General features: G+C 37.5%; 3 protein-coding genes across 9 annotated transcripts; all 3 read left to right on the forward strand.

Moving 5' to 3' along the window:
• The first annotated feature begins 19,659 nt into the window (after positions 1-19,659).
• Positions 19,660-44,879, forward strand: MS3_00003352 (uncharacterized protein). 2 transcript variants are annotated; one of them, XM_051211117.1, is made up of 8 exons: positions 19,660-19,726; positions 19,774-19,937; positions 25,073-25,204; positions 27,585-27,737; positions 27,937-28,283; positions 31,475-31,703; positions 33,374-33,489; positions 37,438-44,100. In XM_051211117.1, exons 2-8 carry the CDS (start codon positions 19,829-19,831, stop codon positions 37,534-37,536), a joined length of 1,185 nt encoding a protein of 394 aa, XP_051071151.1. In that variant the 5' UTR covers positions 19,660-19,726; positions 19,774-19,828; the 3' UTR covers positions 37,537-44,100. The 2 variants fall into 2 exon arrangements, with proteins under 2 accessions (XP_051071151.1, XP_051071152.1); XM_051211116.1 differs by lacking the exons at positions 19,660-19,726; positions 19,774-19,937 and having other exon boundaries at positions 22,599-27,737; positions 27,937-31,703; positions 33,374-44,879.
• A 10,580-nt stretch (positions 44,880-55,459) lies between these two features.
• CHD4 (choline dehydrogenase 4) lies at positions 55,460-103,035 on the forward strand. Of its 5 annotated transcripts, XM_051211118.1 has the most exons (23): positions 55,460-55,771; positions 59,146-59,771; positions 60,513-60,573; positions 63,667-64,039; positions 64,955-65,444; positions 65,877-66,068; positions 67,171-67,307; positions 68,715-68,877; positions 72,857-72,978; positions 75,344-75,517; positions 75,660-75,977; positions 77,684-77,834; positions 81,881-82,373; positions 83,331-83,614; positions 91,140-91,781; positions 92,693-92,955; positions 94,444-94,596; positions 95,253-95,385; positions 96,025-96,346; positions 97,167-97,451; positions 101,254-102,612; positions 102,659-102,837; positions 102,924-103,035. In XM_051211118.1, the coding sequence occupies exons 2-21, from the start codon at positions 59,319-59,321 to the stop codon at positions 101,844-101,846; spliced, it is 5,802 nt and encodes a 1,933-aa protein (XP_051071155.1). In that variant the 5' UTR covers positions 55,460-55,771; positions 59,146-59,318; the 3' UTR covers positions 101,847-102,612; positions 102,659-102,837; positions 102,924-103,035. The 5 variants fall into 5 exon arrangements, with proteins under 5 accessions (XP_051071155.1, XP_051071154.1, XP_051071153.1 ...); XM_051211120.1 differs by lacking the exons at positions 72,857-72,978; positions 75,344-75,517; positions 75,660-75,977; ... (10 more) ...; positions 102,659-102,837; positions 102,924-103,035 and having other exon boundaries at positions 67,121-69,929; XM_051211119.1 differs by lacking the exons at positions 63,667-64,039; positions 64,955-65,444; positions 65,877-66,068; ... (15 more) ...; positions 102,659-102,837; positions 102,924-103,035 and having other exon boundaries at positions 58,530-59,771; positions 60,513-61,374.
• Positions 103,036-111,146: 8,111 nt separating this feature from the next.
• On the forward strand, positions 111,147-112,408 carry COX4I1_1 (Cytochrome c oxidase subunit IV). 2 transcript variants are annotated; one of them, XM_051218725.1, is made up of 5 exons: positions 111,147-111,410; positions 111,444-111,642; positions 111,675-112,053; positions 112,093-112,181; positions 112,217-112,408. In XM_051218725.1, the coding sequence occupies exons 1-3, from the start codon at positions 111,183-111,185 to the stop codon at positions 111,812-111,814; spliced, it is 567 nt and encodes a 188-aa protein (XP_051071158.1). In that variant the 5' UTR covers positions 111,147-111,182; the 3' UTR covers positions 111,815-112,053; positions 112,093-112,181; positions 112,217-112,408. The 2 variants fall into 2 exon arrangements, with proteins under 2 accessions (XP_051071158.1, XP_051071159.1); XM_051218726.1 differs by having other exon boundaries at positions 111,930-112,053.
• Positions 112,409-128,506: the final 16,098 nt, after the last annotated feature.

Genomic DNA, 128,506 nt, shown 5'->3' on the forward strand with positions numbered 1-128,506 from the left:
AGTTGTATACTGTTTAAATAACTCCAATATCATTGAAATTTTAAGAACCTTTAATGCTTTTTGATTCGTAGTTTGAAAATATGTTTCTTTCTCTGTTGATTAATCGCTGTTAATAGTGACAGTTGGAGGGGATATGAATTTTATCCAAACTAATTAGTGTTGCCAAAGGCTCTTATAATAACACGGACCAAATTACAGTACAGTTTTTTTTATTATCACATAGGTAACCAACTTTCTAAAACCATAACAGTATGATAAATAAAACTGATTAGGTAATTGTTTGACAACTTTATCTAGACATCACTGGTGTTCATATTGATATTATGATAGGTATCTATCAAGAATTCTAAAAAAAGCTTGGCGATCAAAACTCTTCATTTTTACATTGTATATCATTAAGAAGAATCCAAGTTACTTATTCACTCTAATAGTCCTTTAGCTTTGCTATCTAGATACTTTATAACTGAACCAGTTACTCAAAGAATGATAATTAAACACCTGTTTTGATACGTTTATTCATCTCTCTACAAAATTTATTGTAACTCACTGATGAGTTTAAAGTATTATGGTTTAAATGCAAAAAATCTATCAGTGAAATAGTTGACAAATCACTGAACATATTTCTTCCTCAGTATCGTGAATTTACTGAATTGCTATAACCATCCTACTGCAGTTGTTCGGAAATTGATTACTAGACAGGTGGTCAATTTAGTAAATAACCTTTCCAAAAATCTATTATTAATCAAAAGGATTATATTTGGATACCGGACATTAGTTCATGAACCTTTAGTTTACTTAATTCAAATACATTGAATTCGATCTACGAATAAATAATCTTGTTAAAAGTTGCCTAAAAGTTGTCATTTTAATAAATTAGTTTATCTGGATCATTTACAGTTTAAGTGAAACTCCAGTTGTTAACAAACTGTGAAATATTAAATAGTTCCCACTTTTAAAGTTTACTAATATACTTTTCAGATAACTTTTCTGGTATCGAAGTTAATACATCCTTCCATAAAGCTATACAGATATCATTATACATAAATACAATACAAGTAGAACTCATGATCTATAGTCTCAGAATGTAAATGCCATATGATGGTCAGTATAAGAGATATACATACAACAGTCACTGTTAAGTTGCATACTTCATTATATCTTTGTCATAAATATTAGAAACCTCCAAGTGTAACCTTGTAGAATAGCATTATAATGATTTGTCCGGCAAAACAATATTGTTTTATATAATGTTAAAAAATCGAATAGAATCTTACATGTATGGTTGATATAAAGAAATGCCTGATGTAAATTCTGTACCAGTGATTATAATTATATAAGAGCTCTTTGAGGCAAGGAAACGAATTTACCAATCCTGTTCATAATAAAAGTCTGAAAGTCTTATAATAAAGTAAGCTTCTATCACTAAGCATAAATCTCACAGTACATTACGAAGTTATAAAATATCTCAGGTTGAAAAAAAACATTTTTTGGTTAGTTATAACAAGAAAAAATTTAAAATAAAACACCAGAATTATTTCCTGACTAACGGTATTATTTTCGGAATCATTTAAGAAAAAACAGGACCAAGCAATTATCTATGCAACAAGACCTTTTGACTATATTCTCCTGTCTTAAATTTCCTCTCACACTTGTGTAGCCAGTGTTGATAGCACATATAGAATTCTTACAAAGCAGTGATTGCCAGGATAACTGCTGTATTTTACAAAATAATTGACTATGTCATAAGATCAACATCGTCTGATTCCAACTCAGTGACTGAGTGAAACTGTGATGATAACGAAACTTCAAGGTCCTAACTCCTGTAATGTGTATGTTTGAGTATCCTAATCTAATATAAGACACCTGCTTAGTGCTCTCTGACTATCTACGATTTTCTATTCCACAGTGATCTAAGTTGAAGACCATGACTAAATATATGAATATCAATAATTTACATAAAATGGAACCTTACCAAAATATAGTACGATGATAGCAAACATGACGACTGTTTGTCCTGATTACAAAACAAATGTTTACTTTCTCTGAAAATATCCAACTTGATTTGTGCTCATTTGAAACATTCCCTTTTTTGACAAAGCTTCATAGAAAAATTTTGGAAATTTATTTAAGAAAACCTCATAAAACGACTGATAATTCTATTGGTTATTTTTTTGTGTTTTATGATTGGTTCAAAATTCAACGCCTATCGAGGGTAGAACGCTACAGCCTAGTGTATCTACTTTATTATCTGTATTGAAATTTTTTAATGAATACTTCAACATTTTGAATAAGTGGAATACTGTTCTTCCAAATAAGTTGATCAAAAGTATGCCACCTAGTGTACGTTTCTATGTTTATGAATCTTGGACAATTCACTATAACTAACTTCGTTTTCATGTAGATCAATGTTGACTCACGGTGTACTTTCTTATGAATGCCAGAATCATCTATTGAGCTTTTAAAAATGACCGTTTCTTCCTATTTTCATGTACGCTGTATGTACTCTGTTTTAACTATATTCGAATCTTAATCACAACGATATTTTCGATAGTTTAGAACGCGCTAAAATTAAGTTGATCAAAGCAAGAAAGATGAGCTCTGTGAAGAGTTCTCTTTTCGGCGAATTCATTTTCAAAGACGTACAATAGTAAATATATATATACTTATTTTTACAGAATGATGATAATACTGATAATAAACTTCTGTTATACATGATGACAGTGAGGTTAAATAAACAAAGGTATTAAAAAAACTTTTTAAGCAAGGACAGTTTAATAATTGTTTGATTGTTAATGGCTTAAGTATTCATCAAAAAATAGATAGGGAAGTTATCATTGGGAAAGGATGACTCAGCGTGATAAGATAAAATGTTGAAATTGAGATTAGATGTAATCAGAATGATCATGGAAACAAAATAAACCAGTTGGGGGTAGAGAATTTAAGGGGAAGATGGAAGGTGAAGCAGATGGCTGTCACCATGTCTAGCAGAAGTTTATTATCAGTGTTATTATCATCGTGTAAAAATAAGTATATATATTTGCGATTGTACAGCTTTGAAAATGAATTCGCCGGAAAGAGAACTCTTCGCTGAACCAATTTTTCTTATTTAATGTCTTGATGGGTGTATTCCGTTTACAAAGCAAGAAACTATGGTAAACAAGTAAACTCTACTATACAACTAACCGATGATATTACTACAGCAAAGTGAAACGTTTCCAACAAATATATTTTGGTTAATTTTTTTTAGTTAGATAAAGGAATCTCTAGAATTAATTTGTCGAAAGTCAACCCCGAAATTTTATCAACATTTTGACAAACATCAGAGAAGTAGGCATTCACTTCAAGAGTATTGCCACTAGCATACATATCTGCGTCAATAAAGGAACTATTAGCAATCGATGAACATCAAAATATTAAATAACTTTCCGCGATTCATTATTCTTAAATGCCATTGAAATATTACTGGGCCTACGAATTAAGACTTTGGTTAAATTAAAACCGTTTTTTGTTTCTTTCGTCCCTTACCACGTGAAAATACAGGAGTTTATGTCTGTTTACAACCACAGAATAATGAGTAAGAAATCTGCGTAGAAATTGGTTCACTAACAAATAATTTCGTAACCATTCGCACACACTGTTTTGCTACTAAACAGTGGCTTATTTCATGGTATACTGAATAATGGTGCTAAGGTTTATCTTTCAGCAAATCCATTGCTTGCACCGCGTACAAATTCTTGAAATGGTACTTAGAGCTTTGGCGTTCTGCATGATTCAATATAAAGAATTCAAGCTAAAATTTTAAAAAAGCCTAAACCTCACTTAATCTCTAGTAAGTAAATGCAATGAGAAAAAAGAGTCCTCTCAGCTTGTTTCCCATGTTTCCAAACTTAACACGAGGTCAGTGTACGCATTGCGAATGCTTCAATGGTACGTCATAAATAAAGTTCCATCAAACTCGTTAGTTGTATGTCCATATGATGCCCTTTAGAGTTACATTAAATTGTTAATTATCTTAGAAATGTTTTGCTGCTAATCAAACCTACAAATTCATGTATACGATTTTACTTGAATTATATAAATGTACTTGATATCACTATCTAAATCATTCCAGATTTCAAATGACCAAACAACCGGAAAGTTCATTACATACACGATAGTGGGTAGCGTCGATGGCTTGTTGATTTTGAATAGTTCTATAAAGAACTGAAGCACTTTATTTCGAAAAAAGTTCACATTCTTCTTTAAAACTAACAACGTAATTCTCAAATATATTGCTCTGTATCTTAGAACCTTTATTATTATGAGAATCGTGTTAATGTTTAAGTAATTTTATTTAACTAGTTCAACCTGTCTTCTTATCAAGAAGCACTTGTTGGTGTCTCTCCTCAATGTTGTTGTTGTTGTTGCATGATGTCTAGTTTGTCGTACAGTTGTATTTGATTCAATCAAATTGTTTTAACTTTTCGAAAGTTTTTATGCATTCAGATGTTGTATTACAATAATAAACTTTACTAAATAGTAATTTGTACTTCATAAGTAATGATTGCCTATTTAATGGAATAACCAACGACAGCATTTCGAATTATATTTTTGTGATGAAAACTCATAAACACTTTGAATAGCAATGGAAAAAATAGTGTTTTATTAGTCTTAAACACCGTTTTCTTTCAAAATAAGCACCATGGAAGAATTATGAAGACTGTTAGATTAGATAATAATCATGGTCACAACTTGTCTTTATGTAAACCACTGAAAAATAGAAAGCGCTGAATGGCTGTTTCATCCAAGTATGGGAATCCCTTGGGATCAGCTTATGCCGGCATATATATGTTTACTATTGAACACTACAGCACATCAAGACAGTTTTCTAAATATCTTTGGTCTTCGGTGGTTGTCTTCTCAGTGTGATAAACCACAAAACATATTGTCTTCTAAATTGCTAGATAAATCCTGAATAAAGTGCTTTCCCAATAATACGATTAATACTAAGCTACGCTTAACCATACTTCAGTTTCGTATTTGCATTTCAATCAATCTCTTTCCTTATTGTCACAAATTTATGACCACTCATAGTTATTCCATACCTTTAGTTGCTTCGTTGAAATCATGAACGAACCCAAGTTAGATCATAATTGAAAACCCGGAAGCACAAGACAGGCGTTTCATCCTGCTATGAAACTCCTCACCAGTGCGCATCCACGACCACGCACATGGAAATGAACACAGGACCTTTGGTCTGGTGCGCAAACACATAAACTCTTGACCACTGAGCCAGCGATGTCAATGTTTAACATCAATCAATCCAACCATATTCCACTGTCTTCGGCAAGTAACTACTTTGAACTAGACGCGGCTTAGCTCCACTGGTCACAGCTTTTCACTAGAATTCACTAGAACACTATTGAAAAGATTTATCTGAAATAACTAGGCAATTAGATTTCAGTATTTTGTAAAATATTGCCCAACAGAGAGAAGTGAAATCCCTATATTATAGACTAAACAACGAAAAATCTCAAAATCGAAGTAGGTTTATTTAAAGTCAATGAATTTCCTACACCATCTCCATTACCAATAGCGTATTTTTCATCAGTATTTCCAGTACAAAAATACTTCATTTTTCAGAACTACATACAAAATACTTTATCATAATTTGCGCCTGAATTTGAACATGTTAACTCAATTTTCATACATACTAGTATCAACCAGATTTCATTCATTTCCACATGATTTTAACCTAACATTTATACTTTTTAGGATTTTAACATTGGATACTGATATTAATGCAAACCAATTTCTAGTTGGCTCGCTAATTTGACTCTATCACACTATAACTTTTCAGTAGCATTAATTATAAGACTATACTTTGAGTCCAACATAACTACTAAGCGGATGACAAATGGAAAAGGAGAAACAACATAAAACTTTCATTTTATATCATTATTTTATGCTTAATTAACCATAAACATTACGAAATACATCTGACTTGAAGCTATAAAACACTGTTTTATAGAATTAAAAACTGAAGCAACATAAAACTATCTAACTAATGAATTAGTATAATTTCCTATAAAACTATTCACCCCCATAGGGGTCGCAGAAATATGGTGCGTATATTTCTGTTTTTAAGAAAATCCGAAAATTTATTTCTATATAAGCGGCCTTCAGTTGTTTCTTAAACATTTATGAATATAAATTCTAAACATTACTACTTTGAAACTACACTCCAGGAAACCAACCAGTCGAATTTTATCTTCTGATAGGTGTTAACCTTCAGATATTAAAAGACTGAGATTCTACATTGTACTCTACCACAGTTTGATTTCTTGAGTGAAAGTGTAAACATAAATTTTTGTATAACCGTTAGCTGACGTAAAGAGGATTGACACTGCATACTGCAAAATAAACCTGTGTATAACTGTGTTTTCAAGTGGATCGTTGCTCATCGAAATGAAACGACTGATACTTTCCAATAATCATTGGTTCAGTTAATGGTTTTATCAAATCTTTTTTAATGAAATTAACTTTCCATGAAAATGTGAAAGTTCGGTAGATTTTGAATACATTCATCTCTGAAGAAAATACTTGGATTTGATGACACACCTATTCTTAGTGATAACAAACAATTTTCTGAATTTTGTTTGAGGCTTTTTAACACAGGGAAAATTGAAAAGACCTTTTATTCACATAACTTTCTTTATATTTACTTCTAGTTCCAGACATCTTTCTCAATTTTGGAGAGATGAAACAAAAACCCAGTTAATTGTATCAAGGTGATTGAAGATTGACCATATTATTTTAAATATTCTACAAGAAGCCATATAACTCTGAAAGAAATGCACAGAGAACGGTACGCACGAATATTATCTTCTCACGGTTTATTGTACTTCTATTTATTTGTTAGTCTCTATCTCATTAAATAACCTGAGTTACTGTACAACTTCTTGTTGATCTGAATCATATCATAATGTTTAGTTAAGTTATAGAGAATATCTGATAACTAGATATATAACTTTTAGTACAAAACTTATTTTCTCTACAAATTAAGACTACAAAATAAATTTCCATTCATATATGGTACATATTTAAATAAATCTTAGTTGTCAATCACCAATTGGTCGTACAAACTTAAACAACAATAACAATAATGAAGGTGGTAAGCACTAGGACTATAAATGATAATGACATGTCTTCCGGTGGACTAGATGAGACATTTAAGAGGAACAGAGGAGAGTAGGAGTAACAAAGACATTTCTCCTCCCCAATCACTGATTTTATCTACTTCCTGTGACGGATTGTTATTATTACTATTACCACAATAACTGTTATTTTTATTATTATCAATATGATTTGTCTCTGTAACCGTCTCTTTCCTATGTCAAAGGAAATAACCTAACATTTTGGGAATTGTATTAAAGTGAATTTCCTGCATCCATAAATGTCATTTTCTTTAACATTATTGTTACAGTTGCTATTATTATTATTATTATTATAACCACTGGTCTAACATTTATTTAGTTAAAAATACTACTCTTTCCTTCCTGCAAACAAGTATTACCAACTGAAGGGAATTATTGCAAAAATATACCACAAACACAACGAAGAAAATCACGCTAGTAGATTTTATTGATTTTTATTAACATTTTAGCTATAAAGAACAATTCTAGACCTCATAAGTCTTTACTGACAATTGCTTGCTGAAAAATATGTTCTTTTTATGGAACAGGTAGTCTAGTTCTTATAGAGGATAAACAAGTGGATGTCAACTTCAGAATATGAACTAAAAGATTCATTTATCCTGAAAAGCCATTAATTAGTATCATTTGTATATCTTTGTACGAGTAAAAGACTATGGATGTAGCTATTCTACAAAAGAAAATCTATTCTCTGAAGTATCACTCATTTATCTAACTACCTTTACATTTTATTTCAATTCTTCTTCGCAACATGTAATTAAGGAAATTATGCTTAGTATTCCTAAGTGTTTGTTTAAGAAATCTGCCATTCTGCATTCAATAAAGTTGGTTTATCTGGTAATGTATAGAAACTTACTTACTTACTTACTTATTTACTTCTGTTACCCCTCGTGGAGTAGCATAAGCCGCACACCAGCATTATCCATCCAACTCTGTACTGAAAAATCCTTCCTAGTTCTTTCTAGTTGCTGTTCATCCTCCTCATATCTGCTTCCAATTTTTGGTGCAGTGTATTATTTGGTCTCCCACTTTTCCGTTTCCCTTCGGGACTCCAATTTAGCGCTTGCCTCGTGATGCAGTTTGGTGATTTCCGTAATGTATGTCCTATTCACTTCCAAAGTCTTTTCCTAATTTCCTTCTCAGCTGGAAGTTGGTTTGTTGTCTCCCACAATAGGCTGTTGCTGACGGTGTCTGACCAGCGGACGTTGACTATCTTGCGTAAAGTATTGTTTACAAATACTTGTACGCTTTCGATGATGGTTGTGGGATTTCTCCAAGTTTCTGCTCCGTACAGTAGAACTGTCTTGACGTTCGTATTAAAAATTCTAACCATGATGATAGCTGACAGTTGTTGTGAGTTTCAGATGTTCTTCAACTGTAGGAACGCTGTCCCTGTTTTTCCAGTCCTTGTCTTTACTTCTGCATCAGATCCTTCTCGTTCATTGGTGAATCTGGCCAGGTAAGTGAAAGTTTCCACCTCTTCCGGAGTTGCTGTTGTATTTGATGGTCTTTCTTTTCTCGTACGTATGTTGAGGCCTATTGCCACAGAGGCTTCTACTACACTAGTTATCTTGACTTGCATTTGTTTATATATATGGGATGGAAGAATCAGGTCACCTGCAAAGTCCAAACCGTGCTTCCTCTGAAATGTAGAAGTCTACATAATCCAGTCAACCACTGGAAGAGTGTGAACAGGAGTAAGCGGTCTTGTCTGACTCTGGAATCCATCTGTCAGCTGACTCCATGCACAACTTTGCAGTGTATTCCTTCGTATGAATTCCGGATGATGTTGACGATTTTCAGGTCGAAGACTGCTCCAAAATGTCCTCCTATCTACGCTGTCAAAGCTTTCTCATAATCAAGAAAGTTGATGCATAGAGACGAGTCTCATTCAACTGATTGTTTAACGATGATCCATAGTGTAGTGATTTGGTCTGTGCTCGACTGGTCCTTGCGGAATCCAATCTTTTGATCTCAGAGCTGAGCGTCTATTGAGTCTTTCATCCGGTTCAGCAACACTCTGTTGAAAAATTTTTTCCGGTACTAATAGTAATTTGATGCCTCTGTCGTTCTCACACTTTCTGGAATTCCCTTTCTTTGATATCTTGATGAGGTATCCTTCTTTTCAGTATGTCAGTGGTACTTGATCTTCCTCCAAAATCTTCCTGAATAGAACGTGGAGCATCTTTACAGTTAACTCGATGACTGATTTCAGGTGGTATGTTAAATGTATACGAAGGCATTAATAAAAATAGGTTAGTAGTTATTACATTTATATATTGGTTGAAGGTGAACTATCAAACATACACACTATAGCAACTCACGTGCAATTGAGTTTGTTGACATTTAATTCAGTTAAGTCATTTTGTTAACTTGTTAACTAACTGAGTCATCCGTACAACAACAACTTATCTATATCACTGTATCTTTATTATTGTTGCGAATGTATGAACATGTATGCTTGAGCATTGCTTACTGACTACTCATTTATTCACACTGCTAGCCTTACTATTAGTCGCTTAATTGATTCGATGATTCATTCATTTCACTATGTATATATGTCCACGTTATTCATGTTCATTGCCTCTCTCGCTTATCTGTACTCGCTTACTCGTATTCGTATTCGCTGACTCACTCGCTGGCTTGCCTGCTTGCATTTCGGCACAACTGTTTCATGCTTGCTTAACGCACCTGTAATTTTGGATATCTGTGTGTGGTCCCATAATAAACGTAATCAACACTTCGTATTCGCCTTCTGATTAATATACCGTTGGGACGTTATCTATTGACGGTTATCAAGACGAATTGTATACGAAGTTTAAGGATTATATTGAATACCGACCACCACAACATAATCTCTTGGTTGACAATCTCACATACAAGACATCCATCTTCTAGATACGTTACTAAATTGTAAAACCCTTGCTTATCTCTGTACACAAACCAAAAAATTGTTTCTCGATAAGTGGTTGGGTTTATACACGTATCTTAGTATAATACGTGAAACAGCATAGTATGAGTGCTATCGGACTCCATAGTATTACGTATCTTTGATTAGTTTGTGATCTGTTAAAACGTCAATTAGATTTTTGGGAAATGAAAAGTGGAACCCTCTGCCTAGGTTCCTGCAATTAAAAGAATCTCGTTTCGTCCCGATAGTAACAATCGTGTATTTATATAGAATTAGCAAATTAACTTGAAGTAATAATAAACCTTCGAAATCTGATTCCATTTACTATTATAATATAGCCACTTTACTTAATTATTAACATAGCAAATAATTTATTAAGGTAGTTCAATATTTTTGTGATTAGGGTGTATAAATTGACTTACTTCTTTTTGTTTGTGTCTTGATGTCACTCAGGTCTTTTCTCACCATCGACTGAGGTTAGGGTATCCACTTTTCCCCTATATTCCTAGTGATTTTAACTAGTATTCTGAAGATGATATACGTAAGGTGGGTGAATTTGTCGTATAGTAATGAATTGCTGGAATTAAACATTGCCACGCCACCTGGCTGTCATTGGTGAGCCAGACGTGATCTGGTACATGAAATTGCAAACTGTGAGTCTGTTCCTTTTTGGAATTCCATAAATCATTGCTTCATTTTAATTTTTTATATTGCGATATCTTTCCCCGTGTTTTTGGATATATATTTTTTCGCCGTCCATTCTTGTACTTGATATTTCTCCAAGTCAGAACAGACACCCAAAGTATTTAGGTTAAAGACTATGCCCCCAAAAGTCCTCTCGAAATCACAGCAAACCCTGCAACTTTCCGAACTCAAAATCGACCGACACAAAAAACTATACGGGAAACTTTCAAGCCGGCACGCGTTAACGGCAACCGTAGCCGGAAAAATTATCCGTCTGTTATACGCCACAAATGTGATAATGAAAGTTCGCTACCTCGTCAATACTGGCGCAGAAGTTAGCGTCCTCCCTGCAAATTCTAACGACTGGCCTCACGAATCGGTTTTAAATCTACAGGTGGAAAACGGAAAGCCTATCTCTACATATGGCAAAAGGTACGTTTACCTTAACGTGGGTTTACGCAAACCCATTCACTGGATCTTCATTGTTGCAGATGTTTTTATGCCAATCATTCGTATGAACCTTCTACAACACCATAATCTAATCACTGATACGCGCAAACGGAGGCTAGTAGACGGAAACACTAATTTATCCGTTTGCGTAACTTCCTTCTCTGGTTGCAGATTATCCCCAGTCACAATTAAGCATATGATAGACCCACTCTATCAACCACTACTCGATAAGTACCCTGGGATACAGCAAACTCAACCGAAACTACCGTGTGTAACCAGCAATGTTACACATCACATCACGACTACAGGACCACCTGTATTCTCTAAAGCACGACGACTAGCTCCCGAAAAGCTAAGGTTAGCGAAAAACTAGTTCGATCATATGTTAGACTTAGGAATCATACGACCGTCGAGTAGCCCATATGCATCTCCGTTGCACATGGTCTCCAAAAAGGATAGCAATGACTGGCGTCCAACTGGTGACTATCGGCGACTGGACGCAAAAACCATTCCCGATCGTGACTCGTTGCCTCACATTCACGCTTTGACAGCTACCTTGAAAGATACAACTGTCTTTTCGAAAATCGACTTGGTTAAAGCGTATAATCGAATAACTATGGCTACTGACGATATTCCGAAAAGCGCTATCATAACTTCCTTCGGACTACGAATTTTCGCGAATGCCCTTCGGTCTAAGAAACGTTGCATAAACCTTCCAAAGGTTCATAGACGATATCTTTCGAGGTCTCAACTTCGTATATGCGTATATTGATGACTGTCTAATAGCAAGTCCGAACAGTGAATCGCATCTCAAGCCTCTGAATCTTGTTTTCGACCGACTACAAAAACGTGGCGCTACTGCAAACGCTCGGAAATGCCAAATCGGAACCAACTGCTTAGATTTCCTAGGACAAACTATTGATGCACAAGGCATGCGACCTCTTAGAAGCAAAGTGGCGGACATCCATAGCCGACTACGATTAAGTAATTTCACGCGTTTAACGGCCTTGTAAGCTTCTATAGACTGTTCATACCTACCTGCGCGTCTGGTTTCACTTGGTGGGTACGAGTCATAGTGGGTGTTACTGGTTAAAGCGTTGTCAAACTCCAAATACATGTGGCATCTTCAGAGGTTAGTCTAATCTTCTTAAGATAACACTTTAAGAGAGTAGCAAGACATGTGCAAAGTAGAACTGTACATATTTCTAGTATTTAGGGTTTGATTCCGTTTGAGATGGTAACTCCGGTTGAGTTCAAATGCCTCAGAATCTCGCTAATTTCGAGCGTTTGAGATTCCATGATGGCTAGATGGTGGCGATCAATTGTCCTACAGTCCTACAGGAGGTCGGTCGCGGTTTGGATAGCTCAGTCGTAACGTCTCTGACTGTGAAGCTGGGTGACACGAAATCGAATCCTCCAGGGAACACCAGTTCCCTCAATGTTACAGGCACACCTTGCTGACGAGTGCCAAGTAGCACGAAACCCGGGTCCAGGGTTTCCTGTCGACTACCTCCAACCACCATCCAATCTCAATGTATAGTGACGCAGCGTCGAGTCACCTAGACTGGTGGCCACATTGCAACATGGTCGATAGCATTCGATCTGCACTAATAAAGACTAGACACGCATGACATTGTTCGCCACCCAGTGATCAATCAATTGTGATTCCATGATGGTTGAATCACTGTGTATAGGGATGGATCAGCCATCATTGGGCACATATATAATGGACTGAGAGAAAATAAATTCGAATCCTTTATCTGGAAGCATGGTGGACCAATCAGAGTGTAGGGTCAGCGAAGTGTCACCAAGCCCTAGCCAAATCATCCGGCAGTTGAGTCATAGAATATCGAGCAAATCATCGATCCTCGTCAAGGTCAAGGACGACCAACGCGCATTAGTTAATCGTATGTTATGGACTGGCCCATGTGGCAGTGGTCTTACTTTCGTTTATATCAACTTTAATTAATATATTTCTGTAATAACGTCCTTTGTGTTGTACAGTCTTCAAAGCATCTACAAGAGAAACAACGTACTGTTTGGGGATCTCAGTTCAGTGGATTTAGAATGATATTTACTTGATTCTCCACGAAGCCACACAGATGCTGATTATTACTTTCTATAGTCTTCATAGATAGAAATAGATGAGTTATCCATCCTCATCTGAACTTTCAGGTACATTTGTTTCGTATTGTCTTGTATTAACATCCATCACTTGTGTTGTTGGATAGGCGCTATTTGCTTTAAACCGAGCCCTTACTTTTCATGAGTTCATGAGTATTAAACTTCAACAGAAGGGGGGCTTAAATGGTTCGGGATGTGATAAGAAATATGAAAGGTATCTATCAAGGAATTAGAGGAGGTATCTCTAAAAAATTTCATAACTTCAAAAATCTTTATAATGGCAGTATAACTAGTCTTATGAAAGTTTTTAAATTATTTTTCTGTTATAGCGATTCATAACGATAAGAGGGCGTAATCACTTTGTCGAAGAGGATATGAGCATACTAATTCAGGAACTTTGATCTCTAAGTTAGTGAAAACGTTGTTCAGTTAAGAGGCTTTCCAACCAGGTGCTTATCGTGTGCATGAAGCTACATTTTCAGACAAGTTGAGTGATTGTATAATGTCGTTATTTTCAGTGGTCAGTTTCAAACTACTACTTAAAGCGAGGAAATGAGAGACATTGAAGTAATTCAGCTGTGAAATTAGGGAAAGACCATCTCAAGAGCACCTCTGACAGTTTAGTGAGATGTACCTTTCCTTGAAGACAAAACGTTAGGTTGTTCATAAGGCAGACCTACAAACTAGAACCACAAATAACTTTCAAACTGCTCCTGCTAAAACGCAGCTAGTTAGCTCGATAGGCTGAATTTCGTGAGATCTAAGAGGAGTGAGCAGTTAAAGAACCACTTAAATATGTCGTAACGAAACATTTGGGAGTCATCGAGAATGAATTAGCCGTCGATAGTATGTACGAAGATCGAAGCTTCAAAGGCAGCTATTAAGTACTTTTGGCTTTTTAAACCTCTGAGTTTATGGATAACTGTGTAAACAGTAAGTGCGAGTATCACAAGTTTTGCGTCAGTCATATTGAGTGACTACCATCAACTAGGGAACAAATATAAATGGGCTTGTTGCACCAGCTTTTGGTAAAAAGCTGAGGATAATGATACCTAAATTAGGGCTCGGGTAAGTTAATGATAATTATAGATAGATCGCAATGCATGATGTATTTAAGACTGGCCAGTGAAATAGCATATATCCTTATCACTGCATGGAGTTAAGCAGTGTTTCAGACAATGGATAGTAACTCATGGATATGTTCACGGTTATCGATCTTTTTCTTGAAACTGTCTAGTCGCTTGAAGGCGTAATTTGGACGGGATAGATCAAGAATGAAAAGAAGTGCAGTTAGCTAAGGTTGATCTTATGGGGTGTGGTGGTGGATGACGTGTAACAGTTTTGTCAAGATGACTTGGATTATCCAATTTATTCTACACTGTGATCAAATTACTTCGTGTTCTTTTATAATTCTAGTTCCCATAACAGTTTTTCGGCAGTTCAGTCACAAACTTACTCATATGACAGCACTTGTCATCATGGATTCACATCATTTTAGGAGACAAGTTATAAAACTCTGTGTTTTAAAATGTGAACTAGGGAGGCAGAAGTCTAGATATAAAGCTTTGTGACAAGACTATCACGGTCCTTGCTTTTCATTTATACCGGATATCGACACAGACAACTTCGATTTGAGATCGAATATAATGTAATTAGTGTCATCAAACTTTTGAGGATAATTAGCCAATTGCTCGGTCCTAATGATATCGGTCTGGATTGTAGAAGTAGTTGCTTTGTTATTTAAATATATGATTCTCACCTTAGTCCATCATAAATGTGAAACAATAGAAGTACTAGTTAGTAATAGACTGAAAATCCGAACAATAGCATGTCTAGTATCCTTCCTTAGAATATTCAGAGCCGAAGTCTCGCTCAGGAGGAATCGGTAAATGTTGGAATCATTATCGTCTCCAGAAACTAGTTCAGTGAACTGAAGACTACATCTACAAGCCTTCATACGCAAAAATGTCGTTCATTTTTATGTCTTCCGAATGAAGTGTTGTACGAAGGGGTTCTTCTTGAACTTCAAGACGATCTCTATTCACTTTTAAAATAAAAAAATGGTGTAGGGTTACAAAGATTACGAATACCCTCTTGAGATGTCTGGTAGTTCTCTGGTGCGGAACAGCTCTCTATAACAAGTGTTTTTGCTTTCTTCTGAATCAGACTTTAGGAAATAGCTAGTTCCCTCCCCTAACCAACCATTTCTAATTGCAGCACAAACATTTACATATTGTGGCAGTTTATAGAAAAATTGTTTCTGGTGAGGACCTTTGTAGGATGCTTCTAGGTCAATGAACTTAAAGGATTAAGGTTCAAGATTTATATCAGTGCATTAACTTATCCTACTATTTCTCACTGGATGTGGTCAATCTATGCAGCCGTAATAATGTTCTTGAGTTGAATATAGTTATTTTCCATCAACTATTCAACGTCCAGTGTTCCACCATATAATGTAGAAATAGTTCAGATTGATAAGTCATTTGTAGTGAAGATTTGGTGTTATTCCACGGTTACTACAAACTTTCATTCCTGACATCATTCCTGTAGCTAGCTGTATTCCACTTTGATTTCACGGGACAGTTAATTTATTCATTCTTAACTAGACAGACCTTTCTGAGGTATAATCATTTTAAGTAACTGTTAAGGTTCTAAAAGGTTCTAAAATTGGCTGGTGTGTTATGCTCTGAGTTGCACTGATCGTACACAGAGAGAACTTAAGTTCACCTACGAATCACACCAGACTTTCCAAAGTCTTCACGGCAGAATCTCGCTTCTAGATTATCAGGTCAAAACAGATTAGGCTTTAGGGTTGGTATACAGGAATATGTAGCCAGTTTAGTTAAACAGTTCGTCCAGTCATGATAAGGTTATCAGTACACATGATAGTGCAAAGCCACAAATAGTAATATATATATAGTGCAGAGACTAAGTCAGGGAACTCTTAACCAACCAACCTAAGCTGTTACAGACTCACAGACCGTTCTTCGTAGTAGTACCTCCTAGATGCAACACAGATGTAAGTTAAGAAGTTTGTGTTGGAAAATAACGAGAAATGTAGCACATTCTTTATGAGTTGAGAACCATTTGGTGAATAATATCAAATTTAAATTGCAAATGAAAATGTGATGTTAGGAAAAACATCAAAACAGTCTGATCGTCAGTTTTTTGCGCTAATAATGTACAGCATAGAGGATTATCAGTGAGTGTTAAGAGGAGAATAGGCGTTGCCTGATAAGGAAATTAGGAAGCGATTCTCAAATATAGTATTACATTATATTTCGGCCATCTCTTTGATACCTGGGCGATCGAATATATTTGAAACAAACAATTTTCAAATTCCCCTTTCTGTAAGCAGTGAGGATTAGTGTAACACTGAATTCCAAAATCCCGTTTGCCGCAAGTTCCATAGCTACAGTGAAACTGAAGCCCTTTGAAAGCAATAACAGGTCAGTTCAAATGCATTTAAGCGTGACATTTGTTTTACAAAAATCAACAAAGAACTAGTATTTCTAGGAGTTTGAGAGATATCACACGTTTTCGTCCACTGTTACACACAGCCACTGATATTAGGCCACGGGAATCCATAGGTGCTTGATTTCCTGCCAGGTTTGATTTAAATATGAGGTATGTTCATCTTGTAAAAAAAGCATTCCATAACTTTTAGCGTATATGTATTTACAAGTGAATATACCGTTCTAAATTCATAGAATCGTATATCGAGGAAGAATAAGGAAATTTTTGTAAGCGACACCAATTATCTCAATTTCCTGTCCGTTTTTTGTAGCTCAGATAACCATTTGTAGTCAAAACTAGGTCAGGTGAGGTCACCAACCCATATCCACGACTGCAAGTCAGCAAATTCATTTGTGCTACCAATGCAACATATACTAGAGTGAAACCGAGCCGTTAATTTTAATTTTCGCATTTCAAATAAAGGACAGCCATTTTCTTTGGCCACTAGTGATCTACAAATGGCTTTACTAGTAATATATACCGAAAAAACACTCCCTTCTATTACATGTGTGAATGCTTCCTAGCCAAGCATTCAGTTTGCATTTCATCTTTTAGTAGATTATATTGTTGCTGGTCGGTATGTGGTCTCAACAGAAAGACAAGTGACTGCTGCTTAGAATTCATCTGCTGCTGCGGCGCAGTCTCAGAAGTGACATTCAATTACCCATTATGAGTGATAGAAGAGCTGAACTATTCATTTGAATTAGCTAGTTTTGCTTGGTTGGTTTGTTACGTCTCAGTCACTATATGAAGAGACTGAATTCCTCTGGCATTAATCAACATTTCTTAAATAACGCCCGTTATCTTATTCCGTTCTCCATTACCCGATTACAGGCTTTTGAAGGAAGTTTTTGTTGTTTTGCGGAGAGTGCTGAGTCGGTTCTTATGGCGTATGGTAAATCATTAATAATATGGATGTGAATCGACATTTAGAGTCCTGCAAACTCTTCACAAGTGTTGTCTTATCAGATACTAATCACGCACTTCATGCATATCTTTCTCCTTGTATACCTCCTAGGAAAACGAGGCGCCAAAACATTAGGACCTACATGCCCAAGAAAAAGTACAAAAGCTCTACAGCACCTTATCAAGCAAATATATTACGTGACGAACGGGTTTTAAGAGCTGGTCGAGTTAATAGCTCGTATTTTTAAACACGTTCCTGAAATCATAGTTGTATGGATTCCAATCTTATGAAAGACATTTCAGTCAATCCCAAGTAGCCTATGAATCTAATCAATTTATAAATGCATCGGTTTTTGACTTTCGTTTTGTGGAAGAAACTTGTTGAAATACTTTGTTCTGAAAATTCCATATTGAACTAAACATATATCGTTGAAGAAAGCTCTTAATAATATATTTAAATTGCTGAGGATTTCTTGTGCTCTATTGTAGCCAGTGAATCCAAAATGTCATTATTCATTCTCTTGCCCAGTGGAAAAATATTTCAGTGTTCAATACACATTCGATGGGCTACTATGACCGGCCTTATATCACGTTTCCAATTCCACATGATTTGTCACAAGGGATGCATAGAGCGGCGTACCCTTTCGTTATGTGACGAGGATGAGTGACCGAGAGCCTTTAGCTAGGGTGTGTCCAGTAAAAGTAATGTGGTTAGCATCCATGTCGTAAAGTTACAAAACCATTTATTTTAAGGATTTATTTACTACTACAAACCAACCTGAACTGAACATAAGTGGTAAGTTTTAAATCGTTTATTTCCACAAGAATGAGAATCATTGATTGAACGTCTTTATGTAGGATTTTGAGCCTGAAGTTTTCGGGGTCAGTAATAAAGCTAGAACATGCTGATGACATTCAGAAATATTAAGCGTGGTAACATTATGGAAGCATACGTCGGCTAATGTTGTTGAACACGTAACTATATTTTCTCACATGTGTTCTTGTTAGTTATTGACTGTTAGTTTTGGATGTTGTTCAGCTGCGCTGGCCTCTTGTGTGTCAGTCAAGTATGCTCGAATTCGTTATCTGTCATTCATACGTTATTCGCCTTATATAGTCTAAGTCATTCATTACTCACTGATTAGGATGTTACATCTGTTCGCATCTACTCAGTTTGCAAATTTGCTCTCTCAGTTCGCCTGATCACATGAAATATCCCCTACGTACATCACCGAACATAAAAGTAATAAACGAGACGTAACTGCACATTGAGGGAATTTCCAATCATTTTCTGATTTATAGCAATGATATTCAGCTGTTAGGAGTATTACCACAAAGATTTTCATTTCAAGGGTGATTTGTTAGTTGTACACATTTTAAAGACCCGAGTTATGATGGTTGTCCAAACCGTATGCAAACATCAAGTAGCATCACTTGCTAAAAAAGAAAAACCAACAATTCTTTAATAATAGTATCCCGAAGTACAAGACGTCCTTAGAGGAAGGACCATGTAACAAAGACTATTTTAACATCAAAACTAAGATTAGCAGGCAGTAAGTGCTCAATGACGTCCTGATACTAGTGAACCGTGACTAAGGTGGCTAGGAGTTAATGAAACCAGTAAATTAGCATCGTTTGAGTGTAAAGAAAGTCTGTGTTAGTATTTTTCATTGCTTTGACTTACTATCGATTCTAGAAGCCACGACGCACAAAGCAAAACTTTGCTAGTACTCAATAAACTTGAAATGGTAACGTAACGCCGAGACGCAATCATAAAGAAGTCATTTGGCCTGCTTTGGCTCATCACAAAGATATTGGACACTAGAAATAAGGAAAATGCAATCGACAGTCTGCAATTGCTGAAGGCGCGTCTTCATATTAAACGTTACACATTGTTAGGAGTTTTGAGCCTCCTGGGTTGTCAAGCTTTGCTATAGACTATGTGCCTAATAAGTCATCAGTTTAATCGTCCGATGGTATTTTTTCCAGATCCTTTGACGACTGGATGTTTTAAGTTACATATGCTCATCACCTTGGAAAGCATATGGTTCATTCGATCAGTTATGAATTTGAAGATCAAACAGATAGACCAATATGCCAGCGATGTTCAAAGTCATTTAAGTCCCACCTTACACTGAAGCATCATACTGAAGGTATGTGGTAATGATTGATGATTAAAAATTCTATAATCTTGTTTCCATTTATCTCAGCTTTAATCATTTCTAATAAGTTCCCTTAAGCTTCAAATCGAGAAGACTTACTAAATGCACTCGAAACCATTAGCTATAGAAATAACCTAAGCACTTAAGTGTTGTCAAGCCCAACGTAGCAGCTGTCATCTTTTGGTGATGAAAATAAAGGTCCATGTTGTCTCTGTTAGTCATGGATATTTAATCGTAGAGATACGAAATTTCTTTGAGTCAGATTAGGTGTTAATACCGAGTGTTCTGGGAGGATCCAGCAGCTTCTGATGCAGTTATAAACGAAATTCCAGAGACTATCTGTGTGCCGAGATTTGAGCGACGCTGCGGTGACCTTACGAATATCCACCTAATAATAGGATTAAATAAGGACTATAAATAAATGTGAGGAAACAGTATTATAACTTTCAGATGAACGCTAGGGTTAGGAATTAAATTCAAGTATCATACTTACCTCAGTCACCTACAACCTAAGGCCAGGCACATATGTGCATCGGTCCAAGTTGCCACACCTCATTAGCACAACAAGATGAACACCGGATTCATAGAAGTAGTTAATTCAGTGGTGGTAATATATAAAAGAAATACTGCATATAATTGCATATAGTACAGGAAGAAAGAATTAGGTCGTAGAAAGAAAGATATGAAGCGATTTTAATCTCTAGTTTAAGGGAAGACAGAGAGTGTATACACCGACGCCATTGTGATCGATTCTGAGCCATGTCATCTAGAGTCTCCAACCATTGGTTACGAAAGTCACGCGGACCCCAACCAAGTGATCTGCCTCTACCAACATGGTTCAGATTAGAGGTTAGTGTCTTCAAGCACTGATGCCACGTTTTTGGCTTAGCTGCCCCTAACTTTCTCCCAACCATCCCCAACACCAGTTAGCATTGCACATCGTGGTAATCGGTGTTCAGACATACGTAACACGTGGCCCAACCATCTCAGTCGATGAAGATTCACAACCTCATCAACTGATTTACCATCGTTCCCTAATACCCTACGTCTAACCTCGCTATTACTTACTTGGTGATCCCAGCAGATGCGAGCAATATTTCCAAGGTATTTGTGGTCAAATACTAGTAGCTTACTAGTATCTTCATCTCTTAATAGCCACGTTTCGCAGCCACAAAGCAAAACAGAACGAACTACCGCGCAGTATACTCGTCCTTTTATTGATAGACGGATATCTCGCCTTCGCTATAGGTGACGTAAGTTGGTACAAGCCAAATGAGCCTTCTGAATCGGTGCAGAAATTTCTTCAGACACCAACCCATCAGGGCTGATCAGACTTCCAAGGTATGTGAAGTTGTCGACGCGTTCGACTACTTCACTCCCCATCTTTAGTTCAGGCGTTGACGCAGGCCAGTTCTAAAACAACAACTTGCGCTATTTTTACGGGTTATTTCTCAACGCAATGTGAATTTTTCGGTAAACACCACCATACCACGCACTTGGAATTTACTTACTTACGCCTGTTGCTCCCAATGGAGCATAGGCCGCCGACCAGCATTCTCCAACCCACTCTGTCCTGGGCCTTCTTTTCTAGTTCCATCCAATTCTTGTTCATTTTTTTCATGTCTATTTCCATTTCTCGGCGTAATGTGTTCTTTGGTCTTCCTCTTTTCCTTTGGCCTTGAGGATTCCATGTGAGGGCTTGTCTTGTGACGCAGTTGGGTGCTTTCCTCAATGTGTGTCCTATCCACTTCCAGCGCTTCTTCCTCCGCTGGGATCTGGTTTGTTCTCTCCCACAGTACGTTGTTGCTAATAGTGTCCGGCCAATGGATCTGAAGTATTTTGCGTAGACAACTGTTAATAAACACCTGTATTTTCTGGATGATGGCTTTCGTAGTTCTCCAGGTTTCTGCCCCATACAGTAGAACTGTCTTGACATTTGTATTGAAAATCCTGACCTTGGTGTTGGTTGACAGTTGCTTTGAGTTCCAGGTGTTCCTCAGTTGTAAATATGCTGCTCTTGCTTTGCTGATCCGCGCCTTCACATCTGCATCAAATCCACCCTGTTCATCAATGATGCTGCCCAAATATGTAAAGGTTTTTACATCTTCCAAATCTTCTCCGTCAATTGTGATTGGATTGGTGCATTCTGTGTTGTATCGAAGAATCCTGCTTTTCCCTTTGTGTGTATTGAGACCTACTGCTGCCACACTGTTCGTCTTCTGCATTTATTGTTGCGTTTGGGATAGAAGGGCCAGATCATCTGCGAAGTCTAGATCGTCCAACTGCATCCTAGATGTCCATTGTATCCCGTGCTTCCCTTCAGATGTTGACGTCTTCATGATCCAGTCGATCACCAGGAGAAAGAGAAAGGGTGAGAGTAAGCAACCTTGCCTAACACCGGTCTTCACTTCGAACGACTTTGTCAACTGTCCTCCATGCACAATTTTGCTGTGTAATCCATCATATGAGTTCTGTATGATATTGACTATCTTCTGAGGCACGCCGTAGCGTCGAAGAAGCTTCCATAGTGTTGTTCTGTCCACGCTATCAAATGCCTTTTCGTAGTCAATGAAGTTGATGTAGAGTGATGAATTCCATTCAATTGATTGTTCCACAATGATCCGTAGAGTTGCGATTTGGTCTGTACACAATCTATCCTTACGGAATCCTGCCTGTTGGTCACGAAGTTGGGCGTCTACGCGGTCCTTCATCCTGTTTAACAATACCCTGTTGAAGACTTTTCCCGGTATTGAGAGAAGAGTGATGCCCCTGTAGTTATCACACTTGCTGAGATCGCCTTTCTTCGGTATTTTGATCAGAAGTCCTTCTTTCCAGTCTGTTGGTACTTGTTCCTCATCCTAAATCTTATTGAAGAGAATGTGGAGTATCCTTGCAGTTGCCGCTACGTCTGCTTTTAGTGCCTCTGCTGGAATGTTGTCCGGTCCTGCTGCTTTGCCACTCTTGATTTGTCTGGTGGCCATGCTGATTTCTTCAATTGTTGGTGGGCCAACATTGATTGGGAGGTCCGTGGGTGCTGCTTCGATATTGGGTGGGTTCAGTGGAGCTGGTCGATTCAAGAGTTCTTTGAAGTGTTCTACCCACCTGTTTTGTTGCTCTTCAATGTTGGTGATTACCTTGCCTTCTTTGCTTTTCACTGGTCGTTCTGGTTTGCGGCGATTTCCAGAGAGTTTCTTTGTCGTGTCATACAATTGTCTCATGTTTCCTTCTCTTGCAGCCTTTTCCGCCGTCGTTGCTAAATCTTCCACGTATTTACGTTTGTCGGTTCTGATGCTCCTCTTCACCTGTTTGTTTACTTCTGTGTATTCAGCTTGTGCCTTGGCTTTTTCTGCTCTTGTTCGACTGGTATTGATTGCTGCCTTCTTGTTCCTCCTTTCTTGAATCTTATCCAGTGTATCAACAGTGATCCATTCCTTGTGATGGTGCTTCTTGTGACCCAGGACCTCATGACATGTTGAAGTGATTGTCTCTTTGATCCCCTTCCAGTTGCTCTCCACATTAGTTCCTTCTCCATTGAGTAGATCATAAAAGGCCTGGAACTTGTTGCTGAAGACTATCTTGAATTTGTTGAGTTTGTTAGTATCCTGAAGAAAGGCCGTATCGAACTTTTGTGATATTGTCCGCCCCGTTGTCCAGTGCTTCTTGAGTTTCAATTTCATCTTGGCGACCAGCAAGTGATGATCTGATGCTATATCAGCTCCTCTCTTGGCTCTCACGTCCTCTATAGTCCTCCTGAACGTTTTGTTGATGCAAATATGGTCGATTTGGTTTTGCGTGGTGTGATCCGGTGAAGTGCATGTGGTTTTGTGTATGCGTTTATGTGGGAATATGGTGCCGCCTATGACCAGCTTATTGAGGGCACATAGATTTGCAAATCTCTCACCGTTTACGTTTCTTTCTCCCAGTCCGTGTCGTCCCATGATGTCTTCATATCCAGTGTTGTCCGTTCCAACCTTGGCATTGAAATCTCCCATCAGAATGGTCAGGTCCTTTGTTGGGCACTTCTCGACGATTGACTGCAGCCTATTGTAGAATTGATCTTTAGCATCCTCATTGTAGTCGTTGGTAGGCGCATAGCGTTGGATGATGTTCATTGAAATACCCTCTTTTTTTGTTTTGAAGGAGGCTTTGATGATCCTTGGTCCATGAGATTCCCATCCTATAAGCGCATTTTGTGCTTGTTTAGACAGCATCAATGCAACTCCTTGTGTATGTAGTGCATTTTCTTCTTCATGGCCGGAGTATAACAGGAGCTCTCCTGAAGTTAGTGGTTGTTGTCCAACTTGCATCCAATGTGTTTCACTGATCCCAAGTACCTCTAGGTTGTATCTTCTCATTTCTGCAGCAATTTGGAAGGCTCTTCCGGTGTCCCACATTGTACGAACATTCCATGTACCTAAATAAATGGTTGCTCTGGTTGTCAGACGGGGCATCGGCCACGTGGCTTCCGAAGGAACTCGACTTTCATTATGAGGCGTCATAGTTCTCCTAAAAGAAGACCTTCTGGCTCCCAGGGCAGAGTTTAGAAGGTTTGAATAATTTTTTCTGGTTAGCGTTTTTTAGCGAGTTATATTTCTACGGGATGGGGACGCTAACTCCATGCCCAACCCTCCTCCTTTATCCGGGCTTGGCACCGGCAGTAGCCCCCGGAGGGACTCCAGGCGGAGTCCCTTTAATTATTTAAATTTAGAAGTTAAGACTAGTGTTCACTTTTGAAAATTGTCCGTTAAATTATGTTTAACTCCAAAGATTACTCTCCGTAATTATAAAACTGAAAACGTATTGGTAATAGCAGTGTTAGACTTGTAAGTTATTATTTCGTTCACACAAATGTGAACGTGTCACTGAATTTTACCGTATGAATGGTGCTGTTTTTGGTTACATTTTTCCCTGCACGTGTATAGGACTCGATAAGTTTTAGTTTTGTAATTTTCAATTAGTTTTCGTAATTACACGGGTTAAAGCTGTCTGCAACATAAAATGTCGGAAAGTAGTTAGAAGAAAAGACTAAATTTCATTGTCAATCTACCCATCATAAAAAGTTTAGAAAGTGATTTATTAATGGGTATGTTGTTCTGTGATTATTTTACTATAATTTTCCCCTTTAGTCTGTTCTAATCGTAATTCGGAGCCAAGATTCTGCTGTGAGGTATGTCGAAAGAAATTTAGGACTGATATTCAGTACACCCGTCACATCTATTACACTCATTCACAACGTACATTTCTGTGTAAAGAAAAAAGTGAGTTTGCGTCAATACGTTTTAGTGTGTTTCTTATTGTTTGTCTCACAAAGGCTATATAACAACGTCTGTTTTGCACGCAAATAATTAGTTGAGTAATCAGCAAATGAAGTGAACTATACTGTTTTCAAAGTGTATATTGTTTTGAATGTTCATAGTGGTATTCATCTGTAGTTTTATGAGTCTATGAAATAGTTGGATAACTTGCAACTCAAATATTGTGAAGTAAGGCATTCTATCCGATCATTATAGGCATATGTTTTGTCCTCAGGGATTAAGTATTTGACAGACATTGGACTGTTTAGTGAATTCGCGTATATGGTAAGTGGTTTTTAAAATGTATAAACAAGATTTCGAATGTGTTCAAAATGGACTCCGCATACTTTAGATGCTTCACGACTTGTATTGACTTATTTTTATTTCATTAACAGCAAATGAAGTCGCAGAATGAGTTCATCAATTTTTTTTAAATATTTGTATCCAGCTTAATGGATGAACGCTCAATAAAATTCCAACGCAGAAATAAAGGACTACTTTATCTTATACCTATCCACCTTGTTTTTATACCGAATATCTGTTTGTGGTACTTAACAGTGGTAATGCATGACTGTTAACAATGAAGGATATTAAATTCTTCGCTCTTAATTTCTTAAACAATATTTCAAGAATGCTTGAGATTCATTTCTCTCCTAAATCCAATAGATTACTTCCCTCTTACATTTTCCAAGGACATTTTTATACTGTATCTATACGCTTGAGTTGTGTTCTTGTTCGTTCATGTTTCCGGGCTTCTTATAGTATATACATTAACCTCGTCTGATTGTGGTCTCCCTCGAGTTAGCAGGGGTGGAACGCAGTGAATAGTTTAGCTTGTCCGGTTGTTGTGTCTCTGACTTTCGTCCTGTTCACTGGTCTAGGTGGCATTGTTGTCACTTTTCAAACACAGCAAATTTAGTCATCCTTTAACTTCAGCTGGAGTTATCTTAAAGCTTAACAAAACTCAAGATACTTAACTGTAAATCCTACTTAGTTAGCTATTTCTATCGACTCTGTAGATGACTATTGTAGGATAGTCCACCTTGTCTGTATTGTCAATCATGAATTCATAATTAAACTTCAATGTGTACATTTTTAATTATTATAGTTTTCAGACTGCCACTTTTATGTGTTTGAACAACCCTATCTATTGTGGCTAGTTGGTACTTCATGTATGTTTGGTCATCTTATCTATTTACGATGTTGCCATTCAGTAAATAGATAGAAATCTAAATATAACGATTTAGCTTGTTCCTGTGTGTTAATGTATGCTTTATAGTAAATAACAGTTTTTGTGATTTGTTTTCCTTATAATAAATGTTGGCTCTAAAATATCTACTGAGTACCTTGTTCTCAGCAGTTGTATTTACTATTCATCTCAATACTTTAGATTTTTGTTTAAAACTTTGTTCAATTTCTTATCTCCACTACCATTCGACGAGTTGTTTATTCTCTTTGCTCCAAGAGTTTCAATCTTTTCAACTATTGTACACCTGTTGAATATTTAGTTGCGTAAACTGCAGCATCTTAGTGAAAATAAAGAAAAGGAATCGCTCTCTTATTTATCAGAACTACAGCACGTATTTACTTGGTTAATGTCATCACCTGTATGTTAAGAAGTGGCGTCGCATGGAAAATGTGTGTGACATCAGTACGAATGTAATGTTAGGAACTCATACTACAACAAACCTTGCACCACTACATGCAAAAAGCTGATAAGTACTGACACAGTCTTTAAAAATGGAACCTACCAGGTGTTAGCAAACCAAGAAATTTCTTCTTAAATAAGCTGTAATTTTTGTGGAACTTTGAAATTACTCCCTGTTAGTATCCCTCACTAAAAAAATATTCCTCATGTAGTTTAAATAGTGCCTAGATATATATCTAGAATGTTATTGAGAATTAATATGTTATTGAGGTTACGGGTTTTACTTGTGTGTTGCAAATTTGAGTCGTTCAGTACTACTCTAGTATCGCAGGTGTGTAGATTAAAACGATGTGTTCAAAAACCTCACCTTCCGACCGTCTTGGTACTTTATATAAGGATTTCTTAGACTAGGGAACACCTTAAGTCACTCCTTTATTTGTACTTATTGGAGTGGGGCTGAAGAGCTTGGCTTCTAACTATGAAGTTGCAGGTCCGAACATCGTTTCATCTACTTTGTTTTGACCAGCTAGTTATTATCACCAGCCATCATAGTGTTGCTGAAAGCCGAGTACGTAGACTTGTACACTGTAAATGAATTATTTATTGTTAAAAGTGTAGGTTTATATTCATATTGTTTTGCGTACCATAAAGTTTCAGACTAAATACATATTTATCTTCATTTCCTTTTAACTCCAGGTTGTGGTAGAGCATTCTTATCAAACTCGCATCTTATAGCTCACATGACAACACATACGTCTGATAGACCATATTCCTGTCCAGTACAAGGATGTTCGTATCAAGCCCGTACAGTCGGTCGACTTGCACAACACAAAATTATTCACGGTCAAGGTGTGAACATCGTATTTCACATGTCCCTTATCAGTATTTTCGTGTTTATTATTATTATTATTATTATTATTATTATTATTATTATTATTATTATTACCAATTTTTCATGTTCCTTATAAAAGACATGATATTACATTGTAGGTTTAATTGGAACTTTATTTACAAAGCTCACTATCTGATTTTTACTGTATTCTTACAGGTCGTCGTTTTTCTTGTGATTATTGTGAATACAGCGCTACCACATCTTCTAATCTTCGTCGTCATGCTCGTATACACGCTGGGGCCAGGCCATACTTATGCCCTCATTGTCCTCACCGTACTAGCGAACTAGATGCTTTAAAAAAACATGTTCTAGACTCTGGTAGGCATCCGGGTCTACCACTTTATGTGTGTCCGTGGTGTCGATCGGAGTCCAGCACAGTCTGCGTTGGTTTTAATGCTTCAAGTCTCGCATGGCGACATCTGCTCAGCGAACATTCAAGTGAGATTATGAAACCAGAAACACTGAGTCGAATCGGTCGAGTATCTGAAAAATCGCTTTCAGAGGTAAGAGCATGTGAATCTATTTTTGTGGCAGAATATTGATCCGTCATGGAAATGTCTATTCTTCATCAAAATTATCATAGCAACCAACCTTACTCGTATCAACATATATTTTAAGCCTCAGGCAATGCGAGTGATTGTCTATGGGCTTCACACCATTATTTTTTAAAATAAGAAGTGTACATATATCATTAATCACTGGACAGTGTAACCTTCATGGGTTATAGTATTTAAATTAGAAGTCCTTTGAATACTGTTGTGGTGAAGGAATACTAAGGTATGGTAAATCATTTTATTGTTTTACGCGAAATCAAATAGTAGCTTTGTAAAATAAAGAAATTATACAGTAATTACATCATTTACATATCTCCCTTCATTTGTCTTTGGCATAATTAATCATTTTTCCGATTCTGTTGCCCTTCGTTTTCCTTCCTCTTTTCATTTCACTCTCCTATTGGTAAGCATTCTACTTTCAATTCCTGCTACACACTATTTGTCTGTCCGCATAAATAGTGTACATTGTCGAGGTTAATTCCTCTATATCTGATTCCAATAAATAGTATCTCGTTAACTGAGTGTTTACTCAGACTAAATCTCCTAGTAGGATCATGGATTTACTCGAGATTATACAAAAGCCGGGACACCAGTTGTCGAGATAGTTTATCGTTAATGAATAGTAAAGATCCGCAAGTGCGAAGAAAGCAAGCACATGTATATTTATGAGCGTTAACCGACTGTGAATAAATTATTGATTGTCTGTGTGTTACAACCAATGGGAGGATAGATTAAATATTGATGTGCAGATATGCGCTCAGTCGAACTCATACATAATTTTACATAGTGGATTAAATATCTAAATTACAGCGAGTAGACAAATAATAAATTAGTTAGATTGGTTCACTACAACATCACACCGTCACTAATGATTCAAATTGTTTGTAGGGCGTTTTAACCATTCAATCAATGGAATATGATAAAGGATAGACTCATCTTCCCTTTTTTAACTATAAGTACGCACTATTTCCTCCATTATTCTCTACGGGCATAGTCTTTTCCCTAGTGCAAAACGACTTATCATAAAATTAACAACTTTAACCAATGCTACCCACAACTACTTTTGAAGTAGTCTGTTAGTTTTAACCATAAAACGTGATAATAATCCTTGTTAACCTGTAATAGTGTAAACAGTCATTTTCTTGTTGAATATGCTCAACAAATGCCGTACAATAATACATCATTAGTTGACATAGATAAATTCTTATGAAAAGCGTTACGGAATCAATAAACAAAATTGATTTACAGTGACCCAAACTGTATAAGATCTACTAAGAAAGCAATAGTTGTTGATTGTAAATGCTCATTAGAGTAATTTTATCTAGTTACTAATTCATATGAAAAAACTTAAAATTGAGGTTTTCGGTCAAAATTTGCAATTTGGTACACTTGTGTTTACAACAGGAAATAATTGTATTTATGTGCTCAGTTCACTCCCTACTTTTAATATTATGTTAATATTGTAAACTATGGGGTTTTAACTGTTAGTGTTAGTAATATCCATTTTGATACTACCTTTCGAGAAGAGTTTGTTGACAAATGTTAACTACCCGTTTCAAATGTCATCCTTGATTATCCCATCGTTTTATGTTTTCACCAGTTCCTCTAGAATCAGACTGTTGGTTTTTTAAATAATAGAGTGGGGAAAAAAAGCTTATCATATCTTTATGATATTTTAGCGCAACACATTTCGAGAAGTCTGATCATAGATAAATTTGTGTATGTATATATTTATGTATGAAAAATAGAGGTCAACTAAACAAGTAGAGAGATAGGAGATGGAGAAAACAGTATAAACCACATCATACCTGGCTAGATTCAGTATTAGAACAAATTGTTTTTTACAAAATAAGTGGGTTTTAATTTTTGTATAACCAAAGGGTTCAATAAATATTGGGATATGCCCCTGAGCAACTCTGGAAGTGGCTGATTTGATGTTAACTCCGTGACCCAAATGAACCAAGTGTTTCATAATGTAGTACGATATTTGTCTATTCTGTACTCTTAACTCACCACTGGAATTCATCTGCTTATGTAGCCACTTAGGTATATTTTAAGCCACCTTTACATACTCAGCACGATTGTTTCTCCCTATTTATATGTCCACATATTCAGATTGATAGACACATTGGAATGTGACGTAGTCGTTTCTAGACTCTGTACTTTTAGTTAGACTTAAACTTCTTAGGAATAATGAGTTTGGTTGTCTGAAATATCCTACTGATCGCCAATTTATGTCTCCTCAACCATTTACATCACCTCTGAATAGTAGGGTGATATAAACATGTTTTCTGTGTGTCGGAAACGTAAAAGGTCTCATCACATTCCACATTGGCTTCGATTTATGAACTTAAATAAATGTCCACTTTGCATCTATGTTTGAGTTAAAAGCTCTTCTTCGGATACAATTCGTCCTATTGGATAAACATTCTAATATGGCCCTAGTTTGTAGTGTACTGGACAGTAAATAACATATTACCGTGTCCATGTTGGTTTTTTACAAATAGAATGATATAATCATTGTCCATCAATTAGTGTATATTTAAGAAGAGAAGCGGATTATTCATTTCCGTCCCACATAAAAGATTAATATGCTTTTGGTATACATTAGATTTCTTTAAAAAGTGGTTCACATGTTTACACTTAGGTCTGATCTCATCCACTTAACACTTATAAAGGCATCTTTTTAATTGAGTCTGTAATTGGTTTTTCTATATGTGCCATAAACACACTAGCTAACTATAGTCTTGAATGTTAACTTATAGCTATGCCATCAACTTGTCAAAGTACTCGCCCTTATAAGTGAATTGCTCGTTGTCTGAAAATTTACATCTAAGGGACAAATTGTCTTAATTTCAATGAATAACAATTAAGTTATCAATCAATCCAGGTGAATCATAAAATACTTACGCAACCGGTTTCACATATTAATGTCTTGACAAGTTAATGTATGATCAGGGTGTTCGAAACTTACTTCGTCACTATGTCATAGAGTGCTAATAAACTTCGTCTTATTGCATTATCCAAATTTAACAAAGGGACTAGTTGTGACTTTTAAATCCTCTGTAACTATAACTTTCCAATAATATTTTCATACACACACCTATTGATTTGTCTGTTTGGTAACATTTAATTTGCAGCGTGATGTCACTCGTCTTTTGAGTATATATTGTCCGGAAATCGACTCAACCCAACCACCAGAGAACACTGCTGTTAGGCAGCCATCTGTTGCTAGCCGCCGTAAAAACCAAAAGGTAGAAACTCTTGGTAGACCCTATTTTTCTGGAGAAAATGAATTAACGATTATAGAAACCAAAGAGTCAAATTCATCAGGAAATATAAATCCCGTTGAGGAGGATAAGATTAGATGTGAGGCTACAAAATGATCACATTTTATTCACAAACCTTATTGTTTAACTTAAACCGATTATATTTTTGAAAACTCATTACTTAAAATTTATGATCTTTGATGACCAAATATTAATTAAAAAATCATTGAAAATTATAGGGGTATAGATGATTTCAGGGTGATATATTGTAACTCTTCAGAAGTATATATACTCGACCTTCAAGTTTCGAAGCTAATGTCTTAAGTCACCAGGTCTATATGCAATGGATATCGATTATCGAGTTTAATGAAATTGTGCTTTAATTTGATTATCCTCCCTTGTCATTACCTATATCTATACTCCTTGTTATTGCCGATAAAGTCCTACTTCCTACTAGGTAGCCGATTAATCAGTAACTTATTAGCAAGTGAAACAAGTATGTTCCGATCAAAATCACAGCACATTACATTGGCATACCAAAGGACCATCAGCTAGACTAAGGATAAAGCAATGTGTACATTGATACCAATCATAGTAAAAGGATTAGAAGACGATAAAATCAAATAGTGTACGGATTTAAAGGATGTTGAAATGCGAATTCATCTGAGCTAGTGCAGTGGACTCTAAGGTTTGATAATTGAAAGTGACAAGCATTAAGCACTGTTTTCTGCTGGTTATCAGTCGGAAACCTTATAGATAGATGGTTATTAGTAGTCAGCACTTAACCGGGATATTGTGAAGGTTATTTTATTACGGACGATCATCAACTAAAAACTCATGAGCAACTAGACCATTGTTTTATCTGGATAGGAATTCATTTTTAATTTCTGTCAATTCTCGATGTGACACAATTATTATCCATTTTCATCTTCTATAACTGTCTCCTTAAATTATCAATCGTTTTGTGTACACATTCAACTCCGTGATACAAGTAGACTATATATTTGTCTTACTGATGACATTTTCAACCCTCTCGAAGTCAAATTTCTTAACAGATACTGATTTGTTAGTAATTTTTCTTACGTAGTTCAAACTCTCTCGACATATAGAGAACTTAAAATCGGTGTTAATGTGGCGTACAAATTTTCTTATCATACTAATTAGTTATTTTTCTCGTAAAATAATTACGATCGTAATACATGAACTGATCGTCACTACCCACTCATAACATTCTCGTTAGTTTTTATACTGTGAAGTATATAAGTATATAACTGGAGGTCAAAGTATTTTCGGTTATTTCACGTAGCTCTGCGAAATTACATCTGCGTCGGAATTCGAGAGCGGTTCTGGATGAGGATCTTTCTGGAACTCGAAAGTCCGGCGTAAATCTGCCTAACCCTCCCTGGTTGTTAGCGATTATTAAACCGTTACCAAGTTTTCAGTCACTTTCTTAATTTCGGAAATTCCCAGTAAGTTACATTATGTGTTGGTTCCCAACCCTCTATTGTATCCAATCAGTAAGTTATGAGTTGAATGTGTATATTGATCCCAGTTGTCACACATCACAGCGAAATTATCCATACACTGATACTTACTTGTTTCCGTGTAGTTTGTTCTGAGACTAAAACCACTTTTGTAAAACGAAGTGTTATCTGAGATACCGGTCATTAATAGAAATCACATGAAAGACTTATTTTGTTTTGAAAATCCTGTTTAAAATTTTGCTTTCTTTATCTATGCTAATTCCTTAACTTTATTTCTTATTTCCAGCTTCCCCAACCCCTATAAACTATCAGAAAAACGACGCTAATGATGATCTATCTTTTTACAATCTTATCCAAATTGGTTCAGGGGCGATTTGGTCACGTAATACGGCACAGTATACTGTAAATAATTTATGATATGGACTTTAAATGAATCTCATGATTATTTTAAAATTTTTCACAATGAACCAGAGTTTGCGTATTATCAATCGTGCTCGATACATTCTATGTCAGTCAGTCAGCTACAACGTAGGACCAGGCACATATGTACATTGGTCCAAGTTGCCACACCTCATTAGCACAACAAGATGAACACCGGATTCATAGAAGTAGTTAATTCAGTGGTGGTAATATATAAAAGAAATATTGCATATAATTGCATATAGTACAGGAAGAAAGAATTAGGTCGTAGAAAGAAAGATATGAAGCGATTTTAATCTCTAGTTTAAGGGAAGACAGAGAGTGTATACACCGACGCCATTGTGATCGATTCTGAGCCATGTCATCTAGAGTCTCCAACCATTGGTTACGAAAGTCACGCGGACCCCAACCAAGTGATCTGCCTCTACCAACATGGTTCAGATTAGAGGTTAGTGTCTTCAAGCACTGATGCCACGTTTTTGGCTTAGCTGCCCCTAACTTTCTCCCAACCATCCCCAACACCAGTTAGCATTGCACATCGTGGTAATCGGTGTTCAGACATACGTAACACGTGGCCCAACCATCTCAGTCGATGAAGATTCACAACCTCATCAACTGATTTACCATCGTTCCCTAATACCCTACGTCTAACCTCGCTATTACTTACTTGGTGATCCCAGCAGATGCGAGCAATATTTCCAAGGCATCTGTGGTCAAATACAAGTAGCTTACGAGTGTCTTCTACTCTTAAAGGCCATGTGTCGCTGTCGTAAAGTAAAACAGAACGAACTACCGCGCAGTATACTCGTCCTTTTATTGATAGACGGATATCTCGCCTTCGCTATAGGTGACGTAAGTTGGCAAAAGCCAAACGAGCTTTTCGAATCCGTGCTGAGATTTCGTCCGATACCAGCCCATTAGGGCTGATCAGACTTCCAAGGTATGTGAAGTTGTCGACGCGTTCGACTACTTCACTCCCTACCCTTAGTTCAGGTGTTGACGCAGGCCAGTCCTGAAGCAACAACTTGCATTTAGAGAGAGAGAAGCGCATTCCAAACATTCTGGCATTGTTGCTTAGTGCTGCCAAAAGACTCTGCATTTTGTCAGCGTCTTCACCAAACAGGACTATATCATCTGCGTATTCTAAGTCGACAAGTGGACCTCCTGGTAGGAGATCAATACCCGAGAATTCAGTCGATGAGAATGTTATTTCCATAAGTAGGTCTATGATGAAGTTAAACAGAAATAGAGAAAGTGGACAGCCTTGACGGACACCACTTGAGGTTGCAAAAGTAGATGACAGTTCGCCATAAGCTGTGACTCGACTAGTAGTGTTCGAGTAAAGATCCTTCACAAGGTTTATTTACTCTTCTCCGTTTCAGATCAGCTATAGCTTTCTGAACTTCAGCTAGATCGGAGGGCCCATTTCAACGTTTTGAGAATGGTGGGTAATTGTAGAGTAGCTGAACTGCTCCTTAAAATATTCCGCCCGTCGTTCTAAACGTCTTGACTGGGAGTAGATAAGAATGTCTTTTTTCGAGATCGTCTCACTTACACATGACTTGTTAATTCCAGTTTCTTTTATTAGTCTGAAGAGCTGTCTGGTGTTACCTACAGCCTCTGCCTTTTCCATCTCTTTTGCTTTCGTTGCTTACGGTTGTTCCTTAGACTTTTGCTTAACCTAGATCTGATTCGTTTTCGCTCTTCATCGTGTTCAGAGCCTGATGGGGTGAGTTTACGAGAATCCATCAGTGCAATAGACTTAGAGTAAATCCACTGGTTTTTTGTAACCCTTTGGTTTGAATCACTAACAGATGCCACAGCTGTTTTTATATCATCCCAAGCAACATCTGGGTCAACCTCATTTTCAGAACTACCTAATTGTTACATCAGTTGTTCCTGGAACCTACTTTTGGTGTTCTCGTCACTCAATTCAATTCTAATGGATCTTTTTACTGTGGCTTTTCTGCGTCCAGTGGGGTGCAAGCAGATGCGTGCTCGTATTAGGGCGCGTGGTTGGAGTCCAAGAAGGTACTCCAGAATGAGCGACAATCTTCTATCGACCATCTCCAACGATGACTGATGGCAATATGGTCCATTTGAGTCCATCGTTGGTTTGGTGCAGGGAGTCGCCATGTTAGACGATGTCTCTCGTTATGTTTAAAATTTGTGTTTGCTAAAAATAAATGATTGTCTGAGCACAGTTGCAGCAGATGATCATCATTATCTGTTCGCTGAGCCGCAATACCAAAATGCCCCACCTAAATGTCTTTCTGTTTGGTTTAAGCTACCTATCTGGGCATTCAAGTCACATACTACAAGTTCTATGTCTGAGCGTTTAGCTTTATAAAGAAGTTCAGAGAGTTTTCTGTAGAAGTTATCTTTCACTTCATCTGGGCTGCAGTCAGTGGGAGTGTTGGCGGAAACGACGTGTGTCCCTATCCTTACAAGTTTTTACGAAGCCGTTTACATGAACAGCACATAGACGACTGTTAACGGGGATCCTCTCTAATAATGCTTGTTGCTTTTACTCTTACCGCTCCTCAACAGACCTGTCTTGCACTCTGGGACTTTGAGGAACGATTGTTCCACGTGTATAGCGCGATTGGTTCATCACTAAAGGAAAGTCCAACCACCACGTCCAGGTAGCAACACCGGTCAGGACATTCTGTGTAGGTTATACTAACTCTGTCATCCTACTTTACGACGTATGCAGCAAGCCGCAGCTTATCAATCAAGAAGAAATTGGTTATATATGAGCATTTGGATATCATCTAAACCGAAATATACTAGTTTTTTACTAAGTAATTGATAAGCTGAATCGTTACAATTATGTACATATAGGACAATGTTTAAACTGTCTTTACTTAAAATTAGATTACAATTACAGTGGGGATGTTTTCTAATAGTTTCTGGGTAAATGGGAATTCTCAGCATTTATTCCAACAAAGGAATAACAATTAAAAGTAATTCAGACCTTTTTTGTTAACGACCATAAAGAACTCAATATGCGGAAAACTAAATCAAAGAAGGTATTTCAAGTGGACTAAGACAGTTGATAAGGCGGTATAACTATAGCCATAAAATTACTAATGAGTAAATACGTTTATAATTTTTATTGATTTTAGTATATATAGTTAGTACAATATGAGATCTTAGACGACAAATTCAACGAAAAGATTGTTAATATACTTATACGTAGATAAAAATATATAATGAGATATTAACCGGCTCACTTGTGTTCGCTAAAATACAGTCTACTTTTCATGTCTGTGGCTAATTGGCTCACAATCAACCTTGCTATATCTAAGGTTAAACAAACTATCTATCTGATCAGACGGATAAAATGGTTCCCTAGTACTTATCTACTACCGGTTCTTTAGAAAATGCAACATCAAATTTAGTGTTACTGTAATGAGTAAACTATTAAATAAGACGTGAAATAGATAATATTATTATGGTAAGAAAGCTTCCGGTTGTAAGGCTTGTAGTATATATAAGCTGTTAATCGTTCGATGCCCTTCAGTTAAATGGGTTATCTTCGTGCGACGAAATACGGAGAAGGGGTGCTTAGTTGAAGTACCTCGTCGTAGGTCACTTTGTTTCCAAAACTCGCAGATGTCGATTGAGTCAGTAATTCAAGTTATTCATAAGTTTTGAGAAGTGTGGATGTTTACACTAACCTCTCAAATTACTGTTTGTATGTTTTTAGAATATATACTGTTTAGTCTAAGTTAACATTGAGTCACATTAAGTTTGTAATATTTTTATAAGAAAGGTATCTTGTTAGTCTATTTTATAAATCGTTAAGTGGTTAGGTCATTTATCAGCAATCCATAAAGTAGCAATTTCTGATATCAACCTTTTATCATTTCCAACTTACTAATTAGATGAATATTTTATCACTTTGATACCCATCCCATGCTGTAGTGTCTGTCATCGGCAGTGAAAACAAATAACCGTTCTATGGTACTCTTTCGAAACATGAGTTCTTTGCAACTGTGCTACTTTGGGTTATCAGCAGTATAATCTTGACTTCAATGAACTGTGTTCTGGTGGGGGTTCTATACATGCCAATTTCATACAACTATATACCAGTATGGTTTACAATAACCACATGACTATTAGGTACATTGATTCAATTCATTTGGTTTCCTCGTACCCATTTATAACTAATTATAAAACCCCTATCCGTATAATTTACCGCAGAACTGTCTGTCTTGTGTTAATACGTTTGTGTACAACAGTAGGGATTATGCTTTCTACTGCTGCTACATGCCTAATTCGGATCGTCTTGAGTGCTGGTCTCTCCGCGATTACCGGAGATTTTATTGAACACTTTTGGGAATCACCGGTCAGTATCTTAAATACAATTATACTGCTTTTCACAACTATTTCCGGGTTATTCATATATACAATCTATTGGTTACTAGATATTTTGCTTTTCCGTACTTCAGATCATTTCTGTGCGGTTCAATTCCTGAGCCGTTAATATCCACAACAATATTTCATATGAACTCAAAATTTTACTATGTCCAATACCGTCAAAGTATCAACCGTGTGTTTGACGCTCGATTGATTCTAGATAGTGTTCTTTGAAATAATGCAGTGGGAAATTTGTGGATTGGGATTTTCGTGTCACCACTGTGATAATTGTTAACGAACCACCAAGTGTGAATATGATCAATGTATATGAATGCATTCATGTATCGTTTTCCAGGGTTATATTTGTTTATACGGACTTCTGAGTGATTTAATCTAAAATACCCCCACAAAATTCCCTTTAGAAGTTCCTTCATTCAGAGAAAACAAAAGCGATTAAAAATGATCTGTGAAGTCTATCTGTATTCTGACACATGATATCGCATACTGGAGTACGGCATATGAAGAGCCAGTTCCTTTCCTTTCAAATAGTATCTACCACACTCCAGAAACCCATTGCGAACAGAAGTCGACTCTAGAGAGAGCCCACGATACGACCACATAAAATAAAATCGAGTTCCACTTAGTCATCTTACCTTTTTAAAAAAGAAAGTGATATTTTTTCTCGCTGAGTAAATTTTATTGTTTTGGTCGTAAATTGCGGATTGTTTCCACTTGAATTTCAGTTAAAGTTTTTGGCGAGAGTATGGTTTATTCTAAAGTAACTTATCATCAGTTGGTTTGGATTTGTTTTCACTTTTGATTCTATCAATTTACAATTTTCTACTTTTTCTGGTCATCACTTCCTCTTGTCTCTGGGTTTCGCTTGTGTCTAGTTTCTTTTAAATACCTCCGATTTGTGACCGGACAGTCTATAGATATCAATTTCCAACTCCCATTATGTTGATACCCTGTGGAAAGTGGCATGCAGTGCGACGAGTGCAAGAGATAATACCACGAAGTTTTCATAAATCTAACGCCTGCAGTTTTTAAAAAGCTTAGTAAGAGTGGTTGCGTGTGGGTACGTCCGTAATGCTGCTCGAACACAAACATCTTTCTATCCGAAGCAATTGCAGTGGCAAATGCTGCTAAGAGGGGTACTACATAATAGAGCACTCGCTCGATTGATACACATATTGATGCAAGGTTACCTCAAATAAGCTGGGTGACAGCTGAATTACATGAATTAAATGGGGAAAGGCCGACTTCATACACCTCTGTCCTCAATAAAAGAATGTTCCCCTGTCCTCCAAGTGGTATTTGCAGGAACCGCTTAGAAATATCAATCGAGAGACTAAGTCTGTTTCTAGCAGGATAAACAAAAACCTGAACGACAATCATCCAGGATCTCACAGTATGTGTGACGCGACTGTGGTTGCCACTTCAACGAAAGTTGATGAATGATACAAATCAAGAACAAGAAAAGGCATAACGATATTAAAGAAAATTCAGTCCCCCAAATAGTATCCGAGAAGTTAAAGTCTGATCACAGTGACAAATAAATCATCTTTCATAAAATCATGGAGAGTGTGAGCTCCGGACTGAAATCTCCTTTTGAGCATATCTTTGCGCTGATAATACAGCTACTGAATAAGCTTGTGCCTCAGGATACCTCCGGAGTCACTTTGCCAAAGGTGTATAGACTACGTAGTCAAATGAATTTGGAACCAGGCTAATTAAAATAGTATTTAAATCTCCTAATGAACGGAACTGAATATTAAAGAATGGACATAAACTACAGGGTCAGGAGTTATTGTTTCTAAGGTCTTGCCTCTCGCAGACGGTATGAAAAGAAGAGAAGCCGACAGTGAAGTAAACTTTAGGTTAGATGCTGGCAAAAAGGACCTTGTGGTCGTAAATTTTTGGGTGGTGAGGCCTTGACAGAGAATGATGCCCAAGCTACTATGAATGCAGCACGAATCGATCTAAATAAGCTTAGGATCTGCTGCAAAGATGCCCAAAGCTTGCTCAGTAAGTGGTCGAAACTAGGTACATAAATTGACTCCACCAAGGCGTATGCAACTGCAGTCACAGAAACTTGGCTGACATAGCCCATAAATCGTATGGAACCTGATTTTGAAGGTTTCATGTTATAAGAATCTGACAGAATCTAAAAGCGTAAAGAAGTAGCTATATTCATTAAGAATACTATCACATTTATCACTATCGACAGTCCCATGTGAATGGGACATGTGGATTAGTTAGTTGTTAAATAGAATACAAGAGCTGCTCATTAGTGTGATCTACCGTATTCCAAGCTGTGCGGTGCACACTGGACAGCGTGACCATTGAAGAACTGGGTGTCCTTGGTCTGCTAAGTAAGCTTGATATGGGCAGACTCACAGGAGCCGATGAAATGCATCCTAGGTTACTTAGGAGACTAGCTAAATTCACTGCTAACCCCTTAAGTGTATGTTTTAATTGACTGCCAAAAGACTGGAAGGACACCATAGTAGGTCCTGTCTTCAAAACATTTACGAAATATAGATCTGAGAACTACCGACCCATTAGCCTAACCAGCATGGTTGTTAAAGTTCTAGAAATGATTATACGGAGGTAAATGTTTATGTATCTCGATGGAAATCTGTCTCACTAAATTATTAGTGGTTCGTGAAAGTTAGTGAGTTGTTAAGCACCCATGGTTACCTATAGACGTAGCCTACATCGACTTCAGCTAGACTTTCGACAAAGTTCAACACAATCAACTGCTATATAAATTAGGAAATGTCGGGGTCAGTCGCAATTTATGAATGTGGATAGAAGACTTCCTAGATGGGCGCCAACAAAAAAGCAGATGGACTTCAAGCTGTCTGGTAAGGAAACTGTTCAGTGGACCGCCTCAGGATGCAGTTTTAGGGCTAGTGTTTTTACTCTTGTATGTAAATGACTTTCTACTTCTCCTATCATCATAGATTTTGCTATATGCTGACGATCTTGAGATATGGAGAGAGATAAAGAATTAAGGTGAGAAACTGAAGTTTCAACATGACTTGAGGAAATCTGAATGATCTAAAATTTGGAAGTTTCTGACAAATACTTCCAAGTATATTGTGGTGCATATTGGTAATCAAGGTGCAGATACATAAATGGTGATTAGCATTGGGCTGCCTGTTGTCCAGACACCCAATGTCTTAGGAGTCATCGTTAGACAGGACTTAAAAACTACTGCATTTTGTTGTGGAATAGCCGCCATAGGTTTCAGGACCCTGTGGTCAATAAGTAGAGCCATGTCGACGCTGGAAGCTTTTTGACTTTATATACAGTATTCGTGCGTCTTAAACTTGAGATTTGAATACATGCAGCTAGCCCCTGCTTAAAAAAGACAGTGAGCTTTTGAAAAAGGCTTAGAGAAGAGAAATTAGGCTGATTCTCGGAATAGCGAAGCTCCCGTATGATACTCGACTGGTTAAACTAAACCTGTTCCCATTGTCATATCGAAGAACGAGAAATAACTCGATTACGGTTCTCAAATTACCTACTAACATCGACCTACAGATAAAAAAGACAAAATCTCTAAGCGTATTATTAAAAGGTTTAACTTACGTTACCATAGTAATTATTTTGCCTAGGGACAAATCAATCTGATTAACGACGAATAAGAATTGTTTACTTGATCAGACTTTTTAGAACTTTAAGCAAATTTAAATAAGATATCGTCTGACCATTGGATCCAACTCAGTAACTACTGTATAGCAAGAGCAGACGAATAGTCTTCATCCACTGTAGTATTGAATACAAATTCTACATTTGACCTTATTCAATGAATGGAATATGCTTCATTGTTAGTTAATTGTAGTTGGTATTCTGGAATTCTTTCAAAACGTTTATTGCGTAATCCGATAGTTTTAGTCACTAGACAATATTTACAATTTATATATTGTCGGGGAAGATGGGAGAATAGAACCTCTAAAGCTTGTTTAACTGTACCCTATCAGCACTGACTATTTGCTGATTTTTTCACGTCAACTGTGAGAAAATTATAAGGGAGTAACTAACTTATCAGGCAATTTGTTGTGGTTTCGGACCTGTGTAAACACCTATAGTGACAATTGTGTCACGTGGTCCGGTCGTCATTTGTTACTTATGGCTAGGTCAGTTTGGTTTTGTCGTAATCGTTAGAGGGATTATACGTAATATTTCAACTGCGTACACTGGACAACTAACTTAAGATCAGCACTGATGTGAATATGTCGGTATTTTTATTGTCTAGCTTGAGCATCATATCTCCAACTTAGCAACTAAATGTTTCAAAACATGTAGAAATAATTTTTTAGTAACACCATAACGACGATTACAAATTACATTCAATTAGTGTCAAAGTGCATTTCATGGTCAAGTAGTAACAAGTGTAAAACGTACTAGTGACTCTTTATTAATTTCCTTAGTACAATTGGTCTTGCTATATATTTACCTTTATTTATGAGTTATGGCAAGAGGCCAGGGAACATTCTGAATAATCTGTGTTCATCGGTCATCAATCAACATCAGGAGAAAATGAAGAGCGAGTACCTCGCAGTTAAGAGCACACATATTTCATCATTTGATAAAGGAATATTAGATATATAGCATTTATATAAAATACGGAAGTAAGTGGGCCTGAATATCGACTAAGGTCTTTCCATTCGGATACCAGGTCATCCGTTGACTATGAGACGCCTACCTTTAAATATTACGGTTTCACTGAATGTTTGTCAGTAGTAAAATATACAGTCTACATTTTCACACAGCGTCGAAATAATACAGCTTATTCTCATTTTCCATGTTTTTAATACTAGCTTGAATCTACTATTCATATAAAACAAGGGTTTTGATCCTCTTAAAAAAGGAACATAATAAATAATTAACACAAGCTGTTTATTTAGTTAATTTATCTTCAGAAACAAGTTATTTAGTGTTGGTAGTGAAAATCATGTTAAATTGATATTGGGCAAGAAGTATACTGCCCCACTGTTAAAAAACCAAAGCAGTGTCTCCTTATTCTAATCTAAAATAGTTCAACATGTCTAAGACGATTACTAGATATGGGTGAATTTGTACACCACCCAAATTTCGCCACTATGGAAACAACGTGCTTTTTATAAAGTAGGTAACCTGGATCTTTCATATTCTATTGCCGTAGAAATAAAAAATTAAGTACTATTAATACTGAGAAATAAAGGTGAGTCAGAATTGTGTAGGATTTGTGATTGACCTTAAGGAAGACCGTGTGTTTCCTTAGAAGCGAAGTAGATAAGTACAGTGAAAAAGCTGTTTCATTAAGTGAAGCGTCTATGACGTTTGTGTTACTATAAATCAACAAAGTCCGTTACGACCTAAACATTTCACTCCATTTTTCCTTTTAGTTGGGTTGGTTACTTTAAAGATGATAGAACAATGATACTTCTGAGTCAAGCTTATATCCACATATGTTATGTACACCAGACAAAGAAATAACCGTAACTTTACGAGTCAGACATCCTGTAAGTGACGTATTAATTAAATGCGGTGAACAGCACGTATTGAGTGATCTCGGCATATTATAAATTGCACTTCCGTAAAATTGGTAGATAGTCATTGGTTTATAGCTGAGCTTTTCGTCGCAAATCTAGAATCGGACAGGTTCCCTTGACAGAGCGCTGTCCCGAAAACGGGCGGAAAATGCCCACGACAACTCAGGAGTTTCTCTGGTCCAGAATCCAAATGTCGCTTCCATCGCCTTCATGTAACCATCTAGTTCCATTAACATGTACAGGGAAATATTATGTTTGTTACACGGGCTAATCAAAATAAGCACTTAGGGAAGTGTATAAAGACAGTACAAATTTTTTGACTACGTTCATTCTACAGCTCATATCAGCGGCATAGCTTAAATGAGTAATACATATTGTAAGATCCATTTTGAATGTTTTGTGTGTTGGTGAAAATCCCTCCATGTATATACTTGTACTTTGTTCCTATTGATCCCCTTAGTTGTACATTGTTGTATTTTGGTTACATTTGAATTGTTAATACTTGTATTTTTTATTATAGTTTTGTTTTTATTACGCATTCACTAAGTTTGTGTTTCTTCCTGAACTGCATCTGTGTTGTTTTACTTGACACTTGTTCTTGGCGGTAGCCATATTGATTTGTTCCTCCTGTTGTGTGTGATCTATCCAGTCAGGATAGAATAACGTTCATTTGTTGTAACTGGTGATTTTTCCTCATCTTCTATCAACTTCTTTATTTATTGTAATTTAGATTTGATTGATTGAGCAATCATTGGTTGAATAGCCGGGTGGTAATATTTGTTTAGGTAACGATTTACATTTAAATTTATGATGAATTATAGAACCGCTATTTACCCGATTACTTGTTTTGATTTCGACGGGAAAGGGCGCGTGTCTAAAGTCCCCGGTCGGCTATTCTTCAACATCCAAACCGTAGTTTGGATTTTACAGTTCTAAACAATTATTACTTGGCCGAAATCCTTTGGTAATCGTTCGCGGATTTTCTGGAAATAATTGGTCGTTTCGCTTATAATGCCAGTTAATTGTCGAAGGAAATCAAGCTCAAAGTTCGTCGATGTTAATGAAGAATCCCCTATTGTCAAGCAAGTGCCTTTTGACGTCCTTAAGGGTCATGGTTCAGACTCAAATAGGGTTGATTATCATGGTAGTGATTCTAGTCTTAATTCGATGTCAGATGACGCAAAAAATCTTAGTTTAAAGGAGGAGCAAAGGCCTGAATTACCAGGAAAGAGCATGTTACCTATAGTTCATGTTGTTGGCCCAGAACTACCAAAGGTTGAACTGAGTTATTTCGATAGAGAGCCAAGAGGATACTGGAAGTTTATAAGGCAATTTGAGACGTATGTAGCATCAAGAGTCACGGATGATAACCAGCGCTTGCTCTATTTGATGCACTATTGTAAGGGCAAGGCGAAAGCAGCTATTGAGGGTTGCGTCATGATGGAAGCATCCTCTGGTTATAAAAGAGCAAGGGAAATTCTAAAACGTTAGTTCGGACAGTCTCATGTAATCGCTCGAGAAACATTAGAAGACTAATTCAATGCTGTGAATTTTGAATATACTGACGGGGAGCAACTATCGAACTTGGCTATTAAAATGGAAAACTGTGCTATGGTCTTGGAACAGATGAATTATACTTCTGATCTAAATTCCTTAGTTACTTTGGAAAGAATAGTGAGACTCTTGCCTCAACCTATGCAAGCCCAGTGGGCGGACTGGGTGGATAAATTGACTGAAGATAACAGGGAACCGACCTTCGACGAGCTCACTCAGTTTATCGCATCGCGTGCGACAGTGGCTTGTAGTAGATTTGGACGGTTAGCAAGTCGTTCAAGAAAAGGGCATAACGTAAAGACGAACTGTCACGTGCAATCAGAGCAAGGGAATAGTTCGACAACGAAAACTAAATGCAGTATGTGTTCCTACGACCATGCTATTGATAAATGTCCACAGTTCTTAGCGCTTACAGTTCAAGACCGATGGTCCCACGCTAAAAGCAAGGGTATCTGTTTAGTCTGAAGGTCACGAGTGCGCCTTTTGAGGTATATTCTTTAGATCGATCTGAACATGTTACGATTGAAGGAGCTCTGATTGTGGCAGGTATACCAGGTCATAAGCCAACAAAGTCAGCAATGAACAACCTAATTAAGTGGCCGCATTTAAGTGATGTGTCAGTAGATAGTCTAGACTCTGAAGAAGTTTTACTGTTGATTGGTTGCGACGTACCAGAAGCACATTGGGTGTTAGACCAACGGTTGGGTGGAAGGAAGAACCCGTACGCTGTGAAAACGTTGCTGGGGTGGACGGTTTTCGGACCTGCGTCATATTCGGAATATAGGAAAAGAGTTGTTAATCACACCAGTAAATTACAGACTTTGGAGAACGAAATACGTAAACGTTATGATGTAGAGTTTTCTAATGTTTATTCAAATGATAAATCAATATCACTAGAAGATAAGGAGGCTATAAAGATTGTGGAAGGTGGCACGCGCTTCGACAACGGTCATTTTGTAGTTTCTATACCGTGGAAAAAGAATCCAGATATGAAAGTGGATAATTATGAAGTAGCAAACCGTAGATTACAAAGTTTGAAGGGTATGTTGTCGAAGGATGTCAGTCTGCACATCAAGTATATCAAAAGTACTGAAAGTGATTTTACTAAGACTTATGCGGAGAGGGTCTTTGAAATATATCTGCAGTCTTATTATCGCCCTCGATGGTATTTACCTCATCATGCAGTATTAAGCATGAAAAAACCAGATCTTAGAGTGGTCCTTGATTGTGCTGCCCAGTTTGCAGGGGTTCCCTCAAATGATATGATTTATCAAGAACCCGACACAACTGCTGAGTTAGTGTGTATATTATTGCGTTTTCGCAAAGAAGCAGTCTCAATCTCTGCGGATGTTGAAGAAATGTTCATGCAAGTGAAGGTCATTGAGTCTGATCGAGGAGCTTTAAGATTTCTGTGGTGGCAGGAGGGAGACATGTCGAGAGAACCATCCGGGTTTCAAATGACATCTCATCCATTTGGTGCCATATCATCGCCGTTTTGCGCGAACTTTGCCTTGAATAAGACGGCCCAAATATTCTCTGACGGTTATGATGGTTATGTCGTAGATGCTGTTAAGAATAATTTCTATGTTGATGATTGCTTGGTATCTTTTCCCACTTGTGATCAAGCAAAGAGTTTCGTTAAGCAGATAAGTGAATTATTATGTAGAGGAGGTTTCAAACTAAAGAAATGGGTTACCAACTCGGAGGAGGTAAGGACCATCTTGCCTGATGTATGTAAAGAACAGTCCTTGATAGAAATGTCAACGGATTACGACACTACTCATCGAACCCTAGGTGTAGAATGAGATTTTAAACAAGATGTATTTAAGTTTTACTTTGATGCACCGGAAAGGCCCCTGACTAGGAGAGGTATTCTATCTATAGTTTCTTCTCTGTTTGATCCTCTGGGTGTAATTGCTCCAGTCTGTCTTACTGCCAAACTCCTCTTGCAAAAATTATGTAAGTCCCAAATAGGCTGGGATCAGCCTCTCAACGAGCCATACATGTCCGCGTGGCTAAGCTGGGTAAGTTTTATGCGTCAGATGGGTCACGTCACGGTAGCTCGAGGTATCAAGAGGAGAACCGACGCGAAAGTGGAATTGCACTTGTTCAATGATGCTTCAGAGGTTAGCTATGGAGCAGTTGCGTACGCACGAGTCAGTTATTTGAAGGAACCACTATATTGTATCTTGCTGTACAGCAAATCTAGGGTAGCACCTATCAGACAAGTCACTATACCGAGACTTGAGATGGCGGCAGCGGTGTTAAGTGTGAGGCTTAGTGAAGTATTACGGAGAAGCCTGCCTAATTTTTCTGCAAAGTAAACTTCCATACAGATTCCATGATAGTGTTATACTACATTAAGAATATCGAGAACCGATATAGCACCTATGTAGCCAACCGCCTCGCTGTGGTGCACCAGTATACGAAGGTTGAACAATGGAATTACGTAAAGTCGTCACAGAATCCAGCTGACTGGACATCAAGAGGTATACAAAAAACGACTGATCTTGAATCTTGGTTCAAATGTCCTACCTTACTGCATGGCGAATTTTGTACAACAATCACTGACTGTCCGGAACCTGCTCCTGACGATATTGAGTTTAGAAAAACTGCTGTGGTTAATTTGAGTAGTATAAAGCACAACATGTCACCTATTCTCTCTTATTACTCCGAGTGGTTGAAGTTAGTCAGGGCCGTAGCCTGGCTTAGAAGGTTCATAGAATTCCTGATGGTACTTCGTTCCTCGAGTCATGAAGGATCCGTTCATCTAGGATGTTTAAAGGTCAAAGAGCTTGACATCGCCAAGCGTAAAATTTTGTTGATGGTTCAGAAAGAAGTGTATGGAGAAATACTTAGTGGATTTAAAAACAATGGTAAAGTAGTTAGTCACAATGATCTGAAGGGCTTATCACCGATAATGCTTGATGGGTTACTCTGCGTTGGAGGTCGACTAAGCTACTCAGATTTCCCAAATGCCTTTAAACATCCAATAATATTGCCCAGTCGACACTTAGTGACAGAAATGATAATTAGACATTATCATAAGGAACAAGGGCACACAGGGACGTCACAAGTACTGGCCACGATTCGAAAGAGGTATTGGATAATAAAAGGAACCAGCAGGGTTAAGAGAGTGCTAGGAAAGTGTGTGACATGCCGGCGGTTTACGATGAATACAGGGCAACAATTGATGGCACCACCTCCAGCTTGTAGAGTTCAACAAGGATGGTATAGCTTCTCAGCCGTGGGAGTAGACTACTTTGGACCCTTTTTTGTCAAAAGAGGAAGATCATTAGAAAAAAAATATGGATGTGTATTTACTTGCTTGCAAACCCGAGCAGTACATATTGAAATGACACATAGTTTGAATACTGATTCGTTTATAATGGCCTTGTTACGTTTTATTGGAAGAAGAGGGAAACCTGCAGAAATTTACAGTGACAATGGGTCAAATTTCGTGGATGCAATCTCTGAATTAAGGAGATTTGTGCAACAGTTGAATCAACAGAAAATAGACAAAGAACTGTCAGCTAGACAAATTCAGTGGCATTTTAACCCGCCCTCATCCAGCCACAGGGGTGGAGTTTGGGAAAGGATGATTAGGTCCATACGCCGACTGTTATTGCTGATAACTAGAGAGCAGACTCTAACCGATGAGACTTTAAACACTTATTTGATCGAGATTGAAAGGATATTGAACGATCGACCCTTAACTCCGGTCGTTCAAGATGCTAACGATAAACTAGCCTTGTCGCCAAATAGTTTGTTATTATTGAGAGAATGTGACGGAATAGTCGAAGAAGGTAGCATCGGAGATAAATATGACAAACGTTGGAAACAGATTAATCATCTTGCTAATGTGTTTTGGAAAAGGTGGTTAAGAGAGTGATGTGGCTCGTGAATCTGACTCCATTTTAGATGCATGGATGTTTGTATTCGCCTATTCTCGTATATCATCGTCGACTTAAATCGCGTTATCCAATAACGGAATTAAATAAGTCGAATAACGAGAATTGATTTGTGAATACATATATTTTGTATATGAAGTGAATGAAACAGAGCCAAGCAAAAATGACGCACAGGGAGAATGGCTGGGAAGCCAACTCCATTTTAATTAAGCGTTATTCCATATTTATAGTCAGACAAAATAAGCTACAGACATACAATGAGTCATGGGACATGAAGTGTACACACATATACGCTCATGTGAAAACAGTCAAGGCTAATAAGCGAATAATTGACAAGGTCAAAATATGGCTCAAGTAAAATGAATAAAATAGGATGTCCGGAAGTTAGAATAAGGTATATGGGCTTGCCATAATAACTGACACTACATAGCCCCCTTGTAGAAAATAGCACATTTAAAAAATGTCTGTTTTCGAAAATAACACTGAAGTGATATGAAGTTAACGCTAGCACTAAGTAGCCAAAAAATTGTACAACACTCAATAAAGTACAGTGTCACATGAGGGGTGAGTGTATTATATGAAAATGTCATGCTTATGCAAAAGAATACATGAATATCGCAAAGGCTCGGACAAAAATGAAAATGTTAGCATGTGAATATGAGCAAATTAATGAGCGTACAAAAAAAATTAACATCTACTAATTCTATGACTGTCTGAACGATAAAATAACATGTTTGTATGAGTGATTCAAAGTATCGTGAAAACAGTAATAAATTGTTTGTAGGTATAACAGCGAAATAAATCGTCAAAATGGCTAGAGTAGAATATGACAGAAATTGGTCTGTGATGCTGACAAAATAGTGAAATATGCGAAATATATGTTCTGTTGAGCCGCAGCAGAATAAATCGCATTGACTAGTGATGAGTGAATTCGAATTTAAATGCGTAGGATGATAATAGGAAAGTCGTGAATTGATATCTGCATCGACGGGTGATATTCGTTGCTGTACTGCAATTGATAATAATCATAAAATTTGAAGTCAGTGGACGTTGTCGTCTGCGTTATGACAGATGCATTGAGTTATCATTAAATATGTATTAGTAGAAGAATGACCAGAGGAACAGAATAGTGACTGAGTAGACGAGGTACGTAGAGTCGTATTCCTTTTTGGTCATGAAGCCTAGAGTGGTTTGTGTGGTTTGAGGGAGATGCGCTCGATCTCGTTTGTTACAAAACCGTACCAAGGCATGACAAAAATACCAATACATATGATTAGTGATGGCGACGTATGAGACTGACTTGGATGTGACGAACAAGAGTGTATCTTTGAGAGGCTAGCTCTAAACTCTATGTTCTGATATACCGAGCGATGGGTATAGAATAGAATAGTAGTTGCAGTACTCGAATAGCGTTTTCCAGTGATAAGTGATGCAGAATGTAGTTATGCACGTGGAAGAATAGATAAAATGAGCGTAATGGTTACTAATCAGCTAGTCAGAAGCATCCACAGACATAATAGGAGGCGATTTCGAAATGAAAAATGTATGTTGTGATAACATAAATTGCGGACCTCGACTAAGTGAATGAATGTAATATTAGATCAAAATGACATGAAAAAAATTGGAACGAACTCACTTAAAGCAGGAAAATTTCACGTTTTCGAATAGTAAAAATATCCCAATGAGTTCTGGATGTCATTACGCGGAGTGGAATTTTCATAAAATGATAATTTGTTCGGTGAGTGATATGATTGCGAAAATGTCATAAGTTAATGACAGCACGAACAAGATTAATAATTCCACATTCGGTCATGATATTGGCAGTAATGTAATAATAAGCATATAATGATAATTTGAATCGTAATTAAACAAACCGACGAATGGATCAATGAGAATGGTTGACATGAGGACAAAGTAACAATAAGATAATAAGATTTGTGCATGTCCATGTCGTGCTGCACAGGCTTTGCTAAGTGCGTCGGATTATAGATTGAGCTGGACCCGTTGAGTGTGTTCGTCGGATGTATCAAGTGCAGAAATCTCTTCATCGACGTAGCTTGCTGCGTTGCGCTCGTCGTCGGCGGGCTTACCAATTATGTGGTGGCCGGTATTCGATATAATCCTTAAACTTCGTATACAGCTCGTCTTGATAACCGTTCTATATAACGTCCCAACGGTATATTAATCAGAAGACAAATACGAAGTGTTGATTACGTTTATTACGAGACCACACACATATATCCAAATGTACAGATGCGTTAAACAAGCATAGAAGAGTTGTGCTGAAAGGCAAGCAAGCGAGCGAGAGCCATAGCAAAGCAATTTTGACACTTATGGAAGATGGCTGGGAAGCCAACTCCATTTTAATTAAGCGTTATTCCATATTTATAGTCAGACAAAATAAGCTACAGACATACAATGAGTCATGGGACATGAAGTGTACACACATATACGCTCATGTGAAAACAGTCAAGGCTAATAAGCGAATAATTAACAAGGTCAAAATATGGCTCAAGTAAAATGAATAAAATAGGATGTCCGGAAGTAAGAATAAGGTATATGGGCTTGCCATAATAACTGACACTACAAGAGTATTTACCGTCCCTACAAAAACGTCAAAAGTGGTTAGTTGAACACCGCAATTTTCAGAAAGGGGATGTAGTGATCGTAGCTTCGGACATATCGACTCGTGGAAAATGGCCCTTAGGCGTAGTTGAAGATTGTGAAATAGATGACGACGGAAGAGTTAGAACAGTGGTTGTTCGTACGAACGGTGGATTAGTCAGGAGAGATATACGTAGATTATGCCTCCTTGAAGGCTCGAATTAGTTCCTCGTATTATTAATGTAGTTAGGTCGAGTGGGCGTACTGCTGTAAGTCCTACTCGTTCCTATAGTGTAATATGTTATGTAATGAACCATGACCGTAGGAATCAAGGTAGCTTGTGTGGTATGGAGGGATTTTGGGGGCCGGTGTAAGATCCATTTTGAATGTTTTGTGTGTTGGTGAAAATCCCTCCATGTATATACTTGTACTTTGTTCCTATTGATCCCCTTAGTTGTACATTGTTGTATTTTGGTTACATTTGAATTGTTAATACTTGCATTTTTTATTATAGTTTTGTTTTTATTACGCATTCACTAAGTTTGTGTTTCTTCCTGAACTGCATCTGTGTTGTTTTACTTGACACTTGTTCTTGGCGGTAGCCATATTGATTTGTTCCTCCTGTTGTGTGTGATCTATCCAGTCAGGATAGAATAACGTTCATTTGTTGTAACTGGTGATTTTTCCTCATCTTCTATCAACTTCTTTATTTATTGTAATTTAGATTTGATTGATTGAGCAATCATTGGTTGAATAGCCGGGTGGTAATATTTGTTTAGGTAACGATTTACATTTAAATTTATGATGAATTATAGAACCGCTATTTACCCGATTACTTGTTTTGATTTCGACGGGAAAGGGCGCGTGTCTAAAGTCCCCGGTCGGCTATTCTTCAACATCCAAACCGTAGTTTGGATTTTACAATATACCTAAAATTTCAAAATCATGTGTTTAATGAGTAGGATCTTCGACAGTGGTTAGGCGCAGCGCCACATGCACACGACCCAATAAACATCTAGATACTGCATGAAATCTTTTCAGCGAAAAGTAAATGTATGGGACTTAGTTCTACGGTGAAGACAACAAGCTATCGCTGAACTGACCGTAGTATCTCTTGAGAAGCTGTTAACCGTTGGGGGCGACATTCCGAACTGCATACATATTTCGCATGAAAATGATTTTGATTTAGATAAATGCCTTACACTGGGAAACGGCAGATGTTACCTCACCATAAACGTTGTTCTTTTGATGAAATCAGCTTCATTCGAAAGGCACAAACCTCCAAATATTTATCCAAAAATGATATTATTTTCATGATTAAAAATAGAGACAGAAAGCTTCCGCAATGCACAAAATTTGATACTGACGGTTCAAAGACACTAACTTTGGGCGTTCGGATAAAGGCATTGCATCGTCCAGCTGAAATGACTCTTTCGATTAGTGGTAAAGGAGTATAGATGAGCAATGGAAGGAATGAATCTCCAAAACGTTTGTATTAAGAAATCGGATCTCTCAGGAGGCATGACTCTATTTCTTTAATTTAAGCGTAATTGTTTGACATAGTTCCAGGTTCGCGTGTGGCCATAAAGGGTAGAAAAGACAAGACAGTTGGCAATTCACCGAAAACCTACTGAAGCTAGTTTTTCTTGGTCTAGCTTTTATTGCCGTGGGCTAGGTATTATTGTTCGAGAGTTACTGGGACTACTGTGCGGTCGATGCATATGAATATTACTATATATTAGACTGACGCCTGATGAGGATGTAACCGAAAACAATATTGTTCACTTTTATATTTTGCTTTAGATTACAGTAAGGGAATTTTTCAAATTGTGAAAAATATTTGTGGAATGAGTCAAAAACAACCCAGTTATTTGAATAAACTGCCATATCCAGACGCCCATTGAGACTTTAATCCGTTTCTTAGTCCTAAGATGGTATTCAAAGTGGGTCAGTTTATTTACATCGTCTTTCAATGATATTAGACATTGTAGCCGTCAATTCAATATATAAACGGAATACACCCATTATGACATTAAATAAGAAAGAAAGATTAGTTCAGCGAAGAGTTCTCTTTTCGGCGAATTCATTTTCAAAGCTGTACAATCGCAAATATATATACTTATTTTTACAGGGTGATAATAATACTGATAATAAACTTATGATATACATGGTGACAGTGAGGTTAAATAAACAAAGGTATTAGAAAAATTTTTTAAAAGCAAGGAAAGTTTGATAGTTAATGGCTTAGATATTCATCGGGTAAGAGTAGCTCAGCATGATAAAATAACATAAAATGTTGAAACAGAGAAGAAATGTGATCGGAATGATCGTTGAAATAAAAACAAACCAGTTGGGGGTACAAGATTTGAAGGGAAGATGGAAGGTGAAGCAGGTGTCTGTAAAAGAACAAGAGTAATGAGAAAGAGAAAAAATTTTAATACATTAAGACCATGGTAAAAGAAGAGGTTGTACCAGTCTCTTTTGTACACATAATTCTGGTTTTTCAAAATGTATGACTATTGCCTCGGCAATGCAAAGAAGATGTAGTCTAATTGTCTTAGGAAGGCTTCTACTTACCTTGTAGATGACTTTGAACGCAGAGTCTGTCTTGATTGAGTGACCTGTGTTCACAAGGTGTTCGATTATAGAACTTCTTATTGAGCCGCTGCCTCCTCTTCTTAGCCACGCCGGATAATGTTCTTGAATTCTTTTGGATAAAGTACGCATCGAACGACCTATATACCTAGCTCCACATGAGCAGGTAAATTGGTAAATGCACATTGAATTGGTCAGATGCGATAATTTATCTTTCAGATTATTGGTGAACAGTGATCGGCTGGAGAATAATATTCGCAATGTTGCTGCGAAGAATGTTCTTTTTAAAGAATCTGAAATTCTCCTCTTTAAGATATGTGCGGCTCTATCACCTTTGAAGTCGATGTTCATGTATAAAATTTTCTTTTCTACTGCAGTTGTTTGTGGTCTTGGCATTTTCGGTTTCATGTTCTTATCAATGAATATAGAAGGATATCCGTTTTTGATAAGTATCTCTTTTAAAAAACTCAATTCTTCCTCTACGACCTCGGGGCTACAGATTCTTCGTATTCTTGTGGCGAGAGTTATTATTAAGTTTCTTTTTCGGCTGATGGGAACCCAACTGTGGAAATTTGATAGTTGGCCATTCCACATGGGTTTCCTGTAGATAGATCTTTTTAAAGTACCATCTTGTTTTCTTGTCATATCTACATCAAGGAAGTGAATATTTTGTTTGCTTTCAACTTCAAGTGTGAATTTTATTGATGGGTGACAATTATTAAATGTATTTAGGAGATCACTTAAGTTACATTTGTTATCAAAAATGATAAAGATATCATCCATATACCTTTTATATAAGTGGAGGTTTTCTATAATTCTTTTAAGTTGGTTATTTTCTAAACTGGCCATGAAGCAATCTGCCAGTAATGGACCAAGTGGGGATCCCATTGCTGTACCATCCTTCTGTCTATGAATTACGTCGTTGAATGTGAACTGTACATTGCAAGTACAACGTAGTAATAATTCCTTCAAATAAACCTCAGGTATCCCAATGTTTATCTCAGTATTGTTTATGTACTTGCAGATAAAATTAATGGTTTCTGTAAGTGGGACATTAGTGAATAATGATTCCACATCCAGAGATAGCATAATTTTGCCACTTACATTCACTTCTTTTATGTGCTCGATAAATTCAAAAGTATCACGTACAGAATGTTTACAAATTAGTTTTCTAACGGGTTCTAAGAGATTCGCCAACCACTTTGCTATAGGGTGGTAAGGGGATCCAGACATATCGAGAATCGGTCTAAGAGGTAGGCCAGGTTTGTGTATTTTTGGCAAACCGTATAATCGCGGTATTATCGATATATATATATAACGCTTCTTAGGCAACTTGCATTCTGTAGCAGGTTGAATTATCTGCTTCTGATATCGATTACAAGATTGTCGCAATGCGAGGCTTGTGTTCATTTAAATAATTATTGTCTACTGTTTTCGTTTTATCTGTAAGTTCGTTTAGTGTGCTTGCTTGGTTCCCAACTCACATATTTTGTCTCGTTTTTCGCGCGCGCTACTTAAAGGTCGTGGTGGTATATTTGAGTTAGATTTACTGTTTTGAACGTAAATTACGCATCAAAACTACTGTCCACACTAACTGAATTTATTTCAGTCAAAGCGATATTGTAATTGTGCGTTTTGATTTTGCTTCTGTCTATTTATTGCATCGCGGCATACTTGGTTGACTTTAAGGTAATGTATTTTTCATATCCATCTCATGTTACCATTTTTGGTTGGTTTTTAAGATGTTAGGCTCTGCTGAAAAATGTGGACAGTCATATTGCTTATTCCCTTTGGAAGAAGGATGCAATATGATGAGTGCAAGAAGTGGTTCCATAAGATGTGTACCTGCTTAAGCCCCGCTGCTTATAAAAGATGCTCATGGCCTAACTCTTACTGGCCGTGTATGTTTTGTTGTTAGAGCAAAACATTACTCGTCCAGGAAGCAATTAGCCTCCTGGTGTTGGCTAATAAAATGTTGATGAGAGCTACACTGGTGACATGGGTACTGATAGCGAAGATTGCGTCAGTGTCGTAAGTGCTGTCACGACACATGCCAGACACCCAACTGTGCAACACGCAATTAAGCTTTCTGTCCCGAAACAACTAATGAGCGAAATTCCATCACATATTGATGGCCAAGTTACTACAGTAGCCACTGATGATTCAGACAAAATCATTACCGTCCGGAGTAGCTCTAATGTGGATGCTGCAACTGGTAGGAAATGGATAATGCAGAAACGTAGGAGTGTAGGCAAGATAGTCAAAACTAACGTCCGTCTATTTGAAAAGTCCTTGGTGAACACATTCTGCATGTCAGATTACTCCGCCGAAATCCCAAAGTAGGACCTCATCAAACATTGTTGTGAGTCATTCGCTCGACTCCCACGACTCCGTTACAAGGGAACCTAACGGTAAGATGCCATCTGTTAACAGACAGGATCTGACATCCCAGTCAAAAGCCGTGAACACTACATTCAAAGAAGTTGGACCCCATCCTAGTTGAATGATTTGGAATCTGGAGTCGGAAGACAATGACCCTGCTAAATGGCACGTACACGATCAGTCTACTAAGCCATTGATCATCAGTCTAATTCGCGTCGGTAGAGGGAGACTTGTTTGACGCCTATGAAATACTCTCATTCAATGATTGCTGATGTTGGGTTACATGACACGGAACCTGTCACTTGGACACAGTTGGGGCAATTCACTGTCTCTCCTTAGGCCTTAAATAAATGTCACTCACAACTTCAAGCTTTGCATTTTTCGAATTATGCTTCTCATATTTAGATTTTTTTCAGTATTGCTATATGTTATATTCTCATCTTGCGTACTTCCTTTTGTTGCGCTGTTGTGGGGTGTGACAACTCGGATCAATGAACACCCACTCTGGTGAATGATTATATTAAAATATAGTGGCATTTATGGATCGACTATGTTTGAATAACATTTTTAAATAATTGGTAAAGATACTGTAGTTGAAAGTTTTCTGAATTGTTACTTTTGAGATCTTTCATGGAACACTTGCGTAACATGCCTGTGAAAACCTGAGCACCAACTTATGTTAACACTTGTTACCTTAAATTTTGTTTTGATATTTGTTGTCTTACTGAAACCATTTTTGTAAGTGTTGATCGACTTACATCTTCACAACTAAAAGGAATACGGGGGGTAAAAGAAAGAATGTACAAGGAGAAAAACTCTATTAAAGTTCGTAAGCTAAATGGTCTAATAAACCTAGAGATTAGACGTCTCAACTCTGTGTTTACTCAAAAACCCCTGTCTTGTAAGAACTCTCCAAGAATGTGAAAACTATTTAAAGAACTTGTGGGTGACAGGCATATTAGAAGCGATAACCAGCTGAATGTTCGTGACTTAAATAAGTCTTTTGTACGTCAGTCATCTGATGTAATGCTCCTTATATCCACAGGTTTAAAGAATAGTTGTGTTCCTAATTTCACCGAAACATGTCTGAAAATGTCTCTAGTCACTTAACTCATCTGATGGTATCTCGAACCTCTTTAAAAAATGCGCTGACGTTCTATTTTGTCCATTCACAAGTATCTTTAACAGATCCTTCTCAACTAATATCATACCGGAAATGTGGAGAAAGATAAATATAATCCTTATACCTAAGAAAGTATCTGGTGGTAAGAATGTGAAATTTAAAGCCATTGCAATAACTTCACCTTTCCTCAAAACAATGAAAAAAATATTGATACTCCCACTTCAACCTGCAATAAAAGAGCACATTGATCTGTATCAGTTTGCTTACAAATGCAAAAGAAGCACCTTAGATGTCCTTGCTGTTCTACATCACAATATAGTGTTCAGCTTGGGAAATGGTAGGAAGTATGTTCGATGCTCTTTTCTGGACTATACTTCTGCTTTCTATTCTATCCCAAGGCAACTTTTACCTAACAAGTTAATCAGCGTCAACACTGACAGCTGGATAACCAATTGTCTGTGTTCCTACCTCTCTGGAAGGGAACAGTACACTGTTGTTTCATGAAGGTGTACCACAAGGAGCCGTTCTTCCACCTCTTCTGTTTATCTGCATGGTCTGCCATCTTCCACAGAAGACACTTGTGAAATTTACGGATGGTCTCATTGCATGTATGCCGATTTCTAACTCTACATTCCATAGAATTGAATGAATTTTTGCCTCGCCTTGAATGGTGGTTTGGTGTTAATGGTCTCATACTTAATCCGTCTAAATGTAAAACTGTTAACTTTAGCAGGAGACATGAACAGCACCTAAACACTATTTTAGGATTCCATGCTTGTGCCAGTGTCGAAGGCCAATTATCTTGGTGTTACGTTTTCCCCTGATCTCTCTTGGTCTTCTCATATTTTACTGTTATCGAAGAAAGTTTTCCGTCTAACTTACTACATAAACGGGTTGCATATTACCTATTATTCCTTACTGTTCTCCATTATTCTCTCCTAGGCTCTTGAGAAAAGACTTTGCTGTATTGCAGAGAGTTCTGAAGGCAGTTAGCAGTGTGTGGTGAATCTTTCGAGGTCATAATCAATTTGGTTGTGGATAGACATCTAAAGTCTTGCAAACTCCTGGCAGGTGTTATTTTACAGATACTAACCATCCCCATCACTCATACCTTTCCCCTTGTATATCTCCTCGTAGAATGAGATGTAAATACATTAAAATCTATGCACGCAAGCAAAGGTGTAAAAGTTCTATATTACCTTACCTAGCAAATATACTCTGTGACGAACAGGTTAGAGCTAAACTAGTCAATAACCTGTGTTCTTAAGCATGTTTCTTATTTGGAAAGTTGTACAGATTCAGATTGTTTTCAGCTTTTTCCTTCTTTGTTTTTTTGTAAAAGAAACTTGTTCAAATACTTCGTGCTGATAATTCCGAATTGTACCGAAATATAATACTGAATAAAGCCATTAATAATAATGAAAAATAATAAGTCTCTGTTAATTTGAATTTTTCCCTTTTAGACTCATTCTTTCACGAGTATATTAAGGATCCACAATTTTAGTATCCACATTTTAGGAGCTTCATTTCCTAGATTATATGTTTTTGGTGATTTCAGATACTGAAAGATTTTCGGACAGCAGAGCAAATCATTATTTACTTTTTGGTTGACTTGTATGTGAAAGTTCAGCAAACCAGGCGACCAAAGATCCTTTATTTTGGTTTTGGATGATTGACTGAAGTGAAATGTCTGAATGTCTATTTTTTGTTGACTGCTACTAAATTTATTTGATGGAATCAGATCCTATCAGTACTAACGAACCGTGCGACGTTCTTCTAATGCAATCAAGTATACCTATGAATGTAAACGACGACGAACATGAGACTAAATCAGATACTCTTGCACCAATTGAACAAATCGACTACTCGGTACCTGAAAGACCAGATGAGCTGAACAATGATACACCATTCCATGAAAAGCAGATTCCAGAATCCTCTAGTCAACAGGAAGACGGTCTCTCTGGAGACATAAACAAGCCAGATCAAACCCATTCATATTTCCCTGAGGACGATGATTCATCCACTTTACAGCATAAAAACCTCAGACCTCGACGGTCTATAAGAAAACGATTTGTCGAGATACAAGAGGACGAATGGGAAAGGCTCTTGAGTGATGATGTCTCTCTTCATGAGTATGATCTTAGTCAATATGTAGATATGGAAGGAGAATCAATTAATACATGGGTAAGATACTTCTAACAAAGTGAATTTTTGTCGATAAAGTATTTCAGCCATTTACGTGTTTTCTATTTGGTCCAACGTACGGACGTTGCATAGTGTTGCAGTGCTATGTGGTCAAAGCGTTATGTTCTGAGGCATTAAAAATGGCTTGTGGTGTACTTACTGATGAAGAACAATGTTATTTTATCATAGTATTCGTAGGCGATTACGTACTTATGATCAGCCCATTTCAAATGAATTTTTATCTAGACTGATTTCGATGAAAGGGACTCATTACAATTACTTTCGCTGTGCATGCAAAACGTTTAACTCGAGCCTGTATATCCATCTGTCGTCTCACTTTTATTAGATAAGATATATTTACAATTATTTTCGGGAGCTATTTGACTCGACTAGTTTTTGGTAAATACTAGGTATTGTGATGGCGAGCAACTTATTTTGAATTCTGACTATATTTTGGTGCACAGAAGTTTTGTAAACTTGTTTTTTACTCTTTGAGTTAAACAACGTAACTGTAATTTTTGTTATGAATGATTGATTCTTCTAATCAGTCAGAGCTTTAATTTTGTACTAAATGGACTATGAAAGCGTTTTTAGAGAGCTATAAGGAATGTGTGAATACTTGTAATATCAAAGTATCTGCTGACTCCTGTTATAACCTGCACTTCTACAAAAAGTTTATTTTGCATTTTTCCGACTAATTTAATTACAAGAATTTGCAAATATCTCATTTCTTATCTGTAGATTGCTGTAGAACAAATATTGGGGAATCGTAAATTAAAGAGTTCAAAGATTACGAAAGCGAGTGAGTAATCGTACTTACTTTTTCCTTAAAACTTTTATTATGGATAGTTTTCAAAGGAGTTGTGTTCCAATCCCATCCCAGCGACTTTGGTTAGTGAAACCGGGTGTTGTCGTTAGCACTCACACAAAAAGTACTACTGGAAACCCGGAAATTTTAATTACTGAACCACATAAATTAAAACTAAAAAGTTATACAACAGATCAGCCTAGACATAACGAGTTTTATATTCTAGCATGTCTTCTCGTGCTCATAAAAGACATCTGTTCGTGTAAAACTTTCATACAACAGGGGAATTATATAACTTACTATACTGTATAGTATGTTGGTCCATACGTTTTTGTGCTATCATGTTTTCGGCTAATTATCTATCTTTACTTTGAAAAGCCTATAGTCAGGTTTTTCTATTTGTTTAAACGTGGTACGTTGATATGTAATATTTAAATTGTTCCGGTTGTATGTCTCACTAGTAGATCTTATGATGTTTTCATTTCATGCATGAAGTGTATATAAGTGCTAAAATTAACAATGAATTGTTAATCAATCTCTGAGCAATGTTATTCGGTTGTAGTTGAAATTCAGTGACTTGCTTAATTCTCGTTGTCATGGCCTAAGTAATGGATTGTTATTATACAGATGTAGGATTTATAGCTCATTCAATAGCGAAATGATGGTTGTTTTCAGAAAACCACATTTCTACTATGTTGGAGATGTTAAATCCCAAGACACGACATTGTTCTTATTTTGCAAGTTTATCAAGGAAATTAATTGAAGTATAGCATGAAGTCAGTTTTCAAATTCACGTCTTGATTTAAGGTGATTTTTATTCATCAACTTTCAGTTCTCATTAATCCGTTGTGATTTTTGTTCATTTAATTTGCAGTTCATTTTCATTGTACTAATTCTCTGTGATTTTGCGTTCTCGTGACAATTGTTCAGTTTGATAATTTATGTAACTAGTAATTCAGTCGTTATATGGTTGAATGAACTTGCATATAAATAAATTTCCCCAAGTCTTTACCAAATGAACATCCCTTACAAGATTTGTATCTTGGAGTAGTCAGGGCTAGGGAGGAACAGAGCTGTCGTTAAATTTAACACTGTTACCGTAAACACATCAGACTCTTAAATAGTCTAAGTTTTTGTTATATCCCGATAAGAATAATGAATCGTAATTCTTGGGGTCCATTTATGGGCCATTACTATGAGTATATTTTTATCGTCTAATTGTTATGTAACTAAACTGTTCATATTCATGTCGCTCTTATTATAAGCTTTAATTTGACCGATAGACTATTACTATACGATTTACCATTCTTGAATTATCGACTGTCTATCAATTACTATCTCCCTCATTCACAGCCACTTTTGACTAAATATTGTACAGATGTTGTTTCATATTTTATGGTACGTTGTGGTCTGTTTGATTGGTATATAAACCGAGTATGTTTGGAATAAATTATTCATATTGCAGAGGCTGAGATTGGTGTTCTGGACTTAACTGGCTGGGCTAGACAGGAAGCAAGACCAATCAAGAGTCTAGGCTGCTCGCACGTGTTTTATGCGTCACTGATTCGATCGATAATTCGTTGCTCTCTGATTGGCGGTATCGTTGCGTTATCCAATATACAGGGCACACAGGTTCACAAGTTATAACAGTTTTATACCGAGGAATTTACATATTAAATGTGTAGCCGTTTTATGAAATGATTTATAATAAATGCAAGCAAAACAAGGTATATTGAATACCGACAAAAGCGGTGCATTAGATCAGCAATCTGATGATTTAGTGTTAAAAATTATTGGTATACCAAAAATCGTATTTGAATAATTCTTTTTAAATGTTCGTTAGTTTTAAAGCTGAAGATGATGTATATGCAGTTATTTTTCGTTTTTAAATAACAAGAACTCAGTATATGGGGTTTTGGATAATTTTAACCGTTATTAAAAGTTGTTGATATTAGTCACTATAAAATGCTTATCACTAAGTGGAATGACTATTTCGAAATGTTTCTGATAAATATCATGAAATAACCGAGATTTTTGTTCACATTATGTTATCTAAGTGAGTGGAAGTGTTCATGTTCCTGTCGCAATGTTCAGTTCCTTTCTCATTAAAATCCCTTGTGATTGCTCTAAAATCAATATGCTACAAATAAATAATGATGAAAAACCTGACCTTTTTAATTATGAAACTTTATAAATGGATCTACAACTTTTATAACTCACACATAATATTTACAGAAACATTCAACCCATCGAGCATACTTTCAAGGTATTCTGACATTTTTTGTTTTGCATAAATTACAAATTTTCTCATTACGGAACAGGAAACATTATACATCTCGATAGAATAGGATTAGCTAGATTCGTGCTTTTGCTCATATCACTGCGATTAATGTTATTAATTCCTTACATCTTAAATCATTGGATTATTTAGTCTTCATATTTTTGTATAACGCAAGTAGTTTCACCACTTTGATCCATATTTGTTGAAATAGATGAGGTTGAACAAAGTACTCATGTTCTTTCTCCAACGAATGGTGTAACAATTTATGACGATCAATCTCAACTTTAATTTTAAGTAAGCCATGTTTTAGGAAAGCTATGCTGGAATGCGTGTGTTTGACACATTTATTTTAAGTGGTTACACCTCACCTATACATTGCAAGAAACAATGAATAGTTATGTATCCCTCTAATGGTCACCTCACTAGCGTTAGCCTAGATATTGAAGGGAATAAAAATGTCACTAGACTGAACTTATTTGCTCCTTGATATCAGACAATCTTCACTTAATAAACATTTAGCTCTCTAAATTTCCTCCCAACCTAACTCCGACTAACTGATATCCTTGGAAATCATTGACAGATACTGTTATAGTGAAAATAAATTCTCTTGCACGAATTGTTTTAAAATTTTTGATTCACTAGACGGGAAAATAATTTTTTACGTGCGCACCAAAGCTTTTTAGTGGTTTTATTTGTTTATGAAATTAGTAAATTCATGTTATCATCTAATATGTTCTACTTTTAATCTTATACTTCTGTTTAGCTTTATGCTTAATTGCTCAAATTAGTTTTTATTTAAATTATAGTCAGTGAAGCTGTAAGGAGCTTTTCATCCAACAACAAAGAAATCGTTGAACAAGAATATTTTGTTAAATTTATTGATCAGTCCTACTGGCATTGTGCATGGATGAGTGGAGCAGTTCTTTTCACCCTTAACCCGAGTAAAATACGTGCTTATTTCAGGACTAAACAGAATACCAGTAATCAGAAGCTAAACCCGAATAGCTCCAAATTAAGTCCAAATCATGAATGTAGCCAAATAGAGAATGGAGATCATGATATTGCCTCAAACTCTGGGTCTAAACTAACAACATTGGTTTCTCATTCGAGTGAAGAAGAGAGTGACGTTGAAGATAATTTAAGAAAATGGAGTAAGGATGCTGAGCTGGACGTTAATGAGTAAGCTTAAATATGGACGATATTGTATGTGTTCTTTCCTTTGTTTGTTTTTGTTAATAACTCTCTGATTAGCTCTTGATAGTAAATCAGTGGAGCTTCATACCTGCACGTTTCGAATGTATCACAAAATTGAATATACTTCAGTATTGTGTTTCTTAGCTTGTTTGTAATCTTTTGTTTTTATTGAACAGGATCTCTCTAGCACCAAAGACCTGATCATTGTTTTATTTACCATTTGGCAGATATTTTGTGTATAAGTAGATGATTCAAACTAACATTCAGTCGTAAACTTTATTCTCCAAATAACTTCTTTTGTTGATTTGATTTAGTTTTTCAGAGTATGGTCTTTTCCAAAGTTACTGTTTAAGCTATCTGTGCACCTAATTCAAATGTGGAATGGCTATCAGTTTTATGCTACTCCCCCTTTATAGTTTTCACTTAATTCTGGTTTATATTCGCTAGTGGGTGCGTATCACTTAGTGTATTTATCATATTGAACCTTATTTATTCTGATCCTTAGTGCTCAAGGGACCTCCTTTGGTGTAATTAATTTATTCAGTGTTGTCGAAGAATTTACTAACTCGATTTTTCCTATAACAAAATTACCTTGCATGAGTTATGTATACCCCGTAAATATTTTCGTAATTAATAAATTGTCATTGCATAAAAGTATATCAATAATCTGTTTATATTGTTCCTAGCCAATTTGTAAGCTCATAAATTCTCAACTACTGTGATCGCTAATAGTATATTAAAGTAATGTAGTTGTTTCCACTTTCATTTGTAACACAAAATACACAATGATCGTAGTTATTGTACCTTATATGTTTTAGGATTTACTTAGATATCTTTAACTTGCTTATTTGAATTTCCTGTTGCAGAAACAATGTATTTTTCTACTTTCTGTTTGCAAAGGTGGATTGCTAATTATCCGAAACGTGCTGGTTCACGTCGTCGCTATCTTCTACGATGGGGTGTCGAAAGTCACACACTTATTCCTGAACGTGTTTTAGCTGTTGGGGATTCATTCACTCCTGAAAGGTTTAAAAAGGTTGAGGGAATAGACAGCAAAGACAAGTCTAATCGACCACCTAATACAATGAAGTGGCCAGAATATAGAGAAGTCCTTGTCAAATGGTTGCATTTACCGTATATTTATGCAACGTGGGAGACAGTTGAATCAGATATATTGAGTTTGAACTCTCGTGGAGTTGATCATAAAAGTCAAAAAAGTGCATACAAAGTTCTTGATCCTTGCGGACGCAATTTATTACCACGTCTAGTGAGGCGACATATCATTAGGCTAGCTGATAAATATTGCTCTCGTGTTGCGACCATACTATGTGATGTATACGGAAATCAACTTACACCGGGAAGAAAGAATAGAAGTACCGGAAATTGGAAAGTATGTTCTTTATTTTGTTACATACTTATATCTTCTGTACTTCGTTTTAGACAGCTACTTATTTTCTAGTACTCATTTAACTACTGTAGGTCAAATCTGAGGATGTTAACGTGTACTTTTTAAGTAAATTACCTTATTCCAGTAGTCCTTCATCTCTACAAGACTACGTATGATGCCTATTGTTATGCATCCAACTTAGGATGATTCGAAGGGACTAAGCTGTAGCCTCACATATCCCACATTTGTTGAATATTCTGTAGTTTTTTCTAAATATAAAATTGTTGATTAGAAATGATCCCGGGAAAATTGGTGAAGTTAAATAAGTGAATTCTCTTATGTGACCTTCTTGCGGGTCCGTTTTGTCTTATATGATACGAGATGTTGTTCTGGATATTATGTAGAGTTATTAACTTCGTTTCTTATTTGATCTAGTCAAAATGGATCGATGAACAACCTTCTTATTTGTCCCCAATTCACCACAGAGTTCTTCATCCTTATCAAATAGAAGGTGTGAGATGGTTATGGCATGCATATCATAATAATATCAACGCTATTCTGGCAGATGAAATGGGCCTGGGAAAAACTGTACAAGTGATAGCTTTACTATATTCACTCTGGAAGGAAGTATGTGGTGGTTATTTCTTCTTTGCTATACTTGGTTATATGTTATTTTACCAAGAAACACTAAAAGGATTACTGATAAAAAAACCTAATGCTAGTTTGTAATTTTAGGTTTCGTTTCGTACTTGGGATCTTAAAATGCATCTGTCGTTGTAAAATGTCATGCAGTACCTTTCATTATTCATCCAGTTCAATGGGATAGTAATTAACTATTCTTCGTACTTCCGCTCCAGCTTCTCATGCATTTTGCACACTATGATGTCAATGTTTTCGTCGCAATTGTTAGTGGATTATTATATACGTTACGTGAAGATGAGTACGACAGTTGCTTCATTTAGCCTCAGTAGAATGCTTTTGGTTTTCTCTAAGTGAACATCAAGTAATAAACAGTTAACAGGGGCAGAAAGTTTCACAACACATATTGTTGTTAGAACGAATAGTGACCCATTTGAGCGGTTAATATTCCAGACTAAAATAAAGAAATGTAGAACATAAAAGATGTAAGTAGTTCTTCAATTAATGATAACTACAGTCCAACTTCATGTTTAATTATGCGAATGTTTAGCGTGACCCTTGCAATAAAACAAAACTTAAGCTTCTTGAAGTTAATCTTAGGATAGCTCACATATCTTAGCAGTTCAAATAGACTTTTTTAGATAACTTAAATCTTATCAGACGAGGATTGAGGTTTTGAGCAATAATAATAATATTTTATTCCACAATAACTTAAGCACCAGTACTTCAATGGAAATAGTTATTTCTATATTTTAGTAAAATTCTATTTCATAAGGTACTTAAAAGAAAACGACCACTTGATGTCTAGATTTCACCATCCAATCGACAAAACTTGCTATCGTGGATGGATGTTTTCTATGTTGTGAAATAACCCAATAACGCATTGCATTTGGTTTTGAAATCTGCTCATTTCCTAGTACCAATGATCATGACTTATTTTATTGCATTTCACTCATGTAATAATAATAAGTAGTATTCGAACATTTGGATCCGATAAAATCGAATTTAAATACTTGCTACCTTTATTTGTAAAAATACAGATAGATTGCCAAACTGCGTCTTCACTATCGGTAATTTGGGTTTTATTTAGGAGAATGATTATGGACCATTTATCATAATGGCGCCTCTGTCAACGTTACAGAATTGGGAGAGGGAATTTTCGATATGGGCACCTGATTTTTACATCGTTGTTTACAGTGGCGACAAACAAGTTCGTGCATTGCTTCGGTGAGTTTGTGTGCAATTTTCGGTGTCTCAGTCAGTATGTGTATTAGGCTTTTGAAATATCTATGAAATCACAGTATTATCTCAATGTTTAAAAGTAGTGTCAGAAGATACATATTTTTCTACTGAAGGTAATATTTTCTAACTACCCATTTAAAAATTATCATGAAAAACACCACACAACAAGCGTTATCCACTAAAAATATCCGTGTACCACGACGCGCAATACTGACAAGTGTTGGAAACGTTTGGAAGAAAGTAAGGGGCGACCCAACCATAGCATGGCACCAGTCTTTGAAGTTACTAACTTTTAGTCTGTGACATGTTGGTAGATGCAGACTACTTGCTTGGGGTCCGCGTGACAATCGTAACCAATGGTTGGAAACTCTGTGTGACATGGCTCAGAATCGATCACAATGGCGTAGGTGTATACACTCTTTGTCTTTGCTTAAACCGTTAGATTAAAATTGCTTTATACATTTCTTTCTTCCTATATTATTTCCTTGTATTCACTCTTTCTTTTAGACGTTCCTACCATTGGAGTGACTACTTCTATGAATTCGGTGTTCATCTTGTTGTGCTAATGAGGTGTGGCAACTTGAACCGATGCATATGTGTGCCTGGTTCTACGTTGTAGCTAACTGAATAAAAATATCCAAACTAACTCTTCTTGTTGAGCCTTTTCACTGACATACTTGTAATTGACCCACAGTTCTTGTGCTTAATCTGAAGCATGTTAATAAAATGATTCTATTAATCTAAGACGTTACATTCATGGTCTTCTGAAATTTTTGAAGGGCACCCTGAAAATTCTCACCATGAGTTTTGGATCTGTTACATACGAAATGCTGTTCTTGATCTTTCTGCAATGGTACCTAGTTTAGGAATGTGAAGCGAAATCATTTAGGTTGCGTTAGTCCTGAATAGATGCTTACTACTGAATTTTCATCTGGAATACAGAAGCTGCGCTTGGTGTTTGCTAGTCTACACCGCATAAAAAGCGGTGTTGAGATTATATGCAAATTTGAGTGGATCAGGAAATACATTAGTTGAGTATAAAAAGTATTTTTTCTACTTCTTTCAAAGTTTGTGAACGTACGCTGTCTGCGAGTTTTGGTTTAAAGAAACGATTTTTATTGTTTCTCCTATGCAACTATTGAGGTTGGCTGTTTTTTAATTATGTGGTCACTTTAAAATAATTTTGATTCAGGTTCTTTTCGTCGATAAAAGATAACTTTGTGCTTAAAGTTAATATATTCGCTAAAAATCATTGTCTTAAAATAAAGTATAGTACCTTGATTAATTCGTCAGTTTTTCCATTTTATTCGTGGATATCTGACGCTAATAAACTCATTGCTTAACTATTTCTCAACTACTCTCTGTTGTCTAACTAATCAATTTTTTCTTTAGAGAATATGAATTTCGTTTACGAAATGCTGGAGGAATACCTGCGTTCCATGTACTAATCACCAGCCATGAATTAGCTTGTATTGATCGTTCATTTTTGAAGAGTTTTGATTGGAGTGCTTTAGTTGTGGATGAAGCTCACCGTCTGAAAAATAAACAGTCTCGTGTACGTAAAGCAATTACTGTGTGTCCATTTCCTTTATTTATACAATATATTGAAAAATGCAACAATAACCAGTTTGAAACTTTGAGTAGCTTTATTAAGAATAGACTAACAGCCCTGAACTTTCTGGGCAATCAGCTTTCCTTCTGATCACTGGCTCAATTTTCAGGAGTTTGATTTCCTAAAATCAGCCACTTCACGATATGAAAGCACTATTTTTGAGTATCAATAGTAGAGATATGTCTTCAATAAATTACCTATAATACACGTCGTTAAAGTCCGCCTGTAGCTCTTCTAGAGTTACTGCCGGTCCCAAGCCCGGGTAAAAGGGGAGGGTTGGGCATGGGGTTAGCGTCCCCATCCCGTAGAAAACTAACTCGCTAAAAAAACGCTTACCAGAAAAAATAATTCAAACCATTTTAACTCTGCCCTGGGAGTTAGAAGGTCTTCATTTAGAAGAATTATGACGCTTCATGGTGAAAGCCGAGTTCCTTCGAAAGCCACGAGGCCGATGCCCCTTCTAACAACCAGAGCAAAAGTTTTTGTAGGTACATGGAACGTCCGAACAATGTGGGAGACCGGAAAGACCAGTCAAATAGCAACGGAAATGAGGAGGTACAATTTGCAGTACTGGGAATCAGTGAAACCCACTGGACCCAAGCTGGACAGAAAAGGCTAGCTATGGGAGAGATGCTGCTATACCCCGGTCACGAAGGGGAAAACGCTCCACACACTTAGGGAGTCGCTCTAATGCTGTCCAAAGTAGCACGAAATGCACTTGTAGGATGGGAATCTCACGGATCCAGAATCATCAAAGCATCATTCAAAACAAAGAAGGAGGGGATCACAATGAATATTATCCAATGTTATGCACCCACCAATGATAGCAACGACGACATTAAAGATCAATTCTACGAGCGGCTGCAGCCAATCATAGAGAAATGCCCAAGAAAGGACCTCACCATTCTAATGGGAGATCTAAATGCCAATGTCGAAATAGACAACACCGGATATGAAGATATTATGGGACGACTGGGACAGAGAAACGAAAATGGAGAAAGATTTGCAAATCTATGTGCATTCAACAAATTGGTCATAGGGGGCACAATATTTCCACACAAGCGTATACACAAGGCTACATGGATCTCACCGGATCACACTACAGAGAACCAGATAGATCATATTTGCATCAACAAAAAATTCCGAAGGACAATGGAAGATGTGAGAACCAGGAGAGGTGCTGACGTAGCTTCAGATCACCACCTAGTTGTAGCCAATTTAAAACTGAAGCTAAAAAAGAACTGGACAAGTGGACAAACAGCAATACAAAGGTTCAATACAGCCTTCCTTCGAGATACTGACAGACTCAATGAATTCAAGATAGCTCTCAACAACAGGTTCCAAGCCTTACAAGATCTACTGAAGGAAGAAACTACTATGGAGGACAACTGGAAAAGCATCAAAGAAGCATTAACTTCAACGTGTCAAGAGGTCCTGGGCCAAAAGAAACACCATCATAAGGAGTAGATCTCTATAGAAACTCTAGACAAGATCAAAGAAAGGAAGAACAAGAAGGCAGCAATTAACAACAACCGAACACGAGCAGAGAAATTCCAGGTACAAGCTGAATACACAGAAGCAAACAAGCAAGTAAAGTGGAGCATTAGAGCCGACAAGAAGAAATACGTGGAAGAACTGGCAACGACGGCGGAAAAAGCTGCTAGAGAAGGAAATATGAGACAGCTTTACGATACAACAAAGGAACTATCAGGGAAATACAGTAAACCAGAGAGACCGGTCAAAGACAAAGAAGGCAAGCCAATCACTGAAATTCAACAACAGCGGAACAGATGGGTAGAATACTTCGAGGAACTCCTGAATAGGCCGGCTCCAACGAATCCACCGGACATCGAAGCAGCACACACAAATCTTCCCATAGACGTCAACCCACCAACGAAGGAAGAAATTAGAATGGCCGTCAGACAAATCAAGAACGGGAAAGCAGCAGGACCCGACAACATACCAGCTGAAGCACTGAAGTCAGACATCGAAGTAACTACAAACATGCTTTACCTTCTATTCAAAAAGATTTGGGAGGAGAAACAAGTGCCGATGGACTGAAAAGAAGGGCACCTCGTCAAGATTCCAAAGAAAGGAGATCTAAGCAAATGTGAGAACTACAGAGGCATTACACTACTGTCAATACCAGGGAAGGTCTTCAACAGAGTGTTGCTAAACCGGATGAAAGATGCAGTAGACTCCCAACTTCGAGATCAACAAGCTGGATTCCGAAAGGATCGGTCGTGCACAGACCAAATAGCAACACTACGGATCATCGTCGAACAATCATTTGAGTGGGACTCGTCACTGTACATCAACTTCATTGATTATGAAAAGGCATTTGACAGTGTGGATAGGAGGACGTTATGGAAACTTCTTCGACACTACGGAGTTCCTGAGAAGATTGTCAATATTATCCGGAACTCATACGACGGACTACAATGCAAAGTCGTGCATGGAGGACAGCTGACAGATGCATTCCAAGTCAGGACCGGAATCAGACAAGGCTGTTTACTCTCTCTCTTCCTTTTTCTTCTGGTGGTCGACTGGATTGTGAGGACTTCGACATCTGAAGGAAAACACGGAATACAATGGACAGCTCAGAACCAATTAGATGATTTGGACTTCGCAGATGACCTAACCCTCCTATCGCATACACACGAACAGATGCAGACAAAGACAGCCAGTGTAGCAGCAGTCTCTGCATCAGTAGGCCTCAGCATACACAAAGGGAAAACCAAGGTCCTCAAATTCAAAGCGGAGAACAATCCAATCACTCTTGATGGCGAAACTCTGGAAGATGTAGAATCCTTCACATACCTGGGAAGCATCATCGATGAACAAAAAGGCTCAGATGCAGACGTAAAGGCGAGGATTGGCAAAGCAAGGATCGCATTCCTACAATTGAAGAACATATGGAACTCAAAACAACTTTCAACCAATATCAAAGTGAGAATCTTCAATACGAACGTCAAGGCAGTCCTACTGTATGGAGCTGAAACTTGGAGAACTACAACAACCACCATCAAGAAGGTACAAGTATTTATAAATAGCTGTCTTCGCAAGATACTCAACATCCATTGGCCGGATACCATCAGCAGCAGTCTTTAGTGGAAGAGAACAAATCAGCTTCCAGCTGAAGAAGAAATTAGGAAAATACGATGGAAATGGATAGGACATAGATTATGCAAATCGTCAAACTACATCATGAGACAAGCCCTAACTTGTAGTCCTGAAGGGAAGCGGAAAAGAGGAAGGCCTAAGAACACATTACATAGGATAATAGAAGCAGATATGAAAAGGATAAATAGCAACTGGAAGGAGCTGGAAAGGATTGCCCAGGACAGGGTTGGATGGCGAATGCTGGTGAGCGGCCTATGCTCCTTCACGAGGAGTAACACGTCGTTAACAAGTATTCGGTCGTTAATCATTTTGGTAGATGATGGTGAAGTCTGAATCTTAAGCAAAACATAAATTTTGTAATGATAAGAAAGATTTGTATCCCAGGTGATTACTTTTGATGTTTTTGTCTTCTTTGAAGTAGATGGTTTGATTGCATAATTTTCATTGTCGTTTTTGGCATCATTAGAATCTACTACATAAAGTAAAGTCTGTTAATGTCTATAATGACAATGAAAGCTCTGGAAAAATACCATGTAGCTGAAAACTCATTAACATCAAAAGCGGATAAATTTTATCACATACGGGAATTTCGCATTGGGTCACACTAAATCCCTATATAGTTATGAGTTTTTACATCCTTCATCTTATGGTAAACAACTAACTACATAAAGTTGATTAGTGAAAATGTCAAACATTTCCATCATACAAGTGGATTATAAGTAGTAAAAATTATGCACTCCTGTTATTCGACCTTCTGTATTATGCATCACTGAATTGTTTTTTTATTTCCACTTCGTAGTTTTTCAAAGATACTAGTCAGTATCATACTAACTTTAAAATCCTCTTAACTGGAACGCCATTACAAAACAATTTAGAAGAATTATTTCACCTATTAAATTTTGTTGAACCGAAAAAATTCACGTGAGTTTTCTTCCTTATTTAAGATATATGATCTTTTTGGTGGTGTTTTGTTCTCTGAGCTGGATGGTTTGGTCGTGGAGCTTTCATCGTTCTCCTGAACGACATCATCAGCACAAACTTCAGATAGAAGTGAAGTGTTCGAATTTCTCCATATGTGTTTCACAGCTTGTTCTGTGCACCTCGATGTTGATTGGTTCTTGTTGACCTTAAATTTATCATTGTTTACTTCTTTGTTTTGGTTGTGTCTCCCATTGGTTTGATTTTTGTTCCTATATTTATGCATGATTTTCCTGATTGGTTGATAAATTGGATTGATTTCAATATGTTTGTTGATTGCTGATTGACCTGAGTGCCAAGCTTCTAAAAATTCTCTGGTGTTTTTGGAGTTTCCTCTGTCTAAGATTTCTACATTTTCCCAATCGAATGAATGTCCGTAGTTATCCACGTGTATTGATATAAGTGAAGAGATATCATGGCGTTTGACTGCTAATTGATGTTCATGTAGGCGTAGGTGGAGGGGGCGTCCGCTTTGTCCGATGTAGTGTTTTTCGCAGTTGGTACAATTTATAACAAAGGAAAACAAATCAAACATCATCTACAAAATAAATTGTACCAACTGCGAAAAACACTACATCGGACAAAGCGGACGCCCCCTCCACCTACGCCTACATGAACATCAATTAGCAGTCAAACGCCATGATATCTCTTCACTTATATCAATACACGTGGATAACTACGGACATTCATTCGATTGGGAAAATGTAGAAATCTTAGACAGAGGAAACTCCAAAAACACCAGAGAATTTTTAGAAGCTTGGCACTCAGGTCAATCAGCAATCAACAAACATATTGAAATCAATCCAATTTATCAACCAATCAGGAAAATCATGCATAAATATAGGAACAAAAATCAAACCAATGGGAGACACAACCAAAACAAAGAAGTAAACAATGATAAATTTAAGGTCAACAAGAACCAATCAACATCGAGGTGCACAGAACAAGCTGTGAAACACATATGGAGAAATTCGAACACTTCACTTCTATCTGAAGTTTGTGCTGATGATGTCGTTCAGGAGAACGATGAAAGCTCCACGACCAAACCATCCAGCTCAGAGAACAAAACACCACCAAAATCATCCACCTGAGCTACAAATCTTCTCCACCATCTCAAAATATATGATCTTTATTTTCGTTATTTATGTGAACTGCTGTTATGGTTCTCCTTGAAGTAGCAGATATCCACATTCCTGAATTTGATGGATAATGTTTGAGAACACAGAAATGTCAATAAGAAGCCCAATCAACCACAATTATCCACTAAATGACACCAAATCTTCTAAAAAATCATTTCTTCGGTTTGGCCTAGTGGTTTCTGTCCCAATTGGTTTATTCGTTATATATGCTGAAACCATTGTCTTCTACTGTCAGACATTATTTATTCATAAGTTCCCATTCATGTTCATACCTAAACTAACTGATATTTCTCTTAGTATTAGGGTTACAGAGTAGGATTTTAGTGCTTTATCGATTGTTCAAATGCAGAAGAGAACACTGAATGATAGGTAATAAACAATGGTACAAATTGTGACTAACTGGTGGATGCTCACTAGACCCATCTTTTGAATTAAGCCTCTAAATGATTTGGAGTCAAAGATAAGACTACTAGCCAGAATTATAAGTTTTCTATACAATATTATATACTTATTTAAAACATATTAAGACAAAATCAACATGCTAGTGTCATGGGGAATTAGAAAAAACGATTTTGTAGGTCACTTACTTCCCAATGATTTAAGACTTGATCATCAGGCCTGATTCTTGGGCTTTGCACCAATTAGTTTCAATTATTTTTCCAATTTGCCGTATACACTTAGAAAATAAATCTGCGCCAAAACTTGGCTTTCATAGATTTTAAGAAAATTATTGTGTTAAAGTTTATTTCAGTGGATCGAAATACACATCACATTATTCTCGAAGTTTTTGACTTTGAACCACATTCTTACAAACTGGATCTACTCTGAGTACATATGCTCAATCTCATTATGTTTATTTATTAGTATTAAGAAACTTTAGAATGTTTTTGAATATCGCCATAATGGTTCTACCTGTTTTTTATGCTTCTCTGAATGAAGATAAGTAGACAAAACCGTATTGGTGATGAATAAATTTTGGATTCTAGTGAATAATAAGTTTATCAGAGTAACTGATGATTATTTTTTCACAGATAATGCTAACTTATAGATTTTATCCCATTATAGTAATCATTATATTTTACCTTTCTAAAATTATTTTCATTTCTTCATGCTTTCCGTTCTAACGGTCACACAGTATTTACTCTTTATTTATTATTTCTAATGTAAAGTGATTTTCGAGCACTAAGTGAACAATGGGCTGAAATGCCAAAAGCTGATCGTATTAAAAATCTCCACGATTTACTCAAGCATCATTTATTAAGGCGATTAAAGTGCGATGTAATCCAAGATTTACCAAAGAAAACTGAAATTATTGTTCCAGTTGATATGACTTTACTTCAGAGGTGAGTGATTTTTTTATAGTTTAGTCTCATGTTTAATACTTTTTTGGTCCTTTTAAAATTACAGTCTTAAAATATCATTGCATCATTGTCTCACGCTAATCAATATATAGATATAGATATATATGTTGGTTTGTTTTTGTAGACGTCTTTATAAATATATTCTAACAAATAATTATGAGGAATTACGATGTGGAAATCTAATAAATAGTATTATGCATTTGCAAAAGGTGTGTAATCATCCATATTTGATGCAAGTTGGAGATGCTATTGCACCACGCTTAAACCCAAACGACGAAACAAATGGGCCATACGAACCCAGAGCTTTGGTACAAGTCAGCAGTAAATTGGTTGTATTAATGGAATTACTTCGTGGATTGTTTGTTGATGGTCATCGAGTATTGATTTTTTCCCGCTTCACAATGATGTTGGATTTATTGGAAGAGGTTTTGACTAATGCCAGGTAAGTGTTTTCTTTTAAAAAATAATATATATTTTAACTTTTTTAACCAACTCATTCGATATTCTAAAATTAGAATTTATCAAATTCCCAGTTTATTCAACCTAATCAACTTTACTGTGTTTTTAACTGTGCCGAGAATTTGATGTTTACCAGGTAAATTAATTTACATCTCAGCAGATGTTGAAATAACATTATTTGTAAAAACCCTTGTTGACTTTCTGTGGTTCGATTGGCACTAGGTTACCATGTTACCAAGTTTTGAAATGTTCTTTTAAGTTGTTAAGTTATTGACTAATAAAAATAACACGATCAAAGTTTAACACTAATAATGTAGATGTTTTTTGTTTGAGACGTTAGACCTTCCGCAATGGAAAAAAAGTTTACTATGTTAATATCGGATCAGTGCTACATAAGTAGATTTTAATTTCGTATTGTGTTGACGGTAAGCATGAGAGATCAAAAGTTACATTCTATTATAGATTTCAAGCAAAATTTGAACTCTACAAACTACTCGTCGAATATTAGTTATTTAGGTGATATATATACTACTGTTCCGGAACAACTATTGAAGAAATGTGTTGTATTTATGTCTTTATGTACGGTGTATTTAAAGTTATGTTTTAGTGAACAGAACACGAGTGGGTCAATCGAATGTATTTAGCACAGAATTACAGGACTTGTTAATAAAATCTAACAATCATAAAGTAAATGCTTAATTTGCAAAATGTCCATCAATTGTCTCATAATGACTCAGACTTCATTGTTCTTGCATTTTCATACAAATTGCATTCTGTTCCCATTCTTTACTGTTCGATCCTCTTGTCTCTCTGCTGCCAGACCTGTTCACGACTAACGTCATATACTACCTATGTCAATGTAAGTAGCACACACCACAATGGTTTTAACCCAAATACTAGTTAATATTTCATGTTACTAACTGAATATTTTAGTCCTAAATAACACATGATAAAGTAGAATGAACCATGGTGAAAAAAACCAAACAGGTTAGATGGGAGGGGAGGTGAATCATTGAATATTTGATTTTATAGTTAATAAATATAATGGTTGTCTTGTAAATTTTTTGATCATGAATGAATTGTTTCAAGATGGTCAGGTTATATCAACTCTCCTATACTTAAGTTTGTTTACGGTAAATTTTGTTAAGCCTTTCGATTAACTTATTTAACAGACAGTTATTCGAGCAGCAACAATTTGTTTGTCTGTCTATCTATCTGCATTATTATTATGTCTGTATGATCATGTGTGCTAGATCACATGTGACAGCCTACGCAGGTATTGGTCTCTCTAGGTTATGTATCAATTGCTTAAATATCGCTCTATGAAACATTCGCTTTCCCATATATATGTGCTTGAAACTTGTTAATTGACTATCTGACTCTTAATTTACCTCTGCATTCTATGGCTGCGTGCATTAGCTAAGCCACTACAAGCTTTCATGAGTTATGGAACTGGAGAGATTTTTTTAGAATATGTATTTGTCTCTTCCTATATCCATTATTTTTATCATGTTAGAATCAAGTAGCAATATTAGTGAATTCGTATTGTTTTACGCGTAAAACATGTAGCGTTTAACAAATGTTTTAAAATGTCTTATTGTTAAATGAATCTGTACTGTTGTGCCAGAATCGTTTGGATTGTAGTATACTGAATAGAAATATTACCTTTCATTCTCTTTATTTCAAAAGGTATAAATATGTTCGTATTGATGGTCGTGTGCGAGGTCCTTTAAGGCAGGTTACTATCGATCGTTTCAATGCTCCCAACTCGGAATTCTTCATTTTCCTTTTGTCTACTAGAGCCGGTGGAGAAGGAATCAATCTTGCTTCAGCTGATACAGTAAATCATTATTTACCACTTTAGAGTAGCCTTATTTTTATTATTAATTGAATATAGTTTATGTAATCAACTGTATTTCAAAATTGGTATAAATTGAAAATAGTAACCATCCAGAATTTCGCTGGTCGGCTGTCGGATCTCAGCATATTTTCTTCCTTACTTCCAGTCAAGGTGTGTTGGATAATAGTGCAGTGGACGAAGACTTGGTGGGGATAACCTATTTACTATCTAACGCAAAATTACGGAGTTCTTTGATAAAATGTGCAAACCATGCATGAAATACTTCATTTGAGAATCCTCCATAAATTGTACTTTACATCCTTCATGCTTCGTCCGCTTCTCAATTCCTTTCTATTTTCTTCAGTTCACTTCTGATCGGTGTTACATGCTACTTATGTTTGCCAATATAAGTAGCATATACCACAATAGTACTGAAGAAAACCTTCATTATTTTGCTTTTCACTGCTTACTAGTGAATTCTTATTTTTTGATGTTTATTTCATTCAAAGTAAAATTAGCACTCGAAATTCTTCATTAATCGAGACATGTTTAGCATATTAATTGGTCAACTTAAATATTTTGTTGATGCTGAACTTATAGACGTATTAGTGGATGTCTGTATCGTAATCAGTTTGAGTTGGTGAATGTAGATTTTGCATTACATACACTATCATGGTGGGAGTTTTGTCCTAAAAATTTAATAATCAGTAATTGGTGATCATTTTCATCCAAAGTTTCTTCAACTTTCATTGTCCTATTACACTATTTCCGTAAATAAGTTATATTGTTTTATTAATGAGTTGAGTTATGCTGTGCGAAATACATTTTAGATTAAGAGAGGATGCATAAGTAAGCTATAAAAATGCCATAAAATTTAAACTGAAAACCGCTTTCGCTTATGGATCACTGTTTTTCCAGACACTTGGAAAATCTACTTTTCAAACTTCTCTGTATAAACTACTTGTCCATTTCTTCATGGCCAATTAATACTTACTTACTTACGCCTGTTACTCCTCGCGGAGGAGCATAGGTTGCCTACCAGCATTCTCCATACAACTATGCATTGGGAATTCCTTACCAGTTGCTATTCATCCTTTTGATACCTGCTTTCAATTCCCGATGCAGTGTTCTTTGGCCTTCCACTTTTCCGTTTCCCTTCAGAATTCATAGTTAGCAGTTGATTCATGATACAATCTGATGACTTCCTCAATAGGTCTCCTATCCACTTCAACTATAGGAATGCTGCCCAGTTACGTGAAAGTTTCCGCCTTTCCCATCAAGTGTTTAAGTTAGTGTTCTCCGTTTTTGAAGAATGTTCCAAAGGGTCATCCTATCCACACTGTCAAAGCTTTTTTGTAATCAGTGAAGTTGATGTATAGCGACGAGTCTCATTCAATTGATTGTTCAACGATGATCCATAGTGTGGTAATTTGGTCTGTGCACGACCGGTCCTTACGGAATCCAACCTGTTGATCTCGAAGCTGGACGTCTAGTGAATCTTTCTTTCGATTCAGCAACACTTGAATTTTTTTTCTGGTACTGGTAGTAGTGTGATGGTTCTGTGGTTCTCACACTCGCTAAGATTCCCTTTCTTTGGTATCTTGATGAGGTATCCTTCTTTCCAGTATGTTAGTGGCACTTGTTTTTCCTCCTAAATCTTCCAGAATATAACGTGGAGCATCTTTGCAGTTACTTCTATATCTGACTTTAGTGCTTCGGCCAGTATATTGTCAGGTCCTGCTGCTTTCCCACTCTTGATTTATCTGATGACCATCTTGATGTTTTTGATCGTTGGTGGAGTGACATCTATAGGAAGGTCTTTAGGTGCTTCTTCGATGCTGGGTGGATTCAATAGAGCTGGTCCATCTGTTCCTCTGTCTTTGACCAGTCTCTCTGGTTTACTATATTTCCATGTCAGGTTCTTCGTCGTATCATATAATTGTTTTATATTCCCTTTTCTTTCAGCTTTTTCCACTGTCGTTGCTAGCTCTTTCATGTATTTCTGCTCGTCTGCTCTAATGCTCTCCTTCACTTGCTTGTTCGCTTCTGTATATTCAACTTTCGCCTTGACTTTCTCTGTTGTTGTTGGGCTTTTGTTAATTGCTGTCTAGGGTTTCGATAGAGATCCATTCCTTATGATGATGCTTATTGCGGTCTAGTACCTCATGACACGTTGAAGTTAGTGCTTCTTTGGTTGCTTTCCTGTTGTCCCACATAGTAGTTTCTTCTTCTTTGAGTATATCTTGTAAGACTTGGTGCCTGTTATTGAGAGCTATCCTGAATTCGTTGAGTTTGTCAGTATCTCTAAGGAAGGCTGTGTTGAACCTTTGTAATGCTGTTTGTCCAGTTGTCCAATGCTTCTTTCGCTTCAACTTTATCTTATCAACTACCAGGTGGTGATTTGAAGCTATGTCAGCTCCTCTCCTTGTTCTCACATCTCTCATTGGCCTTCTGATGGTCGATCTAGATTTCTTTTTTGATCCGGTGAGATCCATGTAGCTTTGTGTATGTGTTTGTGAAAGAATATAGTGCTTCCTATAACCACTTTGTTAAATGTACATAAATTTGCACATTTCTACCCATTCTCATTCCTTTCTCTCAGTCAGTCCATGTCGTCCCATGTTATCTTGGTACCTAGTGTTGTCCATTCCATCTCTCTGGAACGTAGCCTTTTTGTGCAGCTTGGATCCACTGGGTTTCGCTTAATCCGAGCACCACCAAGTTGTATCTCGTTCTTGCAACTTTTTGATTGGTCCTCCCAGTCTCTCACATTGTCTGGACATTCCATGTACCTATAATAATTGCTGCTCTGGTCGTTAAAAGAGGCATTGGCCTCGTGACTTCCGGAGAATCTCGGCTTTCACCATGAGGCATCATAATTTTTCTGAATGAAAATCCTTCAGCTCGGAGGGCAAAGTTTAAATGGTTTATTTTGACTAGCGTTTTTTTGGCAAGATTGTTTCCTACTTAATTGAGTTCCTGATGCCATGCCTAACCCTTCTACCTTACCCGGGCTTGGGACCGGAAGTAACTCGATAAAAGCTACAGGCAGAGTTTTCATGACTAATCCCCAGTATATATTTTTTACTCTTCCTGTAATGTGCTAAAATGATACTTTAATACTGACAACTTTAGGGTGATCAACCAAATTTTCGTTCGCCGATGTTCAATATTAGCGTAATTGTTAAGTTCTATTGCGGATACCTTGTTTCTAAATATGTTGGTTTTGATAAAATGTATTATTTTAGATAGACTGAGTAATTATTTTGTTATGGATTAAAGTGTTGAGATAGGGGTGGTAAAGTTTAATAATTTCATTAACCATTTTGAAGCTGTTAGTCCTCCGTAGATTTATCGTGTTTTACACTCTCACATAAGCCTCACTCTGAATGGTTAGTTTCAAGGTGACGCAAATCACAGTTCGCTTACGCTACCGTATCGTTGTGGTGCGTGCTACTTGTAGCGATGTAAGTAGTATATCACGCGAGTTAAAAACGCAATGTCTGGCAGCAAAAGATTGGGGAAGATCAAAAAAGGAAGAGCGACAACACAATGCAATTTGTAAGGAAACGCATGAATAATGAAATGTGAGACAATGGATTGATGTTTGCAACAGGGACAGTCCAGGTTTATATGATGCATTGATATTTTGCAAATTAACGGTTTACTATATGGTTTTTCTATTTTACCAAGTAACTCTGTAATTTTGTGCTAAATACAATTCGGTTGTCCTCACCTTTGTTCTCCTTCACTACATCGTGGTCTATTAAGTCAACCTGCTTTCTGACAAGCTCTAGTATTTTCGATTGATTGTGATTACAAGAATTCGAGTAAGAAAATTAAATCTAGAATGCGATCATTCAATCGTTTTGTTTAATATTACAATCATTTACGCCTTGTAGTTGCATTTAATATTTAATTTACGATGTAGTTTCATTGGTCTATGCGTACGACCAATCTATATGTATGGGACCTTAAAAGTTTGTATTCTCGTTTTATAATTAATCATATGTGTCCAACACTCTCTATCTTATTTTCAATTTAAGGTCGTGCTGTATGATTCTGATTGGAATCCTCAGTGTGATTTACAAGCGCTTTCTCGGGCTCATCGAATTGGTCAGTCTAGGCATGTTGTTATCTATCGGTTCATAACACGTCACAGTATTGAAGAGAAAATATCTCAGGTGGCTAGGCGTAAACTTGCCCTTACTCAGTTAGTTGTCAATCAAAATCAGAAACGTCCAAAGGCACTGGGAACTTCGATTCCCGCATCAAGTCAACATGACTCGACTCAAGACAATAACGCACCAAACACAGACTCAAATTTTGATAACTCTAGAGTTAACCAAGATTGCGTCTTCAGATCTGATCAAGATACTAATCTTGCAGAATCAACACAAACACAATCGAATACTAAATCAGTAAGCCGGCTATCACGTTCAGAAATGGATGAACTATTACGCTCAGGTGTAGAAGCTCTGTTTGCCACAGATGATCCTTACACTACAAAGGATTTGTACGATGCGGCTCGAGTAGATGGTACGTCTATTTATATTATAGTTGCCTAACCTTTTATTTTTGAACTGGTTAGTTATGGATTTTCTACCACACTTGCTTGTTGATGTTTAATAATATTAGTGTCACTTAGTTCCACCCTCAATAATGACTTAATTTTTATGAAGTGCCCGATTTTGCTACTTTTTCGAGTGACTAATGAATACTTTAGTGTGCTACAATGCTCCAAGTCCCCACAGTCCACATCAACAAAATGAATATAACTATCAGGTTTAAGAGCAGAACATGCGAAACTGTATTAACACTTGCAGTAGCAAACTAAACGCTATAACTATAATTCAAAAGGAACAAGTGATGTCGAAGAATCCAAGGTGTGAATTAACACTAAATTTAAAGGTATATACAAAAAGAAGGGAACTTCGTTCATCCTGCATTTCTCTGAACTGCTCAGCTGTCTCCAAACCTGTTCCTATTCTAGCCCGTAGGTGGTGGCTAGTTATGAGTTAACGCAGACGCTGAGAGTTCATTACCTCAGCAATCGTTCTAGTATTTTTACTTATCTTCAGTTTTACTCACTTGGTGGTTCCACAATCAGCTATATTTGTTTATGACTGTAATCATTCTTAATCAATATGTATTTTTAAGTAGCATCTAGTGTTCTCATTCCTGCGAAAAAACATTTCAGAATACCATGTTACTTCACTTATTTCTCGTATCTGTTCTATACCGAGGGAGCAAAGATCAAATAAGTTGCCAAACGTTATTTAGTAATAAAAAATATTCTGATGATTTGTTTACAGTCCAAAAACATACTTTTTATTAGGATCTAGAACTAGTCATTGTTATTTGTAGGTGACTTATAAGGTGTTTTATTTACGCTGATTATTTTGATTATTTTCACTAATGAAAGGTGATCCGTATCTTAAGTAAACTTCGACCCCCCGCTCGTACTTTTACATGTGTCCCTTTTTCTGCTTGTAGAGATTGAATCGAAAGATACTTATCAAAGAATTGTATATGATTCACAGGCTATTTCCAAACTCCTGGATCGTTCAAAAATGATGGCTGATTCCGAAGAGACTGTTCCAGCTTTTGACGAATATTTAAGTGCGTTCCGAGTAGCGCATTTTGACGAAATGAACTCTGAGCCTGTGGATTGTTTTGTAACAAAAAATAATAAAGAGCAGGTTAACAGAATGGAGATCTCTGAAAAAAATCCTGAATCAGGCAATCCAACCATGGTTACTGATGGAACATATGCTGAAGTATGGTTGGTTTTATTAAGATCAATATTTCTTAGATCAGCTGTCGACTTCATAACTAACGAATTTAGATTAATTTTCAGTATGGGGTCGAGGAGACTGTTGAATTTTGTTTAAATCATATACCGATCTAAATCAGTTCATTAAAAACCTAGAAGCACTAGATGGACGTTTCGTCTTAATATGGCACTCCTCTCCAGAGCGCATCCACGATTCCACACGCGGGACTCAAACCCAAGACCTTTTGGTCTTGCGCTCGATCACTTAGCTTCTAGGCCACTGAACTGGGATCTAACGGCGTTAATGTTTGACTTCGATTACTCTACGATATTTTGCAGCCATCTCTTCTTTTCATCTTCCGTCTGATTTTAGTAATAAGCAACTTCAAACATCAGGAGAAACATCGTCAGACGTGACGACCCCAACGATCGACTCATCGATGGACTCAAATGGACTACATTGCCATTTGTCATCGTTCAAGGAGCTCGGTAGAAGACTGTTGCCTGTTCTGGAGCACATGTCTTGGCTCAAATGATGCCCTATTTCGAGCACGTATTTGTCTGCATCTTGCTGGACGTAGAAATTCAGAATGAAAAAGTCCCTTAGTTTAACTTAATGATGAAAAAGTTAAAATATATTTTAAAAAAAAACTAGATGAGTTAGTCAGCCATAAAAGTGAAATCAAACCCCAGATATCTGTGCATGATGTCCAAAAAACTATGAGAACAGTAGTGATATTTACTAGTAACTTAAACCAGAAAGATTAGGAAAAATCATTTGGTTTCGGCGACGTCGAAAGAACTGATAGATCCTCGGGAATTAATCCCATCTGTCTCCGAACACGATGAGGAACAGAGACAGCTAAAACGTAGGTTGATTAAAAGCATACGTAATGATCATGAGCAGTGCTGGGTAGTCAAAGCAGAAGATATGAAAAAGGCAGCTGCAATAGTTATCATTAGACAACTATTCAGATTTATCGAGGAGACGTGTAACAGAAATCCGGCTGTTAGTGAAACTATCTCGGAAAAAAAGGGAGTTATTGTTCACTCTTAATTCAGGAGATTGTATCGATGGGAAGGAAACTTTAGGAAACAGTTCAACTCGCCTTCAGCCACACTTCAGTTATTCACTACCTCCAAGCAACCTAAATGACGAATGGACATACATCTTCCACCTCATAGTGAAGTTGAAAAGGCTATAGCGAATCTATATCGAAGGAGAGAATCATGGCCTAGTGGATAACTCCTGAGATTTTTAAGGATGATTGTCCAGTTTTAAAAGTTACTGAGATCTTAACTAGAATCTGGTAACTGGATGCAATCCCATTTGATTAGTCACGGTCTGTAAGAAAGAACAAAAATTCTTTTGTGACAGTCACAGAAGTATCAATTTAACTAATATGTCTAAAGTATTAGTCTCAATAATACTTCGACCGCTTACTTAGGGTTCGTAAAGAGCAAACTCGAGAAAACCAGACTGATTTCATATCTAAACGTGGGTGTATAGCCCGATCGAAGCTGCTACCTTGACGCGGTAGTCGGGCTTGCCTATCGTGATGACCCAACCGAGCTATATTGGCTGGAACATATGTTCTGCAGGTTCTACCATGCCAGGCAGGTCGATTGGAGAACGGTAAGACTAAAAGCAGCAACTCAAGGTCTGAGGGCGAAGTCGTACTGCTGACTGTAGAGGGGTGTGACAGCAGTAAGGTGTTTCCCTCGGACAACCAGCATGACAGCGATGCTGCCTTCCCACAAGGAGGGGTGGGGTAAGAAAAGGTCGACCCTAAAAATGTCACACCTCACCTTACCTCACGGATTTCCGTCTCCGGCGGTAAGGCCCTTTGAAGAACGGAGCTAACACGTCAAAAACCTTCCACAAAAAGGCCGTGCGAGACCGGCCTGAAGCAGTTGTCCCTTGGGCTCCGCGGTCACGCTCCCAGGTCGTCAAGACCAACACTAATCCAATTTCCTTTTCAGGTCCCTCAACAAATACCCTTCCACGGTGTGGGCAGCCGGGAAGTGATATCAGCCCTCATACCCGTAACAGCACAAGAGATCAAGGTGGTCACATTCAAATCCTTCCTATACCTTCTAATACCTCTCTTATCTCCCCGACTAACCCTCCTCACGTCTCTTTATCACCTCGCACCGCTAGGGCAAACGATTCGAGTACGTGGAACGCCATTCCTGGTCTCCTGAAACCACGCTCTAAACTACACGTAGGAGCTTTTAACGTACGAACACTTTGCCAAATAGGACAGCAGGCTTCCTTAGCTAAAACTTTAGAATCTCGCGCCATCGATGTGTGCTGCGTCTCCGAAACGTGCATACAGGATCCAAGTAGCGTCATTCATTTGACCTCACCATGCCAAAATAAAGAACCGACTCGATTCACACTTGGTGTATCTGGAAGCCCTGATTCTGCTTCCCGTGGCCTCGCCAGCGTAGGTATAGCATTGAGTCCTAGGTCAGAACTAGCTCTCTTAGAGTGGATCCCAGTAGACAGTCGTTTGTGCGCTGTCCGACTGAACGGAACAGTAAGAATCCGGAAAGATAGGGACACTTGTCGTTGCCTCTTCGTCGTCTCTGCCTATTCTCCCACTGACTGCAGCTCAGATGATGTAAAAGATGAGTTCTACAGAAAGCTTTCGGACCTTCTCCGAAAAGCTAAGCGCTCGGATGTAGTAATAGTGGCCGGTGACTTTAATGCTCAAGTAGGTAAACTAAGCGATAGGGAAAGACACCTAGGTGGATCTTATGGTGTCGTGGCTCAAAGAACAGATAATGGCGACCGTCTGTTGCAGCTATGCTCAGATAACCGCCTGTTCCTTGCAAATACTAACTTTAAACATAAGGAAAAACATCTTTTGACATGGAGACCCCCCTAATTCGTCCCGTTGGACCCAAATAGATCACATCGCTATCGGCTACCGATGGAGGGGCTCGATAGAAGACTGTCGCTCATTCTGGAGCACATGCCTAGATTCAGATCATGCTCTAGTACGAGCGCGTATTTGCTTGCGTCTTACTGGACGTAGGAAAGACGCTGCAAGGAAACCTCTTATGGTCCTACTTAATGATAGTCAAGCTAAGAGTATATTTCAGGAACAACTAGGAGAACAGTTAGGCAGCCATGTATGTGATGCCCACCCTGAGGCAGCATGGAATGATATCCGAAAAGCTGTGGAAACAGCAGTGATATCTGCTAGTAAGGTAAACCAGAAGGTTAGGGAGCAACACTGGATCTCAGCAGCATCTATCACACTGATAGATGCTCGGAAACTCATTCCATCTGGTTCTGAACATAATGAAGAGCGGAGTCAGCTTAAGCGCAAGCTGAGAAGAAGTCTACGCAATGATCGTGAACAGTGGTGGGTAGCGAAAGCAAGAGAGATGGAAAAGGCAGCGGCAATAGGTAATAGCAGACAATTGTTCAGACTCGTTAAGGAAACCGGAATTAGGAACCCGACTGTTAGCGAAACAATCTCAGAGAAAGATGGACATATTATTCATTCTCAATCCAGGAGATTGGATCGATGGGCAGAACACTTTAGGGATCAGTTCAACTGGCCTTCAGCCACACTTCGGTTTCCCACGATCTCTAGTCAACCTGAATGGCAAGTTAATGTAGGTCCTCCGTCCCTTTACGAAGTTGAAAAAGCCATAGGAAATCTGAAGGGTGGTAGAGCAGCAGGCCCTGACAGGTTTACTCCTGAGATTTTTAAGGATGGCGGTCCAGTATTAACAATGAGATTAACCGAGGTCTTAGGTAGAATTTGGGAACTGGACGTAATCCCATCTGACTGGTCTCAATCACTGATTGTGCCAGTCTATAAGAAAGGACAAAAGTCCTCTTGTGACAATAACAGAGGAATCAGTTTGACTAATATAGTGTCTAAAATATTAGCCTCAATAATACTTCGACGCCTAATCAAAGCTCGTGAAGATCAGATTAGAGAAAACCAGGCCGGTTTTCGACCTGGACGTGGTTGTATAGATCAGATATTCACACTACGTCAGGTTCTAGAACACAGACACACATTCAGACGCCCCACAATGGTAGTATTTCTCGAACTTAAGGCGGCATTCGACTCTGTTGATCGTGAGGTTCTATGGCAGTGTTTGTCACTGAAAGGAGTACCAAAGAAGTACATTAACCTTATAAAGGCTCTCTACTCGAACACAACTGGTAGAGTGAGAGCTTATGGCGAACTGTCATCAGAATTGATTACCTCAAGTGGTGTTGGTCAGGGCTGTCCACTCTCTCCATTCTTGTTCAACTTTGTGGTCGACGTACTTTTAGAGATAACACTCTCCTCATCTAAATTTCCAGGGGTTGAACTTTTACCGGGAGGTTCACTTGTTGACTTAGAATATGCAGATGACATAGTTTTATTTGGCCAAGACGCTGACAAAATGCAGAGTCTTCTGACCACTCTAAGCAACAATGCAAGCATGTTCGGGATGCGATTCTCTCCCTCGAAATGCAAAATGTTGCTTCAGGATTGGGTTACATCGACACCCGAACTAATGATAGGGAGTGAAGTAATTGAGTGTGTCGACCGCTTCACTTATCTTGGAAGTCTCATCAGCCCTTGTGGTCTAGTGTGTGACGAAATCTCAGCACGGATGCAGAAGGCTCGACTAGCTTTCGCCAACTTGCGTCATTTATGGCGTAGGCGAGATATCCGTCTATCAACCAAAGGACGGGTTTACTGTGCAGCAGTTCGTTCCGTCCTACTTTATGGCAGTGAAACATGGCCAGCAAGAGTAGAGGATATCCGTAGGTTACTAGTATTTGATCATAGGTGTCTTCGAAACATTGCTCGTATATCATGGGACCATCGAGTAAGTAACACAGTTGTTAGGAAACGGGTACTAGGTAAGGATGGCAAATCAATTGATGAAGTAGTGAAACTTCATCAGTTGAGATGGCTGGGTCACGTGTTACGCATGCCCAACGACCGACTGCCTCGACATGCGATGTTCAGTGGTATAGGAGTAGGTTGGAAGGTAGGGGCGGCCAAACCAAAACATGGCACAAGTCCATGAAGTCACTGACAAGTGAACTGAGTCGTGTTGGTAGGTGTAGACTACCTGGTTGGGGACCGCGAGATGATAGCAACCGACGGTTAGAGACCCTGAATGACATGGCTCAAAATCGTTTGCAATGGCGCAGGTGCATCCACTCTCTGTGTTCTCCCAAATTCTAATCTTCTGAATTCTTCATGTCCCTTTTTTTCCTCTTTCCAAATTTATTTCACTGGATTATACTCTTTAAATAACATCTCCAAACCCTAATCTTCCCGATTACTGCTTATACTCTTATTACCTCTACCACTACGGGATTTGAATCGACAACTGTATCTCTGTGCTAATGTGGTGTGGCAACTCGAACTGATGTACGTACGTACGAAGTTGTACGTTGTTACTGACTGACTGACTGACTGTGGGTGTATAGACTAAACATTCACCCTTCACTAGGTTTTGGAATACAAAAACTTTTTGGTGTTCGAAATTAGTTTTATTTCTTGAACTTAAGGAAGCGTTTAACATTTGACTGTGAGCTTCTCTGGCACCGTCTATCATTGAAAGGTGCAAAAAAGTACATAAACAATGTGCAAGCTCTCTATTCGAACAATACTGATTGAGTCAGAGTTTATTGTCAACTGTCACAAAAACTGACAACTTCAAAAGCTGTTCGTCAAGTTTGTCCGCTTTCCCCATTTCCATTTAACTTTGTCATAAGCATTCTTTTAGTGATAACACACATCGTCTGGATTTTTACGAGTTCATCTACCAGGAGATTATCTTGCTCACTTGGAATACGCAGACGATGATGGCGAAGAATCCGACAACTCTGACCACCTTAGGCAACCACGCAAACGTGTCTGAGATCCGTTTTTCTCTCACCTAATACAAAATGTTGCTCCAGGACGGGTCTGCGTCAACGCTTGAACTAATGATAAGGAGTGGTTTTATCAACTTTCACCATTTGTGGCGTAAACGCGATATCAATCTGCCAACCGAAAGGTTAGTTTGCAATGCAGCAGTTCGCTCCGTCCTACTTTATGGGTGGGGAAACTGACCGCGAATAGTAGAGGATATTCGTAGGTTATTAGTATTCGATCATAGCTGTCTTCGAAGTGTTGGTCGTGTACTTTGGGATTACGGAGTAATCTGTGACTGGGTTAGGAATAGGGTACTGGGTAAGGATCGCAAATTGATTGGTAAGGTAATTAGTCTTCATTAGTTGAAGTGGTTGGGACATATGTCCAACCACCGCCTACCCCGACAGGCGATGTCTGGTATAGGAACATGCTGGAAGAAAGCCAGGGAGGGGCGTCCAGATCAAAACATAGCACCAGCCCATGAAATCATTAACACTTAAACTGAAGCATATTAATAGGCATAGACTATCTGTTTGGAGTCCGCATGATTATCGTAATCAATCGCTAGAGACTTGCAATAATACGGCTCAAAACCGTTTGGAATAGTACAAGTACTTCCATTCTGACTTCCCCCGAATTCTGAGCTTCTGAAGTCCTTATAATTTTTTATTATTTCACTAATCTGTGTTTTCTTGGATCGTGTCTTACATTCCTAATCTTTTCTATCAGCACTGGTACTGTTACCACCTATATTTCTCTGCGTTTCGGTCTAATGATTTCATCTTTATGTTGGTGGGGTATGGTTATTTATTTAAACAAATGAACATTGGTACAAGGAGGCACCAAGTGGATATGCACCACATAAATCATTCGATTTGTGTGAGGGCTGGGATACTGCCGGGTGCTCAAACCGTAGCAGGTGATTTTCTTAGGGGCCACACCCGGAGCCTTTGACCTAAAGGTCTGATCCACAAGGTAGTAGAGTAACGTAAGGACATGCAGTCCCATGGTAGCCGGTGACCAACGATTGGTTCTTACGCCATTTGTCCCCTCAGGATACTGAAGCCCATGTGCACTACTGGTTTGGAACTGGGGTTTTCCAACTCCCTTAGGTGGGCTCTCCGTGTCCACTAACCCGGTTTTAGCGCCGGACATTCGCTTTTCGTCCTCTCAATTTCGCAAACATCACCCCCGCCACGAGAAGGCAATGAGTAGGACCTCTCTGGCAGTGGTTGTATGCACATGGTCATGTGAGAGCACTTCGAGAGGTAGAGCTGACTCTCCCTACTCTCGGCCGTATCAGGGCATTCGGGGGCGGTGGGGTGTAGTAGCTTAAACCGGTGTACATAATTACATACTTTGCAACTTATTGACTGACAAAGTGTTATCGCCGACCCTACGTCCAACCCTACTCCCTTGCCCGCGCTTGGGACCAGCAGTGTTCTAAGGGACACTGCAGTCGAAGTTTAATTAATATTTGGCGTACTTGGTAATTTCTTTTTATTGCTGATGGTGTGTTAACGAATTCGAAAACAATATACTATTTATTAGCAATTTTGTGATTCGCATCGTTTAGCCACAAAATGTTATATCAGTGAAATTGTTTGCAACTTTTAATTTTCTGTTTCTTAGTCTATCGGGTTTGCTGATTTTTGGGACAGACTGCTACATGAACGCTATGAGCGTCTCTTGAATACTGAAGTTGAAGCGACAAGCGAATCCAGAAGAAACCATCGAACCATGCATAACCAAAGTATTAGAGACGTAGTAGGTGATAATTCTAGTGATTTGAACAAAGAATTACAACTAGAAAAGGATGATGAAAATTCAACTGATTCATTTATTAGTGATAAAGAAAAACTGTTTGATAGAACCAAAGCTGTACGTGAAGTGATTAAGTTACGTTTGTCCCGGCAAGAAAGACGTAAGGTTTTCAATCTTTATCATGGATTTGAGGATGAAAAACTGGAATTGTTAGTTGCTGAACTCCAAAGCAAATATGGGAACTTGGGTCATCAAAAACCAAAAGCTAGACCCTGTTCATCTAAACCAATGCCTGCCTCTGTCAAACGAGCTCGGTCATCAAGAGTAACTTCTAAAAAACCATATGATCGAAATGCTTTTGAGAAGTCTAATACTTACCACGTCACAGATTTTGAAGATTCTTTAGAGGGAGGCTCTATGCCAGACATTACTAGTGATGATGATCCCCCTTATCTGCCGTCTGACGGAACTGATTCAGTCGAACCAGTTAAAGATTCACTAGCATCAAGTGTGAGTTTTTGTTGTTATTGATATCACACTTAAGATTTTCTATTCCATAATTTAATGCGTTTAATATATCGGGAATGCTCGTTTTATACTATTCGCCTAGTAACCAAAACACGCAGGAAAAGAATGTGATCATCAGTTTTTTTTCACTTTACTGCTGCGTATTGGTATGTCAACTAGTGAAAATAACACTGTCTGTTGCCTAGTTGTGTTATCCTCTTTTATCATTCCATTTGAGAGCTAGTGCCAGTAATTGGGTTGTGTGAACAATTACCACTCAGATTTGTTTTACGTCTATCTAGACATTTGTTTACTCACTCGTGTTCACCTTCAAAAGAGTCCCCCACGAGTAAAATCTAGATAGTTTCATACTTATTCAAAAATGATTTCCTGATCATACTGATTTATAGAATTATTAGGGTTCTACAAATCGGAAAAAACGATGTCAGTAATTTTCAGGATAATAATTACAACACGAGTGACATAAAGAAAATAACATAAAACCTTTAGTCATTACAAAGCGAAGATCACCTAGTACTAGATAAAAATGCCTAATCAACAGAGCCCTGATAAAATGGAAAAGTAACTTAATTTCAATTGTATATAAAACTTATTTCTTTATTTACTATGCATTTATTCATTTTTCCGCACGTCTTTGGTGCATATTATTGCAGTGTAATGTGAATTTGTAAAAATGTACGTCCCTGATGGAACTTGTTTTCATGATGAGTTGTTTAAGTCACCGATCCAGTTGGTCAGGTAATCCCAACCATAAATCATCTACGTATTTGTTCCATGAAGCTGTATTTTAATGATTAGCGATTGACATTGATAATGTTTTTGAATTATCAAAGCAAACATTTATTAATTACTGTATAAATTGAATAATGTGTGGATTTATTAACCTCATACAGCGTACTCGAAGGTCTAGCACTCATACGTCTTTGCCAACTTCTGAAGCTATTGTTGACAGCAGTGACAGTGAAGAGTTTCTTCTCTGGGAATCATCTGCTAATGCAGTCAATCCAGTTTGTTGGTATCCCACAGCTGATACTTATGCCAAATGGAGAGCACGAGTTTCCGATCTTGGTCAGCATATCACATGGCATCGGGATGAGTTATTTATATATAACTTTGGCCCTAATGATCGTCAATTATTCAACAACGCAGTTATGAGGTAATTTCTCAGATATTGTTCTATAGAATTACGCCTCTTGAAATTATAAAGATGGGATTTTTTGGGATGAACATAATCCCTTGTTTTGTTTTTGTCATTTTTTTATTCTTTGTATTGTGCTGCAATATATCATATCTTGTGAATCATTTGGCGTCTATTCTTCATTTTCATAATATTCATTCGTTAGGTTCACCATCGCATTAGGATATTTTTCTATTATCTACCAGTAATTTCTTTATTACTTGTAACGGAATATTTGAACTTGATGACCAGAACAACAACCTTTTTATTATTCTTAATAAATTACAATAAGCCCCAGCTAATCCATTTAGTGGTTATGATTTTCGCGTCACCTGTTTTTCCCACTATTGTTGTCTGCAGACAACATTTTTAGTGACAAGTTTTGAAGTTTGACATAGTATCTCACGTGAATTCCTGGATATCATTCCCATTAAGAAATCACTTGTATCATGAAGATTGAAGTGATCAACAGAAAGCTATTTGGTTAAGATTCAACTGAGCTTATCAGCTAATTATGGAGTTAGAAGAAATATCCGTGAATGATCTAAAAGTCTCCAGCATTATGTTGACAGTTTTCATGAATAACGAACTTAAAAAACTCACTTAAATTATTACTATTGTTACTTTTGTATAAAGGTAGAACATCTAAACCATAGTTTATTTAATTTTTGTATAAAGGAATTTATTAATTATTCTGTAGTGATTAGCAATACTTTTAAACTTTATATGTTTACTGATAATCAAATGAATCTCTGAAATGTTGTGTTTCATTTATTAAAAACAATTTGTACACGCTGCAAAGTGTATTTTTATGCTGAATCATTTTCATGCTGTACGATGGTAAATTGGGTCCTAAACTATTGATTAAAAAACAATGAACATATAGCTATCACTAACTCTGTTTGATAACGAAAACTACTGATTCTGTATTTGTTTTTTGAAATTTTTCATTATTGTGTATCTGAAACAATGTAATATGATCTAAACCATTCATTCGCATACGTAAATGAACCATGTGGAAAATTTCAAGGGAATTATTAATCTAGTTCAATACATGTATTCCTATAAGAAAGGTCTAGTTCTTACTAATGACTTTTTAGCGAATAATGAATGGACTCTGCTAGGATATCGTATATATCGATACGACATTATACTTCTTGTCCATCGGTGATTTAGTAGAGCCTAATTATAGTGGTGAACTAATAATCTAAATTGCTATATCATGGTCCATACATCAAAAGAGAATGCTATCCATTAATTGCATCATTAGTAATTTTGATATGGGAAACGTTATAAGCTATTTATGAAACATTGAATTACTGAGAGAAACGCTAATCTACGATCGTTGTCAAGAAGCCAAATAGACGTCAGACGGAGTGATATTTCGACTTAATGTTTTAACGAAGAAATTGGACTCACTAAGATTCTTCAATGCTACTTTATCTACATTTTCTTTAAAATTTTTAGGTTCGGTCTTCCACCACCTGGTATTGTCCCACCTCAAGACTGGCTTCCGCCAGCCTTATATTATAAATCTCAATTTCAATTGTTTGGTTACGTATGTCTGTACATGAAACATTTATACGATGACCCGAATGGATTAGATGAATCTGAAGAAAGGTAGGCATTCTGGTGTTTTATTTTGTAAATTATTCGGATAGTTTATTGTGTATGCATAAATCTCTATTCTACATTTCTTTTTCTAATGATCAAAAAGGATATAAGTAATTACGTGTCACCTTGTAAAACTTGCAGTCAATCTCTGCTGAATTTATCAGCCAGTAACTTAATCAAGCTAGTATTTAAACTCATCAGCGATATTTGTCATGAATAAATCATTTCGTACAGCTAGAAAAATTAGTATATACTTTAGAAAAAAAGCCTAAAATATTCTCGACAATCGTTTTATTACCGACCATTAATTAAAGGCTGATTGAGGCTTGATGTTTGCTCGTTCCATTTAACTGTATTAAGAACATTCTATTAAACTTCATGCAAAATGAATTTTCACTTTCACCGTTGGGTTTTTCCATCAAAGACAAAATGAGTGAATTCTCTAAAAACAAGTGTTTATTTATGAATGCAACACTAATTAGTTGCATAAATTTTGATTCAGAATTCTAAAACACTAAAGATCTTATAACTCTATCAGGGTGCGATTTTTCTGGTCTTCCCTTCCCAACTTTCTAATGTCACACATCCGTAGTTCAGAATTGACGCATCGTTTTTGATTTTCTTTCTAATTCATTTTCTGTGTCTTTTTATTTTGTATTTAGTTGGTCCGATGGTTTACCTAAAGAACATTTATGTGTTCCTGCGGTGCTTTCACGTATTGCAGTGATGGCGTTGATTAGAAATAAAGTATTACAATATGAAGATGTAAATGGACCGACAAGTATTTCTACTGATGTTAGTCTTATTGTTCTATTATCTGGATGCAAGTATTTATCCTTAATTATTATACAAGTTTAATAATCAAATCTGCAGGCGAAATCGAACAGCTGTCTGTACGTCTAGGAAGAAAGAGTCTTTTTCGCCATGGTAACTGGGTATCATATTTAGCGACATTTCGGTTCAAAACTCGGCGCTATGTGCAAGCTACCAAATAAAATAACTTCGTGTTCATTAGTTCAACGTAGGATTTAATTTGATTGAGTTCTATAGAAACTGATAATAATCCAATGTTGTAAAGAGAAGCTGTGTCTTTAACTGATGATTTCGCTGAAATTGAGAATAAATATTCGATTATAATCGTTGGAAATGTTAAGTCAATTACATCATAAATTAACCCATACTGACTACTAAAAGAGAATGTCAGTTGTTAGCTCAAACTTGTAAAACTCAGTCATCTGTACTGGAGAGTATTGAGAAATCAGAACATTTAGAAATAAGTAGTATTACAGTTGATGTCAGTTCTTCGGAATTCACTTTCTGCCAATCAGTTTTTTGTGAAATAACGTATATATTTTCTTGCAACTTATAAGCAAATATGTAAGAAATAATTACATTCTGCAATGATTTGTATGCTCCCTTCAATTTCTTTTAAAGATTCAAAGTCCCACTTTCAAATTTGCTATACACGAAGGTGGTTTGACGTTATTACGTTCTGTGTGGAATGAAGAATGTGCAAAGATCAGTAATATTTGTCAAACAATTCAATCTCATTCAGAAATAGCGAGAAATTCAGAGTTAATAATAAAAACCCAGAGAATATGGCATTCACGTCATGATTACTGGCTTCTTGCTGGCATACTTGTTCATGGCTATTCTCGATGGGCTGATATATTAGCTGATCCACGTTTTCGTATTCTTAATTTTGGATTGTCAGGAGTTCTAAAGGGTATGCATAAGCTTATGAATGCTGATTTAAGTAAGTGTTGAGCGTACTTTTATTTTGATAGTTATTCATTTCTTTTTCTCCTAAATATTCGTAAAATAATAATCATAGAAAAAGCATTTCTCGTTTCAGACGTCTTAGTTAAATAGACCCGTATACCCAATTAATATCAATGTCTCTACTGAAAGTCTGATTTATCACTAGTTCTATCAAAATATTTGTAATTGCAAATGGGTTATTGACTTTTGATGGTAATCTCTTACGTAGCAAGTGTTATTCTCTTGAAAATCCTCCAATCTTTTTACTTTATGCTGATCATAAATAACTTTGTTCTTCACCCGTTGTTACTGTCGCTTATATCTCATTCTTCTGCATTTTGTAACTCATCATTTTCTTTTCAAATAATAACTCTTGATTATCACGTGTAACTGGATATCTAAGATGTGCATCTCAACATGTTTTTTCAGTTCACCAATTAACTCCTCAACTCTTTCTTAAAAACTAATATGTTCACGCTCCCATCTTAACACATGATCTTTACACTTCCTATTCTACATACGTGATAATACGTTATTTGGACGTGGTTGTTCTGCTTTACCATTTTTATTACTTTCGTCAGGTGTTTAACCACTAATCTACATTATAACAAGGTATTACTTCTGTACATTGTTTACAAATATAGTTGTGCATTTTTTCGTAAGTTGAAAAGACTTTTAATTATCACTCTTGAACTACTTATTAATGATGTAAAAGGTCTTTGATTGTGTAAGATTTATTGAATATGCGCAAATATTTATTAAATAGAATTCCTGTTTTAAATGTACAATTTATTTATGTAAATTTACTTTTGAAGGTTCACATGGCACATCATGCACTTCTCGTCAAACTCCTGAATCAACTGAAGCTCAAGCATTCCTATTAGATCGCTTGAAATTACTTGAACAAGCTTTAATTGTCGAACAAACGTTGTACGAAGTCGCTGAAGCTGCTCTTAGTAGTACCACACACCAAAATCAACTGGACCCAGTTCGTACTAGAAATTTGGCTATTTGCCTATCTAATAAATTAATCCAAACAGGAGCTCGTAAACGAATTGCTTTACCTAAGGATCCAAGGGCAAGAGAAGCTACACGTACAGGTCTGTCTATAACTGCTCAATGTTATAAGCAAAGAAAAGTGGTCTTTTGCTTATTTATTATTCATTAACATGTCACACATAAATAAGCATATATGGTACTCTTATTACATTATTCATATTTTATTTAATATATTGCTAGGGAATGTTGAAACGTTGTTTATGTCTCCTATGACGCTCCGAGTCCTTCGTTAGCAAAACTTGTTGCTTTGATTCATAAATCTATTCCTGGAAACCGATGTCGAATTAGAATGCTTTCGTAATTTCTCAATTCGCTAAAATGATTAAGTTTAAAATCGAGTAAATCAATCTGAAATATTTGTTAGTTACAACTTTCACTACTATTCTGTTCATAGTAAACTTATCCTTCTCTCTGATGTATATTATTGATAAGCTTCAAAATGTCTGTAGGTTATGTGATTATTAGTGTTTCTGAACTGTTACTCGTATAGAATAATATCATTAAATGAGCGTTACTGAGGCTGTTCAAATTTCTAGGTGGAATAAGTAGATTAGGTTCATCCTTACTTATTTACGCCTGTTACACCTCATGGAGGAGCATAGGCCGCTCACAAGCATTCTCCATTCAACTCTGTACTGGGCAATCTTTTCCATTTGTTTCCAGTTGCTATTCATCCTTTTCATGTCTGCTTCCAACTCCCGAAGCAATATGTTCTTAGTCCTTTTTCGTTTCCCTTCAGGATTCCAAGTTAGCGCTTCCTTCGTGATGCAGTTTGATGATTTTCTCAATATGTGTCCTATCCATTTCCAACGTCTTTTCCTAATTTGCCCCTCAGCTGGAAGTTCATCTGTTCTCTACCACAGTAGGCTGTTGCTGATGGCATCCGGCCAACGGATATTGAGTGTCTTGCGTAGATGATTATTTATAAATACTTGTACGTTTTTCGGTGATGGTTGTAGTAGTTCTCTAAGTTTCAGCTCCGTACAGTAGAACTGTCTCGAGATTCGTATTGAAGATTCTGACTTTGATGTTGGTTAACAGTTCTTTTGAGTTTCATATGTTCTTTAACTGTAGGAATGGTGTCCTTGCTTTACTAACGATCGCCTTTACGTCTGCATCAGATCCTCCTTGTTTTTTGATGACGACTCCTAAGTACGAGAAACTTTGCACCTATTCCAGAGCTTCTTCATCGAGTGTGATTAGGTTGGTGTTCTCTGTGTTGTTTTAAAGATCTTGCTTTTTCCTTTGTGTATGTTGAGACCTACTGATGCAGATGCTTCTGCTACAGTGGTTGTTTTGACCTGCACCCGTTTGTGTGTATGAGATAAAAGAACCAGATCATCTGCAAAGCCTGAATGGTCTAGTATCATCCAAACTGTTCATTGTATTCCGTGCTTTCCCTCGGATGTCGAGGTTCTCATAATCCATTCAACGGCCAGAAGATAGAGGAAGGGGTAGAGTAAGCAGCCTTATCTGAATTCGTTCCTTATTTGGAATCCATCTGCCAGCTGTCCTCCATGCACCACTTTGCAGTGTAGTTCGTCGTGTGAATTCCGGATAATTTTGACGATTTTCTCAGATAATCCATTGTGTCGAAGAATGTTCCAAAGGGTCATCCTATCCACACTGTCAAAGCTTTTTTGTAATCAGTGAAGTTGATGTATAGCGACGAGTCTCATTCAATTGATTGTTCAACGATGATCCATAGTGTGGTAATTTGGTCTGTGCACGACCGGTCCTTACGGAATCCAACCTGTTGATCTCGAAGCTGGACGTCTAGTGAATCTTTCTTTCGATTCAGCAACACTTGAATTTTTTTTCTGGTACTGGTAGTAGTGTGATGGTTCTGTGGTTCTCACACTCGCTAAGATTCCCTTTCTTTGGTATCTTGATGAGGTATCCTTCTTTCCAGTATGTTAGTGGCACTTGTTTTTCCTCCTAAATCTTCCAGAATATAACGTGGAGCATCTTTGCAGTTACTTCTATATCTGACTTTAGTGCTTCGGCCAGTATATTGTCAGGTCCTGCTGCTTTCCCACTCTTGATTTATCTGATGACCATCTTGATGTTTTTGATCGTTGGTGGAGTGACATCTATAGGAAGGTCTTTAGGTGCTTCTTCGATGCTGGGTGGATTCAATAGAGCTGGTCCATCTGTTCCTCTGTCTTTGACCAGTCTCTCTGGTTTACTATATTTCCATGTCAGGTTCTTCGTCGTATCATATAATTGTTTTATATTCCCTTTTCTTTCAGCTTTTTCCACTGTCGTTGCTAGCTCTTTCATGTATTTCTGCTCGTCTGCTCTAATGCTCTCCTTCACTTGCTTGTTCGCTTCTGTATATTCAACTTTCGCCTTGACTTTCTCTGTTGTTGTTGGGCTTTTGTTAATTGCTGTCTAGGGTTTCGATAGAGATCCATTCCTTATGATGATGCTTATTGCGGTCTAGTACCTCATGACACGTTGAAGTTAGTGCTTCTTTGGTTGCTTTCCTGTTGTCCCACATAGTAGTTTCTTCTTCTTTGAGTATATCTTGTAAGACTTGGTGCCTGTTATTGAGAGCTATCCTGAATTCGTTGAGTTTGTCAGTATCTCTAAGGAAGGCTGTGTTGAACCTTTGTAATGCTGTTTGTCCAGTTGTCCAATGCTTCTTTCGCTTCAACTTTATCTTATCAACTACCAGGTGGTGATTTGAAGCTATGTCAGCTCCTCTCCTTGTTCTCACATCTCTCATTGGCCTTCTGATGGTCGATCTAGATTTCTTTTTTGATCCGGTGAGATCCATGTAGCTTTGTGTATGTGTTTGTGAAAGAATATAGTGCTTCCTATAACCACTTTGTTAAATGTACATAAATTTGCACATTTCTACCCATTCTCATTCCTTTCTCTCAGTCAGTCCATGTCGTCCCATGTTATCTTGGTACCTAGTGTTGTCCATTCCATCTCTCTGGAACGTAGCCTTTTTGTGCAGCTTGGATCCACTGGGTTTCGCTTAATCCGAGCACCACCAAGTTGTATCTCGTTCTTGCAACTTTTTGATTGGTCCTCCCAGTCTCTCACATTGTCTGGACATTCCATGTACCTATAATAATTGCTGCTCTGGTCGTTAAAAGAGGCATTGGCCTCGTGACTTCCGGAGAATCTCGGCTTTCACCATGAGGCATCATAATTTTTCTGAATGAAAATCCTTCAGCTCGGAGGGCAAAGTTTAAATGGTTTATTTTGACTAGCGTTTTTTGGCAAGATTGTTTCCTACTTAATTGAGTTCCTGATGCCATGCCTAACCCTTCTACCTTACCCGGGCTTGTGACCGAAAGTAACTCTATAGCAGCTACACGCATAGTTACATTCATCCTTACATAAAGACAAAACTTTGAATTCTGTTTTCTTTAACATTTTTTTTAAGTTTTCCAAGGAACTATGGTAGCCGAGTTCATGTTTATGTAATAAGCTGAAATATCATTCGCTTTGAGTCACAGTGAAGAGAACGATGATTCCATAGTGAACATTTCGATACAATTCCACTCCCCCAACATTTCTTTTTGCTAGCATGACCTTAGATTTCGAACTTTTTGTATGCATTTATTCTGTAGCATTTTCATATGACTCTACGGTTTTTTTCTGTTCAACTTCCTTTTATCATGTAGAATCGCTTTATTTCGTTAGAGCATATCCAGTAAACTATTGTATAAGTTTACGTAGATGACCTTATCATGATTTTCTTTGATAACAACTACTCATCCGTTGTCCTTTCTTATTGTACCATGTCTATCCGTTAACATTTCAAAATGTCGAATTAATTGTAGTCGATTAACTACAACTACTGTTGTTGTCTTTTAATTACAGTAGTACAAAATCTACAAGAATTATTAGAAGATATGTACGCAGATTTTCCTGGTATGCCCGCTTCAGTAACATTCACTGGAGACGATGATGCCAATGCAAAAGATAAATTAAAAATAATATCAAGTGGAAATACAAATAATATTGGTATTACTAACAGTGGTCGTTCATGTCATTTACCAAAAACTTTCGGGGAAAAAACAGAAGTAAATTTATGCGACGATGATGATATTGATAGCACTGGTGATAGTCAGCGTGAAAACGATAATAGTCAAGCACCTGCTGATAAAATAATTTGTCCTGATATGGAAAAACTTCATCCAGATAGTTTGGTACCTGGACCAGGATCACTAAAACTCAGTAGCTCACCACAATGTGAACAGGGGATTTTTATCGAATTGTCTGATGACGAGGAAGTTCCGAGTTCTATTCCTGATACCGACGGTGCTGCTGATCAACAAGCAAACTGCGGTTACGACAAGACTAACATACAGTCTAACATTGGTGCTAATAACGATAATGATACTAGTGAACACTGTGCATTACCTAATCTACCGAACTCAAGGGATGATGATCTGATTCATCCAATTGAATAATTCACTATATATTCCATTTTCATTGAAATTATTCTGTACAAAATCCCCTTTCCATAGCCTGTATTGTTTTACAAGAAATGATCACATGCTTATTACAATGTTGTTCTGTCAAAATTGAATTGCTTGTCTGCTTTACTCTTCTCTAAACCGTGTACCTAAGGTACTTTTAAATCTAGTTTACGATAAAAGGGAATTTAAGGTCGCAGCATGAGCCTAATTAGTTATGTTGGCTGTTTAGACAGAATTTAATTAAATGATTATTCTAGAATACTTGATGTATATTACTAGTGAGTAATTAACAAATTCATGACAGTGTTAATGTAAACGCATCCTTGAATTACTGTATTATTTCATGGAATTTCAAAGGATTGAATTAGTCTTTCGTCGTAATATAAACCGTAAATAAACTCCACAATAAATAATACTAAGTATTATTTGTTTAGAGTAATATCAGCACTATATTTTATAGCGCTGACTGGGCAGTGGTTCTTATCGAACGGTACTTTATACGTCTTGAGTTTGCATGGCCCAGATGGAATACTAAGATAGCAACTTTCAAAATCCTGTCAACAAATAAAGGTTGATGAAAGATCCCGCATAAAAAATTGACTTGCTAGCTTTATTGTCCTCATTCGGTTTTTCATTGTTACACTATCGAATATTTACTAATGTTTATTCATAGGTTTTGAATGCCACCTTAATTAAAACCTGTCAACATTCATCCAACCCTTAAACTCATCGAATGACTATATCTCTCAATGACTTGGTAAATTGGCTCCATATCACTCCATTTGAATTGTCTATTCACATAGTTGGAATTATTTTCAGCTTAAGTATAGCTGTTCTTTGGGATGAAAAGATCTTGGATATACTGTGTACAAATCAAAAGGAGATAGTCTTATGGTGGGTTTTTTTGCCGTTATGGTGTGCCGATGCTCTTGTCTCTTATTTTAATCTTGTGATATTTTTCAGACGTATACATTATCACAAAGTAAGTTCAGACGAAATATACTGTTTTACATGTGCTCATGTCTCTTCTTGTGAACATAAAGTAATTTGGATTTTTCTTTCCCTTAGGTTGTACGTCAAAATCTCTGTCATCATGGATTTCGTCCTGATTATCTACCTTCTCCGCCGTGGTCATCTGTCATCTTAGATACCACTTATAAATTAGTTTTTGATTTTTGTATTTTTGCTTTCAAATTATTACTTTTCCGAAAATTAGTTTATATAAGCCAAAGTAATTTTACTTACGGCACGGTTTTTTCTCCAGTTATCTGTGTTATGACATTAGTACTTCTGTCAATATGTATAAAAAATTGCAGGAACATTAGCAATTAACATGTAGTGCATTTCATTCTAGGACATCCTTGTAATTCTCTTTTGTTTCAAGAAATCATCTTTTGTTGTATACTTTAGCATTTCTATTAACACACTTCAAGATTATTTACAATAATTTTTTGGAGGAATGAATAAAAAGAAGTCAGTTGGTAAAGATGCATTCCGATTCTTTGCTTGTTTAACAGAGGTTCTGGACACCCCAATAATGCATAGGTAAACTTTTATTCACCTTTGTTGATAAACATGTTGAAACGTTGGCGTCTACTAATAATTTGATAAACACTCAGTGACCCAGCCGTTCTACATGAAACAAGATATGGATTAGGGCCAAAGAATATCATCAGAGGCATGTATATGCTTAAGTGACTAGTGACAATTTATTTGAATGGACAACAGAATACCGTCGACGATTGTTTTAACGCGTCTTATTACCGGAACTACTGTATATAAGTTATATCATCTCAATCGAACTAAATCGAATTATTATAATATAATAATAATAATGAGTGAAACGGAAAGTTACAATCAGATAGAATTCCTCCAGTTAAGGAAGTTACAACCACTTTTTATGAAGAAAGTAAAAGAGGGTTACGACAGGATCGCCATTAGCTTCTATTCTGAGCCATATCTTATAACGTCTCCAGCCACTGTGTTGCACCATCTCTCGGACCCCAGCCAGGGAGTCCTGGAGGTCCAACAGAAGCCAGCCCTTTGCAGCTTTCTTTCACACCACGACACCATGTCATACACTGACCACCTCTCCGCTTTTTACAACCAGTCCCAGCGTCGGCAAATAATGCACGACGTGGAATTCTCTGGGATGACATTCGTAGAACGTATCCAAGCCACCGAAGTTGATGTTTCAAGATGATGACATCAATTGCATTATCGTCTCTGTGCCCGAACACACGTTGCCGGACCTCTGCATTACTAACATGGTATTGCCATTGGATGTCAGTAATCCTTCAGAGACAACGATGTTCGAAAACAGAGTCGTCTAACATCCTCAACTCGGAGAGGCCAGGTTTCACAAGCATAGAGCAGAACTGCTCTCACCAACGCGTTGTAGATCCGACCTTTTACAACCAGACTGACATCACGAAGGCGTCAAAGGTGGCCCAGATTGGTATAAGCTTCTCTGGCTTTCATTATACATGAACTGATCTCATCACTCACGCCCATCGTCCAAGACGTCGATGGATGTTAGTGATTGGCATCCCGTCATCCTCACAGGTTATTTTGCTCACACAAAACTTCTTGCTGCCAGTGGCGCGGATGAGTCGGAAGAGCTGTCGGTAGTTACCAGATGCAGCTGCTGCTTCCAGCTCATTAGCACGCTCCGACCACCAGGCTTTCCGGTCATTACACAGGCGTTGCTCAATTTCACTATGTAACAGTTGTCGTTTGTGGTCAAACGGTCACTCGGAGTAGACCGACGAGCTCCAATGAGTTGTAAGGAACCAGAAAAAATCCAGTGCTTATGAGCGGATTTTCAGTGAATACCATCATCTTCATTTTGTTTGTGTGTGGGCTGCGATACTGCCCGGGGCCGAGATCGAGGCAGGTGGTTTTCTTAGGGGGCCACACAATGAGCCTTCTATCGAAATGTCCGGCCCACAATGCGGTGGAGCATCGTGAGGAGATGCAGTCGCATGGTAGCCGGTTACCAGTATTGGTTGATACGCCATTCGTTCCCTCAGAGTGCCGGAGCCCATGTGTGACATTGCTTTGGGACCCTGTTTAGGCGCCGGACATTCGCTTTTCGTTTTCCTACTTTCTTGAGCAACGTCCTGCCACGAGAAGGCAGAGTAGAAGCTCCCTGACAGAGGCCGTATACACGTGGTCGTGTAAGAGCATTTAGAGAGGGACGGAGGGCACTACCCGCCATACCAGGACGTCATATGATTACTTTGGCTTTCTCGATCAAACGTGTGGGGATCTAACCATAGAAGCGTGATTCTCTGCCAACGAGTCTTAGTAGTGTTCTATTAATTTTATTTTTCCAGCCGTCACAAAGAAGAATATTTTGTGAATTTATCACGTTGAGTAAAATATATTCTCAAATGATATTTACTGGCTATTTGTCAAGCATAAATTGAATCATAGATGAACTTGCTGTCCGTGTACAAAATGTGACCTATACTTTTAGTTGGTCGTCCACGAACTGCCTCGTTAGTTAACTACCTGTAAAGTATCCGTCAGCAGATCGAGTTATTTGGAGTGATTCTATAAATATATGTGAAATTTAGATACTGTTGGCATCGCTTTCTATTTTTAACAGGAGCTAGTCTTTTAAACAATTAGACATCCATATTCGCTAGATGCGTCCACAATGGTCACGTAAGTAATATGACTAAATATGAACCTAGCACCGGTTTGTAATTTCGGCAGTCTTCTTAGAGACCAATCACAATGAAGCGCATGTTACCATTTGTAGGTTTATTGTATATATATATATATATATATATATATACCTAGACATTTTCAAATAGTAGATAAAAGAAAGCTATCCACTTAGCTAAATATTTCCGAAGTTTCTGGGTCAATCAAGAATAAGTGTTAGAGTAAAACTGAAAAGTACCATTAAATTTGTATTGCTTTCCCAGTTGAAAGATTTTCAAAACTAGTCATCATGCCTACTTTTGATAATTAGAAGCATCCAAACTGCTTTTCTAAGAATCCCCTGATCAGTGCAATTTAATGATAATTTGACTTAGGCGGTCATAACTGGATGTATCGCAATTTGTGTTTGTATAGAGCGCACAATCAAGTACATGAAAAACATCAGTTAGTATGAATAACACGATACTGCATTGTACAAAACCACACATCGAATTTGTGAATTATGAAAACTGCACTAAGTGCACAACCTTGAGTTGTCTCCCACTGACTGCGTCGTTCTTGTGTTCCTGCGGCTACACCAGCTGTTTCTATTTTGTCTTGTCCCATTTTCCCCTTCTGTCAATAAGAATCCTACTTCCTGTTCTCTATACATACTATTTGTATTTGTCCGTGTAAGCAGAACATACGACATCAGGGGCAGTAAGTTAAATTGCCTAAAAGAGAAAAGAAGACGAGTAAATGTGAGCCAATAACTCAGTAATCACATAAAATGCACTTGATCCTAACGGAAGCGACTGATGATAACCAGAAATAACACGAATGTGAAATTAAGACAACTTGATGTTCAACACAAGAAATTAGTAGTATAAGGTTTCGACCGTGTCACAGTCAGTAGTTTCAGTGCTTCCATCAAAAAAATTAATCAGGAAAGCATTTATCTCGACTATAAATTTGAAAGAAAACCGATTTGGTTCACAATTTTCATCGTATTTATATGGAAATAATAAGTACACTTATGGATAGTTAGTTAAAAACTTTATTCAGATCAATTTCATATTACTAAATAAAGACCGGCTTGTCAGTAAACTTCACGTTGGTGAGAATAGCCACAAAACAAAGTTTTCTAGAGTTTCGATTCGACAGTAGTATAAAAATTAAGATGCTTTTGTCTCTTGGTAACACGATGCCTTAAAATTTAGATACTTACCATTCAATACTAGTGAAAAACTCCTCGCACAGTTTGCGATTTCGATACCCATGGATACTTTCCCAATATGAGAGATGAATTGAACAAGCATTGTTATAGAAAGAAAATTAATGTAACGGTTTTCTCATCAAACATTTACTATCCGATTTCAGCTCTTTGCAAAACCTTTGTTTTGCTTTAATTTGGAACAAATTTGTGATGAACATTTTACAAAATCTTGTCCATAAACGTTGATTGGTCTCTCGTTTCAAAAATCAAGAGACGAAATAGCTTCTTCTCATTGATATCTTTGTGACTATGGCAATTTTTGATAGCACTATCCCTCTTTATTAAATAGATGTCCTTTAAACCTGCATTAATCTTCTCACTTGAATCCAGTTCGTCAATATGAAGTACACATACCAGATAGACGTTCGCCTGCGTTACTATGTCGTTTGGAAAATTTTTGTATCTGTGCCTATACGATACTCATGTATTCGTTTAAATATGTATGAGACATTCTCGTCACACATTCACTCTTTATATATCACTGCGCCCTATCAGAAACAGAAAATTTTCTTGCCACATGTTAATGTTAACCATATACCCCTTCAGTATCATTTTCGAAAGCAGACGTATTTTTAAAAATCGATACGTCGTTTCGAACAGAGAGGCCTTGTAATGTCTAGTTCTATGTTAAACCCACATGAGTTATTCTAGCTCCCGGATGTACTGATTTATTCATGCTTCTTGAGCAACATTTTAACCGTGTTCATCAATCGCTTATAAACCTTGATTGTTTTAATATGAGCGTACCTATGGATTACTCACCACATTCACCGCATTTTTCGGGTTATTTTTGTCTGACTATAAATATTGGGTCGCAAGTTATTTAACTGAGTTCGCACACTTGTTTTCTACGGTCTATTTATCAAAGTTGCTACTACTATTGACTGTCTGGATAAATGAGTGTATGAAATATACGTATCCCGTATTCATTGACTTAATTCAGTTAACTAATGTGTAATAAGTCGACGACTTGACAACCGTTGGTGATGTGCATATTTCTTTGCCATGATCAATCGGTCGAACTGAAGTTATATCCACCGCTTTCCTGCAAGAAAAAGAAAATCAATGTGAAATTTGAGAATAAAGGGGCCCTATTGCACCCAGTATTTATACCACTTGTTAACTTGATGTTCTTTTCTGTGGTATCACAGTGTCTGAATCTGATAGTCAATCAACATAATGTGTTTTTATTATATCAAATATGTTGATCCCTATTAACTGATTAAGATCCAGAACATATACTACATCATAGGTCAAGGAGTGTGTAAAGCTCACGAATGTTGTTCTGCGTAAGACTACACATTCTGAAATTGCCTACCAAATATCCTCCGCATGGACTTCTGTTTAGAAGCTTATATACATAGTCTTACTTCGGGAGTAAACGGTTTTTGAGCAATTTTTAACTTGGGTGAATTCACAATGAGATGATGGTAGAATAATGAGCGTTCAGTTAATAATAACGTTCAACTCAACTTCCTTTATCAACCAATCAGTGATCTTCGGGTCAGAGGTCGTCTTTATCTCATCATTGCAAACATCGTATGAATAACCACCATAAAAGAGGTGAAATTGAGAGAAACCTTTCCTCTTCATTTTCGCTTCGTTAAGCTTATGGAAAATCAATAACCGTTTCAAAATACAAAGAATAACACAGGAGCACAATGAGATGTAAGTTCATTCCTTTCCCCCAACTTTAGATTTAAGACGAAATGGACCAAAACAACAGGGTAATTTTAGAAATAATTTTTGTGCGAAATTTCGCACACCATAAGTAACTTAGAGTGAATGGTGCGCGCGTGCAGACCGTCAGAAATTTGCATGTTCTTTTCTGCTTGTTAAAAATGCTGAGTTAGAAATATAGTTCATTCAAGGGTGGCTACTGTATAGTCCCTGACTGTGTTGGTTCTTACGTGAAAACAATGGTATATAGTGATTAACCCATGGAATTGCTGTTATACATATCACACCATAAACTACTGATGTTTCTTATTAAAACTTGTCGGATAGTAGTCTTGTAACTCTAGAGTACCAAGAAAATCTTCTTTCTACGGTGAAGGACGATCCTGAGAAAACAGTTGCTAAGATTTAATGTCCGAAACTCAAATCGACAGAAGTTAGCCCACTAATAAATATTTCATGGCATACCGGAGTAGATAAACATGCGAAAACTGATTAGAGGAATATGATTTTCAGTGCGCGTCCAAAAATGCACTGACTTGATTCAGATATAGCTTTTTGTGTAGCAACTCTGTATTCGGGTGACATGCGTGAACATTCCAAAAATCCCACAACTCTTATTGCGACTGTGTTTAAATATGTTTCCATACTCTCATCAGTTTGGTCCCGTCATACATTGTCATATGAGTAAAATGGGCCATTAGGTAGTGAATATCCAGTTAGGGTTCTTGTCTGAGATATTATACGTATTAAGATGGTCACGATGATCTTGGGGACTGCTTATTGTAAACCCTCAAGCACTGTTAAGGCAATGTATTACTATCAACTTAGACACATGACTGACCTTTATAGGTCATGATTTGAATCCATCCCGATGGCATGATACTTCTATCAACAAAATTACGTTTTTTAAACGTCCTGTTTATTCATCAACGTAATTCGTATTAATGAACAACAGGGTATAATAAGTCAACGGTTTTAGGGTATATTTCATGCATCCGGCAACGCGACAGCCAACAATAGAAAGAGGTCTGAGAGAAGGTGTGAGAAGCGCTAACTCAATCCAAGTAAATGTGAATCAGGTGTTACGGGTATGAAAGAGACAAACAAGCATATAGAACCATATATACAACCGTACAAACGTCTCAGGTACACATATGTGAGTGAGAAAATGTGCGGCATAATTATAAAGGTTCGATCGTCCGAAGGTTTAGACAGACCATGCAGACGTAAAGAGAAACAACCACTGCGTTCCACCACATGATATCCTTATACATCAAAAAAGTCCTCAAAACGACAATGTCTACTTGAGACATTCGAAGGTTTAGCATAGGACGAAGTTTGGATCCTCCAACGAAGATAAAACGTGCTGGACGAGGCCAATGTAAGAAGTCAGCTAGAGAGTGGAGTACTTGGGTCAATACGAATGTGGATCGCTGGTCCGAGTTATTCGTGTCGATGATGACGTACGCAATCGAGTCGGACAGGAATGGTGTGACGTTTCAGCTCTGATTGAAGTAACACCCCACGGATAATTATTAAAGTGCACTTACCTTCCATTGCATCCAGGTATTGTGGCTACTTTGATGAGCGTAAATATCAAACATAACGTAATTACGGTAATGTGCTAGTAGTGTTGGTTAAAAGAAGCAGAGTATAACTGCTGAAACATGCGCTTACACATTAAGTGCGATCGATTGATGTCCTTTGGTTGCTCATGATCTTAACAAGGATCGATAATCTGCAACATTCAGCGACCTAACTACTAAATGAATTGGTTAGGGTCTGCTGGTATTTCACTGGCCCTACAATAGTGCTGTCTTTGCGTTAGCTGGTCTAAAATCATTTCTTAATATCCACTACATGGAATTCGGATCTTCTTATGTCTTGTTAGATAGCGTGAAGAGATCTAGCTACTCGAGGCTTATTCCATACGATGATCAACGTAGTTTAAGGATTGCAAGTGAAGATATCCTCTGTTTTTAAGGAGTTTGAATCGTCCTTTCCAAACCAATCCGCCGTCTGCATACAATTATCTAATGTGGAATGCATCGGAGCTGTCCAAACTATGTTAAAAGCAATTGTATTCAACGTGGTGAAAGCCCCTTTGTTGTTTATACTGTTCTGAACTGTGATCAAACGATCTTAAGGTGCTCCTTGAATAGCATATAGAATTATTTATCGCTTGATCATTGAGGTAGATCTATGCAATCGACGTTACCCTGTGTTGTAGTTGTTGACATTCGTGTGTGAAGTGTGAATCCAGGGGCGTTACCAGGCATGGAGAACAATTTGCAACAGATTGGTAAAACGTCTAAGTTGGCATGCAGAAAATAAACACAAGTGTAAGCAAAACACTATGTGATACAATGCTGAGTTCTCTTGATAATACAGTTTTTTGCCCAGAGAACAACGAGGTTGTTACTCAAATCTAATCACGTATTGAGGAGCTTCAAGACCTTACAATTCATCGAGAGAAGAAATTGTCCTTGTCATGAAGCCTAGTTGGCTAGCCAACCATAATAATATAGAGGACAGTAAATTAATCCTCAAAAGTGAACGCGTAAACACGGAGTGGAACGGTGCTAACAATCATTATTTTTTCACGTTTTAGGCAGTACACACAGTGTCATTTATTCGACATCTACACGAGGCTCATATTTTAGACCATTCCTATTGAACATTGGGAGTCGCTCGGTTTTTGTTTCGAGCGCATCGTAATGGTGTTACGGACGTGTCCTGTGTATTTCATGTTATGTAGGAGGATAACGGCTGCAGCAGTCGCTCCAAAGGACTCATGTGCAGTGCTTTCACCCTTGGAGCAAAAATTTTACCCACATATAGGTAACCGTGAAATAGTGGGTTTCGGTAGGAATGGGATTCCTATGTATTATGATGATTTGGCGTACCCGTATCCTTCAATCAGATTTCGCAACCATACCCCTGAAGTAAAACATCTTAGTGGGTTAACTTCCAAATAGATTGCTAAATTAAGAGAGAAAGAACAAGGGGACTGGAGTCAGTTGACAACCGAGGAAGTGAAGACATTATATCGTCATAGCTTTCAACGTACCTTTGCTGAATTAACCGCTCCACATGGCCAGTGGAAACTTGGACTAGCATATGGTTTTATTTTCATTAGTATCGGCCTCCTATTCTACATATACATCCGTACGTTTGGTAAGTTGTAATCATAGAACTCATGAATGTAGTTGTAATACCTCCGAAAAACGTACTCGAATTGCCTGAATATAAGGATGCAGTTTTATACAAAAAGGTGTTCAGTCGGTCAGGATCAATTAGTGATGTCTACAAGTTTGATGTTTCTAAGATGCGTTGGAGAGAAGAATAGCTTTATATCAACTTAATGTAGTGCTAGATGTAACATTTGAAATAAACTTTGTTAGTACTATTTGGTCTTTAGTTGTATGCTCACTTATACATAATGATGATTTGTATTTCTGCAGAAGTTCTTCGGTTTTGGGCTTCGATGCATTCGGTGCATGGCAACTGCCAGAGAGACCAAGATTGAGACTATTTTGAAAGAAAACTTCCCGAGCGCTAGGCTTGTGTCTGTTTCTGATGTGAGTGGTAAGAACCATGGGTTTTTTTTCTGAATTTCCATGGCAGGTGGTTGTGGAGCTATGTTCGAAATAGTTATTGAAGCAGGAGAGTTTGCATCCTTGTCCGTTTTGCAGCAGCATCGAGCTGTTAAAAAGGTGTGTAACTGTGCGAAAATGTTTATTGCTTTTAGGCCTTGAGAGATGAAATAAAGAACATGCATGGACTTACAATCAAAACTAAGGCGTGAGATAACTTGTCAGCCGCTTTATCATCTATAGTTGACATTTTCTTGTTCAGAAATTTAGAAGTACTGACTTCGTCCCTATATATACGTATGTTTGGTTCTCATGTAAAAATGTTTAATTAAAAGTTTGCATATGGCTAAGAATGGTCTCTTTAAAGCTGGGAATTTTCGTGTGTAATGGCTATTATGAACGCCTTTGATTCTTGAGAAATTAGACGAGGATGTTATTTCTAACAATGTCTATGGTAAGTGAGAAAGACAGATGACACTAACAAACACCACCTGAAGTTATCATTTCGATGGTAGTCCACACTTTACTGAACGGAACAACGTATTAAAGTCTAGAAATGCAGCTATGACTGAGTTGATGTATATGTCTACATTCCAAAACCTGGCAAAGGCAGATTTATGTGAACACACTAACCCTGGTTTTCCCTAGTTTTTTCTTCATGATTTCCGGTTAGTCGTCGGGTGGTTCTTAAAACTAATATTCTAGACACTTATTCGACCTAGTCCCAAAGGACTCTCGTTACTCATAAGCTGGAACTATCAGAGATCGAGACCAGTCAAATGGGATTACTTCGGTTACCGTATTTTCGCTAAAACTTCCGTCAATTTAAATTCCTACACTTGAGCTCCATTCTTAAAGATCTTAAGGGCTGGTCCATTCGAGCCTACTTTCCTTAGATTTAGGTTATTCATAGCCTTTCAAATCCCTGCATTTTGACTTTACGGCCTCCATTTTTTTACTTCCTATGAATAGCATACTGAAATAAAAAGTCTGAAACGCCAGAAATAATATCAGTAGGCACGTTTACAGCAAATTAGTTCCAGGGATTCCTCACTGGATGTATAAAGTTCTGGTGCAAGTTATCATGTGAGCATGTCGATGTTGCCAGTGTAGTTGTCAATCGAATCCCACAGAAAGTATGAGTGAATATGATCTGTATTCTGAAGAGTTGTTGTGCAACGAGTCTTCAGATTGTGACTATAATGCCGTGTCATTATTGGCATATATGGTTCTGCGCTTCTCTTCTCAAGTATATTTCCTACGAGTTATTTTCATTTCTATGTAGAGTTAGACTGCCGTAATCTATATTTGAGTTGATAAATTGTAACGGAAGTTATTACCTAACTTCGTATTAGTCTTATAGGAGTCCTTATTTCAGCATTGTTCATCTGCCTAGTGTTTTCGGTTTTACTTCTAATCCAGTATCGAGTCATTCCATATTTTCAACCACTAAAATCTTAACCCTTGAAGTTCGTAGTCGTGATTTCTTTAGTCTGAATTAAAAACTGGAATGCAGTATAGAAAAGAAAAACACGGGCTCTTGATAGTTTGCTCATCAGACTTTCCCCTTTAAATATGAGTCGACTACTGTTGCCACCAAAGGATAGGCTAGCGCTGACTTGCGTTAGCGGTATCCCAACTACCGTACGTTGTGTTCTCATATTCTTCCTACCCCCTATACTATTGGTTTACTAAAACAACGGAGCCCGCTTATTACTCTACTTCTATCCATATGCCTGACAAACTTTCATGTGCTAGGTATTCATCTGTTCAGTAATTTGCTGTCATTACGTATAATTCAAAACGTGAGTTTCTGTTTTTTAAGGCCTTGTGTAGTTGCTGATGTCCATCTTCACGTCTGTTTGTAGTTTGCAAATGGAAAGTTTCGTAATCGCTTTCCTCTTTGTTGAGTTATATTTTTAACTGTCAGTAACTTTAAAACCTTTAGTCTTAACCAAACAAAGTAATGCTGCGAGAATAAATGATAACATACATAGACTGTCAGTTCGTAATTACAGAATTTTCATTTTGCTGGTGTGAGACTTGGGGTCAATATGTCTGGAATCACTAGACTTACAAAGTTATCCAAGTCTGTCTAGGTTACTGAAGCAGTAGCTAAGTGACGGCTTTTGGTTTTCAACCCTCGTACTTTGTACCATTGACTCTGGCGCATAAACTAACGATGGTGTACGATTGTTAAGCGGGATGTCTTTTACTTCTCGTAATTTACCATTGAAAGTTTGCCAACTGCATCTGTCTGCAACCATTCTTCGTAAGAATTAGCTTACTCCGTTAGACACTTATCTTGTTTTGCAAATTTCCTGACATTACGATACTATTATGCCTTACTGTCAAACTCCTACATCACTGACTAAAAAAACTCACGTTTTTCAGTGAGTTTGTATTCACATACTTCCTGTGGTTATTCACTCTGATGTCTTACCATTAAATTGTGACCTGTATTCTGAATAAATTTCCATTTAAGTTCCAAAAGTTTGTGCTATAGTTGGTAACCAATTAATTGCAGCAAGAGTGACAAAGCTAGTTGTTATGTCCAGTGACAACAACAGTGTACTTACACTATAATATACTGAGAAATTTACTTGTGTTCATTTGCATTACAGTGTACTTAATTCATTACTAAAAATCGGCACATTTATTCTGAAAACGGCATAAACGTAGTACGTTTAGTTGTTTGTTATGAGGAAAAATAAGGCGACAAGTGAGGTGAAAGACTCATTTATTCAAAGCCTTGTTAGTTACTTAATTTTGCTCTCTGTGACTCTGGTTTTAATAGAAAATAGGGGCGGTACTGCTCAGTCAGTGGCTTGAGATGCTGTCCAATATGGTTCAAAGAAGTCAATAGAGATCCTGTGGTAGTTTTCTTTTACACTTTTCATAAGACTGAGGTGAGGTCCCCTAAATGAAACATAGTTCCTCAATCTTGTTGTTAACCGAACTTTATCTACTCAGTCAGTCAAGAGCAACGTAGCATCTAACACATTTGCAGATTGGTTCAAGTTGTCATACCCCATTAGTACAGCGAGACTAAATTGTCAGGGCAAATCCTAGATTTGTAGAGGTTTCTACTACAATATACTATTCTTGATCCTTTATTTATTTGAACACATAAATATTGGTCCAAGGAGGCACCAGATATATAAATGCGCCACATAAAATTATGAGAATGGGAAGAGAAAAAGATGGTAAGGTGCGCATAAGAAAAAAAAGAAGGGCACTAACGACCACAGATTAATGTATAGTAGTGTAATAAAAATTGGGGAAACACAAAAGTACAACCAGATGGAATTCCTTCAGTTAAGGAAGTTACAACCACTTTTTATGAAGAAAGTAAAAGAAGGTTACGACAGGATCGCCATTAGCTTCTATTCTGAGCCATATCTTATAACGTCTCCAGCCACTGTGTTGCACCATCTCTCGGACCCCAGCCAGGGAGTCCTGGAGGTCCAACAGAAGCCAGCCCTTTGCAGCTTTCTTTCACACCACGACACCATGTCATACACTGACCACCTCTCCGCTTTTTACAACCAGTCCCAGCGTCGGCAAATAATGCACGACGTGGAATTCTCTGGGATGACATTCGTAGAACGTATCCAAGCCACCGAAGTTGATGTTTCAAGATGATGACATCAATTGCATTATCGTCTCTGTGCCCGAACACACGTTGCCGGACCTCTGCATTACTAACATGGTATTGCCATTGGATGTCAGTAATCCTTCAGAGACAACGATGTTCGAAAACAGAGTCGTCTAACATCCTCAACTCGGAGAGGCCAGGTTTCACAAGCATAGAGCAGAACTGCTCTCACCAACGCGTTGTAGATCCGACCTTTTACAACCAGACTGACATCACGAAGGCGTCAAAGGTGGCCCAGATTGGTATAAGCTTCTCTGGCTTTCATTATACATGAACTGATCTCATCACTCACGCCCATCGTCCAAGACGTCGATGGATGTTAGTGATTGGCATCCCGTCATCCTCACAGGTTATTTTGCTCACACAAAACTTCTTGCTGCCAGTGGCGCGGATGAGTCGGAAGAGCTGTCGGTAGTTACCAGATGCAGCTGCTGCTTCCAGCTCATTAGCACGCTCCGACCACCAGGCTTTCCGGTCATTACACAGGCGTTGCTCAATTTCATTAAACATTTCCGTGAAAATAATGTCGAAAACCCCAAAATTTCAACTCATCTGATTTTTCCCCAAAATGCTTGTCTAATTTTAAAGAGATTCACAAAATGATGTGAGACTTTCGAGATTTTCCCAATACTTCATACAAGATACATAAACATTTAGGAAATTCAATTTAATTAACTGAAGAATGCTAATTTTCCCGCTGAAAATGTAGGAATATCGTAATGTTTATATTGGAATCCCTTGGACTTCCACAAATTTTGCTGAAATGTTGTGACGTCCATTGAGAAATCCCCGAAAATTTTACTGGGTAGACATATCTTTTATCTGTATTTGGAGTGAAATCGCATGGTTTATTACATATCTCAATAAATATGATTGCCGTGAACTTCTCTACATGATACAACAAAATACATAGATCCGAGAAAGCACTTGACGATAAACGAATAAATAAACGGTTCTTAAAAGATAATATATGAACCCTTCAAAATGCCACGGATATTAAGAGTGACAACGTCTTTACCAGTAACACCTTTATAATCGAAGTATGTCAACACAGTCAGAATTGAGGAGGTTTGAAGTTATATTTGAAAGCCCATCGATATCTTGTGATGCGTCTGATCCAAGCTGGCTGACCGTTGTACAGCATGACACAAATTCTCCTGGAAGTCGGAGTGTCATTCCATAAACGAGTTGTTCTGCAGTGTATCCAATGTCAGCTTTCAATGCATATGCAATATTGCGAACACCGAGTGGAAGAGAGTAGGTCCACTGTGAAGCGTTTGCAGTTGATAGGGAAGCTTTTAGTTGTCGGTGAAAGCGTTTTACCAACCTGTTTGCTTGTAGGTTGTCGTTTGGAATCGTGTGATTCCTAATAGTGTAGTCAGACAACGGAAAAGTCCAGATTCAAACTGGCGTCCACGGTCTATAGTAATAGTTCAAGGGCAACCGAATTTTGTTACCCACCGTTTGACGAAGGCCCGGGCTACTGTTTCGGAAGTAATGTCCATGATGGGTACTGCTACTGACCATTATGTGAATTGGACTACACACGTTAAGAGTATCCATTTGAATCTGGTAAGGGCCCTACCAAATCAAGATGAACGTGGCCCGACCGAAGCTGCTACCTTGACGCGGTGGTTGGGCTTGCCTATCGTAATGACCCAACCGAGCTATATTGGCTGGAACATATGTTCCTGTAGGTTCTACCGTGCCAGGCAGGTCGAATGGAGAACGGTAAGACTAAAAGCAGCAACTCAAGGTCTGAGGGCGAAGTCGTACTGCTGACTGTAGAGGGGTGTGACAGCAGTAAGGTGTTTCCCTCGGACAACCAGCATGACTGCGATGCTGCCTTCCTACAAGGAGGGGTGGAGTTAGAAAAGGTCGACCCTAAAAATGTCACACCTCACCTTACCTCACGGATTTCCGTCTCAGACTTGTTAAGGAAACCGGTATTAGGAAACCGACTGTTAGCGAAACACTCTCAGAAAAATGGACATATTATACATTCTCAATCCAGGAGATTGGATCGATGGGCAGAACACTTCAGGGATCAGTTCAACTGGCCTTCAGCCACACTTCGGTTTCCCACGATCTCCAGTCAACCTGAATCTCAAATTGATGCAAGTCCTTCAACTCTTTACGAAGTTGAAAAAGCTATAGGAAATCTGAAGCGAGAGAGAGCAGCAGGCCCTGACAGGTTTACTCCTGAGATTTTTAAGGATGGTGGTGCAGTATTAGCAGCGAGATTAACTGAGGTCTTAGGTAGAATTTGGGAACTGGACGTAATCCCATCTGACTGGTCTCAATCACTGATTGTGCCAGTCTATAAGAAAGGACAAAAGTCCTCTTGTGACAATAACAGAGGAATCAGTTTGACAAATATAGTGTCTAAAATATTAGCCTCAATAATACTTCGACGCCTAATCAAAGCTCGTGAAGAGCAGACTAGAGAAAATCAGGCTGGTTTTCGACCTGGACGTGGTTGTATAGATCGGATATTCACACTACGTCAGGTTCTAGAACACAGACACACATTCAGACGCCCCACAATGGTAGTATTTCTCGAACTTAAGGCGGCATTCGACTCTGTTGATCGTGAGGTTCTATGACAGTGTTTGTCACTGAAAGGAGTACCAAAGAAGTACATTAACCTTATAAAGGCTCTCTACTCGAACACAACTGGTAGAGTGAGAGCTTATGGCGAACTGTCATCAGAATTGATTACCTCAAGTGGTGTTGGTCAGGGCTGTCCACTCTCTCCATTCTTGTTCAACTTTGTGGTCGACGTACTTTTAGAGATAACACTCTCCTCGTCTAGATTTCCAGGGGTTGAACTTCTACCAGGAGGTTCACTTGTTGACTTGGAATATGCAGATGACATAGTTTTATTTGGCCAAGACGCTGACAAAATGTAGTCTTCTGACCACCATAAGCAACAGTGCAAGCATGTTCAGGTTGCGATTCTCCCCCCCGAAATGCAAAATGTTGTTTCAGGATTGAGTTGCCTCGACAGCTGAACTAATGATAGTGAGTGAAGTAGTTGAGTGTGTCGACCGCTTCACTTATCTTGGAAGTCTCATCAGCCCTTGTGGTCTGGTGTGTGACGAAATCTCAGCACGGATGCAGAAGGCTCGACTAGCTTTTACCAACCTGCGTCATTTATGGCGTAGGCGAGATATCCGTCTATCAACCAAAGGACGGGTTTACTGTGCAGCAGTTCGTTCCGTCCTACTTTATGGCAGTGAAACATGGCTGGTAAAAGTAGAGGATATTCGCAGGTTACTAGTATTTGATCATAGGTGTCTTCGAAGCATTGCTCGTATATTCTGAGACCACTGAGTAAGAAATGCAATTGTTAAGACATGGGTAACAGATAAGGATGGCAAATCAATTGATGAAGTAGTGAAACTTCATCAGTTGAGATGGCTGGGTCACGTGTTACGCATGCCCAACGACCGACTGCCTCGACATGCGATGTTCAGTGGTATAGGAGTAGGTCGGAAGAAAGCTAGGGGCGGCCAGACCAAAACATGGCACAAATCCGTGAAGTGACTGACAAGTGGACTGAGTCATGTCGGTAGGTGTAGACTACCTGGTTGAGGACCGCGAGATGATAGCAACCGATGGTTAGAGACCCTGAATGACATGGCTCAAAATCGTTTGCAATGGCGCAGGTGCGTACACTCTTTGTGTTCTCACAAATTTTCATCTCCTTATTCCTCCTTGTCTCTTTTTTATCTCTTCCTAAATTTATTTCACTGTATTATACTCTTTAAGTAACATCTCCAAACAATAATTTTCCTGATTACTGCTTATACTCTTATTACCTCTACCAATACGGGATTTGAATCGACCACTGCATCTCTGTGCTAATGTGGTGTGGCCACTCAAACTGATGTACGTACGTACGAAGTTCTACATTATTACTAACTTACTGACTGACTGACTGAGATGAACGTGGTCGGAACGAGCATCGGGATTTCTGAATGAGCCTAAAATACATTTGTTGTGTCTAATCACCTTAGATTTCTGGCAGCTTACATAGGAGCGTGCCCACTCCCTTATATCTTTATTCATAACAGGCCAACTAAACCGTTCTGCTATGAGCTTGATGGTTGCATGTACGCCTGGATGAGAAAGTTTGTGCAACGTATTGACGACGTTGAGTCGATAATGTTTCGGCACGATTGGACGATCCCTACCTGTAGACGTGTCTCATAATAAGGTTTCCTTACCTGTCTCCATCTGTTTAATACGCAGTTTTAGGGTTGTTGAAGATAATTCGTGCTGAAGATCGGTGTCTTCTTTTGAAGCTGGGCGAGTTTAAGAAAGTCGATTCTTTGGAAACTGTTGAAGGAAGTTATATGAGACAAGTCGTCTGTGACTGAATTGTTTATATTAGAAATATGTCGTGTATCTGAAGCGAACTGCAAAATGTAGTCTAGTTGTCGTGACTCTCGAGTGGAGTACCTGTCTGAAGACGAGCTTAAAGTGAAGAGATTTATGGTCGGTGAACAGGGTGGATTCTGGACCTCCTGTGGGGTGTTGAAAGTGCTGTACAGTACAATACATGGTTGGGAGTTCCCTACCAAAAGTGCTATACCTCGACTCAGTGTCTAGTGGCCGTCTTGACAAGAATGCCAGATGTGGCTAACTCGTCGTTGTAAAACTCCTCCAACTGCCGATTCGGATGCGTCTACTGCGATACTAATCGCTATCCTAGTGTGCAAGCATGGTTGCTTTCTCGATGAGTTCCTTATCTGTGGCGAATGCTTTTATCGTATTTACGTCAAAATTGATGGATATCGCATTTCTTCGAAGTTGGTCGGTTAATGGTCTCATAAGAGCCGCGCACGTTGGTATAACCGTCTAAAGGAACTTACTTGGCCGTTGAACGTACGTAGCAGCTTGACTGTGATCTTTTCTGTGTCGTCCACAATGGTCGTCAATTTGCTTTTCAGGGGGCGGATTCTTTGAGCATCAATAGCGTATCCGAGAAAATGTAGGGAGTCAGTTTTGATTTAATATTTCTGAATGTTCAAAGTAATGGAGTCATTCAAAAACAAGGTCCAGATGCTGGAGATGAAATTCTCTCTTCAGACTTCTGGTCAAGCAATCGTCTATATACGCGTGTACATATTTGAGATCTCTAAAGACGTCGTCGACGAACCCCTGGAAAGTCTGTGCAACATTTCTTAAGCCGAATGTCGTGAACGAAAATTCGTAGAGTTCAAAAAGGGTGATGATAGTGGTTTTATGAATATCGTCAGTTGCCATGGAAATTCGGTTATATGCCTTACCGAAACCGAATTTCGAAACAAAGTTGTACCTCTCAAGGTAGCTGTCAAATCATGAACGTGAAGCAACGGTTAACGATCATGAATGGTTTTTACATCCAGTCGCCGATAATCACCAGTTGGACGCCATCCGTTGCTGTCGTTTTTAAGGATCATGTGTACGGGAGATGCCCTTGGGCTGTTTGGTGGCCGAGTGATTCCTAGGTCTATCACCTGATAGAATTCGTTTTTCACCAGCCTCGGCCCTTTGGGAGCTGGTCGGTACGCTTTCGAGAATACAAGTGCTACTGTAGTCGTGATGTGATGTGTAACATTGCTTCTTTGAGGCGGCTGTTAACAGAAAGCTTGTATAGGCGTTCTACATGCAACTAAGTAAACTATTTTTAGAAGATAATATAATGTGAATACTAAATGACAGTGTATTAACGTTATCAATGCAATACTATCTGATCAACACATACAATAACAAATGCTTTATACATTAACATCATAGCTAAGAAAGTGACGTGCTGTAAATGGGGTTGTGTATCAAAATGTAAAAAAACACATACACGTTTCAGGGATAATTAATACCTTCATACATTCCTCATTTGACATAAAGCTATTAGTGTGTTTACTACGTAGAAGTAGAATTTCCGTCAAGTGTTCCACAAACAGAAAACAAATAGTTAAACTTTAATGTAGCAACTGTAATGTAAAATGTTTCCATGACAGTGGTGGATAAACCAGTGCCTAATGTAGTAACAATCATTGAACCTTAGGTTGCATGCTGTCGGGGTCTATAGTCACATGTGAAATGTTCATTGTTTACGAGGGATTAAAACCTACCGTTATATAGATTATCACTTATTAGGTCGGCTGAAAAAGCACAGTAAACAGTATATTCAAGATAAACCTCTTACAAAAAGCAATTAAAACATAAACAGATATTCAATAATACATTTAAATTCTACCAAATTTGCCATTCTTAAATACCCATTCACGCTTATTTACTTTATTATTATTATTATCATTCACAAACATTTTATGGGTACATAAGTGTTGTGAAGAAACCATTTCGGCTTTCTTCAAAAATGCAATAATACACAGGTTTCAATAATGTTAGCATTATGTATGCCATATTTGAAAAAGAGAGTAATAATAATGGTAAATCAGGTTCTGTGTAATTGAGAAGAATATTAAATTGAGTTTAAAGAGGGAAAGGAAGAAAATAAGGGAATAGAAATGAAGGAGACGTGAAATACACAAATAGTTTAATAAGCGTGTTTATGAACATAGAACAAGAATAAACGACTATGTATATATCGCCAAATGAGTAACAAATACAAAAAATAAATAAATAGGAAAATAGCTTATCATTGCAGCAAGGTATGACGTTAGAGTAAGTGTTTATGTAGTCATAGTTTGGAGTGATGCTATGAAAGTCTCAATTAAGTGAAAAAGATAATGAAATATCAATATGTATGAGTCATATATGCATAGTAAATATAAAACGAGTCTGAGAATTTAATTTAAATGTAACACAAGTTATTGTCTTAATTACAGACTTCGTAATCTTAAGAATAACATTTATTTAGATGAAAAAATAGAGAGAAAAGAAATGAACAGGTAGTGAAAGGGTTAAACCATGATAATAATAATAAGTGCACTCGAGTAAATACACGTAGATACAGAGTAAAACTTGATATTAGTATAAACATTTGTGCAATAATAATTTAAAATGATGCTATGAAAGTCACAATTATTTGCAAAGGATAATCAAATATACATTTCTATGTGATATATATGGTGAAGATAAAACGAATCTGAGGAGTTAATTTATTTAAGTGTACCGTGAGATAATTTGTTTTTAGTTAAAGACTCTGTATGTTTAGGAGTAAAATATGTTTAGAAGGATAAGATGAGATGAAAAGAATATCTAATGTGTCTAGGGACTAATAATGATATTAATAACAGTAATAATTATAGATCCGAGCATAAGCAGACTTCATATATTAAGATGAATAGAAATAAAATAGACGTTGAAAGTTTCAAAAGTTACACTTTGGTTTCCAGTCAGCTAGATACATGACGGACTTTGTTTGTATAAACCATTATCAAACACACTGATATTCAATTGGTGACACAATTCACTTTCGGAAAGAAAATCATCAAGGAGACTTCTGAACCGGGTTGTAGTTTCACTGCAACGGACGTTCACTGGCATTTTTTTACACATGGTTGAGTAGCGAACACTTTTCAAAGAATCAGCTTTATTAAACTCGCCCAGCTTCAAAAAAGACACTGATCTCCAGCACGAATTATCTGCAACAACCCTTAAACTACGTATTTAAAAGGGAGGATAAGGTAAGGAAACCTCTGGCATTCTTGTCAAGACGGCCACTAGACACTGAGTCGAGGTATAGCACTTTTGGTAGGGAACTCCCAACCATGTATTGTACTGTACAGCACTTTCAACACCCCACAGGAGGTCCAGAATCCACCCTGTTCACCGACCATAAATCTCTTCACTTTAAGCTCGTCTTCAGACAGGTACTCCACTCGAGAGTCACGACAACTAGACTACATTTTGCAGTTCGCTTCAGATACACGACATATTTCTAATATAAACAATTCAGTCACAGACGACTTGTCTCATATAACTTCCTTCAACAGTTTCCAAAGAATCGACTTTCTTAAACTCGCCCAGCTTCAAAAGAAGACACCGATCTTCAGCACGAATTATCTTCAACAACCCTAAAACTGCGTATTAAACAGATGGAGACAGGTAAGGAAACCTTATTATGAGACACGTCTACAGGTAGGGATCGTCCAATCGTGCCGAAACATTATCGACTCAACGTCGTCAATACGTTGCACAAACTTTCTCATCCAGGCGTACATGCAACCATCAAGCTCATAGCAGAACGGTTTAGTTGGCCTGTTATGAATAAAGATATAAGGGAGTGGGCACGCTCCTATGTAAGCTGCCAGAAATCTAAGGTGATTAGACACAACAAATGTATTTTAGGCTCATTCAGAAATCCCGATGCTCGTTCCGACCACGTACATCTTGATTTGGTAGGGCCCTTACCAGATTCAAATGGATACTCTTAACGTGTGTAGTCCAATTCACATAATGGTCAGTAGCAGTACCCATCATGGACATTACTTCCGAAACAGTAGCCCGGGCCTTCGTCAAACGGTGGGTAACAAAATTCGGTTGCCCTTGAACTATTACTATAGACCGTGGACGCCAGTTTGAATCTGGACTTTTCCGTTGTCTGACTACACTATTAGGAATCACACGATTCCAAACGACAACCTACAAGCAAACAGGTTGGTAAAACGCTTTCACCGACAACTAAAAGCTTCCCTATCAACTGCAAACGCTTCACAGTGGACCTACTCTCTTCCACTCGGTGTTCGCAATATTGCATATGCATTGAAAGCTGACATTGGATACACTGCAGAACAACTCGTTTATGGAATGACACTCCGACTTCCAGGAGATTTCTTGGATCGTTTATCTTCTTTAGTGAACATGGATTTATCCTCGTATGCGAATAAGCTTACATACGCAACGTGTTCAGTTAAACCTGTTTACACTTGACCGCAGTAATCTGATGCTTTGTTTCATCCTGTCTTGCAATATAGTACACACGTCTTTGTATGTCTACATTCACATCGATGACCTCTCGAATCAACATACGAAGGACTTTTCAAAATTTTTTAACGCGATAATACTGGAACCTCTCCGACAACCTTTAACCAGTTAGATCAGTCTTTTCTCCATGTATATATAGCCTATCAACTGTATCTTCGAACCTCCTCGCTTCTGACTTTTGATTTTGTTATGTGGGCACGACTCAATCATTGAAGGTTTTGCTCGTTAAAGTATTGTCAAGCCGTAAACACCTGTGGCATCTTCAACTGTGACCAAGGCACATCGTGAGGATGTTAATATTGTGGCTCATTTCCTTACAGCTTCCCTACAGCTTATTAGAATCTTTCCCTTTCCTAGGAAAGCCTATTTTACTTCCCCATGCGACTTCCAAGAAACTACTACTAAATCATGTAAAGTGTACAAATTTTGAATATTGTTAAAAAGGATAATTTCATAAAGTGATACGTCAGGACATCACAAGTTCCACTTCATTACGATGTTATTCAAATGCAATGCGTACTCAAGATTATGGAGATAACAATTCATTGGGGTGTTGTGATGTAGGTCACTGAGATGAGCACAGGTTTAGTAAATTTTTTACTGTGGCAATTTTCACTCATGTAATTCATGTGTTTCGCAATGCTAAATTCTTTGAATGTGTTAAAATTGGACACATACATGCATTTTGTAAAACTACTATTCACTTCGCCGCAAATGATGCTTAACTTTGTAGTTCTGATCCTATTAAGTTAAATGTTTCAAATGAGTCATACTTTGAATAGATTCATTGTATTATTTTGCCAGATATGCGTAGTTCCTATGACTCGTGTATTTCTAATGAAATTATTCACAAATATTTCGAAGATATATCGAGTGCACCAAATCCTGAGCAAAACTCTGGTGCTATTTTATCAGATAGGATTTGTCCCTATGATTCATTTATTTCTAGTGAAATTTTAATTAAACGTGAAGATGAAATTCTAAATGAGTTTATAGGGACAATAAAATGTCATCAAACCCTTCTTGTGCCTACTCTCATTAATACATTTTCTATAATAACGTCCTTTACGTTGTACGGTCTCCAAAGCATCCATCGTACTTTGATACGATGAAGAGGTGATAAACATTTGGTGATGACCGCGAGGTGTCACTCCAAAGTTGGCTGTTGCTCACACCGTTGCTGTCCGACCCGAGTAGACCTCTAATCATTCGGCATAGATCGTCTATGTCGCTGATCCACAGATTTATCTTTAGTGGTATTTCTAATGAATGTAACAAATACGTTTCAAATGAATCGAATTCTAGTCACATTTTTTATGTTATCGTGTCATATGTTGGATATTCTCACAATAAATTGTGTGTCGAATAGAGTCCCTAGTCAGTGGCATGAGGAATCAAAGGAAGTAGATAGTTCTCCAGAAGCAGTCTAAGAACCGTTTTGCCCATTTATGAAGTTTTCACTGGCAGAAAATTATGACTTAACATACGTAGAAATCGATCGAAAAGTTGAAATGAAAATGGGGATTAGTTCCAAGCTGCATTTCTTAAGTCAGGCTCACCAATCTAGAATTATGGTCTAGGTTCGTCATCAGAACTGGTATAATGATAGACCTAGTCCTAAAAATGTAGGTTTTCCATGATGTGACTACTCGATCGATGAGGTCCTACGTGGCGGTCCCATTATATCCTATTCTGACTCGTCGTATTATAAAAGTCAACAACATGATGTCTGGCGCCTTTGAAGAACACTCAAGACAGAACAATATATTCATTGTCAGTAGAGACAAGTCATACAGAATGACCTCGTTCACCATTGTCGACTTTCCTTTTGTGTTAATTGTTGAATATGAAATCTCTCAGTAAGTATTTGTCTAGCTTCAAGAATTGTGGGGTTACACTACGCAGTGTCCAGCCCACATCTGAGTTCATTTTTGGCCAGACAGAAAGTTGTGCGATGAGTTTTGTTGTGGCTCGTATCTTTGGATGTGAAAGCACGTGGAGCTGTCAGAATACACTTCGTCGACAGACTTAAGGAATCAAAGGATGGTTGTTACCAGCTGAAAGATCGGAGGAGAAAGATCATTCGGGGAAAAGGATTGCCACATGTTATATCTTGAAGGTTGTTTTCTTGAAATACCGCGTATAACTGAGCACTAGAACACCAAAACCCTCCCAAGTCGTAATAAGAAGACAGAAGACTAATAAAAGGAATATTATTCCAAACAGTGTCAATTATATTACATAATTGTCAGGAATTTGTAGTTTCTAGTAAGAACGAAATCATCATTACAGTCCACCAATCCGCATACAACGGGTTATTAGCGTTGTCCAATCAGGGAGCTTTACGTAGGAATTCTGGAATATTCTACCAAAAAGTGATTGGATGGAATATCTTCGGCTCCTTCTGAGCTTCCTTCATCTTCCTCGAGTTCATACGTGGTCCGTCGTCAAACCACAGTTTTGAGAACCAAGTCAGGCTCCTCTCTGTAGATTTTTAGTTCTTCATCGTCCAGGTTAATATTTTGTTTTGTACCACAGTAATTATATTCTCTCAAGACAAAGCACTAACTAGGATATTGGAATAACCTTTGGTGAACTGGATGTCAGCTGTGAATTGTGAGATATAACCCATTTGTCTTGCTTCACGTGGGGAATATCGGTCATACGACGCGTTGAAGGTATAACATAAGGGTTTATGCCCGGTCATTATCATAAATTCCCGTCCCTGTAATGTACTACTAAAATTGTTTATTGCCAAATAAATCTTTAGTAATTCACGTTCGAAGGTCCTTGAACATATTCGCTCTGGTGACAGACGTTTAAATAAGAATGTTATAAGTGTGATAATGTCATTCGTTCGTTTTTGAAGTATTGCCCCTATGTGCATAGAATTAGGTGTGTCGTAGGGTAGGATTTTGAATGCTGCAACATAGTAGCTTTTGTCACCATGGACGCCGCATTATCAAAGACAGCTCTTGCACCGTGATAAGGTGAAACATTCGTATTTCTTCGTCTGTTTTTTTTCTATCCAGCCTCAAGAGATCTGTAACAGTTTGCAACGTTGCTGCACAATTAGGCAAGAAACGACGATAAAAATTACGTATAACGAGAAATCGACGTTGAGGATTTATTGAGCTTTGTTCTGGATAGTTAACAATAACCTTAACCTTTTTCTGAAGTGGCTTGACACTCTGTGAGTCACAGAACTTCCAAAGCTGAAGCGCCGAGTATGCAGTTTTATGAACTAGTCACAAATCTTTAACATTTTAATCGATTGAAGAGAATGTGTAGATGCTGTGAATGAGCTGGTGATCAAGACATTGCCAATATAAGCAAAGCTTTTTATGATTCCATCCACGAATCATTGAAACATTCGAGCGGCATTTTTAGTCCAAACAGCATTTTAAATAATTCAAACAAACTAAAATGTGCGAATATGACCGTTTTTCAATATCGTCTGGTGCCATTGTAATTTGGTGGTATGATGTTAACAGGTCCATCTTTGGAAAAAGCCGTTTCATATGTAATTTCGGATAAAAATCATGTAGGTGAAGGATGGTATGCTTGACTGAAACAGTCCGAATTTTGGATGACGGTAATCCCTATATAGACGCCAGCCCTCGTCCTTGTTGGGAACCACATGCAGAGGAAAAACCCATAAACTGCTAGATTGCTGAATGATGCCAAGTCGCATACTACGTTCGAATTCCATTTTTTCCGTTTCCAACTTGTCCGGAGGTAGTCTCTGTGACTTAGCGCAGATTGGCTAACCTGTGGTGGTCATATGGTGTCTAACATAGTGTAAAGTGTGTTCGTCTTGATAATCTACACTCGCAATTTGATAGAC

Source organism: Schistosoma haematobium, chromosome ZW, assembly GCF_000699445.3.
Source record: "Schistosoma haematobium chromosome ZW, whole genome shotgun sequence".
Classification (NCBI taxonomy): domain Eukaryota; kingdom Metazoa; phylum Platyhelminthes; class Trematoda; order Strigeidida; family Schistosomatidae; genus Schistosoma; species Schistosoma haematobium.

Bases quoted from the DNA above. Each gene is read 5' to 3' on its own strand.
- MS3_00003352 (XM_051211117.1), top strand. From the start codon at position 19,829: ATGGTTCATTCGATCAGTTATGAATTTGAAGATCAAACAGATAGACCA. The intron at 19,938-25,072 runs GTATGTGGTAAT...TTTCCCCTTTAG, and splicing joins ACTGAAGCATCATACTGAAG to TCTGTTCTAATCGTAATTCG. The intron at 27,738-27,936 runs GTGTGAACATCG...GTATTCTTACAG, and splicing joins CAAAATTATTCACGGTCAAG to GTCGTCGTTTTTCTTGTGAT.
- CHD4 (XM_051211118.1), top strand. From the start codon at position 59,319: ATGGAATCAGATCCTATCAGTACTAACGAACCGTGCGACGTTCTTCTA. The intron at 66,069-67,170 runs GTATGTGGTGGT...GGTTTTATTTAG, and splicing joins TATATTCACTCTGGAAGGAA to GAGAATGATTATGGACCATT. The intron at 75,518-75,659 runs GTGAGTGATTTT...TTGTTTTTGTAG, and splicing joins GATATGACTTTACTTCAGAG to ACGTCTTTATAAATATATTC.
- COX4I1_1 (XM_051218725.1), top strand. From the start codon at position 111,183: ATGGTGTTACGGACGTGTCCTGTGTATTTCATGTTATGTAGGAGGATA. The intron at 111,411-111,443 runs GTAAAACATCTT...ACTTCCAAATAG, and splicing joins TTCGCAACCATACCCCTGAA to ATTGCTAAATTAAGAGAGAA. The intron at 111,643-111,674 runs GTAAGTTGTAAT...TCATGAATGTAG, and splicing joins CATATACATCCGTACGTTTG to TTGTAATACCTCCGAAAAAC.